At 45.0% G+C, this 130,036-nt stretch overlaps 4 protein-coding genes across 7 annotated transcripts in view; 2 read left to right on the top strand and 2 right to left on the bottom strand.

The window, feature by feature from the left end:
* SH2D4A (SH2 domain containing 4A) overlaps window positions 1-8,933 on the bottom strand; it is a 34,034-nt gene extending 25,101 nt beyond the window's left edge. The window contains exons 1-3 of the mRNA XM_083709594.1: window positions 8,550-8,933; window positions 7,929-8,144; window positions 1,840-2,189 (exon numbers count right to left, since the gene is read on the bottom strand). Of these exons, the coding sequence (XP_083565720.1) occupies window positions 1,840-2,189; window positions 7,929-8,094 (516 nt within the window). The 5' untranslated portion in view covers window positions 8,095-8,144; window positions 8,550-8,933. The remainder of the gene's footprint in view (window positions 1-1,839; window positions 2,190-7,928; window positions 8,145-8,549) is intronic.
* A 2,551-nt stretch (window positions 8,934-11,484) lies between these two features.
* LOC310830221 (uncharacterized protein) lies at window positions 11,485-27,128 on the top strand. Its single transcript, XM_083709955.1, has 7 exons — window positions 11,485-11,572; window positions 14,969-15,031; window positions 16,879-16,929; window positions 19,174-19,212; window positions 20,473-20,496; window positions 21,033-21,119; window positions 25,906-27,128. Exons 1-7 carry the CDS (start codon window positions 11,564-11,566, stop codon window positions 26,251-26,253), a joined length of 621 nt encoding a protein of 206 aa, XP_083566081.1. The 5' UTR covers window positions 11,485-11,563; the 3' UTR covers window positions 26,254-27,128.
* A 3,947-nt stretch (window positions 27,129-31,075) lies between these two features.
* Window positions 31,076-82,732, bottom strand: USO1 (USO1 vesicle transport factor). Of its 3 annotated transcripts, XM_083709166.1 has the most exons (25): window positions 82,445-82,732; window positions 78,430-78,516; window positions 78,243-78,307; window positions 77,414-77,493; window positions 68,648-68,748; window positions 66,978-67,080; window positions 62,495-62,550; window positions 60,681-60,801; window positions 59,614-59,792; window positions 58,354-58,494; window positions 57,731-57,819; window positions 55,236-55,390; window positions 54,472-54,683; window positions 53,007-53,027; window positions 47,614-47,724; window positions 44,298-44,416; window positions 43,120-43,301; window positions 41,813-41,934; window positions 40,751-40,889; window positions 38,177-38,340; window positions 36,757-36,849; window positions 34,732-34,821; window positions 34,343-34,453; window positions 33,352-33,567; window positions 31,076-32,409 (listed from the first exon to the last, which is right to left on the bottom strand). In XM_083709166.1, exons 1-25 carry the CDS (start codon window positions 82,508-82,510, stop codon window positions 32,323-32,325), a joined length of 2,910 nt encoding a protein of 969 aa, XP_083565292.1. In that variant the 5' UTR covers window positions 82,511-82,732; the 3' UTR covers window positions 31,076-32,322. The 3 variants fall into 3 exon arrangements, with proteins under 3 accessions (XP_083565292.1, XP_083565293.1, XP_083565294.1); XM_083709167.1 differs by lacking the exon at window positions 53,007-53,027 and having other exon boundaries at window positions 82,445-82,719; XM_083709168.1 differs by lacking the exons at window positions 77,414-77,493; window positions 78,243-78,307; window positions 78,430-78,516; window positions 82,445-82,732 and adding an exon at window positions 70,187-70,458 and having other exon boundaries at window positions 68,648-70,088.
* Window positions 82,733-86,511: 3,779 nt separating this feature from the next.
* G3BP2 (G3BP stress granule assembly factor 2) lies at window positions 86,512-126,256 on the top strand. Of its 2 annotated transcripts, XM_083709553.1 has the most exons (12): window positions 86,512-86,789; window positions 95,765-95,883; window positions 102,386-102,467; window positions 105,849-106,022; window positions 106,442-106,532; window positions 110,088-110,190; window positions 112,381-112,561; window positions 115,055-115,153; window positions 118,209-118,311; window positions 119,860-119,988; window positions 120,154-120,272; window positions 123,383-126,256. In XM_083709553.1, the coding sequence occupies exons 2-12, from the start codon at window positions 95,789-95,791 to the stop codon at window positions 123,653-123,655; spliced, it is 1,449 nt and encodes a 482-aa protein (XP_083565679.1). In that variant the 5' UTR covers window positions 86,512-86,789; window positions 95,765-95,788; the 3' UTR covers window positions 123,656-126,256. The 2 variants fall into 2 exon arrangements, with proteins under 2 accessions (XP_083565679.1, XP_083565680.1); XM_083709554.1 differs by lacking the exon at window positions 115,055-115,153 and having other exon boundaries at window positions 86,528-86,789.
* Window positions 126,257-130,036: the final 3,780 nt, after the last annotated feature.

Below are 130,036 nucleotides of genomic sequence, written 5' to 3'. Positions count from 1 at the left end.
TGACTGTTAGGTCCAGTCGCGGACGACTCTGGGGTTGCGGCACTCATCTCACTTTATTGGCTGAGGGAGCCGGCGTACAGCTTTCTGGTCATGTGGCCAGCATGACTAAGCGGCTTTTGGTGAACTAGAGCAGCGCACGGAAATGCCGTTTACCTGCCCGCCGGAGCGGTACCTAATATCTACTTGCACTTTTCGGCATGCTTTCAAACTGCTAGGTGGGCAAGAGCAGGACCGAACAACGGGAGCTCAGCCCGTTGCAGGGATTCGAAAGCCAACCTTCTGATCGTCAAGCCCAAGGCTCAGTGGTTTACACCACTGCGCCAACCGCATCCCTTTTATGAGTGTAGGGCTCTCTAAAAAACCAGCCTAGAAGTCTTCAGCAAACAAATAAATAAAGGGTCAAGTACCAGAAAATCAGAACTGGCCTTAGTAAACGGGGACCATTGGATGGGTGTGCAGCGCATCTCAGGAAAGGGCTAGAGGCAAGTTACTGCCTTCCAGTCAGTGTCAGAGCCGGGGAGGCTGTAGCTCAGTGGAGAAGCATTCACTCTGCATGTAGAAGGTGCCTGGTTCAAGTAGGGTTGGGAGTGATCCCTGCCTGAAACCCTAGTGAGCTGTTACCAGTCGGTGCATACAGCATTAAGCTGGTCTGGTTTGCCAGCTTCCTATGTTTCTATGACATGCAGGATGGCCATTCTGGGTTTCGCTCGTGGAAATAAAGGTCTCGAAACTGACAGCCATACTCAGAACTACACCATTTCCTTGTTATTTCTTTTGTTAAACTCCACTCCAGTCTCCAAGCGGTGCAGAGGTACCAGGGGTACCAGGCAAGCTTGCCAGGGTCTGTGTTCCCTTTGGGGTCAATGAGGCACAGCGGAAACTGTGGTGTCTTTATGACATATGGTTTCTTGGCACATATATATCTATACCTGTGCCTTGATGGAGTTTGTGCAGAGCATCCACATCCCAAGAGGGCCTTGTTCCTTTCAGCCTCAGATTTCAAGAGACCCCAGACATCATGTCTGACCCTCTCTGCTGCATAGAACAGATATCCTGCCTCATGCTCTGGCTCCCCACTCCAGCTTGCAAAACTGGCATTTTTTTTCTGTTCAGTTACATCATCCAAAAGGAAATCCTACACTCTTAAAACCATGGGTAGGCAAACTAAGGCCCAGGGGCCGTATCTGGCCCAATCGCCTTCTAAATCTGGCCCGCGGATGGTTGGGAATCAGTGTGTTTTTACATGAGTAGAATGTGTCCTTTTATTTAAAATGCATCTCTGGGTTATTTGTGGGGCCTGCCTGGTATTTTTACACGAGCAGAATGTGTCCTTTTATTTAACATGCACCTCTGGGTTATTTGCAGGGCATAGAAATTCGTTCATTCCCCCCCTTCAAAATATAGTCAGGCCCCCCCCCCACAAGGTCTGAGGGACAGTGGACCGGCCCCCTGCTGAAAAAGTTTGCTGACCCCTTCTTAAAACCCTTTTGTCACCACCTACTAACACATAGCTACAGGACAGGACCCATCCTCCTTGTCCAACATAGTCTTCCTCTTCCTAATGACTTTCTTGATGGGTTAATGGTGAAACCATTATTAGCTTTGTTCCTCCAGTGACCCACACTCAACTAGCTATGCCAACATAAACTGGATCCAGCAGAGTTTGGCGCAGTTTAATCAAACCTCCATTCATTCTAACTTTTACAAAATCCAGAAATTATGGGGAGCATCTAGCACCCAGGAGTTGAGGGCATCCTTGCTCCTCCCCCCCCAAAAAAAACCTTTTAACACTATTAATATTTTGGGCAGTGCATTTGGAACTGGATTTCACACTCACACAGCATAAACTGACAAAGGCAGGTCTTTAAAAGGCGAACATGGTTTGGAGAATCTTTCATCTGAACGGAGAGGTTCCCAGTTTGTACTAGTCAGTGCCTGATCCCTTCGTCTGTCAGGAAAAACCAGCCGGCCCGACCGGTTGTGCCAGATTTTTGTGTATTGTTCTGAATGTTTGGAAAGAAATACCAACCTCATTGCCCCTGTTTCTGGAAGCGACTGCTGCTTCACTTTTTCAGCAAGAAGGTCACTGCAGAGCTGGTCGTATGGCTTGTCCATAGAATGTTCGCCCATCACCCACACCCAGACGTCACCGTCTGCTCCCAGCTTCCACTGAACGGATTTCCCATGGACTGCAAAACAAAACAAAAAAAAGGTTCAGTAGGAAGGCCCCATGAGAAGGGGCACATGATCCAAGGACCTCCCAGCCAGGGAATGATACACAGTGTGTTGACTAGGCCAACACACTGCCCAGTCCAGTCCTTACTGCACAGACCTCATCCCAGCACAACCCATGATGGAGTGTGTGTTTTCAAAGCTCATTTGCAGAATGCATGGCTGGCATAATGAGAGCCCATTTTCAGTACCTAAAGGTAAAGGGACCCCTGAGCATTAGGTCCAGTCGTAGCCGACTCTGGGGTTGCGGCGCTCATCTCACTTTATTGGCCGAGGGAGCTGGCGTACAGCTTCCGGGTCATGTAGCCAGCATGAATAAGCCGCTTCTGGCAAACCAGAGCAGCACACGGAAACGCCGTTTACCTTCCTATTTATCTACTTGCACTTTGACATGCTTTCGAACTGCTAGGTGGGCAGGCGCAGGGACCAAGCAACAGGAGCTCACCCCGTCATAGGGATTTGAACCGCTGACCTTCTGATCGGCAAGTCCTAGGCTCTGTGGTTTAACCCACAGCGCCACCAGCGTCCCAACTGGCCCCTAGCAGCCAGTTAAAATTTTCATTTAACAGGCCTAGGAAAGACCTGCCTCTGTCTTCTGAGATGGGCTGGCAGAACAGACAATCCTAGGTTAGATACACCAGGATCTTATTCTATAAATTGGGGGTATGCAACTCTCCAGCTCCTTAAGTTATCCCAGGTCCTTTGACCAGAACACACCAGGTTTACTTCTGAGTGGCTGATTATGACATTGTGTATTTCATGCAAACAGTTTCCACAGTAATCTCCTATCTGGAAGCAGCCCAGCAATGTACACAAAATGGCCCACGTTTGTTTGGATGTGGTAGCTTGCAGGTTTGCAGTTACCACAAGGAAGCTTGCCAAGTGGAGAACGAGATGTGACGAAAAAGTTGGTTTTGCTGGACTGGTTGGATCAAAAGGTGTTTGGTTTTTTTCTTTCTTTCCCTGCCAGCAAATGGTTAGTGAATGGCAGCCTCTGATTGGCCGTGGTTCCAGGAGAGAGAGTGAGGAGAGAGTTGGTTGAAGTGGGTTGGAATAGAGGTTGGGGAGATAGGTAGGGAGTCAGGTTGAGGTAGAAAGAGTGAATGTGAGAAAAAGTTGGAAAGAAAAAAACAACTTCCACTCTGAGCATATTGTGCAGGACAGAGTGTGGTGTCCTGTAGGAGGAATAGACCAGAATTTCACTGGGAGGCAGAGCTTGAGCCAGGAGAAGTAGGAGCTGGAAAGGAACAGCCTACTTGGGACTCAAATCTAGTCTGGAGGGGAGAGCAAAAGAAGAAACTCCCAAAACCCAGTGAAGGGATGGGGTCTGGAGAGCCCTTAGGTCTATTACTTAAAGTACCTCAGGAGTGGGATTGTTAAAGGGGGTGGATAACTGAAAGAATCACCGTACAAAGGAACAAAACCTATACGATGGTACCTCAGGTTACATACGCTTCAGGTTACAGACTCCGCTAACCCAGAAATAGTGCTGCAGGTTAAGAACTTTGCTTCAGGATGAGAACAGAAATCGTGCTCCGGCGGCGCGGCAGCAGCAGGAGGCCCCGTTAGCTAAAGTGGTGCTTCAGGTTAAGAACAGTTTCAGGTTAAGAACGGACCTCCAGAACGAATTAAGTACTTAACCTGAGGTACCACTGTATTACTTAAAGTACCTCAGGAGCAGGATTGTTAAAGGGGGTGGATAACTGAAAGTATCACCGTACAAAGGAACCAAACCTATAATGCCAAAAAACAACTGAGAGCGAATTAAAGTGAAATCACACTGCATTCCTGAAGTAACCCAAGTTTAATCCATTTGTGTTATATACTATCTTGCCTTAAATAAATCTTTATTGTTTATTTTAAGAAAACCTGTCTGAGACTCCAACTTACAGTGGTAAAAGGTAAAGGTAAAGGTACCCCTGCCCGTACGGGCCAGTCTTGACAGACTCTGGGGTTGGTGCGCCCATCTCACTCAAGAGGCCAGGGGCCAGCGCTGTCCGAAGACACTTCCGGGTCACGTGGCCAGCGTGACATCGCTGCTCTGGCGAGCCAGAGCTGCACATGGAAACGCCGTTTACCTTCCCGCTGGTAAGCGGTCCCTATTTATCTACTTGCACCCGGGGGTGCTTTCGAACTGCTAGGTTGGCAGGCGCTGGGACCGAGCAACGGGAGCGCACCCCGCCGCGGGGATTCGAACCGCCGACCTTTCGATCGGCAAGCCCTAGGCGCTGAGGCTTTTACCCACAGCGCCACCCGCGTCCCGCGACCTCCAGAACGAATTAAGTACTTAACCCGAGGTACCACTGTATTACTTAAAGTACCTCAGGAGCAGGATTGTTAAAGGGGGTGGAAAACTGAAAGTATCACCGTACAAAGGAACCAAACCTATAATGCCAAAAAACAACTGAGAGCGAATTAAAGTGAAATCACACTGCATTCCTGAAGTAACCCAAGTTTAATCCATTTGTGTTATATACTATCTTGCCTTAAATAAATATTGTTTATTTAAAGAAAACCTGTCTGAGACTCCAACTTACAGTGGTACCTCAGGTTAAGTACTTAATTCGTTCTAGAGGTCTGTTCTTAACCTGAAACTGTTCTTAACCTGAAGCACCACTTTAGAGAATGGGGCCTCCCACTGCCACTGTGCCACCGCCGCATGATTTCTGTTCTCATCCTGAAGCAAAGTTCTTAACCCGAAGTACTATTTCTGGGTTAGCGGAGTTTGTATCCTGAAGCATATATAACTCGAGGTAGGTAAAGGTAAAGGTACCCCTGCCCGTACGGGCCAGTCTTGACAGACTCTGGGGTTGTGCGCCCATCTCACTCAAGAGGCCAGGGGCCAGCGCTGTCCGGAGACACTTCCGGGTCACGTGGCCAGCGTGACAAAGCTGCATCTGGCGAGCCAGAGCTGCACACGGAAACGCCGTTTACCTTCCCGCTGGTAAGCGGTCCCTATTTATCTACTTGCACCCGGAGGTGCTTTCGAACTGCTAGGTTGGCAGGCGCTGGGACCGAGCAGCGGGAGCGCACCCCGCCACAGGGATTCGAACCGCCGACCTTTCGATCGGCAAGTCCTAGGCGCTGAGGCTTTAACCCACAGCGCCACCTGGTACCACTGTACTAAACATCCCCTCACAAAGGTCCCCTGCAGGATACTCTGGGTTAGAATTTTAAGAGGAAAGGAAAATAATATTTCGGGTAAAGGGTTGTTCAGTGAGGTGGGGGCAATTTATCTAAGTGAGAGCAGATCCAACGGTGTGAGAAGAAAAAGTGCCGTCTCGCCTGTTGCACGAGAGCCTATGGTTGATTTCATCACTGGGATTTCCTGTTCCTCCAAAGAAACACACCCTGATTACTGTTATTGATCTGATGCTTTGACATGAACACAATTGTATTCCTGTTACTTGGATTCCATTCATTTGTAAGCCACCCTCGGAGTTCTTCAGAACTGAAGGGCAAGATAGCTCCACTGAGAAACCAAGGGTGGTAGTTTTACTCAGAGTAGATATTAATTGCCAGGTGGTGGTGGTACGACCGCAGTGGCTTCCATTTCGTTTCCAGGCACAGTTCAAAGTGCTGGTGCCGACCTATAAAGCCATAAATGGGTCAGGACTGCAATACCTCAAGAACTGCCTGTCTCTATATGAACCGACCTGGACATCTGAAGTCCTTCTTTGTGTGCCTCCTCGATGAGAGGCTTGGAGGGTGGCAACATGAGAGCGGGGCCTTTTTCGTGGTGGTTCCCCAGTTGTGGAATGCTCTCTCTAGGGAGGCTCGTCTGGCGCCTATGTAGCATACCTTTAGGCACCTGGTGAACACATTCCTCTTCAATTAGGCCTTTGGCTAATTAAACAACCTGGCCTTTTAAACTGTGTGTGTGGGTATTGCTTTTGTTTGTTATTATGTTATGCGTTTTTTGTGTTTTTATTTTGTCAACCACCCTGTGATCTTCGGAGAAGAGAGGTATAGAAATTTAACAAATAATATAGAGACAGCTAGACTGGTGACTGGGAGAGGCTGCTGAGACCATATAACACCAGTCTTGAAAGACCTACACTGGCTCCCAGTATGTTTCCGAAGCACAATTCAAAGTGTTGGTGCTAACCTTTAAAGCCCTAAATGGCCTCGGTCCAGTATACCTGAAGGAGCGTCTACACCTCCATCATTCAGTCCGGACATTGAGGTCCAGCGCCGAGGGCCTTCTGGCGGTTCCCTCATTGCGAGAAGCCAAGTTACAGGGAACCAGGCAGAGGGCCTTCTTGGTAGTGGCACCTGCCCTGTGGAACGCCCTCCCACCAGATGTCAAAGAGAAAAATAACTACCAGACTTTTAGAAGAAATCTGAAGGCAGCCCTGTTTAGGGAAGCTTTTAATGTTTAATAGACTATTGTATTTTACTATTCTGTTGGAAGCCTGCCTGAGTGGCTGGGGAAACCCAGCCAGATGGGAGGGGTATAAATAAATTATATTATTATTGTTGTTGTTGTTGTTGTTATTGTTATTGTTATTGTTGTTGTTGTTATTATTATTATTATTATTACAAAGGGGGAAAGGTAGATAGAGTTACTTCATTTCCATGAGAAAGGAGAGCTGTGTGCGACAGCTGAAGATTTTCCCCGTAAGAGTGATCTACTAGAAATTGGACCTACCTGAACCACTTCAAAATAAATTTACTGAACAGCCTGATGCTCTAGTATTTAATGTAGCTAGTGAAGCATAGTGACTGAGGTGAGAGGGAGAGACAGCTGCTGTTTGAAACAAAGTCCTCACCTCAAATCTCACCTCTGCAATGATCTCACCAGGTGGCCTCAGGTAACTGTAGCTCTCTCTCTCTCTCTCTCTCTCTCTCTCTCTCTCTCTCTCTCTCTCTCTCTGCCTTCCTTCCCCCCTCCATCCACACAGACTTCTCCCCTCTCCAATTTAGGAATACAGTGGTACCTCGGGTTAAGAACTTAATTAATTCCAGAGGTCTGTTCTTAACCTGAAACTGTTCTTAAACCTGAAGTACCACTTTAGCTAATGGGGCCTCCCGCTGCCGCCGCATGATTTCTGTTCTCATCCTGAAGCAAAGTTCTTAACTCGAGGTAATATTTCTGGGTTAGCGGAGTCTGTAACCTGAAGCGTATGTAACCTGAAGCATATGTAAACCCAGGTACCACTGTAATAGTACTACTGACCTGCGTAATAGGCTTCTTCTTATTACAGTATTAGTGATCTAAAGACTTACATACAGTGGTACCTCGGGTTACATATGCTTCAGGTTACATACGCTTCAGGTTACAGACTCTGCTAACCCAGAAATAGTACCTCGGGTTAAGAACTTTGCTTCAGGATAAGAACAGAAATCGTGCTCCGGCAGCATGGTGGCAGCAGGAGGCCCCATTAGCTAAAGTGGTGCTTCAGATTAAGAACAGTTTCAGGTTAAGTATGGACCTCCGGAACGAATTAAGTACTTAACCTGAGGTACCACTGTATAATACTTGGTATTAACTTCCATCTGTAGGGAAGTACTTTCTTACACCCTACCCCAAAGCTTCACCGTTTATTGTGTTGTATTCTCATTTGCCCTGAAAACATGCTTGAAGGGCACAATGGAAATCTCAATAATAAATGTAAATAACAGCAACAACAGCTCATTTTCTTCCCACTAGATTTCAAATGCCCAGGCACCACCAGAGCCATTTGTTCACTGACCTTTCTTCACTGCTGGCTGTGGCGAAGTAACTGCGACTTCTCTTTCCTTCCATCTTCTGATCTGCTCCTGCCTCATCTTGAAGAACAAGATCTGCTTCTGCTCTTCGCTCAGTTCTGCCAGGAGCTCCGGGTCCACGTACATGTCTGCCAGGATCTGCTTCAGCATGGCTGCAGATGGCTCCTGGGCATGGACGGAGGAGACCTGTGGTGCCAAGACTGACCCCCCGGGAGACAGGAAAAGTCACTCTCCTCGCCTGGCCAGGACAACCACCTCGGTGGCCCAAGGAGAAACAGAACCTTTTCTCCACCCAAGAGACACAGCAGGAATGTAGGCTGTCCACATGGCAATTACACACTCCCAAATAGCTGCACCTATTTTAGCTCCGACTTCCTGCAAGGACTTCAAAAGTAAACAGAGAGCTCACGGAGGAAACAAATAAATCAAGGACTTGGCTGCCCTCGGATGGAAACTCAGCATCTGGAGCTAAGCAGCACTTTTACCCATCTCTCTATCCGTACATGTGAACAAAGCAACAGCCAGGTTCGGAGGATGCTTTGAGCTGACAAGGACGCCTGTGTCAAAGCACTCCCTTCATAGCTAAAGTCACAGGTGTGGCTTACCTCTCTGACTCAGCAAACCCTGCTGTTAGGAGACCAGGAAGTTAATGTATCAACCTCGGGAGAGGCGAACCGTAACCTTTCTCCTCACTTCAAATCTTAAGAAAGGGATCTCTGGCCAATGGCAGAAGAGGGCCATGCCCACAGGTAAAAGTGATAGTGGCAATGAGTAAACACCAACGGAAAGAAGAGAGGTATTATTCTTCATGGTAAACAGGCATGCACATGGGTGCAATCACATCAGTTCCCAGCATTTGTGGCTGGTGGAATTTCTCTTGTGCCAACAGGGCCTTCCCTCCCAATGTAAATAGCATCTGGAGGGGGGAGATTTTGGGACTGCAGTGGGGAGTGTGTGTGTGTGTGTGTAGCTTCCCGACCCACTGGTCCATTTGCTGCCCTGCTCTTGTGGCTGCTGTTTACATTTTTAAACGATGCACATTTTAATTGCATCAACACAATTACTGTATTTTTTGCTCTATAAGACTCACTTTTTCCCTCCTAAAAAGTAAGGGGAAATGTGTGTGCGCCTTATGGACCGAATGCAGGCCGCGCAGCTATCCCAGAAGCCAGAACAGCAAGAGGCATTGCTGCTTTCACTGCACAGTGATCCCTCTTGCTTTTCTGGCTTCTGAGATTCAGAATATTTTTTCCCTTGTTTTCCTCCTCCAAAAACTAGGTGCGTCTTATGGTCTGGTGCATCTTATAGAGCGAAAAATACGGTAATGCCCCAACGAGTTTGGCCCAATGTAAACTTGGCCCAATGTAAACTAACTCCAGTGAAGACAAGCTCAAAGAGGGAGGTGGTGAGATGTTAAGTGGAGTTATCACTCGTAGGACACAAAGATTTTAATACGTCTAAAAAAGAGAGTTTCAAATTTAATCACGGGGTAGCGATGGGGGCACACCTCTTTTTTCCCAATCCAATGATTCAAATAGGAAATCCACCCATTTCTAGAAAATTGTCCACCCTACCTGGGCATAGAAAGAAGAAGGTAATTTTAGACAATTAAAACTTTACCCTTGACAGAAAAGCACACCCAGGAAGAAGTATAATTATCAAATACTTTGCAAATAAATAATCATAGGCTGACACACACACACACACATATCATAGCATTCAAGAGGTGATCCACAGGCAAGAGGGAGGTCTCAAGTCCCAGCAGGCTTGGGGACAACTTGAAGGTTTGTAGAAGTACAAAAAAAAAAAATTTGGGTAAAAGAACCAAAGGGGCATCTCCTGCAGCAGCCCAACAAGAAGTGGACTGAGCATAGGCAAAGAGCATGGAATGTTGATTGATTGATTGATTGATTGATTGATTGTGTTAAGTTGTGGGTGAACATATCAGACAGCACAGCGATTATTCAAACAGCTCTTGTTTATTCACAGGCCAAGCCAGAACTGAACTGAAGTGTTCAGCCAGCCTGCTTTTATAGAGCTCCACTACAACGCAAAAGTAACCACTTTCTGTAACTATCCACTTTCACTTTCAATCCCCTTATTTGCATATATGGACCTGAGTGAAAACTATCTACAGTAGCCCCCTGCTGGCCCAGGGTGAAAACTTCAGTACATAACACCTTGACTAATTGATTGATTGATTGACTGACTGACTGACTGATTGATTAAGGAGGGTGGGGGAATGGAAAATGGGGAGAGAATGTGGAAATAAAGCATTGCTGATAGGCTTGGGGCATAAGCAGAAGTGATCTATGCATCACAGCTGCCTTTGTCATCCTGGCGCTCCCCAGAGCTTCGGAGCGACAACTGCACTGCAGCATTTTGTCGCAGGTGAGTTTTTGTCGCTTTCTCCAATAGTGAACTCAGTGCTGACAGGACTGGAGCCAAAATGGGGCACTGAGCAAAAAAATAGAGAGAGGGTGGTATCCTCTTGTTTGTTGTTGTTGTTGTTTAGTCGTTTAGTCGTGTCCGACTCTTCGTGACCCCCCTGGACCAGAGCACACCAGGCACTCCTGTCTTCCACTGCCTCCCGCAGTTTAGTCAAACTCATGCTGGTAGCTTCGAGAACACTCTCCAATCATCTTGTCCTCTGTTGTCCCCTTCTCGTGCCGTCAACCTTTCCCAGCATCAGGGTCTTTTCCAGGGAGTCTTCTCTTCTCATGAGGTGGCCAAAGTATTGGAGCCTCAGCTTCAGGATCTGTCCTTCCCGTGAGCACTCAGGGCTGATTCCCTTCAGAATGGAGAGGTTTGATCTTCTTGCAGTCCATGGGACTCTCCAGAGTCTCCTCCAGCACCATAATTCAAAAGCATCAATTCTTCTTTATGGTCCATCTCTCACTTCCATACATCACTACTGGGAAACCATAGCTTTTACGATACGGATCCTCTTGTTTAAAGGAACCCAGATACATGCAGACAAGCAATATTTATTTTAAAACCAAGGGAGGCATAAAGGCAAAGCAGGGATAAAAACAAGAAGACCAGGCCAATGAGGAGTGAGCCCGCAGGAGTCACAGACAATAAGTGCTAGTTGAAAATAATAATGGCTCCTAAAACGTTAGAATGTCCTGGAGGACAGAATGAGAGGAAGACTGGAACGCTGAATAGGAGCACTCAGATTAGTCTTCACCTTTTTATGCAGCAAACCATGGAGTCTAAATAGAACCAGGTGAGTCTGCATTAGGACAGCAGCCTAGGATTTCATATGTTTTGAGTCCTTGCTGATTTCCCTACCACTCAGAAGGGCTTCAGTTTGATCCTGATCTGCAGACATAAGAAAGTGCACCTCTAACAAACAGGGAGATAATTATACACTACCTTACATGAGGAATACTGTGGTTAGAGTTAGGGTAGTTGTTTGGCTATTTTTAAGCGCTTAAAAGTGCCCTTCGCATTGGCTGGGTCCCGTTCCCCCACCCCCTTGCCCCCATCCAACAGCAATAGCTGCAACTGTGCAACAACAATATAATTCAAAAGTTTTGGCGAAAACATGTTGTGGATCTGTTTGAGGACAGTTTTTGGGAAGAGAACACTGCCTTGCTGAGGGTCCGTGGAAGAGATGCACTTGGTAAGCACAGATTCGGTTATTGCACTAAATTTTGCTTGCACACTAGAAAGGGTGACTGTGTTTCTAGCAGGTCTGTGACTCTCTTGTCTCTCTCCAGTATTGCATCTTAAAGAACTCAAAGCTAAGTTTCTAACATGTCAGTCAGTGCAGACCATAATGAGCTAAATGGACCGATGATCTGATTTTGTTTCTATATTTCTGTCTACACACACCTGGATCTTGTACATGTGATACTGAGTCGTTTCCTGGCAAAGATGTGAAACTGGAGTGGCTCAGTTGGTAGAGCATGAGACTCTTAATCTCAGGGTTGTGGGTTTGAACCCCACATTGGACAAAATATTCCTGCATTGAAGGGGGTCCCTTCCAGCTCTGTGGTTCTATGTGTGTATGTCAATAGTGTTATATCAATTGTTTGCATGAATTTTGTTGGGGGGTGTTGCTGCTGTTGGTGTTGGTTTTTTTTGTATCTTTATTTTATATTTTGCTGTGATTTATGTGGAAATTGTTCAGTATGGTTGTGTATTTTTTAACATTTCATTTATTATCTATGACTACTTTTATTATGCAGTAAAGGTAAAGGTAAAGGGACCCCTGACCATTAGGTCCAGTCATGACCGACTCTGGGGTTGCGGCACTCATCTCGCTTTATTGGCCGAGGGAGCCGGCGTACAGCTTCCGGATCATGTGGCCAGCATGACTAAGCCGCTTCTGGTGAACCTGAACAGCGCACGGAAATGTCATTTACCTTCCCGCTGGAGCGGTACCTATTTATCTACTTGCACTTTGACATGCTTTCAAACTGCTAGGTTGGCAGGAGCAGGAACCGAGCAACGGGAGCTCACTCTGTCGCTGGGATTCGAACCGCCGACCTTCTGATCGGCAAGTCCTAGGCTCTGTGGTTTAACCCACAGCGCCACCCGCGTCCCTTGTATTATGCAGTAGTTATGTATTTTTAATGTAAGCCACCTTGAGCATGGTTTGAACTGTGGAAAGGCAGCATACAAATAAAATTATGCATGGATGCATATTTGTATGTTAATGTATTCCCCTGGACATACACTGGGTTTTAATTTACTTATCACTAACATTTATATTACGGGACGTGGGTAGCGCTGTGGTCTAAACCACTGAGCCTAGGGCTTGCTGATCAGAAGGTTGGCGGTTCGAATCCCCACAACGGGGTTAGCTCCCGTTGCTCGTTCCCAGCTCCTGACAACCTAGCAGTTCGAAAGCACGTCAAAGTGCAAGTAGATAAATAGGTACCACTCCAGTGGTCTACCTTCCAGCGGGAAGGTGAACAGCGTTTCTGTGCGCTGCTCTGGTTTCACCAGAAGCGCCTCAGTCATGCTGGCCACATGACCCGAAAAAACTGTCTGAGGACAAACGTCTGCTCCCTCGGCCAGTAAAGCAAGATGAGCACCACAACCCCAGAGTTGTTCGCGACTGGACTTAACTGTCAGGGGTTCCTTTACCTTTATTTTTTAACATTTATATTATAACCTTCACCCTGCTCATGGTTACATTAAAAAAACCTCCCAGCCAAGAATGAATCCAGACACACAGTCTTAATACCCAAACCTCTAAAACCAATTAGGTACAGGTTATGCTTGTTTTTCTGGGACGCGGGTGGCGCTGTGGGTTAAACCACAGAGCCTAGAACTTGCCAATCAGAAGGCTGACGGTTTGAATCCCTGCAACGGGGGTGAGCTCCCGTTGTTCGGTCCCTGTTCCTGCCAACCTAGCAGTTCGAAAGCACGTCAAAGTGCAAGTAGATAAATAGGTACCTCTCCGGCGGGAAGGTGAACAGCATTTCCGAGTGCAGCAGGAGTTCCCGCTGTGCTCCGAAGGCTTGCGGATAGCCGCCTGAAGCCTGGAGAGTGATAGGGGTTGGTGCACACTGATCCCTCTTGATCTCCAGGCTTCGCTTCGCTGAGGGGGCGCTGAGCAGAGAGGGGAAGAATTTTTTCCCCTGTTCTCCCCCTCCTATGGTCCGGTGCGTCCTATAGAGTGAAAAATACGATAGTTCCTTCCTGGAAGGCCAAAGGCAGCAACGCTTCTGAATACCAGTTTTTGGGAACCCAGGGAGCTTTCCCCTGGTTCTCAGGTCCTATTTCCTGGTTTCCCCACAGGCATAAGCTCTTCTTTTGTGGCTAACTCAGGCAAAACAGTCTGATTATGATTATATAGTAGACATTATTGTTTACCCAGTGTCGGCCCACAGCGAAGTTAAGTCATGTATCGATACCTTGCTTTTCTACCCATAAAACATTCACCCCTCCGTTAAAGCCACCACCACCACTTTGCCTGACTGGTTCAACCGTCCAACAAGCAAGCAAGTTTACAAGCATTGGGCAAATATTAAATAGATGTTTTTGGTTGGTTTAAAACCCCAAGCGCCAAGTTCCTTCTAGGAACAGGAACAGTAAACAGCTATTATTGCCAGGCGACATCACTTTTTTTAAAAAAATCAGTTTTTGTTCAAGATTTCCTTGTGTTACAAAATAAACAAATAGGCTACATCAGTTCTGTCTGCAAGGGCAAATAGCCGATTGCTCTCCCAGGTAGAAAGTGTGCCATTCAGATATGCTCCCCTCCTACAAATATTTCACTTGGTGATATTGAACAGGGGGCAACAGGAAGATCTCAACTCTCCCTTTAACAGCAGACCCAGAATCCTGAGCCCAATGAACAGCTTCTTCGGTACAATAATTTATAATATAATTTATTATTTATATCCTGCCCAGCTGGCTGGGTTTCCCCAGCCATTCTGGGCGGCTTCCAACCGAATATTAAAAACAATACAGCGTCAGACATTAAAAACTTCCCTAAACAGGGCCGCCGTCAGTTGTCTTTTAAAAGTAAAATACAGTGGTACCTCTGGATGCGAACGGGATCTGTTCCAGAGCCCAGTTCCAGAGCCCCGTTTGCATACTGAAGCGAACGCAACCCGCGCATGTGCGCAACGTCATTTTGAGCGTCTGAGCATGCGCGAGCGGCAGAACCCGGAAGTAACACGCTCCGTTACTTCCGGGTCGCCGCAGAGCGTAACCTAAAAATGCTCAACCTGAAGCACATTTAACCCGAGGTACGACTGTAGTTGTTTACTGCCTTGACATCTGCTGGGAAGGCGTTACACAGGGCAGGGGCCACTACCAAGAAGGCCCTCTGCCTGGTTCCCTGTAACTTGGCTTCTCACAGTGAGGGAACCGCCAGAAGGCCCTCGGCGCTGGACCTCAGTGTCCGGGCTGAATGATGGGGGTGGAGATAATCCTTCAGTTATACAGGATCGAGACCATTTAGGGCTTTAAAGGTCAGCACCAACACTTTGAATTGTGCTCAGAAACGTACAGGGAGCCAATGAAATGGCAAAATACCGCTTTGCTCTTTTGTTGACAGCTCTTTGCAATGATGAAGCACACAGACCTGCATTTTCTCCTTGGAATTATTCTTTCTCCTGCGGTAAGTATTCCCCAGTGCTTTGGTCCTCTGCATCTCTATTTAGGGCTTGGAGAGACGCCAGTCTAGTCAGAACCCAGGAGAGCTGTTGTCAGTCAGTATAGACAATACTTGAGCTACGTGGCAGCTTCCTCTGCGATTCCTATAATTCCTAATGATCAAGCAAGGGGAAGCGGGTGGCAATGTGGTCTAAACTTTGGGTAGGCAAACTAAGACCTGGGGGCCGGATCTGGCCCATTCACCTTCTAAATCCGGCCCACTAACAGTCGGGGAATCAGCGTGTTTTTACATGAGTAGAATGTGTGCTTTTATTTCAATGCATCTCTGGGTTATTTGTGGGGCATAGGAATCCGTTCATTTTTTCTCTCCAAAATATAGTCCGCCCCCCCCCCCCAAGGTCTGAGGTACAATGGACCGGCCCCCTGCTGAAAAAGTTTGCTGACCCCTGGTAAACCGTTGAGCCTCTTATGCTTGCCGATTGGAAGTTCAGCGGTTCGAATCCCCGCAACGGGGTGAGCTCCCGTTGCTCTGTCCCTGCTCCTGCCAACCCAGCAGTTCGAAAGCACACCAGTGCAAGTAGATAAATAGGTACTGCTGCGGCGGGAAGGCAAACGGCGTTTCTGTGCGCTCTGGTTTCCGTCACGGTGTTCTGTTGCACCAGAAGCGGTTTAGTCCTGCTGGCCACATGACCCGGAAAGCTGTCTGTGGACAAACGTTGGCTCCCTCAGCCTGAAAGCGAGATGAGCGTCGCAATGCCATAGTCGCCTTTGACAGGACTTAACCATCCAGGGGTCCTTTACTTTTACCTTTACTCATTCAAAGCCTGTAGTATGCTTACTTGCAAGTAGGACTCTGAGATGGGTGATTGGACATTATACCAGTGGTGCTGAAACTTTTTTGTCCATGCCACTTTCAGAATAAAAATTTGCTCGCGCCACGCTGATTTTTTTTAATCAACCTGTCAATAAACCTCACTGATTATTTTATTGTCCTCTGACAACAGGACAGTATCTTCCGGAGGACAGCAGACTCACTTAGGGGGTGTAGGGCAGACTGCAAGGTACATGTGCCCACTTCCTCCAGCATTTACTGACTGTGGGTTCTGCTTCACACTGCCTAATGGTAGGGCCGGTGTTGGTAGGAAATCGTTAAAAGTCCTTAACAGGAGCAGCAGGCTACGCTGTTATTAATTAGAGTATTAATAAGATTATTAATAAGATGATAGTGTATACAGTCGTACCTTGGATCTCAAACGCCTTGGCTCCTGAACAAATTGGCTCCCGAATGATCGAAACCCGGAAGTGAGTGTTCCAGTTTTCAAACAATTTTCGGAAGCCGAACATCTGACGGGCCTTCCGTGGCTTCTGATTGGCTGCAGGAGCTTCCTGCAGCCAATCAGAAGCTGTGTTTGGGTTTCCGAACATTTTGGAAGTTGAACGGACTTCCGGAACGGATTCTGTTTGACTTCCAAGGTACGACTGTATCTGCAAAAAAGGGGTCTTCCTTTGGAAATGAAAAATTAGCTACAGGTTTTTTGTTTTTGCTTATTGAACTTCTCTGAGAAAGGGTAAATCCAGATTAAATGGATTAAAAGACGCATCAAAGAGCCTTATCTCCTTACATTTAATTGGTAAAAAAAAAATGGGTCAGTCATCTCGTTCCAGGTGCATCAGATATTCCAAAATCCCTTGGGCAGAATGGATGCCCCTGATCAGAGCTTTTTTTTCAGCTGGAACTCTATTCTGGCCCCTCTTTTTTCTAGAAAAATAGCACTGTCCCTAATGATCACCACATATTGACATCTTGCAATAAATTTGTGATTATATATTCTGTTTCTATTTCTTGGGCAGATTGTGGCAACCTATCCTATTTCAAACTACGGGGCTCACTATGAAAAACTGGTAAGTGCAAAGTTCAGCAGGAGCTGTTGTTGTGTTTAAAATTAATACACACTTTAATTAGAATTAAAATTTTAATTAAAATAATCGATCGAGCAATTAAATACATTAAAATTCAATTTTAATTCACAATTAAATTAACTTTTAATTAACATTAATGTTGTTAACATTAATGAATATGCACTTTAACTCCCTTTACGAAACGTGGAGGTCAACATCAAAAGAGGTGTTGTGAAACATGTTTCAAGTATAATTACACTTCATCAAGGGAAACAGTGACTCTTATAATATCCTAATTATACACAAGATAAACTGGATAGCAAAAAATTAATCTTTCTTTGATCCATTCAAGCTTTTTCCGCCACCCATAATGGCCAGACCATTGTCCATAGCTGTCAACTTACAGATTTGAAAATAAGGGACCAGCAGCCTCAAAAATAAGGGATCAGCAGCCAAAATAAGGGATTTTCCCAGCACAAGTATGTTCAACTTCTGAGCCCCTACGAGCCAAAGGCAGAAAGCCCAGCCAGCAGCCAAATGAAGCCTCAAGCGGTGGTTCCCACAGCGCAGCAACCCGGCAAAGGGGATGCAGCAAGGAAAACCACCATCACCTCTCTGCTGGGAAGCGCTGAGCAAAGGCGAGTCCCCAGGCAACGTGGCCGATTTGATCGACACGAGGCATGCAAGCTCCACCCCCCAGTCGTTCTTAGACTCCTTATTGGGTGAGCAACGCAGCCAAGCAACACAGTTGGAGCCTCCCTCCTCCCTGGCCGGCAGGGAGGAGCTGCTTCCTTTGAAACCCGGGAAATTTAAGGGACATCATCAATAAGGGACAGCAGCGGGACACAGCGCTGGGATAAGGGACTTTCCCGCCAACTAAGGGACGGTTGACAGCTATGCATTGTTATTCAGGAGGACTGCCGGCCTTCAGCAATAAAGCAGCGAAATGATGTATAGTCCATTAACTCCAGAGCTTTAAACTATGCAAAATATTGCTTCCCTTCTGAAGGCAGCTACTAGCTGCTTTTAAAGGGACTTTAAAGCACCACTGTGACCTGCTGTGTAAGGAAATATGAATTAAAACCGGTCCAGAACTCTGAAAAAAAGTCCAGAAATAGAGTGTGTGTGTTGCAAAAAAACTCTGCAGATAATCACAAAGACATTATTTTTACATGTGCGCCTAGTGCATAGAAACATCTGTATGTTTAAAGGGGCTTCAGGCTGTAGACACTTGTTAATTTGGGGGCATTTGATAAGTATTGCAACTTGTTTTCATGCTTATTGGGCCAAAATGTTCACACACACACACACACACACACACACACTCCACTCAGACCTGCAAATGTAAGCAAATAAAAGAATGTGATTTGGTAAAAGACATATATTTTGTTAGCTGATATAGACTGTCATATTAAGAGGTAAAACTACCTCATTTGCTTTTAAAATGAATTTTATTTTTCTATTTTCTCACAATATTTTGACATAGATACAATCCAATATTTTTCACAAAAATATAACATTATTGGGTTGTTGTTGTTGTTTTGATTATGTATTTTGTGGTTTTATATTTTGATTTTGTTCTGTGAACCACCCTCCGGGTATATGGAGGTATATTATTATTATTATTATTATTATTATTATTATTATTATTATTTTTATTCCTCACTCCTTTTGTGGTTTCTTATATTTTTTTTAATTTATAACATTGCATCTCCTTCATTACTCCAATTAATAATTACTCCCCAGTTAGCTTTTAAAATTAATTTTAACTGTTTGGTTAAAGTTAAACCTGCTAGTGAACCTATATGTGTACAATAACATTTCAGATAGCCCACGAATTTCCCCCCATCTTTTCTAAAGTTTTTCCTCCCTCTTGTTTCCTTATTGCTCCCATAAGTTTTGCCAAAAACTACCTCTTTTTTCGCGGTGGCTCTCAGTTTGCGGAATACTCTCCCTGGAGAGTCTTGCCTTGTGCTTTCATTTAGGTGCCAAGCAAAAATGTGAGGTGGGGGAAGTTATTGACTCGTTTTATCCTTGTTTTTATTATGTATTTATTGTTTTTATCTTGCATTTTTCTGCTGCGAACTGCCCTGAGGTCTTCGGACGAAGGGCGGGAATGCAAACTTAAGAAATAAACAAAAGATAAATATATAGATTTCTTGATGTCAGCAGCCACGGGCCCGCAAAAGACCTCTGTTTAAACATGGACATGTGAAAATAACCTTCTATTCCCTTGTTCTTCCACAGGTCTCAAGAGTCAACAGCTACAAACCTTTCCTGCAGCAGGTATAATGAATCTCTTACACCAATCACTGCTAGTTTGGGATGAAGGTTTGAATCCTGACAAGACAGAAGTACTGTTTTGGGGGGACAGGAGGCGGGCAGGTGTGGAGGATTCCCTGGTCCTGAATGGGGTAAATGTGCCCCTGAAGGACCAGGTGCGCAACCTGGGAGTCACTTTGGACTCACAGCTGTCCATGGAAGCACAGGTCAAATCTGTGTCCAGGACAGCTGTTTACCAGCTCCATCTGGTACGTAGGCTGAGACCCTATCTGCCTGCGGACTGTCTCACCAGAGTGGTGCATGCTCTGGTTATCTCCCGCTTGGACTACTGCAATGCGCTCTACGTGGGGCTACCTTTGAAGGTGACTTGGAAACTACAACTAATCCAGAATGCGGCAGCTAGACTGGTGACTGGGGGCGGCCGCCGAGACCATATAACACCGGTCTTGAAAGACCTACATTGGCTCCCAGTACATTTCCGAGCACAATTCAAAGTGTTGGTGCTGACCTTTAAAGCCCTAAACGACCTCGGTCCAGTATACCTGAAGGAGTGTCTCCATCCCCATCGTTCTGCCCGGACGCTGAGGTCCAGCGTCGAGGGCCTTCTGGCGGTTCCCTCATTGCAAGAAGCAAAGCTACAGGGAATCAGGCAGAGGGCCTTCTCGGTAGTGGCGCCCGCCCTGTGGAACGCCCTTCCAGCAGATGTCAAAGCGATAAACAACTACCTGACATTCAGAAGACATCTTAAGGCAGCCCTGTTCAGGGAAGTTTTTAACGTGTGATATTTTACTGTATTTTTGGTTTCTATGGAAGCCGCCCAGAGTGGCTGGGGAGGCCCAGCCAGATGGGCGGGGTATAAATAATAAATTATTATTATTATTATGAAAGCAAATTGGAATTTTGCAATGTATTCCGAGATACGGCTCAGATCATACCTACAGAACAGTTTTACTGATAAACCTGCCTATCTTTCCCCCCCAGTTACTGTTTTCTGTTTGGGTTTTAACTGTTTTGGCTTATACCTCCCTCTCCCTGAGAGAGGTGCATGTGGAAACGATGGATAAATACATAAAATAATAAATCACACACAAAAATACAAGCGGCGGTGGGGAAATAAAGCAGGATTTCGGTCTGTTTAGGAAGTGGAAGGTGCAAATACCTCCTTGGGGTGCAGACACCGAAAACGGAGGCAGTATTAGCAGGACAGAAAAGGGAAATAAGGTTGACCAGTATTTTGTTTCCCTTTCTTCTGCTTTCCCATAGGTGATGCTGCCTCAACAGCTTTGCGTAAGTGTTTGCTAATCTCCAAACTCCCCCCAGAAAAGCTGCTCAGCCCTTTCCTAAAAATTAAAAGTCTGCTGCTATCTTATATTTGAAGCCAATGTTCATTAAATACACTGTATTTTTCGCTCTATAAGACACACCAGACCACAAGACGCACCTAGTTTTTGGAGGAGGAAAACAAGAAAAAATATATTCTGAATCTCAGAAGCCAGAACAGCAAGAGGGATCACTGCGCAGCGAAAGCAGCAATCCCTCTTGCTGTTCTGGCTTCCGTGATAGCTGCGCAGCCTGCATTCGCTCCATAAGACGCACACACATTTCCCCTTACTTTTTAGGGGGGGGAAGTGAGTCTTATAGAGCAGAAAATACGGTATATACTGCTCACTTGCTTGGGGCAGCAATCGGAGAGCACCGAAAACTCACGGGAGGGAAAATGAGGGCTAGTACCTTGTTTTGCAGATTTTAGACGTCATGCCAGATCCATCTGGAGAAGGGGGCATGAATCCTGACTTTTCTGTTCCTCTGTCTCTCCCCTACAGAGTGCATCTCTCCTCCCTTTTGCAGACAGCAGTGACAGCAGCGGTGGCCTAGGCTACCAGGCAAGTCGCTGCACGTTCCCGAGACTGGTAATTTACCCGTAAACTTGTTTTTGTCTCGCCCAAGGATGGGCAACCCGAGAGCTTAATGCGGCACGTTGCTGTTTGGCCTACTTTAAAAAGGGGTCATGCGTTGAGCAGGATCTGTCCCTACCTTGCTAACCTCCTGGTTGAGGAGGAAGACGAAATTAGAGAGGGGTGTGTGTGTCAGAAACTGAGAAAATTTGTAAATCACGAAAATCTTTAATAATAAGGGGAAAAAAAGAAAAAAGGAAGTGAGAAAATAATGTCCCTGCCCCCAGAACAGCCCCCTGCGGGGGCAGCGTTCAACTAAGTTTTACTCAAAGTAGACCCACTGAAGCGAATGAACATCACTAAGCAAGCTCTGCTGATTTCAGTGATTTAAGTTTCCAAACTTTGCTGAATACTCTCTGTGTATTTCACAGCAACATCCATCCCTTCCTCACTGTTTTAATATTTGCTCAGCTGCCCTCGCGTCTGGTTGGGAAAAAACCAAGCAATTTGAGATTTGGGTCCAGCTTCCTGTTTTTAAGTCACTTCTCGTAACTATGCCTGTAAGATTCCTAAACAGGTGACTTTTTATTTTAATACAAGGCTCCTGATTTATTATTTCACCTGCACTGAAAATTACCAATAGGACAAAACAATCAACGGGGCTCAAAACTGTGTTGTGTTTTATAATGCGATGCACAGGAAATATAAAATTGTGATGGCGTACATAATAATGGAGCACTGAGGGCAGGTGTTGGGGCTACCTGGAAACAAGGCAAACCTGGGAAGGTTTTCAACCTGAAAAACAAAAAAGTAGCCATTGCTGCCCTGTGAAGGGATAAAGGCAATTTGAGCACACAATGGCTGGATACATAGGTAAAGGTAAAGGTAAAGGTACCCCTGCCCGTACGGGCCAGTCTTGACAGACTCTGGGGTTGTGCGCCCATCTCACTCAAGAGGCCAGGGGCCAGCGCTGTCCGGAGACACTTCCGGGTCACGTGGCCAGCGTGACATCGCTGCTCTGGCGAGCCAGAGCCGCACACGGAAACGCCGTTTACCTTCCCGCTGGTAAGCGGTCCCTATTTATCTACTTGCACCCGGAGGTGCTTTCGAACTGCTAGGTTGGCAGGCGCTGGGACCGAGCAGCGGGAGCGCATCCCGCCGCAGGGATTCGAACCGCCGACCTTTCGATCGGCAAGTCCTAGGCGCTGAGGCTTTAACCCACAGTGCCACCTGTGTCCACGGCTGGATACATACCATTCATTTAAAGCTATTGACTCCCACCAAGAATCTGGGAACTGTAGTTTGTCAAGGGTTCTGTGAGGGGGAAACTAAATTTCCCAGGAATTTTTTTTTTGGGGGGGGTCATGTGTTCCAAATTCAAATGTTACACACAGCTAGGCGTATCTGAGCAGATCTGAAGTAAGATTCTTAACATCTTCCCAGTGGGGAGCATGCAAGCCTTGGGAGCAAGCCCTGCTGAGAAGGAAATAATAATAATAATAATAATAATAATAATAATAATAATAATAATAATAATAATAATAATATATTTATACCCCACCATCCCCGGCCAAAACCGGGCTCAGAGCGGCTAACATCAAAGGTGTTAACACATGAGCATAAACCTGGGCAATTAAAAAACATCCTAAAATCAGATCAGGATCAGAATAAAATCCAATCAGATGGCAACCCACAGGTTAGTGTTGGGGACCTGCAGTGCTCACCAGGCCCAACTGTTTGTGCTGAATTTATATGGGCTGTGAGAGAAATTGGGAGGCCATTTTTCTGAAAGGGAAGGGGGAGCCAGACCAAACCCCAACCAAAGGCCTGGAGGAACAGCTCCATCTTGCAGGCCCTGCGGAAAGATGTCAAATCCTGCAGGGCCCAGGTCTCGTGTGGCAGAGCGTTCTACCAGGCCGGGGCCAGAGCCAAAAAGGCCCTGGCCCTGGTCGAGGCCACTCTAATCTCCTTGAGGCTTGGGACCTCCAATATGTTATTATTTGTGGACCGTAAGGTCCTCCATGGGGCATACCAAGAGAGGCAGTCCCATAGGTACAAGTTACAGTCATACCTCGGGTTAAATATGCTTCAAGATGAATATTTTCGAGTTGCGCTCCGCGGCGACCCGGAAGTAACAGAGCGTGTTACTTCCGGGTTTTGACACTCACACATGCGCAGAAGCTCAAAATGATGTCACACGCATGCGCGGAAGCGAATTGTGACCCGCGCACTCGCAGACGCAGGTTGCATTCACTTCAGGATGAGAACGGGGCTCCGGAACTGATCCCGTTCACATCCAGAGGTACCACTGTACTTAAAACGTATTTCAGACAAGGCAGATAAGCTTGGTGAAAAGCGCAAGCCGTGTGGGCTCTTTTCCTGCATCTGTAATGCCTACAGCTGCTCTGTGTTGCGCTGCATCCAGCAATTGCTGACGACATTTGCCTAACCGCAAGCCACACAGTGCGATTTAGAACAGTATTGAAGGCAGCGCTGAAGCAAAAAGTACAGTGGTACTGCTACTTACGAACGCGATCTGTTTTGGGGTGCCGTTTGCACCCCAAAACGTCCGTAAGTAGAGCGTTGCTACTGCGCATGCGGCGAACCTGGAAGTAAACACCTCCGGATTTGCCGTGTTCATAACCTGATAAGCCGCAACGTGAAGCAAATGTAATACGAGGTATGGCTGTACAGTGGTACCTCAGGTTAAGTATTTAATTCGTTCCGGAGGTCTGTTCTTAACCTGAAACTGTTCTTAACCTGAAGCACCACTTTAGCTAATGGGGCTTCCTGCTGCTACCGCCATGCCGTCAGAGCCCGATTTCTGTTCTTATCCTGAAGCAAAGTTCTTAACCTGAAGCACTCTTTCTGGGTTAGTGGAGTGTGTAACCTGAAGCATATGTAACCTGAAGCATATGTAACCTGAGGTACCACTGTACTGCATTTTCCCAGCTCTTAAAATTGTAGCGTATTCTCAGAAACACAGTGCCACCTTGTGGGAAATTAGGTTGAATACAGAGCACTAAAAATGTGCTGAAAAACTCTTGAGGTGGCTATACTCAGCGGCGAATTCTTTCAAACCGCAGCAATGCTTTGGAGCAGATCATTATCCTCTGCTCCTAGCTGCAAGAGTGGCCTGGATCCGTACACCTGAGAAGTGTGTTATATACTTGGGGTATGCAAGCTGGGATAGGTAGATTCTATCTGTATTCCAGAATACCTCAGCAGAACAGGCAGAGAGCATTTTCGTCCCAACAGCCCCAAATCCCAGTGTATGAGAAGGGCAGAGAAAGGGCTGCAGGATTAAAGGAAACTTAATAATCTGGGAGGTTGTTAAATGTCTTACTTAAGAGGCCATTTTACTTCTGGTGTGTTTACTGCCATCTTTAATATAATAAAGATATATATTAAAGATGGCCTTTCCCTCCTTCAATGAGCGACAATTTTAAGTCATATACAGTGGTACCTCGGGTTAAGTACTTAATTCGTTCCAGAGGTCCGTACTTAACCTGAAACTGTTCTTAATCTGAAGCACCACTTTAGCTAATGGGGCCTCCGCGCCACCGGAGCACGATTTCTGTTCTCATCCTGAAGCAAAGTTCTTAACCTGAAGCACTATTTCTGGGTTAGCGGAATCCAGTGGCGTAGCGTGGGGGGTGCAGGGGGGGCCGGCCGCACCGGGCGCAACATCTGGGGGTTAGGGGGTGCAAATCCACGGGTTAGGGGGTGCAAATTACTTGCCTTGCCCCGGGTGCTGACAACCCACGCTACGCCACTGGCGGAATCTGTAACCTGAACCATATGTAACCTGAAGCGTGTGTAACCCGAGGTACCACTGTATTACAATAATTGGAAATTCTATTTGTAAGGCAGATCAACATTACCACCCTTGTTGCTAATGGAGGCTAAGGCTGAGAGATGAGTAGCTTGCCTAAGTCCATCTAAGTGAGTTCATGGCAGAGGCAACACTTGTGCTGGAGACTTTTCAGTTTCATAGCTCCACTTCCTCAGCTCGTTTGCTTTCAACAGGCATCTATATTAAGGTTGCATCATGGAATCATAGAACTGTAGAGTTTGGGGGGACCCTGAGGATCATCACCTCTCCCGGTATGCCCCACGGAGAGCTTCAAGGTCCAATAAATAGCAACACCCTAGTGGTCCCAGGCCCTAAGGAAGTTAGATTGGCTTCAACCAGAGCCAGGGCCTTTTCATCACTGGCTCCAGTCTGGTGGAACGCTCTGCCTCATGAGACCAGGGCCCTGCGGGATCTGATTTCTTTCTGCAGGGCCTGTAAGACAGAGTTGTTCCGCCTGGCCTTTGGCTTGGAACCAGTTTGATTCCCTCCCCCTCTTTTTCCTTTTTCCTTTCTCCTCCTGCGATGAGGCTACATTTTAATGTTTTAATGTTTCAATATTTTAATGTTGTATTTAAATTTTGTTTTTAAGTTGTATTCATTCAACTTGTTTTTATTATTGCTTGTTAGCCGCCCTGAGCCCGGCCTTGGCTGGGGAGGGCGGGGTATAAAGAAAAATTATTATTATTATTATTATTATTATTATTATTATTATTATTATTATTATTTAGTCCAACCCCTGCAATGCAGGAATATGTAACTTTCCCCAATGAGGTTTGAACCTGCAACCTTGGATGTTACCAGCACCATGCTGTAGCCAACTGCTAATATGCAAACTCTTGATTTGATGAGCCAGTTGGTTTGAGTAAGTTGGCTTCTATTGGTTGACAACTCTCACCATAAAAGGTTCAGTCCAGCATGTTCACAGTTCCGGCATTTTCTTCACAGCCCAGCCAACGGCTCCACACAATGGCAAAAATCCCTAAAAGGCCAACAGATATGTTGGCAATGAAGGCTCCAAACGTTCCAGCATCCAGCACGATCAAGCCAGGTGTAAGAGTAGACCTCCTTGGAGCCACATTGCCATTTACTTTTCTGAAGATCCACTCTCCTAGCTACTTGCCTCGGCCTAGTAGCATCCCTGCTGCATTCCCTCACACCAAGCCCTTGGGACCCGATTCAGAGACCCGAGGAAGTGACTACCCAGCGATTACGACGAGTGAGTCTCCTCTAGACATCCTAGCTACAACACATCCCACATCTCATACCACAAAAGAATCCAGAGGGGATGCTTAACCAGAAATCCAGGCGTCTTGGTTCTACAAACAGCCCATATATAACTGGGCTCCTGGGACTGAAGAGACAGCTAATACCCAGGAACATTTCTGGTGTGATTTGCAGCCGATTCCAGAGAAAATGTGGAGGGAACAGAGCAAGCCCATTAATCAGGTTCAAATGACATGCATGCAACTTGAGAAAATTTGCATTGTTTATTCCAATTCTCCCAGTAATAGAACTATGCAAGCTATGAAGCTCTGCCGTTAACCACTATTCCTTCTTACTCAGCCACCCATCAGGCTTCTGAAATTTCAGCAGGCATTGCTCACACTTTGGAGCGCAAGATCAGTTTAAGCACTAGAAACTTGCGGGGAGCAGGGGTTCTCGGGAAAAGGAATTCTGTCTTCAGTACTATGTTGTTTCATTGAGAAACATGGGACTCCTGACACAGGGAAGTGCAGGGTGATGACGACAGTAGCAGGGGAAATGTGTGAGTCTTGTCTCCTGTCCTTTGTATGATTAGGACAGCAAGATTTCTCACCTATTCATAATTTCCATTTATTCCTACTTTCTCTCTCTTACGTACAGTACATCCCAATGGGGAACTACACATTTAATTAGGCCGTCTAGTTGTTGTTACATGTCCATCATCCCTGACACCATGGCAGGAGCCGAAGGGAGTTGGGAGTCCGTCTGAAAAGTGGCACAGTGCCCATCTGAAAAGCCACAGATATCTCATTCCTCATTTCTGTGTTGGTCAGTCCTCTCACGGTGACAAATCGGTGATGTTTTGCAATTTCAATCTTTCCTAAATAAAAAAAGCGAAAGACACTCAAGTGTATTATTATACTATTGCCACAATAAGCAATAGTGCTCTGTTCATTTTGGTATGATAACTAATCCACCTGTTGACCAAGGGAAATCAGGTACTGTAATTTTTGCTCTATAAGACTCACTTTTTCCCTCCTAAAAAGTAAGGGGAAACGTGTGTGCATCTTATGGAGCGAATGCAGGCTGCGCAGCTATCCCAGAAGCCAGAACAGCAAGAGGGATCGCTGCTTTCACTGCGCAGTGATCCCTCTTGCTGTTCTGGCTTCTGAGATTCAGAATATTTTTTTCCTTGTTTTCCTCCTCCAAAAACTAGGTGCGTCTTATGGTCTGGTGCGTCTTATTGAGCGAAAAATACAGTAATCCACCTGTTGACCAGGGGAAATTGGGTAATTGGTGTTTCACTGGATAGGGCAAAGACCTCTAAAAGTGCGCAGGCCTTTCAGCAGAGAAACCAGAAACACTGTTTTGTGGCCTTGTCACTTTTGAGGGGGGACGCGGGTGGCGCTGTGGGTAAAAGCCTCAGCGCCTAGGGCTTGCCGATCGAAAGGTCGGCGGTTCGAATCCCCGCGGCGGGGTAAGCTCCCGTTGCTCGGTCCCAGCGCCTGCCAACCTAGCAGTTCGAAAGCACCCCCGGGTGCAAGTAGATAAATAGGGACCGCTTACTAGCGGGAAGGTAAACGGCGTTTCCGTGTGCAGCTCTGGCTCGCCAGAGCAGCGATGTCACACTAGCCACGTGACCCGGAAGTGTCTTCGGACAGCACTGGCCCCTGGCCTCTTGAGTGAGATGGGCGCACAACCCCAGAGTCTGGCAAGACTGGCCCGTACGGGCAGGGGTACCTTTACCTTTACCTTTACCCTTTTGAGGACTTCTGCCCCAACTGTTATTGGCATGTGCCTGTCTCAAGAGACAACGGAGTGAAGTCAAATAGCTGTGTTCGGTGAATGCCAGTAAGATGTCTATGCAGGCCATAATGCATTTTTTCATAACGAGGTAATTCGCATATCCCTTCTGCCCTTAAGGTCTTCAATGCCAAAATTATAGCTCAATTGCTCTATGGTATTCCAGTCTGGCTGCCAGGGTTTACCCATCTGGTAGAATGAGTGCAGGCAGCTTTCCTTTTCAGTGAAGTTTTGTTAGACCCCTTTCTTTCCCCAGGGCTACAACAGTTTAACAAGAAGGTACAGCAACGTGGGCTGTCGGTGGAACTTTTGCGATCGATGTCCCTACTATCTGCCAAGGCTATAATAAAAACTAGGTTGTGGGATATTGAACGCCAGGAACTAACAGTAGCAGCAGAGAAAACATGCTCCGCTCTTTATTTTCAACTTTCTTGGGCACATGAAATTAACCACAATTACCTTGAATTTCTGCTACTCAAGAAAGAAGGGCATTTTCGCTGGCCAGGTTTAATTCAAATCCATCCAACCTCCTTTGGGGAAGGTTCTCAGGCAGGGTGGAAGGAAAACGAACTTGCCCATGTGAAGACCACCTGGTGGAAACCCTCACACATATGGTTCTCAATTGTAAACTATATGCTGATCTCCGGCAGCAATTTCTAAGTCAACTCTGTATCCCCAAATGGAAACCAGAGTCGGAGGTCATACATTTTCTATTACTGTGGAACGATCAGGAGCTCACCAGGTTAGTGGCTAAATATCTCTGTTTGGTTTTTTGTCATCGAAATACACTGCAGACGCCTGATCTCCCTGGAGACCTAGAGATGTGACGATAGACTGCTCTGCCTCCTTTCTTTTAGCAAATGTTTTGTGCCACTGGGGAAGTGGTAATTCTGTATTGGTTTGTTTGGGATGTTTGTATGTGATGCCAATAAAAGGTTTGATGATGATGATGATGATGATGATGATGATAAAATAGCTGTGTTAGGCAGCTCCCCAAGGCACAAGCGTGTCTGGCGGTCCTGGGCTGCTCAGATGGTAAGACCACCCTCTTGGCCTCACTGATGTGGTCCAAAGGAAAGCAGAGTGATATGTTTGGCACTAGCTTGGCTGCAGGAGTTGACGGAATGAGGCGTACAAGGTGCCATCCAACCATCTTAGGGACTCCACTCTGGATTCGTGTAGGGTTTACTCCTTAGCCTTTTCTCCTGAAGATATCCCACAAGGCAGGGGAGGTTGAGGATGAGTTTTCCTTCTAGATATAGCTATATCTGTATCTTCTAGCTATAACAAAGGCAGCATCTTTTCATCTCCGCCAAGCTAAGCAGTTGGCGCCTTACCTCTCTCGCCCTGACCTAGCCACTGTGATCCACACGATGGTCACCTCCAGACTGGATTATTGTAACTCGCTCTACGTGGGGCTGCCCTTTAGACTGACCCAGAAACTCCAGCGGGTGCAGAATGCTGCAGCGAGACTCCTTACGGGGTCCTGGCCGTGGGATCACATTCATCCGGTGCTATACCAGCTGCACTGGCTCCCGGTGGAGTACAGGATCAGGTTTAAGGTGCTGGTTTTAACCTTTAAAGCCCTATACGGCCTAGGACCCTCGTACCTACAGGACCGCCTCTCCTGGTATGTCCCACGGAGGACCTTATGGTCTTCAAATGAAAACATCTTGGAGGTCCTGGGCCATAGGGAGGATAGGCTGGCTTCAACCAGAGCCAGGGCTTTTTCGGCCGTGGCCCCGATCTGGTGGAACGCTCCGTCACAAGAGACTAGGGCGCTGCGGGACTTGACATTTTTCCGCAGGGCCTGCAAGACAGAGCTGTTCCACCAGGCCTTTGGCCAGGGCACAGCCTGACTCCCTCCTTTGGTAATCCTCATAGAACTCTAGCCCAATGGTTGCCATTAATTGGATTTTGAATTGATTTTAGAATGAATGGATTATAGAATGTTGTGTTATTTTTTTTTGTTGTTAGCCGCTCTGAGCCCGGCTTTGGCTAGGGAGGGCAGGATATAAATTAATAATAATAATAATAATAATAATAATAATAATAATAATAATACTATTATTATTATGGATGGGCTACCTTCCCAGGTTGACCAGCTACATAGTCATGCCGGCTCATGTGCTAAATGGAACTGCCTATTTTTTTTTGGGGGGGAGGGAATTGCATGGGGTAGGTGTCTTAAGAAACATGCCCTCCCACAGAACGGCAGATTACACCTTTGTAATTAGACAAATTACACAGAGGCAAGGAAGATTCTTTGAGTGGTAATTTGAAATTAAATTATTATTTAGAAGACCGCTTTGGGAAGGGGCCAACTTTAAAAACCTTGCATGCAATTATACACATGCAAATTCTGTTCCTATGAGATAGCTTTAAAACTTCTGCACAACCTGTTGCTAGTTATGAATGCATTTTAACAAATTATTCCAGTTAAAAAGAGGCCTGCGGGAAAGTTTAAAAGGGCTGGGAAAGACAACTGCTGGCGGAACTGAAGAGCTGCTACAACACAAAGTTTGGTGAAAGCGCGGGTGGCACTGTGGGTTAAACCACAGAGCCTAGGACTTGCCGATCAGAAGGTCGGCGCTTCAAATCCCCGCCACAGGGTGAGCTCCCATTGCTTGGTCCCTGCTCCTGCCAACCTAGCAGTTCGAAAGCACAACAAAGTGCAAGTAGATAAATAGGTACCGCACTGGCGGGAAGGTAAACGCCGTTTCCATGTGCTGCTCTGGTTCGCCAGAAGCGGCTTAGTCATGCTGGCCACATGACCTGGAAGCTGAACGCCGGCTCCCTCGGCCAATAAAGCGAGATGAGCGCCGCAACCCCAGAGTCGGTCACGACTGGACCTAATGGTCAGGGGTCCCTTTACCTTTTTACCATAACTTGCCACTGTGAATTAGGGCTGCTGAACGTCAGCCCCTGAAGTTAACTGAGTTCTGTGGGCAACTAGTTCCTACAGTTTGCAATATTGAAGTGTAACCCTTCCTGTTCCTTGCACATACAAGCAGATATATTGGTTAAAAAAGCCAAAAACAACCCATGTTGGACAGCAGAAAGCCTTTTGCACATGGAATACCCATATTTCCAAAGAGGGATTACAATATCGAGGTAGCATTCCAATTTATTTTGCTGCAACTTAGCTTATGTTACCTGTATCTTGACAAACTGGTAAGTACAAAATAGAGTATCTAAAAATACATTTTTGTATAGCATTGGCCCAAATCCTACTTACTTTAGAGTTAAGAAGTAACTGTTCTGTAAGCTGAGTCAATAATTGGAATGAACAGAAACAGCTCTACAAATTTTGCAAACATCTTCACCAATTTGCCACGTTTCCCTGATAGATGCCATGTTTGATAGCACATTAACAAGTCAATCTTTTTTTTTTAAAAAAAAATGAAGACTATTCCAAATACAGCAGCATTCAAGAAACGTGATTTAAAGCAGTCAGAAGTAAACCAAGTAAATGAATACTAAATAGTTATAGCATCTATTTTTATTACCAAAAGAGCAAGTTGATGCAGCAACTGCACTTAATTTCTCTTTTTAAAAATCTTACCTATTGGGCGCAAAAGTCAATAAATTATAATCGATCAGTATGTGATTTTAATAATAGAACGAAAGGCTTGTTTTTAACGTGATAATCTGGTAGCATCTTAAAACTTCTGCATGGGTTTTTGCTAAAAATAAAATTCTGTTTTAATATGCTACCAAACGCTGCTATTTGTCTACGGAAATCCCTCCCAAGTTGTTTCAGTTTCTCTTTTTCCTCTGAGGTACAGAATGCAGCCGTTTCAGGCGCAAGGCACTCAATGCTCTACCGTTCCTCTCAATCTGAAACCCACCAACAAGCAGCCAAAAGGTAAAAACCCCTTAACTTGCCAGTCCCATACACTCCAGTAATAATTTCTGTTTTGAAGGAGCAAGAAAGAGTCCATGAGTTCTCTCCATGCTGAATACAGGAAGCAATGATTTCATTCAACAGATGTTAAACCATATACATACCATATTTAATCACACCGAAGATCCAAATTAGATAAGTAATGACAAACACACGGAACATATGCAAATGCCAACACGCTTGGTTAACCAAACTGTTACCTTCCAATGCTTCAGGAAAGCATCTAAAACAGCTTCTAGTGTGTTAACAATTCGGTTCGGATGTGCATGTAAAACTTAAAACGGCAGACTTCTGTTTCAGCTACAAAGCATTTCCCAACTTCACACCAGAAACTCAGGACTAGTTCTAGTGATTCTTCCGCTTCTTTAACCAGGTATTTTGCATCACAAGGCCATCAACATTTATTCTTATAATGCAGTACAGGATTCCCATATTTGACACAATAAAGCTTAATTATCTTCCTCGTCGTCTTCCTCGTCGTCCCCTTCATCTTCCTCACCTTGGTCACCAGATTCCAGTTCATCGTCATCTTCAACCTTTAAAAGAAAAAAGAGGTTGCGGCATTTAGTTAACGGACAAAAAGTCTTCTCCATGTCCAACAATTAACTGGACAGATTTTTAAATGGAATTTTATTTTTAAAATGGTATTAATTTTACTGGGGGCGGGGCGGGTAGTAGTGTGTTTTTTGTTACGTATTTTGTGTTTTTATCTTGTATTTTTATGTTGTGAACCGCCTATTTTTATGTTGTGAACTGCCCTGAGATCTATGGATGAAGGGTGATATGCAAATTAAATAAATAGAAATAAATTGTTTTAACTGTAAATAAAATGTTATGCAAAAATAAGACGTTTACTAAAAACTTAGAACGTACGTTGAAACTGGGATGCGGGTGGCACTGTGGGTTAAATCACAGAGCCTAGGACTTGCTGATCAGAAGGTCGTGGTTCAAACCCCTGCGACGGGGTGAGCTCCTGTTGCTCGGTCGCTGCTCCTGCCAACCTAGCAGTTTCTGTGTGCTGCTCTGGTTCATCAGAAGTGGCTTAGTCATGCTGGCCACATGACCTGGAAGCTGTACGCCAGCTCCCTCAGCCAGTAAAGCGAGATGAGCGCCGCAACCCCAGAGTCGGCCACGACTGGACCTAATGGTCAGGAGTCCCTTTACCCTTACCTTTTACATTAAAACTGCTTTTGACATAAATACTTGCAAAACCGTGGATGAGAAGAGGAGGATGAAACCCTCCTTTGAGATGGCTGGAGCCTGTCTGCTACAGCACATGCATGCAGTACTAAAGAGAACAGTCAATGAAAACTGAAGCAAGACAGCCTTTATTCCAAATTAGTTAATCCAGAACACTTCTTCTGGCTCTGCTCATCATCAGAGCAGCAAAAATGTTGCCAATCCAGACTAGAACTGGGCTGTTTGCTTTCCATGATTGGAAAAATGAAATGCTCAAATCTAATGGACGTTCATCTTACCGGTTCTCCAAGCTCCTTGAGTTTATCCTTCAATGCAATTATTTTCTGATCCTGATCAGCCAGAAGAACCAGCAGATCGTCCTGTTCCTTCTTAGATTCTGCGACTTCTTTCTGCAATTTGCTTTTCTCGTTTTGCAAAATAGCCACGGTACTGTTGGATGAGTCCAGCTGCTGCTTCAGCGAAGCCTTTTCCTCGCCGTGGCCCGCAATTTCATTCTGGCAGGAGAGGGAGGGGGAAATATTAGCATGCATCACTGCTAAAATTGCTAGCGCCACCCAGCTGGTACCAAAGCAGTACTTTAATATGAAAGCTATCCTGGATGTCCCAAGCAAGGGGCTTTTTAAAAATAAAAGTGACCCATTGTAATCAGAATCCTCACTTCCCTTCCCTCCATGCTCAATCCATATGGAGCTAAATGGACACAGATTTGATACAAGGACAAGCACCAAGGAATTCTTTCCTCACCTTTAGGAATGCCAAAAATCCTTCAGTAGTGAAGTTACACTTTACCAGTTTATTCTGACATCTCTATTATACCAGTTTATTTTGACATCTCTATGGAAACTAATTATTCTAAGCAACAGAACTTGTTAAGGCGGTTCTGCTGTCTTCAGCTAAGGGGTCTCCCAGCAGTGGATAGCGATTTGTTTAATCGAGGTGTTGAACTTGGAGATCTCATGCAATTGTTCTACCAGTGAGCTATGGCTCTTGAAAATCAAGTATCTCAGGGTGATTATACAATCCACTGAATGTGAACATGCAGGTCCCGCTTATCAAAAAACAATACGCTCCCAGGAAATCATTTGTTAGGTGAGCGGTTGCATAATGAGTCCACGATTTCCATTATTTCCTATGGGAACATTTCTAATTTGTGATATCTGCCCCTTTCCCACCCCAATGTTGAGCTGAGCAAGGATGAAGCCGCCACTTCGGCAAATCTTAACTGAACACTTAAATTAAAAACGTAGTATTTTTTGATTAGGAAACAACCTTTAGTTCTTTATTCTCTTGCAAGAGCGTTGAGAGCCTTCTTTCCAAGTCAGCAGTCTTTGCTACCATAATGGTGCCATTGTCTCCTGATACAGGAACCGGGGTTACGCTCTGCAAAACAAAGAAGACTCAACAAGACTGACAGGGTACAGGAGATATATTTGGTCCAACACCTGCAAGGTGTTCTGTACGGCAAAGTACAGCTAACGCAACAAATCAGACAATCTGTGTGAATGTGGGCCACTAGAGCTTATGTGGTATAAGAAAAGACTATGGCTATTTATGGATTCTGCTGGTCAGTTGAAGGAGACAAGAGGACCATTACTGTTTATTACATCCCATAGAAACAATACAAGGACAAAAAGATAAGGGTGAAAGTCTTTTATTACCAGTTTTTGAAGCAGTTCTTGCTTTTCACTCTGAAGTTTAATAATGTCTGTGGACTGTGACTGGATTTGGGCCCTCAGGGTTTCAACTTCCTGTGAAGGGGGGGGGGGAAATAAATCAATTCTGCTGCTAAGATAACAGCATTGTTTGCAAACCGAAGCAGGACATGGGGAGAATTTTCCAGAGGTTTGGAGGGCATCACCAATGCACACAACTCATTTTATTTTTATTTTTTTCCTTATTTTTAAAAACAAAGCAGAACAAACAAGACAAAGCAAAACAAAAAAGAAAACAAAAAGAAAAATCACATCTACAAAGAATATTGTTACGTAAATATACACATATTGACTTCCTGCCTTTGTTCTGAGACCTCATAGTTTTTAATCTTTCTGTATTGTTGTGTCTAGTGTAGATTACCTCTATCTTTATGCCTCTTGCACCATTTTTCAATTTCTTTAACCCTGCAGAACTTCATTCATATACTTACTCCAGAACAATGTTTTTTCATTTCAAAGGTACTCCTGGTCAGGAGAGCGTGGTGCTGAAATAAGGATTCAGCCTGTTTTGGATGGGGTAGTGCTCCCCTTAAAAAAGCAAACTTGCCGGTTGGGGGGGGGGGACTCTTGGATTCGGCTTTGCAAATGGATGTCCAAATAGTGGTTGTGGCCAGGGATGCTGCCAGGTGTTAGCGGGCCCAACCCCCATGGTAGGTTGCCAGGGATGGATCAGACAAGGAAGGTAAAGGTAAAGGGACCCCTGACCATTAGGTCCAGTCATGACCGACTCTGGGGAGGCGGCGCTCATCTCGCTTTATTGGCCGAGGGAGCCGGCTTACTGCTTCTGGATCATATGGCCAGCATGACTAAGCCGCTTCTGGCAAACCAGAGCAACACACTGAAACACTGTTTACCTTCCCACCAGAGTGGTACCTATTTATCTACTTACACTTTGATGTGCTTTCGAACTGCTAGGTTGGCAGGAGCAGGGACCGAGCAACGGGAGCTCACCCCGTCGCGGGGATTTGAACTGCTGACCTTCTGATCGGCAAGCCCAAGGCTCAGTGGTTTACACCACAGCACCACCTGTGCCCCTTTTATGAGTGTAAGGTAAAGGTAAAGGACCCCTGGACAGTTAAGTCCAGTCAAAGGCGACTATGGGGTTGGGGTGCTGATCTTGCTTTCCGGCCAAGGGAGCGGCATTTGTCGACAGACCGTTTTAACGCGCTATAAAAAAGAAGAATGTAATACAGTGGTAAAGGTAAAGGTACCCCTGACCATTAGGCCCAGTCGTGACCGACTCTGGGGTTGCGGCGTCATCTTGCTTTATTGGTCGAGGGAGCCGGCGTACAGCTTCTGGGTCATGTGGCCAGCAAGACTAAGCCGCTTCTGGAGAACCAGAGTAGTGCATGGAAATGGCATTTACCTTCCTGCCGGAGCGGTACCCATTTATCTCCCAGTACGTTTCCGAGCACAGTTCAAAGTGTTGGTGCTGACCTTTAAAGCCCTAAATGGCCTCAGTCCAGTATACCTGAAGGAGTGACTCCACCCTCCGTCTCGCTGTTCTAGCTTGGGGATGGCTGCGCTAAGGCTTTCAAAGGCTTCGCTCTGGGGGCTTCAGGCAGCTATCCGCAAGCCTTTGGAGCGCAGCAGGAGTTCCCGCTGCACCCCGAAGGCTTGCGGATGCCCGCCTGAAGCCTGGAGAGCGAGAGGGGTCGGTGCGCACCGATCCCTCTTGCTCTCCAGGCTTCGCTTCGCTGGAGAGGCACTGCACAGTTTTCCCTCTCTGCCCAGCGCCCCTTCGCTGAAGGGGCACTGAGCAGAGAGTGGGAGAATTTTTTCCCCCTGTTTCCCCCACCCCCTCCTATGGTCCAGTGCGTCCCATAGAGCAAAAAATATGGTATATAATGCTACTTTTCAATCAGGTTTCCTACTAGGGATACCTTCACAGATTGCAACTGGGGAGAAATCATGTTCTCAAACAGCAGCAGTCACGACAGAATATCTTATGGAAGCAACAGGAATTCTTACTTTATATAGTTCTCTGTCAACCTCAGGGCCACTTGGTTTGTTCGTTTGTGAAGACTGCTCTGTTGTTGTTCCTCCTGCTGCAGGGGAAAGCTTCTGCAAATATCAGATATTAACGAAGGAAACATTAATTTTAACAGGATAAGGATTTTTAACAAAGCACTTCCATAAATAGCATCCTGAGATGCTATTTGGCTTCAGTTATAGGCTGCAAACTTTTGGCTTCAGTTATAGGCTGCCAAGTTTGTGGCAGTGCCTGATGCCGTCTTTGAAACAAGAAGATACTCTGCAGCATTTTCAGTGATCAGAAGCATTCAGGATGTAGTATAGACCATTGACACTCTGCCCCCGAACAGCGGATACAAAATATGCAATATAATCAAACTGACATACATGGCATAGAACTCAATTTTCCATGCAGGTGTTGTTGTTGTGTCAGCTCTGGTATAGGTATTTAAAACCAAAATAAGAGGAAGGAATAACGCCTTTTCCATCCCGATCCACTACTTGACAGTTTGCCAATGAACATGCAGTACTGCAGATTTTACATATTGCTTGTGACTACACTGCCTCCATTATTTAACAACCATTCAGAGAAATGCTGCGACAAATCAGTGACTATATTTATAAAGTTGGAAGCATTTTCTACATGTGCCTCCTTACAATTCAGATATTGACACTCATAAGGTTATTAGGTCAGCATATCCGTTTTCGCCTTGTGAGTACATATGTATGGAAGCCACTTACAATAGTGGACTGAAAATCATTAAAAAAAACTTCAGTAATGGCTGTGAACAACCAACAGGTTATGATAGCAGTTGAAACAATAGGCAATTGTAGGTCTCAGCAGTTAAGATCTGCCAGAGTCCCATCTGAAGACCACTTTTGGAGATTAGGTAAGTAGATACTGGAAAAAGGCTCTTTATAGCAAAGGTACCCAAACCATGGACACCACAGCCTAGATATGCATGCTTTGTGCCTTCTTTAGTATTTTTTATGCAGTCGATGAAATCTGTCTTCTCTTTTGCCTTTAACAAAATAGCTTTCAAAAACATCCAAAGCCCATTTAAATGCATTTCTTTGTACTCGTGTTTCAATGTGGTTTTATCAGCTGTTTTTTATTTTTTCATTTCGTTATCGCAAGCCACCGCCTTGAGGCTATGTGCATTACGATGGGATAAAAGTCTTACAAACAAACATATCCATACTGCAAGTCACGTTCTTTCCCATTCACCACTCTGTTCAACTAAGGAATAAAAAGTGACAAGGGGACCAATGCCTTCTTCCCGTGGTATCAGGAACTTGCCTGCCTTCTGATCTGAGAGCACGAAAACAAGCCTTTTTTTGATCAGCATTTTACCCTAGAAAAAGATGGACTAGAATTTTCATATCAGGTATCAACAGCCGACACTCATGTACTCACCAAGCTTTCAATCAAAGAATCTCGTTCCTTCAGTTGTTCCTCCAACAGTTCAAGCTTGTGTTTCCATTCTTCTATCTCCCCATGCAATTTGCTGATTTCTTCCGGCTGAACGCCATTCATCTGAGCCACATCGCCATGGGAACTATGATGCTGACTGTCTTTTCCTATTAGTCAGATTTGAAAATGATCCATTTGTAGAGTTACTGGGACAGAAATTTCCACAAATATTTCCCATCCCAAACTCATTTAAAACCTTTCCTTCCTTAGAAATGGTACTATGAGCAAGGTAGGTAAAGGTAAAGGGACCCCTGACCGTTAGGTCCAGTCACAAACAATTCCGGGGTTGTGGCGCTCATCTTGCTTTATTGGCTGAGGGAGCCGGTGTACAGCTTCTGGGTCATGTGGCCAGGATGACTAAGCCGCTTCTGGCGAACCAGAGCAGCGCACAGAAACGCCGTTTACCTTCCCGCCGGAGCGGTACCTATTTATCTACTTGCACTTTGACGTGCTTTCGAACTGCTAGGTTGGCAGGAGCAAGGACCGAGCAACGGGAGCTTACCCCGTTGTGGGGATTCGAACCGCCGATCTTCTGATCGGCAAGGCCTAGGTTCTGTGGTTTAACCCACAGCGCCACCCGTGTCCCCATGAGCTAGGTACATATGTCTCACTGTCACTGTCAGAGTGGGCAGAGAGCGGAGAATTGGCTGCTGGCAGACTTATCAAGAATGCTGGACTAAATGGCTCTTAGTCTGATCCTGCACAGCACTTCTGCTCTTAAGCAACAGTATGTACACCGAGGATCTGTTTATATACATTTGTTTGTTGATGCAATTTATATCCCACACCTTCAGTAAAATATAGGATTAGTTGCACCTTAACTGTTAAGAGACACTGAATATGCATTTTAAAAACAGACACACACACACACACACGGGGAATATAGTGACAAAAACTAGGACTGCACAGTTATTAGAATCAGTCACCAACAATGCTTTCAGGCACAGGTTCTACAAAGATTTCTGCATTTTCTTTGAGGGACATATAGATCATTTTGTATGCACACCATTTTTCCCTCAGTCAGGGATCAGTAGTGTAGAAGTCTTTGGACTATTAAATATATCTATTATCATAGAAGACTTCTTCCCTACTAATTTCTGCCTGGCGAGTCGATCAGGGATAATTGGGTGGGGCAGGAGAAAGTTTACACAAACACAAAGAGATGGCTACTTATGTGCATGGTGCCAACTTTTTCCTAACTTGGGACAAGCAGGGAAGGATAGCACCTGGACTCTGAACTATGACTGGTACTGGCTATCCCTTCAGCCAACAAAAACTCTTTCAAGAGACATGCTACCTCCCTGGGAGGAACAAAGCCACTCACCCATCCTCCTTTTTTGCTGCACTTGAGATGTGAAAAAGCAGCATAGTGATTAAATCCTGCTGAGCCTTTTCTAAGCACTATGGTTGTGCAAGAGCCAGACCCAACAAGATTAAGCGACCGTATTTTTCACACTATAAGATGCACAAGACCATAAGACGCACCTAGTTTTTGGAGGAGGAAAACAAGAAAAAAAAATTATGAATCCCAGAAACCAGAAGAGCAAGAGGGATCTGGCTGCTGGGATCGCCTCTTGCTGTTCTGGCTTCTGGGATAGCTGCCAAAGCCTCTCCCGGGCGGCGAGATGAAGGCTCCCCCTGCCCGGAAGAGGCTGCGCACGGTTAAGCTGCCCTCTGTCCCTTCCCCCACCTCCCACAAAAGCCAGCCAAGAGCCACCCGCTCTTTAAAGGGAGCGCGTCTCTTGCGGGCTTTTCTACAAGGTGGGAGAAGGACAGCCTGTCAGTGATGGGCTGCCCTTCTCCCTCCTTGGGGAAAAGCCCGCAAGAGCTGCACACAAGCTAGGCACCACTCTTTAAAGAGCGTGCAGCTCTTGCTAGCTTTGGCGGGAACTCCCTCTAGCTGTTCTGGCTTCTGGGATAGCCCACGAAGCCTACGCAGGGCAGGGGAATGAAGGATCCCAGCTGCCCTGCGGAGGCTTCTGGCTTAGCCGTGCAACCTGCATTCGCTCCGTAAGACGCGCACACATTCTCCCTTACTTTTTAGGAGGGGAAAAGGGTGTCTTATAGAGCGAAAAATATGGTAAGCATCCATTCTGCGGGTTATCTTTTGCGAACCCACTTTTGAATGCAGCGATTGTGGAAAAGGAAGAAATACACTCAACCACACAGTTTTAATGCCAGTTCTGTGGGAGAAATGGATCGGATTCCAGTGAAGTTCCAAGACCAGGATACCTGTCCATTCACTGCATCTTTTGTTCCTACAATTCCAGGTTGACACCTTACTAACTCTTCTGCCTCAGCAGGTTTTCACAGCTTTTCTCACCACTCCCAGTCCCTTGTCTTGTTTCAGTTTATACGTCCCAGAAAGCCAATATAAACTGGTAGTAGTTTCACGCATTTCCCAGGGCTCCTCAAACAATTTGCATCAAAGTAAAATGTGGCATTCCATGGTCTGAAAATGCGCAGCAATCTGCATCTGACAGCAAAACTTAGACAGGACACAGCTAGCAGTCATACCTAGCTGTACTTTAAGGAGATTGTACTGGTCCTTGTGTTGCTGGATCTGCGACATTTGCTGGGTGACTGTTGTCTGAAGCTGCTCGTTTTGAGCTTTTATAGATTCTACTTGTTTCTTCAATTCCTCAAGCTCCTGATCCTGGAAAATAAAATAAGAATCTACTTAATGGTATCTTACATTCATTTTTTTAATTCTGTTGATTGCTACTGTTATTTTAAAAAAAAATCACCACAAAAATTAAGCACCCATAGGCATTTACCTATAGACCATTTGCAAAGGGACTTAGCTCTAACTGCTTATGCTATACAGAGTGCCACACAATGCCACTGGTCTAAAATAATGCTTGCACATGCCTGTGCCTTTGCATAGGGTGCCTGTGTTTGCCAGTGCATTAAACTAGTAAAAAGGTAAAGGGACCTCTGACCATTAGGTCCAGTCGTGACTGACTCTGGGGTTGCGGTGCTCATCTCGCTTTATTGGCCGAGGGAGCCGGCGTACAGCTTCCGGGTCATGTGGCCAGCATGACTAAGCCGCTTCTGGCGAACCAGAGCAGCGAACGGAAACGCCGTTTATCTTCCCGCCGGAGTGGTACCTATTTATCTACTTGCACTTTTGGGAGTGCTTTCGAACTGCTAGGTTGGCAGGAGCAGGGACCGAGCAACGGGAGCTCACCCCGTCACGGGGATTCGAACTGCCGACCTTCTGATCGGCAAGTCCTACGCTCTGTGGTTTAACCCACAGCGCCACCCACATCCCTTTTGCATTAAACTAGTAGCATTGTGCAATATATTTTATGGTATAAGCAGTCAGTGCAACGTTCCCAGATACAAACAAAACTGCCTATTTCCAGAATTTTGGGGAATCTCAGGTGTCAGCACACCCAGAGTGCAATGGATTAGTGCCACCCCCAAGCTGCTTTTTGTTGAGAGGGTTGCAAGTTCTAATAATATGTTTAAATAGCACGATTACAGTAATGGGTAGTTTGGCCCTAATATATACCACCTTAAGCAGATACAGGGTCCACTAGTGCAAATGAAGCTAAGATGTTTGCATTTTTTTACCTGAACTCTAATGATGCTTTTGTAGCGTGTCACTATGTTGTCGTGTTGTTCTAAGGACTTCTTCACTTCCTCTTCCTGTTTATCTTCTTCACTAGACTTATAAACTGCCTTTGTTATAATGCCTGTTTCAAAAAAAATAAATCATTTCTTTTATTAGACATTCTAAGCCACATGGTTTTGAAGCAATCCCAATGCCTGTTCGGATATAGAAGTTTAACAGGAGTTAGCCATTTTAGGGATTCTATCATCGAAAAAGCCATTCAAGATGCAATAAATGCGTTGTTGTAGTATGGAAAAATCACTTGTGTAAGCAAGCACTTCAGTAAATCGAGAACATGACCTTTGTTGGGGTTCCCTCTTAGCATATTTTCTTAGCTCCCAATCAATGAAATGCCTTTCCAACTGACATATTCCTGGTTTTTAAATCCAAGCCCCTCTGTAAGATACTTCTGTTCATTGTTGCTGTTCTCAATTGATCCTTGTTCACTTTCCCTTTTCTTCCTCCCTAGTGTGTCATCTATTTATCTATAGACTGCAAATCCACAGGCATAGTCCATCTTATTTCGCAAAGCATAGTAATTTTACTATTTAATAGATCAACTACAACCTTTACAGCAGATAATGTAGCCTAATTTTGTAAGAGCCAATCGACTAGCTGCCAGGAAAAATGAATGACAAATCACATTCTCAGATGCAGAATGGATCAGAACATGTTACCAAGAATTTCAGCAGGTAAGCCTCATTGTGCTGTGACCAATTGCACCATCACCTTCTCACCATAGTAAACACAGATGATTCAGCAAACTCTCAAATATTAAGAAGGCAGATTAACTGGTCTTACAGCACACCGTGAACAAAACAAACCTATTGTACTTCCTGTGTAAAAATGTTTGCCTCCAGCGTCATAACATGCTTTAGGGTTGCAGAAAATTAAAAACCTTGAAAGGTATAACTTAATTAACTTTACATCCAATTCTGAAAAGGAAGGGCTCTAAACCTTTCAAATCTAATTGTCTTAAGTAGTACAGTGGTACCTCGGGTTACATACGCTTCAGGTTACATACGCTTCAGGTTACAGACTCCGCTAACCCAGAAATAGTACCTCGGGTTAAGAACTTTGCTTCAGGATGAGAACAGAAATTGTGTTCCGGTGGCGTGGCGGCAGCAGGAGGCCCCATTAGCTAAAGTGGTGCTTCAGGTTAAGAACAGTTTCAGGTTAAGAACGGACCTCCGGAACTAATTAAGTACTTAACCCGAGGTAGCACTGTAAACACAAAACTCAACAGAAGCGAAGTAACATGTCTCACCCTCTAGCTCCTTTACCAGTTTAGTAAATTCATGATCAAACATCATATGGTCTGGGCTAGAAAAGCTTGGCTGAGGTTTCTGAGCTGCTCGGGAATAGAATTCGTGTTTGCTGATGAATCCCAATTTCTCAACAAAGTTTTCCTTGCCAATCCTCTTTTCAATCAGTTGTTTCAATTTCTCCCTGGGGGTGAGAGACGGATCACGTAAAACCACTGAGAACTGCACAAAGATGCCCTATTTTCATTTCACCCCACCAGTGCACCCCCAGCAAATTCCTATTTAACAAATAGTTATATCGGTTATATCAAAAGCAATAGAGAGTAGTACAAAGTGGTAGAGACAGATGTGCCCTCAGATTTGGCAGTTTGAATGGAGTGCAGAGGGCGAAATGGAGAACAGACGAGTTTGCAAAACCGTAAAAGCACTGTTTCAAGAGCTTGGAAATAATGAGCTGAAGGGAGAATATAGTGAAAATGAACAGGATTGGTTTTCATTTTAATGTTGAGACTCAACGTTCAGTCGTGTAAGAGAAATACGACTCATCATGCTAATGAACAACTTGCTAGCTGCTAATTATGGCAGAAAACATTTGACCCTACCAAAGTTTGTAATAATAAAATAAGTTTAAGTCTGTGTCTAATTTTCTCTGGCTTAACTATATTGGGGTGTGTGTGTTAATCTATTTCCTAGTCTTTGCCCTGAAAATTATATTAGCATAGACCAGGGGTCAGCAAACTTTTTCAGCAGGAGGCCGGTCCACTGTCCCTCAGACCTTGTGGGGGGCCAGACTATATATTTTTTTGGGGGGGGGGATAATGAACAAATTCCTATGCCCCACAAATAACCCAGAGATGCATTTTAAATAAAAGCACACATTCTACTCATGCAGAAACACCAGGCAGGCCCCACAAATAACCCAGAGATGCATTTTAAATAAAAGGACACATTCTACTCATGTAAAAACACGTTGATTCCCGGGCCGTCCACAGGCCGGACTGAGAAGGCGATTGGGCCGGATCCGGCCCCCCGGGCCTTAGTTTGCCTACCCATGGAATAGACCAACCACATTTGTAGGCAGAGGAGTGAAGGTGTATCCCTCTCTTTTTTTTTTACATAGTAGATACTTGGTATCTGTGGCCATGACACAAGTTTCCCGTTCACCCTTCCAAGTACTCACTTCTTATAATTCTCGAGCGAGTTGTCATTGTAATAAATGGAAATTCCTAGTAAAAGAGCACACAACCCTTGGACTAAATGCTCCTCTTCTCCAAGGTTTTCCGCTATCTGTCCTGTCAGCTAAAAATATGAGTTAAGGATGTGTAGACATTTCATAGACAGAAGCATTCTAATTCTTGTACAATACTTTTTTTTTTTGCTTTTACTAATACTAGCTTAATCAAGCACAAGTGTATTTATTTGTACGCCTTTCCTCCTGAAGGAGCCCAGGGTGGCAAACATTAAAATATCAATAGAATTTAAGTAAAGCATGCGCTATTTATATGTGTATGGCTGAGAGGAGAGATTAAAGTATGAGACTTTTGAGCTCCCTTGAAAGATAATGACCATATTCTAAAGAATGTCAGAATCTGAAAGGTCTGTTACAACTCTTAAATAAAAACTTATCTTTTGCAGGATTGCAACACCTGTCCTTCCATTAAAGTTTACACGTGCACATTCAAAATTAAAATCCCTGTGAGTTTATCCACGCATCCAAGCCTATACCTGTCAAAAACTCCTTAAGAAATTTACATACACTTGTCAGTTTGCATTTCTTAGTACAGAAAGTATTGATCTGATGTGTAGAGTTCTTCCTTATTCTACTTAATTCAAGAGGGTTCTGGAAGATTCTCTGTGTGAAAGAAGCAAGCAGAAGGTGCATATTTGGGTTATTCCTTCAGAGAAGATAAGCACAGCTGGCTTAAACTGGGTCTGTTATCTTTCTGTCAAGGTCATGCTGACTATAATAATAGGGCCAGAAGGAGCCTGAGTTTCACACTTTCTTTTTCTATCTCTCTTCTGGTGTGGTGTTCTGTACATAGTAAGCTTAGTGTTAAGGTTTAGTCTTGTTATAAGTTTAGGTTAAGTCTGCTGCAACTGGATTTCTTATGGACCAGGGCCAATTCTAAGTGTATTGGATTTGTGACTATTATGCTCATTTGCCTTCAGTAAAGCTCTGCTGGATGAAATATAATTGCCTCTGGTCTATTTACTGTGAACCCTGCAACGTGTTTAAGTTTTTACTCTGCTAACTATATATTGGAATCTACTCTGGATCAATACTGAGTAGAATTTCAATGACAATACTTCCATCAGACAGGTGGTGACTTCAAGCTTGCTGATCAGCGGCGCTTCAAAGCACCTTGCAGCTTTTTAAAAGCCCCAGGCGGTGCTTTGAAGTCCCAAAAGTCATCACCTTACATGACTGTAAAAGACCAAAAGGTGAGTGGCTGCGCCCACCTTTCAACTTTAGCCTGTGAAGGATAAAAACCACCTGTGACCTAAAGTGTTGGGGCAGCTCTGTAGGTTATGCAGAAAATATTATTTCTACAGGTATAACAGTTTCCTGCAGCAAATATGTGAAATGTGGGCAACATGTACACTTATAATAATATAATAGTAATTTATTATTTGTACCCTACCCATCTGGCTAGGTTTCCCCAGCCACTCTGGGAGGCTTCCACAGAAACCAAAAATACACTAAAATATCACACATTAAAAACTTCCGTGAACAGGGCTGCCTTAAGATGTCTTCTGAATGTCAGGTAGTTGTTTATCGCTTTGACATCTGATGGGAGGGTGTTCCACAGGGCGGGCGCCACTACCGAGAAGGCCCTCTGTCTGGTTCCCTGTAGCCTCATTTCTTGCAAAGAGGGAACCACCAGAAGGCCCTCGGCGCTGGACCTCAGCGTCCGGGCTGAACGATGGGGGAGGAGACGCTCCTTCAGGTATACTGGTATACTTACTGAAACACCGCATATACTACCTTGAGTCCCAAGAAAGAAGGGATGTAAATGTATTTAAGAAGGAGGTACCGTATTTTCCCCTCTATAACACGCAGATTTTTTCTCCTAAAAAGTAAGGGGAAATGTCTGTGCGTGTTATAGAGCGAATGTGTGGTCCCTGGAGCCGTTGGTCCCAAGTGCATGGCAAAAATCATATTGCGCCGTCACGGAGGAGAGGAGGCTGCTGCTTTCCTGCATTCTGCCTCAGGGTCTTACTGCCCACCCTGTTCTGTTTCGGTTGCTGTTTGCTCAGACGGAACAAAGAGCAGTGAAATCCCCTCCCCTCCAGGCAACCCCTCCCCTCCAGGCAAGTAGAGAGGAAAGCAGAGCGTCCCTGCTCCGGTGCTGCTGCTGCTGCTGCGTCTGGGGACTCGGCAGGCAGCGGAAAACATGCAGATGAGAGAGAGAGAGAGGGCTGGCTTGAGTGGGTGGGTGGAATTTTGCCTTCCTTCCCCCCCCCTTTAAACCCCTCTCCTGCATTCTTAGCCAGCTGCTTCTCCGCACACCCCTCTCGTGCTCCTTGTCCCTTCTATATTTTTCCTTCCCTCCCCACTTAAAACGTGGTTACAAAGCACGGATCCACATGGATCCTCAGGATCTTTGCATTGGGTCACCCCAAATTCACCATCAGATCACATAGCATGTCCATGGCTACAGCCTGCCCCCCAAAAATCACGTACCCACTGTTGCCTGGGGCTGCAATGGTGCAAAAACGTGGTTACAAAGCATGGATCCACATGGATCCTCAGGATCTTTGCATTGGGTCAGCCCAAATTCACCATCAGAGTACATGGCTACAGCCTGCCCCCCCAAAATCACGCACCCACTGTTGCCTGGGGCTGCAATGGTGCAAAAACGTGGTTACAAAGCATGGATCCACATGGATCCTCAGGATCTTTGCATTGGGTCAGCCCAAATTCACCATTAGAGCACGTAGCATGTCCATGGCTACAGCCTGCCCCCCCCCCCAATCACGCACCCACTGTTGCTGGGGCTGCAATGGTGCAAAAATGTGGTTACAAAGCATGGATCCACATGGATCCTCAGGATCTTTGCATTGGGTCATCCCAAATTCACCATTAGAGCACATAGCATGTCCATGGCTACAGCCTGCCCCCCCAAAATCACACACCCACTGTTGCCTGGGGCTGCAATGGTGCAAAAACGTGGTTACAAAGCATGGATCCACAGGGATTCTCAGGATTTTTGCATTGGGTCACCCCAAATTCACCATCAGATCACGTCTGTGGCCACAGCATGAAGCACAAAAATGATACATCCACTGTTTCATTCAGAATGTTTTTTCCCTTGTTTTCCTCCTCTAAAAATGATGTGCGTGTTATGGTCAGGTGCATGTTACAGAGCGAAAAATACGGTAAATACCGCGTGTGGAGTCTCCTTACTTTGAATTCGCATACAGAAACTTGCACTCCTAAAGAACATTTCCTGTCATAATTCAGAGACATTAATTGCTAACGTGTAAAAGGATACAAATGGAACATTGGCAGAATTGTGCAGAAAATGTGTGACAGCAATGGGGCAGTTGCTTAGCCAGGTACAAAGCAGCATTAATAATCCAACTCTTGTCTGCACTTTGCTTCCCTGAAAGAAAGAAAGAAACAAACAACAAATTTTTACTTGTATTTACAGCTTTTCTGTTTCTTCCACGCGTTGTTTCTACTTTGAAGCCTGCAGCAGTCTTAAATGTTGGGTGTCCAGAACAAGACGGGCACTTTTTATACAATTATTAAAATTCAACCATTCCCTCTATTAGGAGTGAGTGTGAATCCTTATGTAGCAAAACTGGCAAAGTCCACACACAAGAGGGAGGTATGAGAACACCCGGGAGATGGAGAGAAGAAAACTGAAGTATGCAGAAGTACAGTTGTTGTTGTTGTTGTTGTTGTTGTTGTTGTTGTTGTTGTTGTTGTTGTTAGAAAACAAGACCTTAAGGGCTGGGATGGGGAGAACCCCTCAAAACAGCTACCATATTTTTTGCTCTATAAGACTCACTTTTTCCCTCCTAAAAAGTAAGGGGAAATGTGTGTGCGTCTTATGGAGCAAATGCAGGCTGCGCAGCTATCCCAGAAGCCAGAACAGCGAGAGGGATTGCTGCTTTCACTGTGCAGCAATACCTCTTGCTGTTCTGGCTTCTGAGATTCAGATTTTTTTTTCTTCTTGTTTTCCTCCTCCAAAAACTAGGTGCATCTTGTGGTCTGGTGTGTCTTATAGAGCGGAAAATATGGTAAATGAGGACCAAACATGGGCAGTAGCCACAGAATGTTGGGTCAATTGTTGAAGTGGGGGAAGAGAGAAGGGAGTGGAATTTCCTGGCGGGAAGTAGCTGGCGAAAACGAGAATGCAGCTGCAGCAACCCAAGAAGCATAAAAACACTTCTGATCAGCTAAACATGTGTGTGTGTGTATCTTTCGCCATCATCCTGTGCTCCCTTTCCTCCTCTTTCCTCACCTGAGATAAACAGGAGTACAGGAGGATGCAGAAAAGAGACACACATATACGAAAAGAGAAGAGAAGAGAAGAGAATCACATTATTGTCCGGATCAGTCATCTACTGATTCGCACTGAGAGGCTGCTTTTGAACGTTCCCAGAGATGGAGGTGAGAGCTGTCTGTAGATATCAAAGAAGAAATCCAGCATCTTGGCACAGCTGTGATTGGATGCCAAGCGTGCTAATCCACATCTCCCCAAATAAAAGATACAGGAAAGGAAAATAATTCCAATTCACTCTAACTCAATTGCTATTCAGTGCAAAACAGTTCCTGGTGCAAATGCAGTTCATCGTCCCCACACTGGTTAGAATGGGCTGTTACTGGGAAAGAGTGGCGTGTGACATCCATGCGGTTTAGTTCACACACTGAATACTGCAGACCAGGCTCCGAGTGGTTTAAGGCAACCCTGCGGTGTTGCTCAGAGGTAGCAGACGGCTTAAATTGGAGCGAGAAAAAGAATATACAACAACTCTGTCATAATCAGGCTGAGGGCTTGGCTAGAGAGCAGCAGCCCTTTTTACTGCTGGAGGACAAAAGCTGGGTGCGCGGTTGGTTTCAGCTCCCAGTCAAAAATTCTCCGTACCTCTCAGGATCGCGGCAAAGATCAAATTGCCTCCGCAAACCTTCCTCTTAGGTCAGACCAAGTACTCAATTGCGTGCAGAAGCCGCATGCATGTAAACTGGTTAACCCTCTTAAATGTTTAAAAGCAAAATAAATAGATTAATGAATAATATGAACATTGCATACAAAAGTCAAGTCTAAATCAGAGCATGGTCTCCTGTCTTTTTTCAGGTCCCTCAGGCTCAGGTAACACATGCACACCAGAGATACCCTGCAACACTTTACATAAGCCTATTAATGACCAAGTTAATGAACGCTACCTTCCAGTCTTGGTTCAAATGTAAAGCCCCTCAGCTTCTTAACCATGGTTAAGCAACTAGCAGACCCCCTTAGGTTAATGAGTTCTGTTTCCCTTCAAATTACTCCTTCCTGTTGCTACGATGAGTCTTCCACCTGCATCTAGTCGAACAACAATCTCGATAGCTTTAAGCCGGATTTTAAAACCATGATTGGAGGTGAGTTTCACACTTTTTTTAAAACAAAAAGGGGGGGGGGGACACTTAACATCTGTGCCGACTTGAACGTTAACTATGGCTAGCTAAGAAGAAGAAGAAGAAGAAGAAGAAGAAGTTATTATTTATATCCCACCCATCTGGCTGAGTTTCCCCAGCCACTCTGGGCGGCTCACAATCGAGTGTTAAAAACAATACAGCATTAAATATTAAAAACTTCCCTAAACACGGCTGCCTTCAGATGTCTTTTAAAGATAAGATAGCTGCCTATTTCCTTCACATCTGAAGGGAGGGCATTCCACCACTACTGAGAAGGCCCTCTGCCTGGTTCCCTGTAACCTCACTTCTCGCAATAATCATGATAATGAAAAGGGAAGGAAGGGCCCTTAGTGGGAGAGGATGGCACAGGCCTAACGCGGAACTGAGCAGGCATTGGGAAAGACGAAGGTGTGCTCAAGCCAGCCCCTTCTGATACCTTAACCATGGTTAAGATACTGGGAAATACTATGCCTGCACAGAGGGGTCAAGAGAAAAAAAGCGCAAACCAAGAGGCTCAATGCAAAACCCTGCAAAAACTTAAGAGCAGCAGCATGAGAAGGGGCCTTGTTGAATACTGAGCACTTATTTCAAAGACACAGGAAATAAACAGAAAGCAGCACACACTCTTGAAATGAGGGCTTTAAAAAAAAAAAAAAGCACTGCCCTACGGATTTTATTGCTGCCTGTATTTAGAAAGCAATGATCTGGGACTGCTGGTCATTTAACTGGAGGGTTCCTGCTCATACCCCCAAAGGAGTTCATCTTCAAGTAACAAAACCCAAGGCTCTGGTTTAATTTTGCATACATCTGCAGCAGTCAAAACGTCAGCTGGCAAACTAATCTGTCTGTTCTATTTCTATACCGGAGATGATTTATCAAAACAAGCAAGCTCTCTGTTTTTAGACAAAAACCTTTACGGATGGAGGACTGTGTGTTGAGATTCCTTCATTGCAGGGGGTTGGTCTAGATGACCCTCAGGGTCCCTCCCAACTCTAAAATTCCGTGATTCTAAGATTATTTCCTTTGTGCCGCAACAGAACATTAAGGTCTCAGCCCACAGAAACCAAGGCTGCAATCCCATCTGGGAATAGGCTCCATTGAATTCAGTGGGACTTAGTCCCACGTAGATATGCACACACTTTTCAACCAAACTCAGGCACCCGAGGATTTGAGGACTGTGCAGCGTGGGGTATAACTGTTTACACTATGAAGTTCTCAGGGAAAGGCAGGGGAAAGAGTGCTGCATATAACTTTCGAACAGATTGTTATTTTTTGTACAAAAGGTAAAGGTAAAGGACGCCTGACCATTAATAATAATAATAATAATAATAATAATAATAATATAATAATAATAATAATAATAATAATAATAATAATAATAATAATAATTTTATTTATACCCCACCCTCCCCAGCCAAGGCCGGGCTCAGAGCAGCTTACAAGCAATAATATAAACAAGATGAATGATTACAACTTAAAAACAAAAATAAAATACAACATTAAAATAATTAATAATAATTATTAATAATAATAGTGGCCGACTCTGGGGTTGCGGCGCTCATCTCGCTTAATTGGCCGAGGGAGCCGGCGTACAGCTTCCGGGTCATATGGCTAACATGACTAAGCCGCTTCTGGCGAACCCGAGCAGCGCACGGAAACGGCGTTTACCTTCCTGCTGCAGCGGTACCTATTTATCTACCTGCACTTTGACGTGCTTTCAAACTGCTAGGTTGGCAGGAACAGGGACCGAGCAACGGGGGCTCTCCCCATCGCAGGGATTCGAACCGCCGATCTTCCGATTGGCAAGCCCTAGGCTCTGTGGTTTAGACCACAGCGCCACCCGCGTCCCTGTGTGTGTATTTATGTATCTGTATATGTGTGCATATACACAGTACACACCAATGTAAACACCGTTCAGCGGTCATCTTCAACGATTTACCTTCCCGCCGGAGCGGTACCTATTTATCTACTTGCACTTTGACGTGCTTTTGAACTGCTAGGTTGGCAGGAGCAGGGACCGAGCAACGGGAGCTCACCCTGTTGCGGGGATTCAAACTACTGACCTTCTAATTGGCAATTCCTATGCTCAGTGGTTTAATCCACAGCGCCACCAGCGTCCCTCCTTTTTTTGTATACTACTGCTCAGTAACTTCAAATGCTGATTAAACTTCTTGCAAAGGTCACTGTGGCGTTTGCCCTCCTAGGTGGGTCCTAAGCAAAGGGTTAAATGAGTGTGAAGTGACTGGCCAGTGGGAACCCAAGGGGAGGAGTTAGAGTTGTTGGGAGTCACTTGGGAGCTGGAGAAGGAAGAGGGAGGATATGTCTGTGGGTTGGTCTAGTTTTGATGTGAGAGTGAGCAAAACTGTTAGGGGTAGTCAGATAAGACAGTTGGGATAATTAGTTAGGAGTTATTAGGAAGGTATAGGCCGGTATAGAAACTAAGGATAAGAAACTGACAAGAAAAATTATCTGAAACCATAAACTTGTTCATGCTTATAAAAGAAACTTGGTTACAGTGGTGCCTCGCAAGACGAAAAGAATCCGTTCCGCGATTCTATTCGTCTAGCGGTTTTTTCGTCTTGCGAAGCAAGCCCATTGACAGCTTAGCGGATTAGCGCTATTAGCGGTCTAGCGGCTTTTAGCGACCAGCTGTTAAGCGGCTTAGGAAAAGGGGGGGGAAGCGGAAAAACCCCCGCGGGAACTCGCAAGATTTTTTCGTCTTGCGAAGCAACCCCATAGGGAAATTCGTTTTGCGAAGCGCCTCCAAAACGGAAAACCCTTTCGTCTAGCGGGTTTTCTGTCTTGCGAGGCGTTCGTCTTGCGGGGCACCACTGTATTTCTTTTAATGTTAACAACTGTCTGCACTCAGTGTGTACCAGAGAGAAACGGGTTGGTGGCAGCGGGGAAGTGATCATAGTGGTGGCACAGGGATCAATAGACCGTCAAACGTCCAGGGACCCAGTGTGATCGCCACAGTCACACTAAATCCACACTGAGAAAGCCGTTTACCCATGGCTTTGCAAAGCCTCCGCCTGCGGAGAAAGAATGCACCGTAACAACCAAGTTTCCCACACCACAGTTCCCAAGAGCACCAGTAGAGAAAGAGAGCTGGTTACTGGAAATAAAACTGGGCAGCAACACCAAACTGTTAAGTAGGGGAGGGGAAAAACTTCAAAGCAGTTATTTCATAAAACACACGGCAAAGCTAAGATAGCAGAAACACCCTAGTGTGATCCAAGCTCCAGGCGAACCAATACATACCCGTCTGTCGATCTTATCACCCTGTGAATCATACATTAAGAAGGATAAGGGAATGTTATAGGTCTAATATATACACTTACACAATGCAGGGTTAACTTCTAGATGTTTTGTTTTTATTTTCACTGACGGGAGCTGCCCCATGTATATTTATATCACAGGCGGCATACAGATTAAAATTAAATAAATTAGCAGTGGCCATTTCTGGTGGAGCCTGATTAATACCCTATTTTGCATGAGATGAAAGGCAGCGCAAGGAGCCCGGAGGTCTGGTGACTCTGCAGCTTATATAAGTCAAATCTGACTCACGGGGATCGTATTGAACTTGTATGCAAGCAGCTACGCATGCCGTTTCCCCCAAATGCAAAACAGGATATTGCTCATTACATAAGTAGGCAACTGTGATTTATTGCGCTCCATACCAAGCAAGAGAAAAGCCTGAAAAGCCCATTTCAAGGCTTATTGAGGAACAGAGTTGCGTGTTGAGACCCAGCAGCCACCCCCTCGTTGGGAAATAACTCACACAAGGACACAACTATTAAGTTTATGTTATTGGGCAAATCTGGCCACAACTCTATTGAATTACAGAATGTGAGCAGTATTGGCTTAGGCATTGATTGGACCAGACTATATCTGACTCCTGCCCGCTGTGAAGGAAGTCCGGTAAAGGTAAACCACCGGTAGGGGGAGGAAGCGAGCCAAGAGGAAGTCCTCCAGCTCGCTCCTCGGTTTAGACTGCCCCGGCCATGCCCCACCCGGCCAGCGGATTGGCCGGCTGGGCTCTGACGTGGCCAGGATCCCCCGGGGAATGGGGGACAAAGTCCCCTGCCCCTGGTGAAGAGTGGGTGGCCACGCGGTCCACTGCAACTCCTCCCCACTGGGAAGTGGAGCAGATTTATCTTTCGTAATGGGCAGATGGGGCGGGGGGGGGGGGACAACAGGAAGAATGCGAACCTGTTTGGCCTCCGCTTGTTTAGCAATGTACAGAGTTAATACAGGAATTGGTGTACCCGCACAATTCTTGGCATCTTGTCAGAAAGCAACTCAAATGCTAATACTGCCCAAGCCCCCAATCTATTATGCATATTTTGGTTGTCAGTTCTGTTGAAGGCTTGCAGATCTACTTGACTACATTATTTAGTTCTCAGCAACTGCCGTTCTTTGTGTTATATAAGCCACAGATGTTGCTTGTTACGCCAGAGAGCCTGACTTTACCCATCCTATTACGCCCAGCACGTTAACTGCAATTCAACAGGAACCGAAAGAGATCGTGTGCAACCTCTTGGGTCCGAGATAATTCACTAGGCACCTTGACTTGTTACAACAAAAACAATTAGCATGAAATATAAATTGACCAGCAGCCTCCTTTCGACTGAAAAGAATGGCACTTCTCGATATAAAGTACCGTTATTTCCCAGCTTAGCAAGAGAACTATTAATGTGAGACACACAAAACTTAAACGCTGTACCTGAGACAGAATGTTGGTGCATTGTTGGAGTAAGGACACTGGAGGGTTGCCAATACTGGTTGCCAGCTGCACTCTTAGCAGCTGCTCTTTCAGAGTGGCGTTTTCTTGCAAGGCGTGAGCCAGCGCCACAGCCGCGCACCAGTTGGAAAGAGAGTCTGTAGAGAAGAGTCCTCCACAGAGCAGCTGGCCAGCCGAGACGGAGTTCCCAGTAGCTGCAATAGCAGGCACACAATAAAACAAAAAAAAATGTATTTAAATTATGTATAAAAAAACTAAATCCCTGGGAGTTCATTTAAAATACAGTGGTACCTCTGGTTACGTACTTAATTCGTTCTGGAGGTCCGTTAACCTGAAACTGTTCTTAACCTGAAGCACCACTTTAGCTAATGGGGCCTCCTGCTGCTGCTGCGCCGCCGGAGCACAATTTCTGTTCTCATCCTGAAGCAAAGTTCTTAACTGAAGCACTATTTTTGGGTTAACGGAGTCTGTAACCTGAAGCGTCTGTAACCTGAAGCATATGTAACCCGAGGTACCACTGTACATCTGAAACATGTCAAATACAGTCGTACCTTGGTTGTTGAACTTAATCCATTCCAGGAGTCCGGTTGACTCCTGGAACCGTTTGAAAACCAAGCGGCGCAGCTTCCGACTGGCTGCAGGAGCTTCCTGCAGTCAACTGGAAGCCGCATCGGATGTTCGGCTTCCAAAGAACATTTGAAAAACCTCACTCATAAAACTACAGCTACATATTTAAAATTCTATACCATCAATGGTTGAAGGTAGAAGTGTTGACACAATTTCTCCTTGCCCCTTCTCGTTCTTGTATAAGAAGCACTGGAAACAATACAGGACTGCACAACGCAGCACAAATGGTTGTCTTTCATTCACCATCGACATAAGTAGTACTACAATTGCAGGCCTGTCATGTTTAAAAGAAGAAAATCTATTAGTTTGGGTTTTGTTTAAAATGTATGCAAGTATACAAACAATAATACTCTTGGAGACTTGAATGAGTATTATTAATAATAATTTATCTATATGTCACCCATCTGACTGGGTCCCGTCCCCCCCAGCCACTCTGGGTGGCTTCCAACAAACTGAAACATCAGCTAAGAGCAGACATATTAACCATCAGAGGCTGCTCAACCATGTGATTCTACAATAAGCACATCCATTATTATTTTTACTTATTAAATTTGTATACTGCCCTGCATCTGAAGATCATAGGGCAGTTCAAAACATAAAAACACAAAATGAGGACACAAAATACATTTGAATAAACAAATGAATAAAAACACCAGCAGTAGATTCTTATGCAAAGCAAAGAAACTGTTACGCTGATTGCAACAGGTGCTTAGGGGAGTCCTCTCTTACAGACTGAAAGGAAGTCTTGCAAAAATTTGAGCACAGGTAAGTGACAGAATGCACTTCAGATGGCAGTGGACTACAACTCCCATGTTCCTGACCGTTAGCTACCTTGGCTGGAGCAGATGGGAATGGGGAACCCAACGTGATCCAGAGGGCACCAGCGTGGCTACCCTGACTTAAGAGGACTACACAATAACAACAACAACCCTAGACCCAAAGTTGCCTGTTTGTACAGCTATAAAGTTTCAGCTCAATAAGATGCCAGCCTTGTCATTAGAAAACAGGAGAAGATTGATTCCCCACCAGCCATCAAATGACTTCTTGATTCTCCTTTATTTTCACGAAGGGCTGTGGCTCGGTGGTAGATCACACGTTTTACATGTAAAAGGTCTCATGTTCTATCTCCAGGTGAGGCAGGAAGAGACCCTTGTCTGTTGCTAGTGAGCGTAGAAAATATTGACTTAGATGGATCAGTGGTCTAGTCTTGGTATATATAATGCACCTTCTTATGTTCCAAAGTTCTTCCAAGTAACAACTGTAACAGCTCAGATCAAATGCTAACAGCACTCAAAGCCAGAATGCAATGTTAACCCACTTAGGAATCAAAGAGAAATCTATTTCACTGCTGGTGTTTCGTTAGCTGGCAAGAAAATGCTTCCTTAAGCTCTTTCCCCCTTGCATATAGGGATTCTCTGTCTGCGCACTCCAAGCACACATGCCAAGTCGACTTTCCACCCAAGTTGTTGTTGTTGTTTAGTCGTGTCTGACTCTTTGTGACCCCATGGACCAGAGAATGCCAGGCACTTCTGTCTTCCACTGCCTCCCGCAGTTTAGTTAAACTCATGCTGGTAGCTTCGAGAACACTATCCAACCATCTTGTACTCTGTCATCCCCTTCTCCTTGTGCCCTCCATCTTTCCCAACATCAGGGTCTTTTCCAGGGAGTCTTCTCTTCTCATGAGCTGGCCAAAGTATTGGAGCCTCAGCTTCACGATCTGTCCTTCCAGTGAGCACTCAGGGCTGATTTCCTTAAGAATGGAGAGGTTTGATCTTCTTGCAGTCCATGGGACTCTCCAGAGTCTCCTCCAGCACCATAATTCAAAAGCATCAATTCTTCAGCAATCAGCCTTCTTTATGGTCCAGCTCTCACTTCCATACATCACTACTGGGAAAACCATAGCTTTTACTATACGGACCTTTGTTGGCAAGGTGATGGCTCTACTTTTTAAGATGCTGTCTAGGTTTGTCATTGCTTTTCTTCCACCCAAGTAGCTATGCTCATAACATGAAGCTGGCACACTTACCTGCAAGGAGCTTTGCTTAAGCAGCCAGTGCCCCTGCTTGCATTTCCAAACCACAAGAGTGAGCTACACTCTTAGGTGAAAACTAGAGGGGGTGATCCAGGATGGGCTATACAGAAACTGGAGGAGGATCCCCAGCTCAGTAGCAGAGCACATTTACCTTCAGAAGTCCCCGGTTCAATACCTGGCTGCCCCAGTTGAGGCTCTCAGGCAGCAGATCTAAGATGGATCCCTGTCAAAGGGCCCTGGAAAGCTTCTGCAAAAGTTGATAAAACCTTTCAGAACTAGCGCCAACCATTAATCCCAAGTACTTCTAACTGAAAAAGAAAATGGCGGTGTGGTGCCACTGGTGGATATAACTTATGTCAAGAAACAAAACGCTCTTAGTTCTCGTTCCTGAGGTACAAAACAAAAGGGCCCAACAACAATGAGCTATATGGATCAATGGTCAGCCTTGTCATGGAAAAAGCTGCACAAGGTCGCTGGAAATTAAGCTTCATGAAATGCCAGAGGCTTCTGTTTTTGCCCATTTCTGATCACATTTCTGGTTTATGTTTACAATAAAGGGCATCAAAATTTTCCTTACCCTACCTTGGTGGGTTTGAAGGTGCATTTACTGAAGCAAAGTAGTCTTGATTCATTTGACACCCGCGAATGACCTCCGACACAGTGTTAATGGTCTAGAAGGCAACAAGGCAAAAGCAGGTTACTGAACCATCAAAACCGAGAGCAGTACAATGAACTGGTCCCAGCTTCAGATCTTCAGAATTATGCAATGCTATAAAACATGCAGGTGCTCATCTCGCTTTACTGGCCGAGGGAGCCTGCATACAGCTTCCGGGTCATGTGGCCAGCATGACTAAGCTGCTTCTGACGAACCAGAGCAGCGCACAGAAACGCCATTTACCTTCCCGCCAGAATGGTACCTATTTATCTACTTGCACTTTTATGTGCTTTTGAACTGCTAGGTTGGCAGGAGCTGGGACCAAGCAACGGGAGCTCACCACGTAACGGGGATTCAAACCAACAACCTTCTGAGGAGCAAGCCCTAGGTTCTGTGGTTTAGACCACAGCGCCACCCGTGTCCCTGACCTGCTCTTAAAAGCATGCAAATCCATGTCATCCTCTCCTTGCCTGATCAGATCTTGGAACATCTGTTCTCAGCTACAGAGTTTATTGTTACTAAATGCACCACCTTCCTTTTACTCTCTTACCTCAGTAAGAATATCAGCAGGAACTCCAGTTGCCATCAGGATTGTACAAAGCTGCTGCAGCAACCCACAATGAAACATGGCTCTCTGACAACTACTTGTGGCACCAGGGGGGTTCGTGGGGGACACCAGCACTCGGACCAGCTGAAAAGGATTTCATATAGCGTCATATACACATGCTAAAAATCTACCCGAGGAACGTTCCTTTTTCACAAGACAGAACTATGTAGAATTACATGAAAGTCAAAGCACACCTTCATAATGATACAGAGGTGAACACAACAGATCTGACCTCAAGTCACTTTGCTGACCATTACCGTAATTTTTGCTCCATAACACACAGTTTTTTCCTCCTAGAAAGTAAGGGGAAATGTCTGTGCGTGTTATGGAGCGAATGCCTACGGATGGCGCGTCGTGAGCAGTCCGTGGCTTGCTCTGAAACAGCAAAGCGGGTGTAAGCGGCTCCTGTCAGCGAGCCCAGCCGGGGAGGAGGGAGAGAAGCAGAGCGGGAGAGGAGAGGAGCCGCTTACATGAGTGTAAGTGGCTCCTGTCCGGTTGGCTGCTTTAAAACAACCCCTCTCTCCTCCCCACTGAGCTTGCTAAGTAGCAGCAAAGCTTTTCAGCAAGCCGAGCCAGGGAGGAGGGAGAGAAGCAGAGCCTGCTTGTTTTAAAGGAGCAAAGCGGGAGAGGAGAGGAGCCTTCTCCCCTTATACCCCTCTCCTGCATTATTAGTAGCATCCTTCTACACCCCCCCACACGTGTTCCTTCGCCCCTTAAACCCCTTTCCTGCATTATTAGCAGCATCCTTCTCCACACACCCCACGCGTGCTCCTTGTCCCTTGAGTGCTTTTCCTTCCCTCCCCACTTAAAACGTGGTTACAAAGCACAGATCCACATGGATCCTCAGGATTTTTGCACTGGGTCACCCCAAATTCACCATCAGATCACATAGCATGTCCATGGCTACAGCCTGCACCAAAATACACACATGCACCCACTGTTTCATGGGGCCACAATGGTGCAAAAAAGTGGTTACAAAGCATGGATCCACATGGATCCTCAGGATTTTTGCATTGGGCTACCCCAAACTCACCGTCAGATCACATGTCTGTGGCCACAGCTTGAACCACAAAAATCATACATCCACTGTTTCGTTTAGAATATTTTTTTCTTGTTTTCCTCCTCTAAAAACTATGTGCGTGTTATGGTCAGGTGCGTGTTATAGAGCGAAAAATACGGTACATTATGCTGAGAAGCATTTACCTGGAGCATCAGATGAAGATTGGTTACTTTCTGAGCTGACCACCCAGAATTGTCGTCGCCAACTTCAAACCACGGCTTCATACGTTGAATATAGGAACCTTCCTTAAAGAAATTCTGATTGGAATTGTTGTTCTTCAACAAATTTTGCAGCAAGAGAAGACAATCCTCCACAACTATGCCTGAAAGGACAGAAGCGTCAAAGCACATTAGTTTCAACAATCAGAATTTTAGTGCCGCATAATACTATTGCTAGCATCTAGGCACTGAAAAGACTACAGGGAAGGCGTCTGTTATCAAGAATTAGGGAGCTCCAAAGTGTGGGGGCTGACACACTAAAAGAATGATTTCTTACAAATGCAGAGTGAGTATTTTGTGGCACTAAAATTTTATGAGATACTAAAAGGCCTTCACTATGTAAATACATTTTAGAACCAATTCTTATGTTATGATGTACGGAGCCCATCTGTCTAGATTATTTATTTATTTCAGTTATAAGAACATTCATGGACTGTTTTCAAACCCTAACAAGGATACTGAAAGCAGTCAAGACCTTTCAAACAACAATTAAAGCAATATTTAGCAAGGTGAAGAGCAAGAAGAGCAAATAGTGTAAAATTAAAACTGCTATACCCTAATTAAATGCCATTGGAATAATGGCTCTCATGCAGCCCAACGGATCGGGGAGTCAGAAAGGACTAAACACAGAAATTTAGGAGTAGAATAAACGGGTGAAAGAACTAGTCTCAGACATGCTGCCGAATGGCTTCCTCATCACACTTTTAGGCTATGAAGCAAGCTATGAGAACTGTGTTATACTGGCTATTTAAAATTAAGTTTCATTATCCCACCACAAAATGAGGTAATAAGGTTTAGGTTTTGATCCACAAGCTCTTCAAGCTCTTTTTTCTCCCCCGTTGTTCCCTAGAATTCAGTAAGACATTGCAAGAAAGAAAGTAGGGAAAGGGTTAACCAGGATTCCTTAACCCAGATCTGAAACTGAACAGGTTCATGTTTGACATTCAGTGCTGCATGAGCTATGGTGATAGAGCACATCTTTCAAGGCATACCTCCGTCACTGTTTCCCTCGTCCGTTATGATATCCAACAACCTCTCAAAGGCATTTTCAAAAGCGACTATTTTCTGGATGGCTGCGTTACTTTTTGTCAACTGCTGAAGTAACAAGACACCCTATGGGAGAAAGAGGCAGACAGAAGTGACCAGCAAAACTTTCACTCTGGGAAAAAATGGTTTCTTTATCAGAGGTCAGCAAAATTTTCCAGCAGGGGGCCGGTCCCTCAGACCTTATGCGGGGGCCGGACTATATGTTTTTTTTGGGGGGGGGCGGGGAATGAACGAATGGTTTCTTTATCAGAGGTCAGCAAAATTTTCCAGCAGGGGGCCGGTCCCTCAGACCTTATGCGGGGGCCGGACTATATGTTTTTTTTGGGGGGGCGGGCAATGAACGAATTCCTATGCCCCACAAATAACCCAGAGATGCATTTTAAATAGAAGCACACAGTCTACTCATGTAAAAACACGCTGATTCCCAGACCGTTCACGGGCCAGATTTAGAACGCGAATGGGCTGGATTTGGGCCTTAGTTTGCCTACCCATATGGGACGCGGGTGGCGCTGTGGGTAAAACCTCAGTGCCTAGGACTTGCCGATCGTATGGTCGGCGGTTCGAATCCCCGCGGCGGGGTGAACTCCCGTCATCGGTCCCAGCTCCTGCCCACCTAGCAGTTCGAAAGCACTCTTAAGTGCAAGTAGATAAATAGGTACCGCTTTATAGTGGGAAGGTAAACGGCATTTCCGTGTGCTGCGCTGGTGCTGGCTCGCCAGAGCAGCTTGTCACGCTGGCCAGGTGACCCGGAAGTGTCTCCGGACAGCACTGGCCCCCGGCCTCTTAAGTGAGATGGGCGCACAACCCTAGAGTCGGACATGACTGGCCCATACGGGCAGGGGTACCTTTACCTTTACCTTGCCTACCCATAAGGGACGCGGGTGGCGCTGTGGGTAAAACCTCAGTGCCTAGGACCTGCTGATTGTAAGGTCGGCGGTTCGAATCCCCGCGGCGGGGTAAGCTCCCGTCGTTCGGTCCCAGCTCCTGCCCACCTAGCAGTTCGAAAGCAGGGCAGGGGTACCTTTACCTTGCCTACCCATGGGGACGCGGGTGGTGCTGTGGGTTAAACCACAGAGCCTAGGACTTGCTGATCAGAAGGTTGGCGGTTCGAATCCCCGCCACGGGGTGAGTTCCCGTTGCTCAGTCCCTGCTCCTGCCAACCTAGCAGATCGAAAGCACGTCAAAGTGCAAGTAGATAAATAGGTACCACTCCAGCGGGAAGGTAAACAGTGTTTCCGTGTGCTGCTCTGGTTCGCCAGAAGCAGCTTTGTCATGCTGGCCACATGACCCGGAAGCTGTATGCTGGCTCCCTCAGCCAGTAAAGCGAGATGCGTGCCGCAACCCCAGAGTCGGCCACGACTGGACCTAATGGTCAGGGGTCCCTTTACCTTGCCTACCCATGCTTTAAATGATACACCAATGTTCAAGTGAGCAAGGTCCCACTCAGCAGAATCAGGCGAGCCCCGGCGTGTGCTGCTGTGTGTGTGACTGTCGAGATTGGAAGGATCAACACCCACTATCCATCATGCAATGCCCTGAAGATCTTAATGCGCTTTCTAAACTTGAACAAATATCTTACAATCAATAATCTAGTTTGGGTATCTATTTGGACATATGGACTGCTTATATCGATATATAAATTAGGACTGATGCGTTGCTCTTATTGTTAATGTAAGCTGCCATCCCTATTTTTTATCTGTTGTACTTGCGATAAAAATATGATTAGATACAACGGTACACTCTGTTATTTTCTACTTACATCATTCCGTATGACCTCTCTAGAATCTGCTAGCAGGTCCATCAGCCTTGAAACGCCTAAAAGAGAGAACCATGACTAAATATTATTATGCCCAGGCATATAAAGCTGCCTTAACACATGTCAAAAGGTATGCAATTATTATTATTATTATTATTATTATTATTATTATTATTATTATTATTATTACTACTACTACTACTACTACTACTACCATATTTTCTGGGTGTATAAGACGACCCCCCCAACTTTTCCAGTTTAAATACAGAGTTTGGGATATACTCGCCGTATAAGACTACCCCTCTTCCAATGCACATCAAATAAAAATTTTAAAAACCAGTCTCCAGTCCGGCTCGGAAATCCGCTCCACTTCCCAGTGGCCGGGGGGCTTCTGGGGCCAATTTTCAAGCATATTTCTGCTTCATCTAGAGAGCTTGATGTCCTCTGATTTAATTTGCTGTCATTTTGTCCTTTGGTGGGGAGTTGCTACAGGAGCTGCTGCTGTAGCCAGAGTATAAGACGACCCCCGACATTTGAGAAGATTTTCCTGGGTTAAAAAGTAGTCTTATACGCCAGAAAATACAGTATTATTATTATTATTGCTGTTGCTATTATTTATTCAACTTATTTGCCATACAGAAAGTCTTCAGGTGGCTCCCATATACAACAAAAGCAACTACAGTGGTACCTTGGTCCTCAAACGCCTTGGTACTCAAACAACTTGGAACCCAAACACTGCAAACCCGGAAGTAAGTGTTCCGGTTTGCAGACTTTTTTTGGAAGCCAAACGTGCTCAGTTTTGAGTGTTGTGCTTCCGATTTGAGTGCCACACTTCTGTTTTGAGAGTTGCCCCGAGGTCTGTCTGGTTTTGCTATTTATTTTGCATTTTTGTTTTTGCGGCTGTGTGGAACCCAGTTCAGCTACTGACTGATTGATTGTGTGACTGCGGTACATTGTTCACTGCTTTCATTTTATGGATCAGTGGTCTTGTTAGATAGTAAAATTCTTGTTAAATTGTTGTTTTAGGGGTTGTTTTTAAAAGTCTGGAACAGATTAAAACGTTTTGCATTACTTTGTATGGGAAAGCACACCTTGGTTTTAGAAAGCTTTGGTTTTGAAACGGACTTCTGGAACGGATTAAGTTTGAGAACCAAGGTACCACTGTTTTATGTTTAGCGGGTGGGGTATAAATAATAAATTATTATTATTCTTATTATTATTAAGCAAAACAATATACCCCTAACAAAACAATATTCCTCCAAACACACACACACACAATTATCATAATTCCTCAAAAGCCTTAACTTGCTGCTAGAAGCCAAACACCTTCTCCTCTAACGGGCAATGGATCTCAAGAGTCTCAGCCAAGAGGCCTTTCCCAGCCCTACAAATGAAGATCCATTTAACTAAAAATGCCAAGAACTGAACCTAAGAATTTCTGCATTCACAGTGTGAGATGTGTCACACTTAATAAACCTGTGAAAACAGCAACTTCTGGAATGGCTTGCCAGCATTCAGAGAACTTTAAAAGCTGTGGATGCTCCCCTTTGTATCACTACAGCCTAGAAGATGTTCTGGCTACATTTCAGACGCAGAAATGTGTTGGAGGATGCTATTGGCCTAATCTCTGAGAGGTCAAGTGGCCTTGAAGGCATGAGGCACCTTTCACCTGTTTACATTGATGAATATAGCCTGGACGTAAATAGCCTGGCCACAGTAATTATAGCCTGGTAATATCCTGTTTGGATTACTGCAACGCAGCCTAGTTCAGAAACTAGACAGTAACTTATCTGCTGTATTCAGTGCTCAGTGGGATCAGGCATGTTGAACATACCTAGTCAGTCAATCTTGGGTGCCCTGCTTGGCATAGACAACATCTTAAAAAGTAGAGACATCACCTTCCCAACAAAGGTCCGTATAGTAAAAGCTATGGTTTTCCCAGTAGTGATGTACGGAAGTGAGAGCTGGACCATAAAGAAGGCTGATCGCCAAAGAATTGATGCTTTTGAATTCTGGTGCTGGAGGAGACTCTGGAGAGTCCCATGGACTGCAAGAAGATCAAACCTCTCCATTCTTAAGGAAATCAGCCCTGAGTGCTCACTGGAAGGACAGATCCTGAAGCTGAGGCTCCAATACTTTGGCCACCTCATGAGAAGAGAAGACTCCCTGGAAAAGACCCTGATGCTGGGAAAGATGGAGGGCACAAGGAGAAGGGGACGACAAAGGACGAGATGGTTGGATAGTGTTCTTGAAACTACTAACATGAGTTTGACCAAACTGCGGGAGGCAGTGGAAGACAGGAGTGCCTGGCGTGCTCTGGTTCATGGGGACACGAAGAGTCGGACACGGCTAAATGACTAAACAACAACAACAACAGTCAGTAAGTCTTGAACAGCTGAACTAGCTTTGGATCAGTTTCTAAGCCAAATTGAAGGTGCTGGTTTTAGCTTTAAAACCGTAAATGGCTTTAGAGCACAGTATTTCAAGGACCACCTACCAGAAGAGTATCTGACTTAACTATTAGCATCCTCAGAAGCCCTGATGCTGGACCACACCACACTCCTTGGTGGCATGGGTGTAGAAGCGGAATAGGACTTTCTTTTGGTTGTGGCACTTGCTAATGGAATGTGCTCCCCATAGAGGATTGTCTTTTGCATAATTTTATCTTTTCTGCACCAGCGAAAATCTTTTCAAGACTTCAATTTCTCTCGGAATAGAGATTCCCCGCTATGTCCCACACAGAACGAGAAGGGACCAAATGTTGGAAGGATGGCATCCAATGCCTCTTGTAAAGGTAAAGGGACTCCTGACCATTAGGTCCAGTCGTGACCGACTCTGGGGTTGCGGCACTCATCTCGCTTTACTGGCCGAGGGAGCCGGCGTACAGCTTCCGGGTCATGTGGCCAGCAGGACTAAGCCGCTTCTGGCAAACCAGAGCAGCGCATGGAAACGCCATTTACCTTCCCGCCAGGTAAAGGTAAAGGTAAAGGTAAAGGTAAAGGTACCCCTGCCCGTACGGGCCAGTCTTGACAGACTCTGGGGTTGTGCGCCCATCTCACTTAAGAGGCCAGGGGCCAGCGCTGTCCGGAGACACTTCCGGGTCACGTGGCCAGCGTGACAAAGCCGCATCTGGCGAGCCAGAGCTGCACACGGAAACGCCGTTTACCTTCCTGCTGGTAAGCGGTCCCTATTTATCTACTTGCACCCGGAGGTGCTTTCGAACTGCTAGGTTGGCAGGCGCTGGGACCGAGCAGCGGGAGCGCACCCCGCCGCAGGGATTCGAACCGCCGACCTTTCAATCGGCAAGTCCTAGGCGCTGAGGCTTTAACCCACAGCGCCACCTGCGTCCCACCTTCCCGCCAGAGCAGTACCTATTTATCTACTTGCACTTTGACGTGCTTTCAAACTGCTAGGTTGGCAGGAGCAGGGACCGAGCAACGGGAGCTCACCCCGCCGCGGGGATTCAAACTGCCAACCTTCTGATTGGCAAGTCCTAGGCTCTGTGGTTTAACCCATGGCGCCACCCGCGTCCCTTAATGCCTCTTGACCCAATATCAATTACAAGATCTTCAGGTGATCATGATGATGGATAAGAGGCACTTAAGAGATTGTCTCTTCAGGTCCGATGCAGAAAGGGATTTAACCACGATTGCCTCTACCAAAGGTTCACCATGGTTCCCACTTATGAAAATGGAGCACATCCAAGCTAGTTATCTGTCAAAGCTCCCACTTGCCGTACTAAGAATCGCTTTTACAGAATTACGATTCCAATCGATGCCCTTGGCAGTGGTGGATGGTCAGTACGACAAAGTACAGTACAAGGAGAGACTTTGTCTGTGTGGGCAACCTTGCGTAGAGGACCTGTACCACTATTTATTGCAATGCCCACTGTATATAGAACCAAGAGGCTGATTTATAACGAACTCAACACACTTGAACAGGGCGGAAAGGGTGAAATGGCTGCTGAGTGATACTGATGACATCATAACTTATAATGTAGCACTATATGCGTTGGCAGCTAAGAAGATCAGGAGAAAGGAACTAGATAAAATACTGGTCAACTGCAAAGGTGATTCAGATATTTAAGCTGCAACATTCTATCTGAGAACCACCTGCTATTCTATCGTATGCAACAAATAATTTCTAGCAGACGTGACTGTGGTTTATTGTATTTGCAGTGCCTGATGTTTTTATGGTTTTTATGGTTATTGCTGTTTTTCTTTTTGTTTCCTTTGTGAATGATGCCATGGCCTTTGGCTAGTGCAATAAAGTGTATGATGATAAAAATATTTTCATATGTCCAGGGTTTTTAGTACGCCTTTGAAGGAGGGCTTTATTTGGTTCTTATGAAGTTTTTCTTTTGCTGGTCTTTCCTTGCTTTAATGTATGGATTTTTATTGATTTTTTTTATATCGTAAACTGCTTTGGGAGGTCACTGCATCTGAAAAGCTGTATAGAAATGTTTTAAAATAAAATAAATACTTACCCATGGGGCTGACTAGTATTATCTGCTGCACTTGGGGGCCCTGCTGTTTTAACAGCACTGTAAGAAGTTTCACTCCAGGCCACCGGACGTGAAAATCAAATTCCTGCAAGTCAACATGCCTAAGCATTAAAATCCACTGTATTTCATTGCTTACGGTTATTCTGCCAATATTTGTGCGATTATTTTACCAAAAACAACAACAACAGCACCAAAATGATATGATCCGCTTCTGTCAAAGGAAATTTACTTTTTGGTTTAAATGACAGCCAAATTAAGATAATCATAACATCGCCAACATTTGTATAGAACTTCATACACATAATCAATAATCCTTACTGCAAGGCAGGCCAGTATTATTCCCATGTTTCAGCCATCTAGTATGCTGAGGGATGCGGGTGGCGCTGTGGGTTAAACCACAGAGCCTAGGACTTGCGATCAGAAGGTCAGGGTTCAAATCCCCGGGTGAGCCCCCGTTGTTTGGTCCCTGCTCCTGCCAACCTAGCAGTTCGAAAGCACGTCAAAGTGCAAGTAGATAAATAGGTACCACTCCAGCAGGAAGGTAAACGGCGTTTCCATGTGTTGCTCTGGTTCTCCAGAAGCAGCTTAGTCATGCTGGCCACATGACCCGGAAGCTGTCTACAGACAAACGCCGGCTCCCTCGGCCTATAGAGCGAGATGAGCACACAACCCCAGAGTCGGTCACAACTGGACCTAATGGTCAGGGGTCCCTTTAACTTTACCTAGTATGCTCACAACAGGGGCAAAATTTGCAGCAGGGACTTTCTGGTTCATAGCTTAGCCACTTTAGTGCAATTAATGTATAATTTTGAAAATTCAATTACTATTCCTGGGTACTCTACTTTAAACATTGGACTGATCTAACAAAGCTTGAAGGCACGCACTGAAATTGAGAACAAGTTGCTATGCTACTTAAATGAAAGGATTGTTTTTTACATTTATATCCTGCCTTTCTTCCCAAGTGCTCAAACTACCATGGCTCTTCTCTTCCATGTTATCCCCACGTGACACTGAGCCAATCCCCCAGATAGTGTCACAACTGAATGAAGGTAAAAACCCTGACATCCCAGGTCCTAGTCAAACATCACTTCCGCTAAAGGTAAAGGTACCCCTGCCCATACGGGCCAGTCGTGTCCGACTCTAGGGTTGTGTGCCCATCTCACTTAAGAGGCCGGGGGCCAGCGCTGTCCGCAGACACTTCCGGGTCACGTGGCCAGCGTGACAAGCTGCATCTGGTGAGCCAGCGCAGCACACGGAAACACCGTTTACCTTCCCGCTAGTAAGCGGTCCCTATTTATCTACTTGCACCCGGGGGTGCTTTCGAACTGCTAGGTTGGCAGGCGCTGGGACCAAGCAACGGGAGCGCACCCCGCCGCGGGGATTCGAACCGCCGACATGACGATCGGCAAGTCCTACGCGCTGAGGTTTTACCCACAGCGCCACCCGCGTCCCTATCACTTCCTCTACAACCCTTCAAATGATACTTTTTCCCAGCCTGCTCTGTGACTGGATTTGCTGGTCAAGTAGGGAAGACAGCAGTAAAAAGGAGTGGACAAGATCCACCCTACCCAGATTAATACAGCTTTGTTCACGGCAATATCAGCCAACAAATTTGTATGCTTATTCTATGACTAAAGAGTAACAGTTCTCACCTCCAAATAGGTCAGCAGAAGAGTGATATTGTCTTGCTGTTTAATGAAAACCTCTGTAAATTGACTTCCAAGGTCTTCTGTTTGTTTCTGTGAATTTTCTTCTGTAACATTAACAAAGGTTCAATTACAGCAAAGCTCCAATCAGCTCCGTAAATGCCAACAAGTACTATTTGAGTAAATGTAATAAAAAATGCAGCTTAAGAAATAATTGTGATCCACCAGATTATCAATGTTACGGAACATATTTAATGTGCACTAGAACATTTCACAACTTCAGGCGTGAAAGTTAACGTGGACTTGCTGAAAAATGCTGAAGACAACCAGTCAAGAGAGAGCTATATTTACCAATAAATTGTTCATTATTTAATAGAAGTATTTCTATCCCAGCTATCCTTCCAGATGTTCACATTAATTTCACTGGGCCTGCTCTTTGAAAACATTAAAAAAAACTTTAAAAAAAAACCATATGGGTATTTAGGAATAAGGCATCAACCATGGCAATATTACTACTGTGGCATATGTTGCGTCTATTTATGAATCCAAAGCATATTTGCTCCAAGCCTTCATCCCCTGTTAGCAAATCTGCTAGAAACATAGCTTGTAGGAGTCTGCTGTCTGACCCACCACTGACAGCAAATTTGGGAGAATCTCACATCAGGTGGCAGCAGGGGGAGTTCTTCCTGAAGCTCACATCAAGAAAAAGGCCTCTAAGAGGTCAAGTGTTTTGTTTAGCAATGTACTTGGCACATTTAGCTAGTATTATTTATTCACTTTGAACTCTTTACAGGGTTGCCCAAACAATTTTCAAAGAGGGCCCAATTTCTTAGGACTGAAGTTGTTGAGCTTTTAGGATTTTGCACCAGGACATATACTGCCACAGGGGCCAGATTAAATTGATCAGCAGTCCACATTAAGCCCCCGAAACGGACTTTGGACATGCCTGGTTTATCTCACCCTGATAAGAGCTTTGTTTTTTGACCACCCCAGTCATTTATTTTCTACATTATTCCCCAAAAACTTTATAAATAGCATATGTATTCAGTGGTGTGACATGCAGAAAGAAAATCTGAGACCTCCACTTTGCTTCCTCAGAGGCAATGCGTTAATAATTGCATGTTCATGACAAACACAATTATTCGAGATGTGCAATGCTTTACACGGCAGATATGATAGAAATGCATATTCATGCTCAAAGCAGAACCATACTCAAAGGATGATACCTTTAATATGAGATCACACGTACAGTTCCCTGCAGTGAAGTATGAAAATCTAGCCTATCTTGGAACAGTTCCTTTTTTAAAAAATTCAGAGAGAAAAAATGAACATACTTGTACCTTAGTTGTTGAACTTAATCCGTTCCGGGAGTCCATCTGACTCCCAGAACGGTTTAAAAACCAAGGCGCAGCTTCCGATTGGCTGCAGGAGCTTCCCGGTTTGGAAGCTATTTTTTTGGAAGCCGCCCAGAGTGGCTGGGGAAGCCCAGCCAGATGGGTGGGGTATAAATAAATAATAATAATAATTATTATTATTATTATAAGCTGCACCGGATGTTTAGCTTATGAAAAACGTTCACAAACCAGAAAACTCACTTCCGGGTTTGCGGCGTTTGCGGCGTTCAGGAGCCAAAACATCTGAGTACCAAGGTGTTTGACAACCAAGGTACGACTGTAAAAGGAAGGCTGGCTTCTGGAATTCACAAAATGAAACAAGCATTTCTATATCAAAGACACAGGTGCAGAACCTCAGGGGACAATGCCATGGCACCCACAACTGGCCTGGGAGCTTGTAAAATGGCCAGACAGGCCAAGATTACTGCCTCAATTGTCAGTAGTAAAAACAGTGATGCAAAAACAGGGCACATTCACTTAGGTAGTGTCTACTAGAGAGAGGGCCTGCTCCCATAGCATTGCCCAACACTAGCGAAACATGCCTGTCTCATGAATTTGTGGCAAGTATCCACCACCCCAGTGGGACGCAGGTGGCACTGTGGGTTAAACCACAGAGCCTAGGACTTGCCGATCAGAAGGTTGGGGGTTCGAATCCCAGCAACGGGGTGAGCTCCTGTTGCTTGGTCCCTGCTCCTGCCAACCTAGCCGTTCGAAAGCACGTCAGAGTACAAGTAGATAAATAGGTACCACTCCAGCAGGAAGGTAAACGGTGTTTCTGTGTGCTGCTCTGGTTCACCAGAAGCGGCTTATTCATGCTGGTCACATGACCCGGAAGCTGTACGCCGGCTCCCTCGGCCAGTAAAGCGAGATGAGCGCCGCAACCCCAGAGTCGGCCATGACTGGATCTAATGGCCAGGGGTCCCTTTACCTTTATCCACCACCCCAGAAAGAAATGATAACAGCTGTGATCTGACCAAACGGGGAACTTATTATCACAGCAGGCACATGGTACCAAGGTAAAGTAAAATGCAAAATTGAAGAGAGAAAGCTTAAATAAAAAAGAGGGGAAGTTTTTTTTAAAAAAAGCTCAAAATGAAGAGAAAGTTCTGACAATGCTACCACTGTAGCAACCATGATCTGACCTGTGGCTGGGGACAGGCCTGCTGCCAAAGGGTTTCATTGCCCAGATTCCAACTGTTGCACCGTGCAGGCACAAAACACGCACGTGGGACGCCATGTGAAGAAGCAACTACCATACAGAAGTGATATCCTATGTGCCATAGGATTCACATTTTGAATACATGTTCATGAGTAAAGAACATTCCCAATTTGTAGAACTTCCTTTATTCTTGAAGCATCGGAGAAACATTGTCTTGTGTATTGTAATAAACAGGTGCAAGAAAAACTGCCCATTTATTAGCTCCTGTGGTTCACTGAGCTATATACTCTTGCTCTGCTACTTGAAGAAGAATCCAAGACTCCTTTGACTTTAACCATATCCCATTCCATGTGTATCTTGCTATGAAAAGAAAATAGTGAGTTTTGTACCATAAAAGCCTGGTGGGGACAGTCCTCCATAAGCGAGTGTACACCAATGACAGAATGGCTTGGTTCAGCTGTAACATATCATTAAACTAAGCCCAAATATTTTATGCAGTTTGGACAATGCTATACTTGTGGCCTGTCCTAGTCACAACTTCCCATTTGGGTCAGCTAATTCTTCATTCTCAATGGAGAAGAAACAGCAGCATGATCTTCAATACGGAAGGAGAACGTATCCATTTTGACCACGTGTAATTCTTGGGCTCCATGATCACTGCAGATGGTGACAGCAGTCAAAAAATTAAAAGACGCCTGCTTCTTGGGAGAAAAGCAATGACAAACCTAGACAGCATCTTAAAAAGCAGAGACATCACCTTGCCGACAAAGGTCCGTATAGTTAAAGCCATGGTTTTCCCAGTAGTGATGTATGGAAGTGAGAGCTGGACCATAAAGAAGGCTGATCGCCGAAGAATTGATGCTTTTGAATTCTGGTGCTGGAGGAGACTCTGGAGAGTCCCATGGACTGCAAGAAGATCAAACCTCTCCATTCTGGAGGAAATCAGCCCTGAGTGCTCACTGGAAGGACAGATCCTGAAGCTGAGGCTCCAAGACTTTGGCCAGCTCATGAGAACAGAAGACTCCCTGGAAAAGACCCTGATGTTGGGAAAGATGGAGGGCACAAGGAGAAGGGGACGACAGGACGAGATGGTTGGACAGTGTTCTCGGAGCTACCAGCATGAGTTTGACCAAACTGTGGGAGGCAGTGGAAGACAGGAGTGCCTGGCGTGCTTGAGTCCATGGGGTCACGAAGAATCGGACACGACTAAATGACTAAACAACAACAACAAATGGTACAGAATCAGAGAAGGCTGGTGTAACCTTTCCAAATAAGGCATTCAGAATTTATACATAGGAATTATGAAGACCAGGCCCACTGGCTCCCAGCCAGCACACCTGAGAATCGAGTCTGAAGTGTTGAGGGCTTTTATTTCTTCTTGCAGGTTGTTATAGGTAAGTTGTATACTTCTAGACTGCGTATTTACTATGGGGCCAAGATGGCGCCCGGCACTCTTAGCTGCGTCACTGCTGTCCGTGCTGGTAAAAACCTCTTCCAGCCTCTTTGGCCCTCTTAGCAGAGTTTACACAGCGGGGAAAGCTGTTGCTTGTGTGGGTAATAACTCAGACTGCAAGGCAGGCTTTTCTCTTATCTCCAATAGCCTTTAATGAGTAGAATAACATCGTAAATTCCCGGCATCCTCTCTGCTTCTCGGCAGAAACGAAAGAAGAAAGACACACAGAGAAACACTCCCCTCTGTGAACATAGCCACACGTCAGACGTCACTCAGAACTGTTTAACCCTGTAACTTCTGATTCTCCTCACATTTACTTCAAGCAGTATGTACTTCTCCCTCAAGCAGTAGCTTTTTTCAGTCCTCTTGTTAGCTATTGCCTTCTTGTCTAGTTGCAGGACTTTGGTCTTCCAATGGCAACTTCAGAGATAGGCGTTCCAGGAGTTAAGAAAGTGGACCTCTCCCTTTTGGCTTGCCCTGTGTCTCTACTTCCTTATTTTTTGCTGGGCTACATCTCTACCTCTCCTGCCAACCTAGCAGTTTGAAAGCATGTCAGAGTGCAAGTAGATAAATAGGTACCACTATGGCGGGAAGGTAAACGGCATTTCTGTGCGCTGCTCTGGTTCGCCAGAAGCGGCTTAGTCATGCTGGCCACATGACCCGGAAACTGTACGCCGGCTCCTTCAGCCAATAAAGCGAGATGAGCACCGCAACCCCAGAGTCGGTCACGACTGCACATAATGGTCAGGGGTCCCTTTACCTTTTTACATCTCTACCTAGTTCACTTTGAGACTTGTAAGGCAGACTCTGTTCCCCTGAAGTCCCATCTTCTGCTCTTCTAAGTCGCACCAGGTTCAGGAGGAGCCGTCATCCTATTTTCCTCCTTATCCCCTCTAGCTCCTTTTAACCTCTATTCCTCAGGCAAATCTTCTTTCCTGCTAGCCATAACCCTTCTTTGAAGGGCAAGCCTCTCTTCAATCTGCTCCACTCCACCACTCTGTTTGTAGGAGTAACGGTTAGGGAAAAGCCAGGAAGGGGCTGCCACAGGAGGAGAAGAATGAAGACAGTATTGGCAGCCACAGCCAATGGAAGCATGCAATTTTGTCCATTTGTCTCACTGGACACACCAATCTGAAAGTTAAAATTCCTCGATGCCATCAATTTTTCCCCAGCTTTGAGGACACTGATCATCAAAGTTGACATCAAATCCAGTGGGCTGTAGCCAATCAAGTTCTACACACGGATAGACCCAGTGAAATCAACCTAAGCTAGTCATGTAAAGTAACTTCAGTGGGTCTACTCTGAGTAGGACTAGCACTGGCTAAAACCCAACCAATATGCCAATGCCATATTCCAACATTATATTCCTTATCTTCCAAAATGTTAAAATAAACTGACGAGAAAATCCAGGAAAAGATACAGGCAAAATAATATGTTAATAGCAAGAAAGCCTCATATGCATATCAATATTATGCTATTAACCAGGTTACAATGTATTCGACATCATTAGTACAGTATTGCAATGAAGTATTTTAAGATTAGCCATTTGATATAAAAGTTTTTATTACAGAAGATGCCTTGCAACATGATTCCAAGTGGACCTTGGAATCAAAGGGCTGTTAAAATGCATGCTCATCTACACAGCGTTGTTTAAAAAGGACACTGCAAAAAATACACTTTTGAACTTCAATTGCTATAAAATATTTGCAATTCAGCAATTATTTCTGAACACTGGGTGTTCATATTGTCCCCTTCATAATGAACTCAGCAATCTTAGTAACAAATGGAAAAGTATTTCAGGTATTTTAATTCAGTATCTAACGTTACAAGACACATTTCTCTCCATCAATTATCAATTTGAGCAGTCACATGGCTCCCCTTTGACATGAAAGGGGCCAAAACAGATGCAAAATTTAAAAGTGTTAAGAAGAGAAGGCTAAAACACTTGCAAAAGTCTACACAGTATCCTTTTAAAAACCGATTAATGGTGCTGTGAGTCAGTTAATGCTTAGAACTATGGCTAAAGACACACCATGCTAATATAAATTCAGGTTGCTTTACCTTCAGAATCATCTGTAAAGGCAGACAAGAAGAGAGAAAGATTCAAAAATGAAGCAGATTTCAATTTAGTACGGCACAAAAGATCGGTTAATGGCATAAAATTGATTTCAAAAGGAAGAACTACAGATCAATGCTCACTACAGTGGTTACTTGATTAGTTTAACTCAGGCTCCCCTAAACAAATGTAGTTAAAAACATCCTCTGGAGGCCCAGTTAAGACTCCACAATCTTGTCCTCCCTAAACCTTGATGTTTCTACACTCTCTAAAGAAACAGGTGTGTCCCTGTTCTCCCCGCCTCCCATGGGATGCCAACTGTCATCAAAGCATATTCGCCATCAAGAGTGAGGAGACAGCCCTCCTGATGGTGAATATGCTGGCATAGCCCTCTCCAAAATTGGCCTAACTGGGGGCAACTGCCCCTTGTTTCTTCCCTCTCTGGATTGCCTGTAAAAGTTATCATTCCAATCTGGGTAGTATATAACTGTAACGTAACTGAATCCTCTGGTTTGCCTATGTCCCTTCTTTCTCTTATTGTTTTGTAAGGCATCCTGGTGGTTTAAAGCCAAATTCAATTTTAAGCATTTAGCAAATTATCATCTGCTCGCATAATATACCGTATTTTTCGCACCATAGGGCGCACCGGACCATAGGGCGCACCCAGTTTTTTTGGGAGGAAATAAAGGGGGAAAAATTATTCCCCCCCCCTTCTAACCAAGTTGGGGGACAGCGGGATGGCGGCGTTCCGCCTCCCCGCTGTCCCCCGAGCTTGTGGGGCTGGCGGTGGGGCTCTCCTGAAGCCTTGAGAGCTAGAGGGGTCGGTGCGCACCGACCCCTCTCGCTCTCCAGGCTTCAGCGAAAGCCTGCATTCGCACCATAGGACGCACACACATTTCCCCTTCATTTTGAGGGGAAAAAGTGCGTCCTATGGTGCGAAAAATACGGTAGAAAGTATTCTCAACATTCCTTCCTCGGTTTACATTTCAGAACCTATTAGCTAAAAATTCAGAAAATTACTTGTGAAGAATCAATACCAGAACCAGCAAGATATACTCATGCAAGTAAATATTTTGGCACATTCAAATATGTCTATACAGTGCAAGGCTGAATTGAAAATTCTGTCAATCACATTCCATTATTCAACATTAAATGAAATATTCTAGAAAACTACCTGCAAACATTTCTATCTTGAATTCACGTAAAATATAAGAAGCTCTGTATAGCTATTTTCATCATGATTTTCTTAGTTTTAGTTTGTAAACTTTGTACAGCTTCTCACAAAATCTAGCTGACCTCCAACTCATCAGGAAAAGGATTAAAAGTCCTGCAAGAACTCGTGATCCTCCAGAGTTGCTCCTCCTGCCCAAGTCAGCCCATAAACCAGGCATAGGCAAACTCCGGCCCTCCAGATGATTGGGACTACAATTCCCATCATCCCTAGCTAACAGGACCAGTGGTCAGGGATGATGGGAATTGTAGTCCCAAACATCTGGGGGGCAGAGTTTGCCTATGCTTGCCATAAGCTGTTGTACTTGTACACATCTGGAGAATCAGCAGGGACATGAAAAATATTTGGTGGTGTGTAACCTGGCATCTGTAAGGGACGTGGGTGACGCTGTGGTCTAAACCACTGAGACTCTGGGGCTTGCCAATCAGAAGGTCGGCGGTTTGAATCCCGCGATGGGGTGAGCTCCCGTTGCTTGGTCCCAGCTCCTGCCAACCTAGCAGTTTGAAAGCATGCCAAAAAGTGCAAGCAGATAAATAGGTACCGCTCTGGCAGGAAGGTAAACGGCATTTCCTTGCGCTGATCTGGTTTTGGTGCTCCCCTGTGCCAGAAGTGGCTTAGTCATGCTGGCCACATGACCTGGAAAAACTGTCTGCGGACAAACACTGGCTCCCTTGGCCTGTAAAGCGAGATGAGCGCCACAACCCCAGAGTCGTCTGCGACTGGACTTAACTGTCAGGGGTCCTTTACCTTTACCTTTTTAACCTGGCACCTAGTACAGGTCTTGGGAAGTACAGTAGTTCTCAGTGCGTTAGCACTAAGAACATGACCAAAGGCTCTGAACGATAGATAGGGACAAGGTACAGAAGAGTGGGTGGCCACATTTGGCCCTGTCACATGTTAATGCAATCCCTAGATCTTAATGCAATCCCTAGATCTTAGCAAACTGTGAGAGGAAGCAGTAGCATTTGCAACTCCTGTTTTCCCACTTCTTTAGTGGAGAAACTCATAATCTCATTCATAACGAGCCATCATTTGGATCTCAGGAATGTGACCTTGGGAGAGATCTGCAAACTCTACTCCACAATTACAAGCAAAAAAAACTCCTGTGGTTCAAGTCACTTGTTTCCTTCTGTCTTCCTCTTATTTGTGTAACCTATGAAGGGCTCTCATTTCCTTTTGAGAAAAGTCCTTCACTGACTTCTGAAATGATCAGGTCAGCTAAATCTGTGTCCTTCTGTCTGAAGATCAGTAACTTTACAGTGCTCCACAGAGTGTTGCTACAAATCCAACAGCTGCAACCAAGCAGCTGCTGGTTTTACCATACGGATGGAAAGAGCATTCATTGTCCTGCTTACTTCAAGTATTCAGAAAGTGGGCATATGTGTTCTGACAAGTTTACTGAGCCCTAGATAACCCAAAAATGGGGCATGCTTATTCATCTAGTTGTTAAGAAGCTAATATAAAAAAGCAAGTGTATACCTTGTTCTTCCTCTTCCAAATCATTCGAAATGATATTGTAGAGCGTATCCAAAGCATAGCCAATTATTTCGGAATCTGAACTGTGAATACAAGCACAATCTCTCACTAAATGAAAAGCAACACTAACACTCCAAAAAATAAAAATAAAATCATCCACACAAATAGTAAAAGTGGCCTAATTAGCAGCAGTAAAATAAAAGGCTGTAGCATTGATGTAAGGCTGCAAAGATCCAAATATGGTATCTCTTATGGGGCTGTGACTGTCTTATTCAGGGGTCAGCAACCTTTTTCAGTCATAGGCCAGTCCACCATCCCTCAGACCATGTGGTGGGCCAGACTATATTTTGAAAAAAATAATAACAAACGAATTCCTAAGCATTTTAAATAAAAGCACACATTCTACTCATGTAAAAACAACAGGCAGGCCCCACAAATAACCCAGAGATGCTTTTAAAATAAAAGGACACATTCTACTCATGTAAAAACACGCTGATTCCTGGACTGTCCGTGGGCCGAACTGAGAAGGCGATTGGGCCGCATCCGGCCCCCAGGCCTTAGGTTGCCTACCCCGGTCTTATTAGCCATTATTGCTCTTCATCTTTTCAAATACAAAACTGATATTTTTAAAAGCTTTTTGGACTTGCTGAGGTTAACTGAAAACAAATTGATGTTTTGGCTTTTGGTAAATGTGTTCTTATTTAAAAACCCGTGCAATTTCATCATTTTCACATTAATTTGAATTCAATTGCAGCTCATGCTACACGACAGAAAAAGTGACTAATGCGGAACAGTTGCTTGGATACTTTTAGATTTTCCGTAAGATGCTTACCGATCTGTCTGGAGAACATGGATAAGATGAGACATAGCTTGAACCCCCACTTCCAGGCGATATTTCTGTGAAATTGAAGAACAGAAGTAACAACTAAAAGAAAATTACAGAACTCTCAAATTGCCACCAAGTACTATTAGCTGTCATACACAATTGAAATGTCATGTAAGGGACAAAACATACATACCTTTGAAAGAGATTTTAGTGCACGTACAGCATCCCTGCGATCATCAAGTAAGGTTGAAGATGCTACTCTATCACATAATTTCTGAATCTATAAGAGAAATAAAATGGAAATATTTCAAAAAGTTCTCTGTTGCTTGTAAACATCTTCTCCTCACTTCATCTTTGATCTGTTCCACCGCTAAAACTTTACCCGAGTTGAAGCTCAAACTGTTCCATCAGCCTCATGCAAAAGCAAGTATCAAGGTCGGACCGTGGTCAGTTTCAGGCAGGAGTCCTCAGAAATAGAGACATCACCTTGCCAACAAAGGTTCGTATAGTTAAAGCTATGGTTTTCCCAGTAGTGATGTATGGAAGTGAGAGCTGGACCATAAAGAAGGCTGATCGCCGAAGAATTGATGCTTTTGAATTATGGTGCTGGAGGAGACTCTTGAGAGTCCCATGGACTGCAAGAAGATCAAACCTCTCCATACTGAAGGAAATCAACCCTGAGTGCTCACTGGAAGGACAGATTGTGAAGCTGAGGCTCCGATACTTTGGCCACCTCATGAGAACAGAAGACTCCCTGGAAAAGACCCTGATGCTGGGAAAGATGGAGGGCACAAGGAGAAGGGGACGACAAAGGACGAGATGGTTGGATAGTGTTCTTGAAACTACTAACATGAGTTTGACCAAACTGCGGGAGGCAGTGGAAGACAGGAGTGCCTGGCGTTCTCTGGTCCATGGGGTCACGAAGAGTCGGACACGACTAAACGACTAAACAACAACAACCTCAGCCTTTCCTGGAAATGCAAAAATCTGACTCCTGGAACTTTCTGTATCCATAACATCTTCCCTACCACTGTGCTAATAATAATAATAATTATTATTATTATTATTATTATTATTATTATTATTTATACCCCGCCCATCTGGCTGGGCCTCCCCAGCCACTCTGGGCGGCTTCCATAGAAACAAAAAATACAGTAAAAAAACCAAAAATACAGCTACAACCCTTCCCCACCACCACAGGGTGGCATTCAACTAAGTTGGACTGAGAGCTGACCCACTGAATGCATGACCATGGCCAAGTTAGACCCATTAATTTCTGAGTAAAACATAGCTGATTACTACCAGTAGACTCTGGAAAAAAGGAGCAAACCTAGAATTATAGTTAGGAATGCTTAACCCACATGCAAGATGTGGGTAGCACTGTGGTCTAAACCACAGAGCCTAGGGCTTGCCGACCAGAAGGTTGGTGGTTCGAATCCCCGTGACGGGGTGAGCTCCCATTGTTTGGTCCCAGCTCCTGCCCACCTAGCAGTTTGAAAGCACGTCAAAAGTGCAATTAGATAATAAATAGGTACTGCTCCAGCAGGAAGGTAAGCGGTGCTTCCGTACGCTGCTCTGGTTCGCCAGAAGCGGCTTACGTCATGCTGGCCACATGACCTGGAAGCAGGTCATGTGACCAGCATGTCTGCAGACAAACGCCAGCTCCCTCGGCCTATAGAGCGAGATGAGCGCGCAACCCCAGAGTCGTCCGCGACTGGTCCTAACGGTCAGGGGTACCTTTACCTTACATCCAAATATTTTTTTAAAACAATGAATTTTGAACTTGCGCGTGCCAAGACTCACTTGTTTTGTTAAAGCATCAACTACTCAACAGCATGTGCCAAATGAAAAGATGATGCAGATCAAGAACCAAGGAAGACTACAAGTTTTTTATTTTTAAGATATTAGAAGCATATATTTCTACAAAGTATTTTCACTCCTTCAGGTGCTTTCCTGTTATGCTTATTAATAATATAGCTTGATTACCCAAGTTATGCCCATGTGTGTGTATGTAAAGGTACCCCTGACCGTTAGGTCCAGTCGTGACCGACTCTGGGGTTGCAGCGCTCATCTCGCTTTATTGGCCGAGGGAGCCAGCGTACAGCTTCCGGGTCATGTGGCCAGCATGACTAAGCCGCTTCTGGCGAACCAGAGCAGCGCACAGAAATGCCGTTTACCTTCCTGCCGGAGCGATACCTATTTATCTACTGGCACTGGTGTGCTTTCGAACTGCTAGGTGGGCAGGAGCAGGGACTGAGCAACGGGAGCTCACCCCGTTGCAGGGATTCGAACCGCCGACCTTCCGATTGGCAAGCCCAAGAGGCTCAGTGGTTTAGACCACAGCTCCACCCGCGTTCCTGTGTGTGTATGTATGTATGTGCATATACACAGTACACACCAACGTCTCAAACAGTTGATTTTTCAGTGAAACAAGTTAAGACCTACACCCACACACTCTATTAATTGCAGACAATAGGTTTTTGTTTAGTACTCAACATGAAGATGCATATAATCTCTCAAAAGTTTTTAGCACAGCAAAGCAGTGGCTACTTTCCTGGCAGCATATCTGAGAAACAAAGTGATACATACTGGGAACACTCAGAAAATACAGGGAGTTAGTTTCTCCTTTGACTCTTCAGTGCGATCAAAGGCCACAAAACATCATCTTTTATTGAAGCCTCTGCACTGAGATAACTTTCATATAGCTCTGAATGGAAAGGAAATTCTTGCAGTTGAGAAATACTCACCTGGTCTGAAACATGGTGAAGAACTGAACAAGCTAAGATGCTAAGGGTGAGAGCTCTTGGGCAACGAAAAATCTGTGGCCCTACTGTAATGACTTTGTCTCCTTTGCAAGTATGGAAACCACACTGTTGTTAAACAACTGGGAAACAGAAATCTTTCACAAATCATCCAACAGCAGGGTTGCTATATTTCAAAAAGTAAAAACCAGGACACCCAAAACTTGTTGAGCTTTTAATTGTTCAGCTTTTTTTTTTTTAGGAAAATCTGAAAGTTGTTGACCTTTTTATAGGGAACCCCCCCCCCATTTTTCGATTGTACTACTTCTTGGGGAGTTATTGGTATCATATTTGATGTACATCTGAAATGTGCTGGGTGTGCATCATACGCAGAATCACAGGTTACTAAACCCTCATTTATAGTGTGACATAAATCCAAACTCCCACAAACAAGTTACACAGCAATGTACAAGAAGTCAGTCTGGTATTTTGTATTCAAGTTATGTCAGTACAGTCATACCTCGGGATAAATGTGCTTCAAGTTAAATATTTTTGGGTGGGTTGCGCTCTGTTCGCATCCTGATGTAAACACAACCCGCGTATGCGTATGCGCATGCGCACGCGCACGTGGCAAAACCCGAAAGTAGTGCGCTCCCAAAAATATTTAACTTGAAGCACATTTATCCCGAGGTATGACTGTACTGACAGAGAAAGCATTTTAGCAGACTGAAGCGTAGAGCTAGCAAAGATGTAGCTACCAAAACTCTCTCTTATTAAATAGATAGGCCTGGTTAAGTATACAGACCACAAATATACTTCATGTCAACTAAGTGGACATGACAGTGGGTGGGAAAACAAGTCTGAAAAAGCAGATGAGGTCAAACAGCGGTTCATAAATGGCAAAGTGACATTATTTATTTAATTTGCATACTGCCTTCCACCCGAAGATCGCAGGCTGGCTCACAGCATAAGAACACATGAAAAAGAACGGATGTAAGGTCCGTATAGTTAAAGCTATGGTTTTCCCAGTAGTGATGTATGGAAGTGAGAGCTGGACCATAAAGAAGGCTGATCGCAGAAGAATTGATGCTTTTGGATTCTGGTGCTGGAGGAGACTCTTGAGACTAAACAACTAAACAACAACAAGATGTTCATCGGCCCAATACAGAAATAAAATAATAACACCATCGCCATATATCAAGCCTGCATACCGCCCTTCCCCCGAGAATCACTGTTATTAAAAACCACATTGAAAAGCATAGTGACAAACAGGCTGTGTACACGCAAGCCCAAAACACGCGTGTTACACGTAACGTGTGAATCAGATCCAATGACGTGATGAGCGGTGAGGAAGGGCGAGTGGAAAAGGGAGCCGGCCGTCAGGCAACCGGGCGTCCCAAGGAAGGGACTTCGCCGGGGAAGGGCGACACGCGTCGCCGCCGCCGGGGGGGACCTAAGCGAACTCACCGTCTCGAATCCGGAGGGCTGGGGCCCGGAGCTCTGGCCGCCCATGACGCCCCGCAAGAAGTTCATCTTCCCCGGCCGGCCTTCCCCGCCTCGCCAGGCTCACTAGGCCGCGGCTTCTCTCCTCGGGCCGCGTCAGCTCCCGTCAGCAGCCAGCAGCGCCGCCAGTGCGCCTGCGCCAAGACGTGGCACAAAGGTAGCCATCCTACGGAGAGAGGCGCCGGAGAGACACCCCGCCTGAACTTCCGGTGTCGGGCACAAAGGTAGCCACCCTAGAGAGAGGAAACTTGTAGAGTGACACACCGCCTCAACTTCCGGCTTCTGTAGACTTACTTATCTTTTTTCATTTCTCTTCTCCCCGAGGTTAGGAGTAGAAACCAGCCCATCGAAGGGAAATCGAGGATTTTTTGTTTTTTTTCCCCAGCGCTGGCTGTGATTCCTCATGGAGAAGGCATGGCTTGGCTCCAGTTATTATTTCATTACATTAAAAGCGTTTTAAAAGGTTTTTTTAATTGGTTTTGTTTTGCTAACAGTGTAAAGGATGGAATGAAACGATAAAAATAAATAATGCCATGTGCTAGAGAAACCCTTGAAATAGTATACGTTTATTACCCCTTTCACTTGGTCCCACATAAACAGAATAGAGCTTGCCGGAACAGATATTTCATTTAAAGAATTTTAAAAAACGGGGTGTACTAAACACACATAAATAGTATTTTAGTCATGAAATACATGCATTTAAATGTGAATAGCCTATTCCCACCCACAATTGTGAATTCAGTTCCCTGCTATTTTTTTCAAAGCTTGCTTTATTTCTCAGATACCCTATTTTCCCTTTCGCAATGTCCGTCAAACTGTCAACATACACAGAACATTAACTTTTGAGTTTTCCCCGGCCTCTTTTCCAGCACCCACTCAGCAAAATAAATTGGGTTACCTTCCTGGTGTGTGTGGAATGCAAGATATGCTTAGAAAGTTGAAGTAATTTCAACCTGTTTTGGTATTTTAACTTTTGAAGTTGTTTCTTTCTTGGCTTTACTGTTAACTTTTGTAAGCTGCTCTGAAGTCTTTTTTGCAGTCAAATAGTGTACACATTTATAAGATCACGAATAGATCTTTAGGCACCGGGCACAAACATTCCTCTTCTTCCAGGCATTTGGCTAATTAAAACAATCTGGTATTTTATGCAGATGGTGACAGCAGTCATGAAATTAAAAGATGCCTGCTTCTTGAGAGAAAAACGACGACAAACCTAGACAGCATCTTAAAAAGCAGAGACATCACCTTGCCAACAAAGGTCTGTATAGTTAAATCTATGGTTTTCCCAGTAGTGATGTATGGAAGTGAGAGCTGGACCATAAAGAAGGCTGATCGCCGAAGAATGGATGCTTTTGAATTATGGTGCTGGAGGAGACTCTTGAGAGTCCCATGGACTGCAAGAAGATCAAACGCATCCATTCTTAAGGAAATCAGCCCTGAGTGCTCACTGGAAGGACAGATCCTGAAGCTGAGGCTCCAATACTTTGGCCACCTCAGGAGAACAGAAGACTCCCTGGAAAAGACCCTGATGTTGGAAAAGATGGAGGGCACAAGGAGAAGGGGACGACAGAGGACGAGATGGTGGGACACTGTTCTTGAAGCTACCAGCATGAGTTTGACCAAACTGCAGGAGGCAGTGGAAGACAGGAGTGCCTGGCGTGCTCTGTTCCATGGGGTCACGAAGAGTCGGACACGGCTAAACAACAACAATGGTATTTTAAACTGTGTGCAGGGGCTGAAGAGCGGCATATAGCTATAAAATAAAATAATAATACTGATGATTATGTTTCTAAACGCCGCAGCCAATGCGGAGCCCAGGGACTCAGCTATACAGCTGCAAACAAAGCATTTTGAGTGTGTTTACAGTGTGATATATAATTTGTTACACTAGATGGCAACTGTGAGCTAAAGCAAATTCAATGCCTTTTTCAAAACGATGATTTTTTTAAAAAAGCATTTTCACAACGTTTTTAACACGTGTGTAGAGTCCACCCAGGTTCAAGACCGGCTCTGACAGCGGCCGGAAGTGTGGTAGAAACGAAAACGCTTTCCTTTTCTTGAAAGAAAGAGAGAATGTATTAAAAAAAAATAATAATCATTTTTTCAATACAAACAACAACCAAAAATATATATACAACAAAAACCACAATAACACTAATAACACAATTTAACAATTCCGATTTGAGTACTGATATACCTATAACTACACCTTTTAAACAATATTTCCCCACCTCTCCTCCCCCTACTTCCCACTGAGGCATCTAGTCATAAGCCTGCATTTTTTATCAGAGCTTCTATATATTGCAATCAAGGCTTGTATTAAAAATTGAGCTTAAAAAAAGGATTTTCAAATGTTTCATGCCAGGCAGAAAGAACCTTGGCAAGAGGTTTTTCTCCTAAGACAAGGGGGCCCCATTGATTTATAGTAGAAAAACAATTCTCAAAGTCATAAAAAAGGGAGAATTACATATGCTGCCCCAAGGCTGAAAAAACACAATTAAAGGCAAGGGTAAATAGTAAAATAATACCAATGTGCCTCTCAGTAAAATGAGCCAGATCTTCTTTCCAAGGTTGAAAGGCCAAGAGCAGTGAAAAAGGCAACTGGCTTGGCTAGAAGAAAAGAGAGCATTTTTGGGAAATTTTCTAAAGCTGTTGGGAAGAGCTAATGGGAGAAGCATCTAGCTGGCTGGGAAAGGAGGGGGAAAGGGGGGAGGTGTAAACTGAAGAGGCTTCTTTTTAAAAGCTGTTTTTTACTGAGTTCCTTTTTACTTTACAAAGGCTTTATTCTTTTAAAAGGCTACCTATGATAAGTGAATGAAATATATTAGCTTAAATATATTGGCTTAAATGTAATTATGCAAAGGATTTAAGGAATGCTAGATTCTTATTTCATATGGTTGTAAGAGTTGTATTTATCCTGAAATTAAGTCAGCCACCAGCCTAGCCCCCCTGCTAGACAGAAGACGCCATCCAAGCACTCTTGATATATATGGTTGTCAGGCATTTGTTTAGAAACTTTCAAATGAAGGAAATCTTTCAATATTGATGTGAAACTCAAGATCCTTGACATCTGTTGAACATAAAAATGTAAGATTAAACATTTGTTTTAGAAGGCAATAGGGCAAGGAGGGCAAGAGGTGAGCTGGTAATTAAGATTCCATGTAAGATATATTATTACTTATTTGTCATTTATATATAGCTCTTTGTCTCCCTTATAAGGGCAAGGAAGTGGGTGTATCTTTTGTGGGTGTATCTTTTGTGATTGGTTCTACCAAACAGCCAATAGGAATTTCAACCAGGCTGATTGGACAGAGGCAGCCACAGGAGGAGCAAAGGGGGCTGGATTAAGGGAATATAAGTGCTGGCCAGGATGGCAAGAGGCCAGGCCAGAGCTTGGTAACCATATACCACTGAGCCTCTCATTTATTTGTCTGACAAATAAATTATTATTTTAATTTCTCTATTGCTGCGTTGAATATTTCATTCCAGCTAAGCGTTAACCACAAGCAGGGTGCTACACCACCCCTGTCCGCCTTATCACTTTAAGTATTCCTTCCAGATTTCTTCATATTTATCCATTCTTAATTTGCATCGATATGTAGTTCGTTCGTAGGTATTTAGTCTGTCAATATTGTCAATCCATGTGCTCAATGGGATCTTTTTGCGGCTCTTCCAATTCATCAAGACAGGTTTTTTTGCTTCCAATATGGCACCACACATCCATTTATTTATTTTTGACCCCTCGTAACCTCCCACGTTTCCAGTACATAATTTAGAATTAAATTTAAATTAATTAAGTCAATTCAAATTTAAATTAATTTATAATGTCGTCACTCGGCGCGCCCTTCGTCACTCGTCCTGCGACGGCGCTGTAAACCCTTTGACCTGGGAAACGCAATCGGGGAGGAAGCGGGCGGAAACCATAGAGACGAACCCGCCACTTCCGGTCAAAATTTCGAAAAAGCTACCATTGGCCCTACCTAACAAAAAAGCCCGAGTGCGCGTGCGCACGCGCGTGCGCCTTCCGCTCCGGCGGCCTCTGACCCCGCCCACGTCCGGGCCGATCTTCCAGAAGCTGCGCGCGCGCCACCTTCCTCCTTTTTCCTCCCCCCCCACCCCCCGCCCGCTCCTCCTTATTAGAGCGAGAGAGCGGACGAGACATCCGGTTCCGCCCCGAATCCGTGCTTGTGAGGGAGGGAGGGAGAAAGAGAGAGACGGACGCGCTGCCCCAGTCGCTCCTCCCCCCCCCCCGCGCCCTCGGCCGGGAAGCGAACCCCGGACCCTGAGACGGAGAAAGAAGAGCGTCTAGGTAACGGGGGGGAGAGGGCCGGGCCGGGCGGGGAAGGCCGGCCTCCCTCCCGCCTTCCCCCGTGAGGGGGTGTGTGGGAAGCGGGGAAACGGGGCAGCTTCTCCTCAGAGAAAGAGAGCGGGAGAAGGAGGATTGGCGGCTGTCAGCAGCCCCGCAGGCCCCTTCCCTGGGCGCCCAGAGGGGTGCGGGGCCGGTGGCTGCGCGACCTTCTTCCCTCCGGCCTCGCCCTGAGGGGGGAATGGGCCGAGGAGGTGCAAGTAGTGGCGGTAATAATAATAATAATAACAATAACAATGTGCAATAGGTTCCTCTTTTAGGCGCCCACGCAGCTTGCAGCCACGAAACCGCTAGCCCGTTTGCAAGGCTAAGCAGGGTTCAGACTGGGTGGGAGGGAGGGGGAAACGCGGGCTGAGGTTCCCTGCATGGCGGGGGGTGGGCTGGATGACCCCCCGGAGGCCCCCTTCTGACTATTCGCTTCTGAGATTCTATGGTACACAAGCCCGCCTTTGAAAGGGTAAGATTGTGAGTGTGCAGGTCTCTCTCTCTGTGTGTGTGTGTAAGTAGTGGCAGTAATAATAATAATAATAATGTGCAATAAGTCCTCTTTTAGGTGCCCACGGAGCTTGCGGCAACATCTGCAGCTACGAAACCCCTAGCCCGTTTGCAAGGCTAAGCAGGGTTCAGACTGGGTGGGAGGGGGAGGGAAACGCGCGCTGAGGTTCCCTGCATGTTGGGTGGGCTGGATGACCCCCCCCCCCCCGAAGGCCCCCTTCTGTCTATTCGCTTCTGAGATTCTATGGTACACAAGCCCGCCTTTGAAAGAGTAAGATTGTGAGTTTGCACGTCTCTCACTCACTCTCTTTCTCTCTCTAATGTGTGCATGTACAGTTATGTGTGTCCCCGTACATGCACACATACACACACAGCTTCCTTCACTGCAGGCTCAGTGACAACTCCCAGATACTTAGCGCTCATGTGGCACCTTTCAAGTTCCCAGCACACCAGAATAACATGCTTCCTGGCAAAAACAGCCCTGTAAGGTAGGGGTGGCACTGCTGGAAGCGTGTGGACCTCCAGGTAATATGAGTGTTAGGAATCATATAATGGTTGGGTTGGAAGAGACCCTGGGGGGTCATCTAGTCCAACCCCTGCTTCAGGATGGGAAAGGAAAGTACTTCTCCACACAGTGCATGGTTAAAGGTAAAGGTACCCCTGCCCGTACGGGCCAGTCTTGACAGACTCTGGGGTTGTGCGCCCATCTCACTCAAGAGGCCAGGGGCCAGCGCTGTCCGGAGACACTTCCGGGTCACGTGGCCAGCGTGACATCGCTGCTCTGGCGAGCCAGAGCCGCACACGGAAACGCCGTTTACCTTCCCGCTGGTAAGCGGTCCCTATTTATCTACTTGCACCCGGAGGTGCTTTCGAACTGCTAGGTTGGCAGGCGCTGGGACCGAGCAGCGGGAGCGCACCCCGCCGCAGGGATTCGAACCGCCGACCTTTCGATCGGCAAGTCCTAGGCGCTGAGGCTTTAACCCACAGCGCCACCTGCGACCTCCAGGTAATATGAGTGTTAGGAATCATATAATGGTTGGGTTGGAAGAGACCCTGGGGGGTCATCTAGTCCAACCCCTGCTTCAGGATGGGAAAGGAAAGTACTTCTCCACACAGTGCATGGTTAGGCTAGGACAGACTCACTCCCATAGCAGAGGTTGTGATGCTCACCCAACCTAGATGGCTTTCAAAGAGGATTTAGTCAAATTTGTGGAGAAGAGGGCTATCAAAGGCCACTAACTATGATGGATATTCACTGCCTCTGCAGTTGCAGGCTGTCAAGCTTCTGAATACTAGTTGCTGCTGGAAGCTTCAAGAAGGGGGAAAAGGTTATTGCGCTTGAATTCTGCCTGTGGATTTCCCATAATCGGTATCTGGTCAGCTGCTGTGAGAACAAGGTGCTGGACTAGATAAGGCACTGGCCTGTTGCAGCTGACTCCTCTTAAATCTTACAAGAGTGAAAGTGACTTGCAGTGGCTAAGATCTTAAGTGGGGATTTCCTGTTTAATAACACTTAGCTACTATGCTATATCAGCTTCCATTTCACATGTCAAAATGGGTGCTGTGAACCTGTCTTGTCCCTACTGACACATCAAGGATTGCTGAGCTTGTCAACCCCACTGTAACAAATTGCTTTAACCTTTTCTTTTACCTGTTGACAGATGTACTTATTTACTGTGCATTATAGCTGGTCCTAGACCTGATTTGAAAACAAAGCTCTGTTTGGTTAAAAGGATAATAAAAAATAGAATTCCCTTAAGATGTATTATCATAGTTCTGAACTAGCCACCTTAATGTTTACTCCAATGCATTCATATGCAAATATCCTAGAGACAAAAATAGATCTTCCTTCCATTCAGAAAAAAGCAGCAGCTTTACTGCATGTATGCATGCTAAAAGATCCATATAGTTCCTCATCCTGTTTTCCATTGTAGCTAACCAAATGCTAATGGAAAACCCCCAAGCAGAGATGAAGAGGAGAGTGTGGGCTACTTTTACTTAGAAGGCTAAGTTGCAAACTCATTAACAGTGTGAAGCTGCAATTGTGCTCTTACAAGAGCCTCTTGCTAGCTCTTCCTATAGGGCATAGGGGCAGGAAATAGGTGAATTAGGCCCAAACCCCCATGAGGGAAGTATTTGAATTGGGGCCAAATTCACCTTTTGCATGTCAGACAACAAGTGGTCATGCCAAAAGATAAGTGGGGAAAGGAGAAGCAAGCAAAACTGCAATCCAACCTTCACTCTCCCCAAACAGTTTTCCAACCACTCAGGTACAGCAGGAGGGCATATTATGGGGCACAGCTTCCTGAACCAGCAAACACCTAGAGGGTTGCACCAGGAACCCCAGGTTTCACATACAAGTGGCCCAAGCTCAAACCTTGACTGTCATTTCCCACTAGAGAATTCTGGAAGGACTTTGTATCCCTAGGATGCCTTGGTGAATGTAGTGTCTTGAGCCATTCTGAGGAAATACCACATCAGTCAGTTGTATGACTCCCACGTGACCCAGTTTGCTTTTGCAGCACTCAGTCCCTGCCATATAACCTAGCCACACTATTCGACATGTTCATATGCATTATTGTCTGGTACTGCTGTTTATTTCCTCACTATTTCTTGAGGAAAGACATGTCCCCAATTCTTTCCCCTTAACAACAGACTTACTCATTCCTTCACATGCCCACTGCATAATTCATCACATCAGAAGTAACCAGGAGGTTTTTCAATTGTTAGGGGTCTCAACCCCCTTACCTCACTGGAATTCAAATGGCCAAAGAAGGAATAAACTACACCAAGACCTGGTGGAAAAGAAATCTTTGAGCCCCTTTCTCTTCATAATTCTATCCTGACACGAGCTCCTGTGAATAAGAACCAGCAGGCGTGGGAAGCAGGGTTTGAAATTAGCAGGGCGCCAGGCACATTTCTCGCCTAAAGATACTCCATTTACGAGCACTGCAAAAGGTCTGGGTTCCATTTTTTTTTGCACTTGGATGACACTCAAGGATTACTGAAATGTATGTGCTTTGAAGCCTGAAAGCATATGTTAAGAACAGACAGTACATTAAGGAGTTTAATGTAGAGTATAGTGTGTTTTGAAAACTGAAGTCTGGTACCAGTATTTTATTGTAAACACCAAATTAAACATGTATTTCTTTTTAAAATGGGATATTAACAATGTGTCACTCATGTGAATTGCATATTAGTTCATGCTTATCAAAATAATAAATAGAAAGTGTTGCTGGACCCACCCCTAATCGCAACTAGATATTCTGTTTTGGCACCCACAACCCAGGTCCCAGGAGCCATATCCCAGTTTCTAACACTGATGGGAAAGGGTCCACAGCTCCTAAACCCCATCAGCACAGAAGTGGCAGCTGTAACAAAGTGGAATGAGACCTGGAAGCAGAAAATATGAACATAGCTGCCAGTCACCTTGTCTCAGCAGGGCTCCTTCACCTTTGCTATGTGGCCAACAGCAAAGGAACAGGTGTACTGCTCCATACTGCTCCATCTCTGTGTTGGCCAGGGCTTCAACAATACATAGCTGTCTCCCAAGCAGCTTACAAAAAAATACAGGAGCTTAGTAGAACAGGAAAGTCATCAAAACACAAGGAATAGCACCGGTCACTGCTGTTACTAACATTGTAGTCCTATCGTGTAGTCTTAGTAGGAACTTTCCTTAGAGGACTGCTTGTGAGCCAGGAAGAGTTGGGGACATTAATGAGCAATGGTCAGGAATCTGCACCATAGGCTCTAGCTAGTCTCAGCTTCATCAAGCCTTTCAGAAGGGAGCTATCACCGAGACAGTACTTGCTCTTTTTCCTGTGGGGAGCTGCTGTGGAGTTCTTTGTGCAATGTCTACTTTTTTCAGACTCTGATCCTGGAAGGCAAAAGGAATGATGATTGTTTGGCTGGCACTAGCAGTAGTGGCAACACAAAGCTTACCTGCACCTGAGTCTGTGTCACTACCCCACCCCACTAAGTGTGTGTACTCAGATTTGCATGGAGACAACATTACTAGCTTTGGGAGAGGAAGGCTTTGTAATGCAAAACGTTTAACCAAAAAGGTGTTGTCGAGTAAGCATGTTACCTCCTATCCCTTGCTTGGTTTTGTGGGGTCCCTTGTCCTTTCCTCCCTTGCTGGGGTAACAGAGCAGCAGTTCCTGTTGCATTGGAGTTCCCATATAATACTATTTAGAGGATAAGCTTTTTGTGGAAAGTGGTCTTTCACTTTAGGAACATACGGTACTGTGCTATACTGAGCCAGATCGTTGATTCACCTACTGTCTCCACCAATTGGCAGGAGCTCTCCTGTGTTTAGGAAGGAGCCTCTCCACCACACTCACCATGTTACCTGGAGTTGCCAGGTATTGAACTTGGGACCTAGATGTAATAATAATTATAATATTATTTATACCCCGCCCTTCTGACTGGGGCTCCCCAGCCACTCTGGGCAGCTTCCAACCAAATATCAAAAACAATACAGCGTCAGACATTAAAAACTTCCCTAAACAGGGTGTCTTTTAAAAGTAAAATAGTTGTTTATTGCCTTGACATCTGCTGGGAGGGCGTTCCACAGGGCAGGCGTCACTACCGGGAAGGCCCTCGGCCTGGTTCCCTGTAACCTCACTTCTTGCAGCGAGGGAACCGCTAGAAGGCCCTTGGAGCTGGACCTCAGTGTCCGGGCAAAATGATGGGAATGGAGACGCTCCTTCAGGTATACAGGACTGGGGCCATTTAGGGCTTTCAAGGTCAGCACCAACACTTTGAATTCTGCTTGGAAACGTACTGGGAGCCAATGAAGTTCTTTTTGGACCGGTAGATGTTCTACCACTGAGCTACTGTCCTTGCGTAGCTCCCACCAGCAAGGTGAATCTCAGTGGTACAGGTTTTCCAGAAAATTTTGGACTGGAAAATTTTTGTTGCCCTAAGGCATTTGAGTTCTGATTTAGCCCATTTGTTTGACTTACTTTTTATTTTTGTTTATTAAATGTGTGCTGTATTAATTTTACATGCTGTATGAACATCTCCAAAGGTTTTCCAATCTCCAGAAGTATTAGAATGGAAATCCCCCCCAGGTGCTCCAAATGTAGTTTGAAACGTTGTAGTCAAGCAGATTCAAAACTTCACTTGAAAATTATTTTTATTGGAATATTTGTAAATAATTTAAGGTTTAACAATTCAATAGCATAGACTTACATTCTGTGGTAGAGGAGGGAAGAAGGCACTGCAAATGTTAACATATGAACTTCATCATGCCTAAAGAACAAATAAGTGTGCTTCCTACAGTCACCTTATTCCAGAGTATTGTTGTTGTTGTTGTTGTTGTTTAGTCGTGTCCGACTCTTCGTGACCCCATGGACCAAAGCACGCCGGGCACTCCTGTCTTCCACTGCCTCCCACAGTTTGGTCAAACTCATGCTGGTAGCTTCCAGAACACTGTCCAACCATCTCGTCCTCTGTCGTCCCCTTCTCCTTGTGCCCTCCACCTTTCCCAACATCAGGGTCTTTTCCAGGGAGTCTTCTCTTCTCATGAGGTGGTCAAAGTATTGGAGCCTCAGCTTCAGGATCTGTCCTTCCAGTGAGCACTCAGGGCTGATTTCCTTAAGAATGGATGCGTTTGATCTTCTTGCAGTCCATGGGACTCTCAAGAGTCTCCTCCAGCACCATAATTCAAAAGCATCAATTCTTCGGCAATCAGCCTTCTTTATGGTCCAGAGTATTGTATCTATTCAAATTGTTCAGTTTGATTTGAATTGTATTAATTATGTTACATGACATACCAAATTTAAGGAAGACACTGACAAACTGGTATGTGTCCAGAGGGGGGTGACTAGAATGCTAGAATGGTCAGTCTGGAAACACATGCTAGACAGAAGTAGCTGGGTATGTTTAGCCTGGAAAAAATAAGATTAAAGGGAGACACAGTGGGGGTCAGGAAGATAGAGCAGCGGTTTGACTTCACCTCCAGAGGTGCATTTCATTGTCTTTTGAGACAGACAGATGCCAGCAACAACAATTGACTAGTTGCATGGGGTGGTGGGGTCAACAGTGGTTTAGCTTGGGTAGTGCATTGATGCAGGGGGCATAACATCAAACCCTAAAGCTCTCCAGCCAGCATAAATATAGGCTTGCACCCTTAGCCATCTCTTTGATAAACTGAAAAGCCCCCAATGCGTGAGCATTTCTTAGTAGGGTGCTTCAACCCTGTCATCTTCCTGGCTGCGCTTTTTTATATCTTTTCCAACTCTATATCATATTTTTGTGTTGGAGGAACTGAAATTGTAGATAGTATTCCAAATGCAAGTGCTTTATAGGTTTATTTATATAAACGTGATATGATAACAACTGCTTCATTTTAAATTCCTTTTGTAATAATTCTGAGCACGGTATTTTCCTTTTCCATTACTACCATGCTCTTAGTTAATGATTTTCACAGAGCTATATCCACTGTGGTTGTAATATACATTTTTTTTGTTTAGTCACCGCGTGTTCAGATCTCATCAATATACAGGTTTTTCCCCCTCCAACATGTATCAGTTTTCACTTAACTTGCATTGAACCTAGGTTTCATTTACTATTCATGCAGTTGGGAGAGATTTTTGAGCTTCTGTTAGTTGGCAACCTGAATAATTTGCTGTTCTCTGCAGACTTGGCCATTTTAGTGTTCACTCTTTCCTCCAGATCATTTATGAACAAATTTAATAGTATCAGTATCTTACGTAATGATTCATTGTACTTCCCATCATTGAAATAATTTTATGTTATTTCAATTCTTCGCTTCCTTTTTTTTAGCAAATTAATGAATCTCTGTTATTTCTTCCATGACTGCTAAATTTACTCAGAAGACTTTGGTGAGGTACTTTGTCAAAATCTCTACTGAATCATTCATATCTACATGCTTGTAAAGCCCTAAAAGGCTTTGGCCCTGTATACCTGATGGAGCTTCTCCACCCCCATAATTCAGCCTGGAGGGGCTTTCTGGTGGTTCCCTCACCGAGAGAAGTGAGGTTACAGGGAACCAGGCAGAGGGCCTTCTCGGTAGTGGAGTCCGCCCTGTGAAATTCCCTCCCATCAGATGTCAAGGAAATAAACAACTATCTGACTTTTAGAAGACATCTGAAGGCAGCCATGTTCAGGGAAGTTTTAAATGTTTGATGTATTGTGCTTTAATTTTTTGATAGCCACCCAGAGTGGTTGGGGTAGCCCAGTCAGATGGGTGGTATATAAGTATTCAATAATAAATGATTGATTGTAGAAAATGAAAGGTTGGCAAGGCAGCACAGGACTCCACTTTGCCAAAGCCATGTTGTTTTACTCCACCTTCCTTCAACTTCAGCCAGTGTGGCCAATGATCAGGGAGCTGTAATGCAGCAACATCTGGAGGACCACATGTTTCCCATTCCTGATTTAGATTCTAAATCTGCAGTCCTGGGAAGAAGCCCCTTTTAACATGGTGAAACTTACCCTGGAGTAAACATGCATTGGGTCAGAACGTTGGTCAAAGTAGTACATTCCTGAAACTGTGTATCCAAATAGTGCAAGTCCCACGTAGGATGTGCGTCCCATGGACATGTCATGGGGAGGGTGGTCAGATGTTGATGAGAATTGGGAGAGGCCAACTCAAGGGAAGGTTCTAGTGGGTTGAGGACTTGCAGCCCCAGGGAAGTGGCCAGTGGATTAGGAGGAGGGGATCCAGATTCAGGAGAAGGGCCTAGTGGCTTGTCAGAGGTGGACTTCCCAAGCCATACATCACCAGCTGTGGAGGTGGTTCCAGCAGCACCAAACCCTGAAAGTGAAGAGAACTCCCCTGTGAGTTGGCTGTGTCATCTCCAAGGATGCGGAGGCAACAGCTCTGGTGCAAGCAGACCATATATGCCCAGCCTCTACAGAGGAGTTCCCATTTGCTTCTCAGTCCCAAGGCTTGGGACGTCAAATGCACGAATGTGCCTGCTTCAGTCTTCAAACCTAGAGGGCAGGGAGCACGTCAAGTGTAGGATCAAATCTTAGATAAGCCTAGCCATGTATCTTGGTACTCTGCCATGCTTTAATGGCTTGTAACCTGTAGACTCATGCTGGGCTGCTGTATGAGTCAAACCTTCAGTACAGTTTGCGTTCTGGGTCCAAAGAGGGCTCAGGATATCGGGCAAATATTTTAAAATAAAGAATTGCAGCTGCTGCTTGTAAAAGCTGTACCTGCCCATCCCAGCTTTTATACTTTTATCACTCCTATGTAAGTGAAGTGAACACTTGGAAGGGGAAATTGCAGAAACCTTCAATTCTTTTGAAATTGAATTTTGCTGGATAGGAATAACTGTGGTTCTTTCCCTCCCTGCAGTTATAAGGTTCTATTGCGTTTAATGTTCATCATCCAATAGAGTACTGTACATTTCATCTCACGTTGTGTGTGTTCTCTTGTATTACAGCCTTTGACACTGTCTACCAAAGAAATGGTGATGGAGAAGCCAAGTCCGCTGCTTGTAGGGCGGGAGTTCGTGAGGCAGTACTATACCCTGCTAAATAAAGCCCCCGACTTCTTACACAGGTAACTTCTAAAATATATCAATAGCTGGTGTTGTCTTGACAAAAGTAGCAAGTTGAATTGACCCCACTTCCTCCAAATGTAACTGTTTATCTTCTTATGGACAGCTTAACTTGACTGTATGGACTAGTTCCGCCTTGATGTTTTTATTTTATTGTATAGTTTACTAAAGGGTGGCTTTAAAATCTTTATATTAAATGGGTGTTCTTTAAATACCGTATTTTTCGCACCATAGGACGCACTTTTTCCCCTCCAAAAATGAAGGGGAAATGTGTGTGCGTCCTATGGTGCGAATGCAGGCTTTCGCTAAAGCCTGGAGAGTGAGAGGGGTCGGTGTGCACCGACCCCTCACGCTCTCCAAGCTTCGCACACCTCTCCGCAAGCAGCGGGAGCCCAGCGCTGGGCTCCCGCTGCTTGCGGAGAGTTGCCAGCATGCCGAAGCCTGCGCGCGCTGAGCTCAGCACGCCCAGGCTTCGCGGACCTCTCCGCAAGCAGCGGGAGCGCTCCCATGGCTTGCAGAGAGCTGCCTGTTTGGGGGCTGGGGTCGGGGGAAGCTCGAGCTTCCCCCGCCCCAGCCCCGTGCCTGGGGGGGAAATAATTTTTCCCCCTTTATTTCCCCACAAAAAAACTGGGTGCGCCCTATGGTCCGGTGCGCCCTATGGTGCGAAAAATACGGTAAACAACAAGCATAGCCAACTTGGGCTATGTTTATTTTGTGTCCCATAATTTGTTTCATGCACAAAGAAAACCCACCCTTTCAGGCCATAAAAAAATACATTTCGAAGTGTGGTTTTAATTTAGGTTCTGACTGAAACAGCTATTCTATCTAAATTTGAAGTGGTTTTTTTAAAAAATAATAATTATGGGCCTCATTAATAAAGAAGAAGCAATTGAAGAAGCAGCTGAACAATGCAAATTGGGAGCGTTGAGAGAAGAAACAAAGCACAGATACCCTGCCTCCTATTCCTGTGTATTTATTTATTGAAGGCTTTGTTCAGCTAAGTCATATTCAGTATTGACACACTGAAATCATTGGACTTCAGTTGCTCATGACTAACAATTCCATTGATTTCAGTGGGCCTAGTTTGGACATGGCTTACCCAGATACAACTCTATGAAAGTACCGTATTATACAATTATACTCCCAGGGTTGTTTGCAAAAACAATTACAGTGTGAATGCAAGAAATTACAGCAAATGAAAAAGCCGCCAAATCATAAAAGCAGCATGATACAGCAGGATTAAAATTGTTTCTTTAAAAGCTGGAAAAATAAAAAGGTCCTTACTGGTGCTGAAAAGATGTTAAGGTAAGAAACCAAGCAAACCTCTCTAGAGATAGTGTTCTGTGCTGCAGTTGCCACTGCTGAGAAATCTTCTCATACCCTCCCCCATTACATTAGAGAGACGTTTACAAGAGGTCCTTCATCAAGGATCTAAATATATGGGTAGGTAGCTACAAAGACAAGCGGTCATCAGCCAATCTCATGTTCCAAATGATGCCAAATTAAGCATACACATGTTCTGTTTACATGTAAGAGACGTAGAGAAGTTATTTTAAGTGATCTCATAAATACAGTAAACATATATTTTGATTGGGAATTCCATACTGCAGCTGATCACAGTGGAGCTTGCTGTCAGTAGTCATCAGCTGATCAACATTTACAGCAAGCCTTGCTCCAAATTGTTTCCATGATGGTGGATGTGGAACATGTGGGTATAGTTTGGAGAAAGCAGCCTTGTGGGCCAAATTAGGACTCCCACTGGACCTAATTTCACTTGCGGGGCAAAGGTTCTCCACTATTGTACCAGCTTTCAAAAAAGCTACTTCAGAGTTTGCCTACCAACAGCAGAGACTGAAAATACCCTCCTGTTGACTGACAGGATTATAACACTGTGATGTAGCTTTTCAGTTACTCTCCATTAGCCATAGTTTCTTTTCTATTGCCTTGATTTTCTGTTATATTTGCCAGATAAATCTTTTGTTGCAAGAAAACTCCTTGCAATAAAGCTCATTCTCTCTCTTTTTTATATTCAAAGATCTTTATTGAAACTTAATATATACATAATAACCAAAATTCCCAATGATTCCCTCACATAAAATATAATATCTAAATTACAACAGTTGCATAATTATACACTTAATTATAAAACCACCCACCCTCTGCTTCCCTCCACAGCAATTCAACTTCTGTATATTTCTTTCTACCTTTTTGCCTTGCATTCTGTAATAAATTATTTTCGTTAAATTTTGATTTTTCTTTCTTTGTTTTGTTATTGCTTATGTTTTTTATTCTAAGCCTATTAACATGTCATTTTTAGAACAATATTTTGACAAATAATATTCGAAATGCTTCCACTCCATTCTTAACTTTTTATTTGATTGATATCTTATAATTGAAGTTAATTTTGCCAATTCTATATACTCACTTAATTTACGAATCCACTCTTCCTTTGTCGGTATGTCCTGAGATTTCCATTTAGTAGCTCATTCTCCATGATACATAGCTGAGAAGCAGTAGAAGACCTGTCACATCCTGGATACCTTGAAGTGATTTAAGTTATTCTGACCCAAGAGCTGCTTATTGACAACAGCCTATGAGAGGGAACTGTAAATGGTTAAGCGTCTCAACTGTGGTTTCTCAGCTTCCTGTGCCACACAGTTATGGAGAATGACAAGTGCTGCAAACAATTCAACATGGGCAGTGAGGTCCTCAAGCAACAGTTTTGAACTGTGAAATGGAGCATCTCTTTCCCATTGATAAGTGTTGAGATAAATATGCATCATAATTAACCCTAGAAAATGCATACAACTAACACTGATGCAGGTTTTCTTCCCACTGGGGTAGTCTGCTGCTAATCAAATGATTAGTAGGTCTGTACTTCAACAAAGGGATGTGGGTGGCGCTGTGGATTAAACCACAGAGCCTAGGACTTGCCGATCAGAAGGTTGACGGTTCAAATCCCTGCGACGGGGTGAGCTCCCGTTGCTCGGTTCCTGCTCCTGCCAACCTAGCAGTTCGAAAGCACATCAAAGTGCAAGTAGATAAATAGGTACCGCTCCGGCGGGAAGGTAAACGGTGTTTCCGTGTGCTGCTCTGGCTTTCCAGAAGCAGTCATGCTGGCCACATGACCCAGAAGCTGTACGCCGGCTCCCTTGACCAATAAAACGATATGAGCACTGCAACCCCAGAGCTGGCCACGACTGGACCTAATGGTCAGGGGTCCCTTTACCTTTACTTCAACATTGTGGTGGCTGACACAATGCTCAAGAAAATTAAGAACGTCAAGGGTCATCATATACCCCTTTACTGTGATGATGACCTAAGCATTCTGTCTCTGTCTTAGGATTTGGGTCACAATCTGAATGTGTGAAGAATCTGGGCAATAGTTCAGGAGTCATTGCTTCTCTCATTGCATCTCTTGCCATTAGATTTGATGGTATTAGCTTCTTGGAAGCTTTCAGAATTTCGTGAACAAGAAATGCTGAATCATAAATGCATATTGATGTACTCCTTACAGCTGCTTCCAGTTTCAGGCTGCTCTTGGAGACCAATATATTGTTTGATTAGTTTTGTATTCTGTTGGCTCCACTTAAAAAGTTACTGCAGTACAGTTGTACCTCGGGTGAAGAACCTGCCGTATTTTTCGCTCCATAAGGCGCACCTGACCATAAGGCGCACCTAGTTTTTAGAGGGGGAATTCAAGAAAAAAAAATTATTTAAAGGGAGTGCTGAGCAGAGCCTGTATGCATCCCAGGCTCTGCTCAGCGCTCCCTTTCATGAGCCGCATGGAGTGTGTGTGTGGCTCTTGGGGGCTTTTGCAGGAGGTGGGGGAAGAGAGCCTCTCTCTGTCACTTCCCCCACCTCCCGCAAGAGCCGCGCTGTCAGAGCTGCCCCAAGGTCCCAGCTCACAGAGGACCAACGCCAGATCGTCGTTATATACAAAAGTCTTTATTGAAGTTCAGTTTCCATTTCAAAGCCGTAGCGCGCAGCTCTACGTCTTAAACCCTAGACCGCCGAAGTTCCGTCTGAATCTCCTCCCCCCTGACACCAGTTTAAGATTCTAGCCCTGCTCCACCTCTTCCTCTGCTCTCTCCTCCTCTGGGTCCTCCTGTCCGCTGAGGCATTCCCCTTTCTGGACTCTTCTGACGCTGAGTCTCCTGACTCCTCCTCCTGCCTCCGGCGGGCTTTAGGACCTGGTTCCCAATCCTCGTTCTCTGCTGTCCCGCGCGCCTGTACATTTGAACTTGGCTCTCGCGCCAACCCAGTGACCTTCCTCCTGACCGTTACACTGCTTCTATCACTGCTTCCCTCTTCCGGGATGCTGGCCGGACCTGACCTCCCCTCCGTTGCCTGACTCTCCGATGGAGGCGTGGGGATATGCTGGCCCCGATACCTGGGACTCTTCCCCCCCCACTATGCTCTGGTGGGGAAGCTGGTCCTGATCTCCAACTGCTGCTCTGGGAGTCCCCGCTGGCCCCTTGCTTCTGGAGTGTCCCCCTTGGGACCCCCCTTGCCCTGGCCACCGGCGCCCCCTTCTGTGAATCTTCCGATTCGCTGGAGAGGCTCATGGAATCTCTCGGGCCACTGTCATCTTCTCCTACGCTGCCCTCAGATTCTTCCCCTTCGCTCTCCATTTCCTGTGCTTCTGCTCCTGAGCCCCTGACACGCGCGCTCTTTAAAGGGAGCGCGGCTCTTGGGGGCTTTTCTCCCCCCACCTCCCGCAAAAACCAGGGATAGCCGTGTGAAGCCTCTGCAGGGCAGCAGGATGAAGGCTCCCCACTGCCCTGCAGAGGCTTTGTGCCGCTAAGGCAGAAGCTAAAACAGGTAGAGGGAGCGCTTCACGGGCTCCCCAGAGCTGCTCAGGAGCTTGTCGGGGCTGGCGAGAGAAGCCCAGGTTTCTCCCCCCAGCCCCACACATTCGCTCCATAAGACAGACATTTTCCCTTAGTTTTCAAGAGGAAAAAAGTGCGTCTTGTGGAGCAAAAAATACGGTAATTCGTTCTGGAGGTCCGTTCTTAACCTGAAACTGTTCTTAACCTGAGGTACCACTTTAGCTAATGGGGCCTCCCGCTGCTGCCACCACGCAATTTATGTTCACATCCTGAAGCAAAGTTCTTAACCCGAGGTACTATTTCTGGGTTAGGGGAGTCTGCAACCTGAAGGGTCTGTAACCCGAGGTACCACTGTAATGGCTTTGAAATTACTGGTGCCTTGTGGTTGGATGTGGGCAGGGGAGATCAGGGAGATTGTATTGGAGCTTCAGAGTACTGTATTTTAATTGTTTTATTTAGGGATAAATAAAAAATATTTCCAATTTAAAGGCATATAAACTGACCTGGACTCTGTGATCATCATCTGAGGCCCTTCTTCACGTGCCTCCTCCATGAGAGGTCCAGAGAGTGGCAATACAAGAAAGGGCCTTTTCTGCAGTGGCTCCCCGCTTGTGGAATGTGCTCTCCAATGTGGTTTCGCTGGGGCCTATGTTATACATCATTAGGCGCCCAGCAAAACTCTTCCTCTTTATACAGGCCTTCGGCTGATGTGGCCTTTGAAATGTGTTTGTGGGAGGTGGGGTTATTGTTTTGTTTTGTTTTAACTATTTTATGCTTCTTTCCTGGTATTTTTTATCTTGTGAACCACCCTGAGATCTGATGAAGGGAGGTATATTAAATTTAATAAGTAATCATAATTTTAATACAGACAACAAATAGCAAAAAAAAAAAAATCCTTAGTGATTTCAGAACTGTAGCTATCAGCATTGTATTTTGATAACTTAATGGCAGAAAGAGCTCTCATGGTTACAGTTGAAATTGTTCTGGCTCTGACCATATTAAGTGATCTCCTTTAGGACTGTACCCACAGATAACCTGGAATTATGTACACCGATCCTTTAAAGATGCAGTTTGTTTTATCCATGTAGCTTTATTGCCCCTGGAAAGGGATTTTGGGTGAAGTTGCACCCCAGTAGTTTCCCTTGAAACTAAGCAGGTCAAGATCTGGTCAGTTCCAGAACAGGAGAATTCTTGGGAACCGTTTTTTTAATGTATTAATTTATTAAACTTGTATACCACCCTTCTTCCAAAGATCACATGGTGGTTCACAACATAAAAATACAAAATGTAAACACAAGAATACATAATAAAAAAAGGAAAAAAAAACAATACCCACTTTGGGTACCATTATGGAAGAATGGTGGGATATATTTTAAAATAAACTTTTGTAAGGTGCCTAGATACCAAAACTGGATACAAACCAGATTTAGCGTTACCTTATATCTTATAACATTATTATTATTATTATTATTATTATTATTATTATTATTTATTTGCTATGGACTTTTGAACTGCATCAGAATTTTATTGATTATACCAGGTTTTAAAAACCCTATAGTCCTCTTATCTAAAGCTTACATTAAACTTCTTAGCATTCTTTTTTTTAATTTGCTGAAAACCAGATGTGCTCCTATATGACTGTCCAAAACCTCATGCTCGAATGTCTTTGCAGGTTTTATGGCAGGAATTCTTCTTATGTGCATGGTGGACTGGATGCCAGTGGCAAACCACAGGAAGCTGTCTATGGCCAGGCTGTATGTACCCAACCAATTATTTTATCGCGTTCAGTCACAATAAATAAAGGCATAGCCTTTGGCAATACATAATGTTAAATATGGTGTTTCCATTAGATCAAGCAGTAATCCAGAGAGAGCATAGCCATTTGTTTGCAGCAGCAAACATATTAGGGTTGTTTCCAATGCAGAGCAGAAACCTATGGTGTGCTTTTTTTCATGTATGCTGATTTCTATAGCCTTCTCTGAGTTTGGCTTAGTTGGATGCAACCCTTAGTTGCCAGATGCTGGAAACAATTATCCCCTGCGATGTGTAAAAATATGGGATATGGCTGATATACCATACAATCAAAGTTCAAGGAGGAATAGGGATATAAATGGACTTTGAGGGAGAACTCCAGAAATGGTGAATCCTGTTTAATTTTTTACCCTGAACTGCACTAGGGTCAAGTGATGGGGCACATCCTGTTGCATTTAACATTTCCCCTACCTTATTTTTTTAACAGATAGGGTGTCCTCCGAAGCAAAGGTGTGGACATTTGTGTCCGACATATTTGTTTCCCAGAGTGCTGTGCCATAGAACACACATAGGAATGTGAAAAAGCAAAGATGGTAGGCACGATTATCCGGAGCCTTCGTGGGCGTATTTTTGTTAAAGTTGGGAAAAGACAGACAAGGCTTCTGAAAAGTTTCAAATACATTTGATTTCCCATAGAGTTTCTTGCTTGGCAGTGCTAATGTAAGAGGCTGATATCCAACAGAAAATATTGGGCTTGGATGTGGGAGACCACGTCTTTCAAGGCCTCATGGTGTGACATTGGGTCAGGTCAGTTATTTATGCACTTCAGAGGCTTCTGTGCAAAAATGAATAATAGTGACCTATTTAAAAAGACAGCATAGAGATTATCAAGTGCCTAGGGCTTTTGGTTTTTCAGTGTTCTTGGTAATACTGTACTGGATGTCTATGCATTTTTTCGTTTTCTTTCATTTCTGTTACTTTAGCAATATGTGATCCCAGTTTTTGACTTCAGCAACTGCCAGAAAAAGAGCTCTAGTCTTGAACCAGCATCAAGACATGTAGATAGTAATCCGTGTCTTTGTATTCATGTAATATGCTCTTAATAAAAGGATGGGGGAATCTTAGGGCTTCTAGATGTGGGCCAATGGTCCAGGGTAATGGGAGTTTTAATCCAACCGCAATTTGGAAGGCTCTAGGCTCTCCACCTCTGCCCTAGCAGTGATACAGCTGTGATGTAGTAGAACATGCTTCAGTCTTTAAAAGATGCACCCAGAGTTTCAAAATATTTATTCAGCGCTTGCTGGGATAGTTGCATATTACACATTTGAATTGGATGCATTTTCTATGAATATGATGTAGTTCCACACCTATAGTCTTCTGTTTTTCTCTGTTGTCATCCAGATTTGGTATTTTCAGGGAAATGACCAACCCGTTCCTTGAAATGTTTTAAGACAGCCAAGGATCCCTGATTTCATGGTTGCTGCCCTGAGGCACATGCTTTCAAAACTATATTAAAGACTATTGCATTGCTCTCTTGCTTTCCTAATTAGACACTTAAAAAAAAACCTAAAGCAAAACTTAGCCCAGTTACATGTCCTCCTCCTCCCTCCCCCCCAGGATTTAAAAATACTAGTTTATGACCACATGAAAGAGCGGCAGTGTAGTCCGTTGGCCTGCAGCCAGAATCCTCCTTATATTAATTATGTAAATAAAAGTATAAAAAATATACCTAGTTTTTACTGGAAAACAGAGAAAATTAGCCATGGGCATGAGCTTTGGGTTTTCTTGAAAACACTGTAGCATTCTCTAAAAATTATTACAGTGGTACCTCGGGATGCGAACAGGATCCGTTCCGGAGCCCCATTCACATCCTGAATGGAACGTAAGACGCAATGGAGCATCTGTGCATGCGCGGATCGCGTTTTGCTGCTTCCGCGCATGCGCATGACATCATTTTGAGCATATGCGCAAGCGCAAGCGGCGAAACCCGGAAGTAACTCGCTCTGTTACTTCTGGGTTGCTGCAGAGCGCAACCCGGAAGCGCTCAACCTGGAGCACATTCAACCCAAGGTATGGCTGTATTATTATTTTCATCATTATTATTATTTTCTATCAGAAGTGCATTTCACCCACATAATGTGGCACAATAGCTGTTGAGCTACGTTACCAGCATCTGATGTGCAGAAACGTCTGAGAATTTCTTGGCTTCCCCTTTAGATTATTTGAACAGAGAAGATGTAGGCAGTTTGAGTTGCTCATGGCTGGGGCCGAAGCAAAAGGTTCAGAGTTTCACAAAATTACTTGTGAAAGGCCTGTGGAATTTCATGGAGGTGGAGGCAAAAATCCTTGCCCCTTCCTTCTTCACTCCATCCTTTCACAAACCTCCTAGTGAGTGAAAGTGTATGTGTGTTCTCCTCCTCCTCCCCCCTTACTACCTTTCTTCCCTAGGACTTTTCCCCTACTCTTTCTAGTGTTTAACCAGGCTCCACCATTCAGGCACTGCTGTTGCAAGTACTGCTGCAGCCTGTTCTTGGCCTGTGCTGAGAAAGGCTTATTTGAGGCGGAACTGGTAGCTGGAATGGCTGCTTTGTTTGCTTGTCAGGATAGTGCCACCCTTGGCCAAACTAACCAGCTGTGTGGCTCTCTCTCAAATGCATTCAATGGAACATTGCAGCAGCCTTAGCTGTAGCCATAGAGTGAGGCACCAGGGCAGTAGGTCAGTGGCTGTACAGGGGAGCAGGAACCTTGGAAGAGGGAGGGAACCTTAAAGAGTCACATCTTCACTCTGCCACATTTTAATTTATGTTAAACTTAGTTCTGAAGCTATATAGCATTATGGAATTTTATCAACTAGCTTGTATCTACCTGTTATTGACCAAAACACACACACACACACACACACAGAGAGAGAGCACTTGTACAGATAGAAAAGGAAGAATTTGTCTCCCATGCTCTCTACATTGAAGGAAAAGCATTTCCACATTCAGCATTTTTAAAACAATGCACTCAGTATTAAGAGGCCCTACCTAACAAAGGAAAATATCTATACAGTGGTATCTCTGGATGCGAACGGGATCCGTTCCGGAGCCCCTTACGCATCCTGAGCAGAACACAACCCACGTCTGTGTGGGTTGCGATTTGCCGCTTCTGCGCATGCGCGTGACGTCATTTTGAGCATCTGCACATGCGCGAGCGGCGAAACCCAGCAGTAACCCGTTCTGTTACTTCCGGGTTGCCGCAGAACGCAACCTGAAAACACTCAGCCTGAAGCTTCTTTAACCTGAGGTATGACTGTAGTTATCAAAATCAGGTACTGAGAGCTTGGGATTTTATTTTTCATTTTTGGCTAAGTGGGATTCAAGTTTCTCTTATTTTGTCTCTAGGACATACACAAGAAGGTGATGTCCCTGCAGTTTAGTGAATGCCGCACTAAGATCCGCCATGTGGACGCTCATGCAACTCTGAACGATGGAGTAGTTGTGCAAGTCATGGGGGAGTTGACAAATAATGGGCAGCCGATGAGGAAATTCATGCAAACCTTCGTACTGGCTCCAGAAGTAAGTAGCCACCGTGGACTTCAAGCAGCAGGGCCCTAAACACGAGTTGATCCCAAACGATCGCCCTCACTTCAGAAATGTTTCAACCATCTGTGGCTGGAACAAAGCTTCCTAGACATAGCAATTATTTCTGCAAGCTTGCTTTGGTCCCTCCACCAGCAATCTTATCTAGGTGTACATAGTTGCAATTATAGCTTCCAGGTAAGGGCCATTCATATATATGAGATGCCAGGTGTTCCAAATGAATTGAACATTATGGCTGAGAAGTCTTACATTTCGTGTCATTGCATTGGTAGACACATGAATGCAAAAGGGAAAGGACAACTGAATTTGAAAGCAATATGTAGCATTGCCAGAGAGTTAGTTAATCAACAGTTGAGTTGTTGTTGTTTTTACCCATGGTGTGTTTGTTTTTACAGGGATCTGTTCCAAATAAGTTTTATGTACACAACGACATATTCCGTTATGAAGATGAAGTATTTGGTGACTCTGAAGCTGAACTAGATGAAGGTAAGGGAATCGGTCAGAGTTGGAACATAGGAAGCCCTGCTAGCTCAGACTAAAGGCCTCTCTGATCCAGCTCTCTCTGTGATCTCACAGAAGCCAAACAAGATACCTATAGGAAGTCCAAAAGCAGGACCTCATGCTGGAACTGAGAAATTCAGGAGATGAACCTGAGCACAACTCACTGTGGAAACTGCATACAGTCATACCTCTAGTTGCGTTCGCTTCATGTTGTGAATTTTCGGGTTGCATACACGGCAAACCCGGAGGTATATACTTCCGGGTTTCATCGCATGCGCAGAAGTGTTCTGTGTGCTTCACACAAGCACAGAAGCACTCTGTCGTGCTCCGCGCATGTGCAGAAGCACCGCTCTGGTTGCAGACTTTTTGGGGTGCGAATGGCACCCCGGAACGGAGCGTGTCCACAACTAGAGGTACCATTTTAGAGGCAATCCAAGCTGAGCTAGCACATATTTCCACAAACATTTTGTGCTCCAGGTTGAAGGGATAACACCCTAGCCTTTGAATAAAAGTATGCTTATCTGAGTGCTGCTCAGGTTAGTATCTGTGCCGGTGTGGCCTAATCCTACTTGGGTTATTGTTGCCACAATCCTGCCTGGTAACAAGCCCTGCAAGCAATTTTGCACTTGGCAGGGCCTGACTAGATTATTCAAGATTCTAACCTGACAGTTATTTGCCTGTCGTTATCCTAAGCCAGTTCCCACAAAGGGCAATTTAAATGACATTTGAATGAATCTGATTGATATTATCATGGCTGTTGTTGACCCCAGGGGGCTGACCGTTCTGTTACCCTTTCATATAACTATCAACTTGACCGGAATTCTTTCTTTCAGTTTCCAGTAAGGAAAGATCAGAGAGATGGCTGTTAGGAATAAATTGTAGTTGGGGAAAATTTTTGTCTGTTTAAAAAAGAGCAAGTCTCCTATGTGCAGACATGCAGTGGTGTGGGGGTGGTTAAGCTGAGCATTGCAGTAGTATTGTGCCGTGTGAGTCAGATTTCATTCAGAGACCAAGCACATGTTCCTCAGGAAAGATGAACGAGAAAAGGGAGCAGTGACTATACAGTGATGGAGGTGGAGCCAAAGAGAACTGCAATGTTCTATGACTCCTCTCTTCAGTAAACAGTTTATTTCCACAGTTGTGCTTGTTGCTATCGAGTCGGTTACTTCAAAACTAAATTACTTTCTACTTTGTCAGTTTGGAGGCTAGATTGGCTGAATGCAAAGAAAGGCTTGATGAGGCAAAGAAATAAAGGAATATCAGCTATTTTTGAATGGGAAGGATTTCTGAAATAGAGCATGTGACTGACATATAAAGAGTACCATTTAGGATGCATTTATGTATCCAGCTGCATTGTGGTGGATTCGTCTTAATTTGACGGTTTTCGGAATTTGTGGCAGATTATTCAGTTAGTGTACTGTAATCGATCTTATGAAGGGACGTGCGTGGCGCTGTGGTCTAAACCTAGGGCTTGCTGATCAGAAGGTCGGCGGTTCGAATCCCCGTGACAGGGTGAGCTCCCGTTCTTCGGTCCCAGCACCTGCCCACCTACCAGTTTAAAAGCACCTCAAGTGCAAGTAGATAAATAGGTACCATTCTGGCGGGAAGGTAAACAGCGTTTCTGTGTTCTGCTCTGGTTCGCCAGAAGCGGCTTAGTCATGCTGGCCACATGACCCGGAAGCTGTACGCCGGCTCCCTCAGCCTATAGAGCGAGATGAGCACGCAATCCAAGAGTCCTCCATGACTGGACCTAATGGTCAGGGGTACCCTGACCTTTTTAATTGATCTTATAGTTGCAAATGAAAGTGCCTTGATCTTAATAGAGCTCCTCTTTTTTACAGTAATACAATGCACAGCAGGTGTATCTATTCTGGATTATAAACCTATGTACAACCAGTGAAAGCTGTGGGTGGATTTCAACATAGTGCCAAGTCCCTGGGCTGTGCATGTGGAAAATGAGGACTTCTCACACAATAAGACCCCCTATCCCCATACGTGTTCCATTCCTCCACCCTTCCGGTGCAGATTTAGGGGGTGCACAAAAGGAGGAGAAGGGAGAAAGTACCACCGTGTGAGCAGGCCACGTTCTGTGCAGGCGGCAGCTTGGTTGAATCCAGCCCTCAATCATAGCTTTCCCCTTTAGTCATTTAAAGTGAACAATCGAGTATGATTTTGCTTGGTGCCTATTAACTGGGTGATTCAAACTCTATAGACCCCTATGCACATGATTGAAATACTTTGGTTGGCTCTGGTAATCAGCCTAAAGTTGACATGGACATGACAACCCTGGTCTTCCCAGCTTTTGGGGTGGGGCCTTGTCGCTGCCAGCTTGCTGATCTTGAGAGGCACTCTACACACAGCTCATGGTTATGGATGTTGGAGCTTTCAGTTCAAAGCTCAGGGGTTGGGTGGGGGATTGTCTAGTCCACTTTGAATTAGGGGGCATTTGATGTCTCTGAGGTGCAAGAAAAATTGCCTAGCTAGCCTCCTTACCTACCAAATTTTGCAGCTCTGTGACTTGGAGGGTACTTGTTCATTGGTTTGTTGTTGTTTAGTCGTGTCTGACTCTTCGTGACTCTTTTTACTGTATTTTTTGTTTCTATGGAAGCCGCCCAGAGTGGCTGGGGAAACCCAGCCAGATGGGCGGGGTACAAATAAATTTATTATTATTATTATTATTATTATTATTATTATTATTATTATTATTCGTGACCCCATGGACCAGAGCACGCCAGGCACTCCTGTATTCCACTGCCTCCCGCAGTTTAGTCAAACTCATGCTGGCAGCTTCGAGAACACTGTCCCACCATCTCGTCCTCTGCCGTCCCCTTCTCCTTGTGCCCTCCATCTTTCCCAACATCAGGGTCTTTTCCAGGGAGTCTTCTCTTCTCATGAGGTGGCCAAAGTATTGGAGCCTCAGCTTCAGGATCTGTCCTTCCCGTGAGCACTCAGGGCTGATTTCCTTCAGAATGGATCGGTTTGATCTTCTTGCAGTCCATGGGACTCTCAAGAGTCTCCTACAGCACCATAATGCCTCCGCGGCATAGGTCATAGCTTCTCTGAGTTATTCAAGCCCCTTCGCCATGACAAGGCAGTGATCCATGAAGGAGTGTCCATTGGTTAAAAGACTTTAATATGTTAATCTAACTAAGCATTCCTGCTCTACTTCAGTCTGCATTGTTCCACATTACAGTGGACACTCGGGTTGCGAACGTGATCCATGCGGGAGGCACGTTCGCAACCCGCAGTGCCACGTCTGCGCACGCTTGGGTTGCGATTCGGCACTTCTGCGCATGCACAAAGTGTGATTTAGCGTTTCTGCGCATGCGTGACCGCTGAAACCTGGAAGTAACCCGTTCCAGTACTTCCGGGTTCTGGCACATCTGTAACCTGAAAAAATGCAACTTCAAGCGTCTGTAACCCGAGGTATGACTGTATATACAACGTTGTTGCTGTCAGTAAAGAGGCACATTCCTTTAAAAGTGCTGTTTTCCTACCTAATTACCAATAGTTAAAAGGACTTTCTCTCTAATGTTTTAGAGTCAGAAGATGAAGTAGAAGAAGAGCATGAAGAAAGGCAGCCATCCCCTGAACCTGCTCAAGAGAATGCAAGCAGTACTTATTACGATAATCACCCTGTAACGTAAGACAACTTTATATTCTTACATTGCAACCACTCTATGCAAAATACGTTTCATTTTTTAAAATTATACAAATCCCGTTTAACAATATCCTGTTTTCAGGTCTTTTATCTTTAGCCTGTGATGAAATCTAATGTATGGAACTTATAATCAAAAGGCGTTGAAAGACTGTCCATGTTGTATTTCTGAGCAACAACATACTACCTCTGGAAGATTTTCATAAGGATTATTGCCTTACAGTGATTCTTGTAGTGTATAGAGAAATCAGAATAGAATTTATGTGACGCATTAATGTGTAGCCCTCTTTTTAAATATTCAGCAGATTTCGTCTCGGTTGTCTTTTTAGTGCCTACTTGAAATCCTTCCTCCTTCAACAAGCCATTTTAAGTAGAGATCTTTCCCACTCTGCGTCCGCGCTGGAGATGTTTTTTTTAGATGTTTTGTCACTTGTGTGTGAGCTGCCCTGGGCTTTGGGGAGGAAGGGTGTGACTGAGATACATACCGTATTTTTCGCTCTATAAGACGCACCAGACCATAAGACGCACCTATTTTTTGGAGGAGGAAAACAAGAAAAAAAAATATTCTGAATCCCAGAAGCCAGAACAGCAAGAGGGATTGCTGTGCAGTGAAAGCAGCTATCCCTCTTGCTGTTCTGGGTTCTGGGATAGCTGCGCAGCCTGCATTCGCTCCATAAGACGCACACACATTTCCCCTTACTTTTTAGGAGGGGAAAAGTGAGTCTTATAGAGCAAAAAATACGGTAGTTACTTTTACTTATAATCAAAAATTACTGGCTTATGTATACAAGAAGTAAGTGCTAGGGCTGTAAGGGGATGAGGTAATTGATAAGGCAAACTTAAGGCAATTCTTGGGAGTCATCTCGGAAGGAAATTAATTTGTTAAACTGTGTTTCTTGGTGAGTACACTAGTTGAAGAATGGCTATGTACTTTTTTTATGGCACTACAGTGGTACCTCGGGTTACATATGCTTCAGGTTACAGACTCTGCTAACCCAGAAATATTGCTTCAGGTTAAGAACTTTGCTTCAGGATGAGAACAGAAATTGTGCTTCGGTGGTGCAGCAGCAGCAGGAGGCCCCATTAGCTAAAGTGGTGTTTCGGGTTAAGTACAGTTTCACGTTAAGTACGGACCTCCGGAACAAATTAAGTACTTAACCTGAGGTACCACTGTATAGGAATGATGGATTTGTCCAGCTACCAGTAGTCAGAGTTTAAGGGGCCAGTGAAATTGTGATTCAACAGAAAAGAGTTCAGCAAAATCATGGATTGCAGGACGGTTGAGATGCATATGCAACATGGGGGAAAGGCTGGTAGGATGTACAGTCAGCTTTCCCCCACCGATAGCTACCGTTGCTCATCGCCCTGATCTGGTCACAGTGATCCATGCGACGGTCACCTCCAGGCTTGATTATTGTAACTTGCTCTATGCGGGGCTGCTCTTGAAGCTGACCCAGAAACTCCAGTGGGTGCAGAATGCTGCAGCAAGGCTCCTCACGGGGTCTCTGCCATAGGAGCATATTCACCCAGTGCTTTACCAACTGCACTGGCTCCCGGTGGAGTACAGGGTCAGGTTTAAGGTGCTGGTTTTGACCTTTAAAGCCCTATGCAGCCTAGGACCCATGTACCTACTGGACTGCCTCTCCTGGTATGCCCCGCGGAGGACCTTAAGGTCCACAAATAACAAAAGGTCCCGAGCCTCAAGGAGGTTAGATTGGTTTTAACGAGGGCCAGGGCCTTTTCACCACTGGCCCCAACTTGGTGGGACGCTCTATCACAAGAGACTAGGGCCCTGCAGGACTTGACATCTTTCCGCAGGGCCTGCAAGACGGAGCTGCTCCACGTGGCCTTTGCTTTGGACTTGGTCTGACCCTTATGTTTCTCTTCCCTTATGGTCTTGATTTATTAGCTACCGGTACTGTAAAATGAGGCTGCATTTTAAATTGCATTTTAACCTGTATTTTAAATTGAGTTCTCCCCCCCCCTTTCCCCCCATTATGTTTTTACTGTGATTTTATTGGTCTTAGCCGCCCTGAGTCAGGCTCTGGCCAAGAGTATAAATAAAATGTATTATTATTATTATTATTATTATTATTATTATTATTATGTCAGTATATCTGGTTCTGCTATCTGTTAGCATTTTAGAATTAATTTAGCTGCATCCAATTCTTCTAGTAATGGAATAGAAGAAACGTTGGAAGAATCTACTCACGAACCTGAGCCTGAGCTGGAATCTGAATCAAAAGCTGAGGAACTAAAACCTGAAGCGGAAGAAAAAAATATTGAAGAGCTAGAAGAAAAATCCCCATCCCCACCTCCTGTAGAAACAGTTTCTCTACCACAAGAACCACCAAAGGTTGGTTAATTTTCAATGCTTTGTGTAGCTAGACTGAAGATGGCTATCAAACTCGGATTGTGAGGAAACTTAAAAAAGGTAAAGGTACCCCTGCCCGTACGGGCCAGTCTTGACAGACTCTGGGGTTGTGCGCCCATCTCACTCAAGAGGCCAGGGGCCAGCGCTGTCCGGAGACACTTCCGGGTCACGTGGCCAGCGTGACATCGCTGCTCTGGCGAGCCAGAGCTGCACACGGAAACGCTGTTTACCTTCCCGCTGGTAAGCGGTCCCTATTTATCTACTTGCACCCGGAGGTGCTTTCGAACTGCTAGGTTGGCAGGCGCTGGGACCGAGCAGCGGGAGCGCACCCCGCCGCAGGGATTCGAACCGCCAACCTTTCAATCGGCAAGTCCTAGGCGCTGAGGCTTTAACCCACAGCGCCACCTGCGTCCCTGTGAGGAAACTTGGGTAGCTATAATCAAAACAGAACTGGTGGGAGTAGCTTTCTGCATTGAGTATTCAGTATAAATGAGTGTTCCCATTGCCCCGTCCATACAAATGGACATTCACATTACTTATAGTCCAAAGCCAAATGAAAAATGTTTCTAATGGGTACTCAGGCTAGTAAATGTATTTTAAGAACCTTCTTAAAAATCAAAACTCATTAGTATTGTTGATATAGGACAGCAAGTTTTTAATATAATTGATTCTTTACTGCTATCTTACAATGTAAATTGAAATGCATCTAGTCCCATGGTTCCCTTCCCTCCCAGTAGAAGGGAAAAATATTGCAGTCACTGTGTTCTGTTATGACAGCCTATTAATTTCAGAGCTTTGGGAAGAAGTCACAGTAAAGTTACCCACAAGGTTATGATCTTGAGTACTTACACCTATTGCTTTTTAGCTATGACATACTTAGCTATTACAGAGTAATCATGTTTGGTGCCTCTGGATGAGACTCCTTCAGGAGAACATTCTATAAATAGAGATCACAACCAATTAGACCTGTTCCCTAATGGTGCCTACCTAACCTCTGCTATAAGGGCACCTGTAGAAGGATCTTGGATCAGTTGGGATAGGTTGATTTGGAGGAGGTGGTCCTTGGAGGACTTTAGTCCAAGTCATAAAGGCAACACCTGAAATACCGTATTTTTTGCTCTATAAGACTCACTTTTCCCCTCCTAAAAAGTAAGGGGAAATGTGTGTGCGTCTTATGGAGCGAATGCAGGCTGCGCAGCTATCCCAGAAGCCAGAACAGCAAGAGGGATTGCTGCTTTCGCTGCACAGTGATCCCTCTTGCTGTTCTGGCTTCTGAGATTCAGAATATATTTTTTCTTGTTTTCCTCCTCCAAAAACTCGGTGCGTCTTGTGGTCTGGTGCGTCTTATAGAGCAAAAAATACGGTAGTTAAAGTAATTCCTGGTCCACTGACGAGCACAATTCAAACACTCTGAATTGTGCTTGTCAGTGGACCAGCAATCAGTTTTAACTGCTTCAAAACAGACAAGGTAAATTCCATATAACTGGTCCCAGTCAGTATTCTAGCCTGTTTTGAATCATCTGAAGCTTTTGACTGTTCAGTAGTCTAAATGGGAAGTTACCAACGGGATCTGCCTATTTCCTTTCTGGTGGGATCATAGCTGGCAAACCAGCCCAAGCTGGTAAAAGGCACTTCATGCTGCAGATGCCACTGGGTTGTAAAAATTGAGAACAGAACCCAGTAGCATCTCTAAACTGAACTTTCTTTTCTAGGGGGGAGAGGTCCTAGTGTGGCCCTGAGAGCCAGTATGGTGTAGTGGTTAAGAGCGGTAGACTCGTAATCTGGTGAACCGGGTTCGCGTCTCAGCTCCTCCACATGCAGCCGCTGGGTGACCTTGGGCTACTCACATTTCTCTGAAGTCTCTCAGCCCCACTCACCTCACAGAGTGTTTGTTGTGGGGGAGGAAGGGAAAGGAGAATGTTAGCTGCTTTGAGACTCCTTTGGGTAGTGATAAAGCGGGGTATCAAATCCAAACTCTTCTTCTTCTTCTTCTTCTAGTTAGGGAAGACCCTGGTTGGTCCTAATTGCAGCTCATGACAGAAATGATATCACATGCTACCACAATTAAGACTGACAGGGAAAGTGTGAGGGAATTTGGTCCTGAGAGCAAAAGGATTGTGGATAGTGCCTGTGTTTGGCCTGTTTCCAGTCTCTGGGAATACTAAGTCTGTACTAGCCCCCAAAGAATGATAAAGCACGAAAAATGTACTCATACAAAACTCCCCTCTCTTTCACCCCCCGTTAAGTGAGTATAGGATTGCAGGCTAAGGTGAATGAACATGATCTGTTGAAACGAATAGATAACTAAAATGGTAAAAACATTCATAATCTGTTTTGCTGGCATCGTATTATGATTGCACTTAATTCTGAGACTGTCTTGCCGTAGAACAAATCTTTCTATTGGTCTAGTTTTCCCATAAGAAATGTCCGTGGTTTTCCATGATGAGCAGCCCAGGTTTGTTGCATTTCCTGCAGGCTTTCTCTTGGGCTTCAGTGACCAGTAAAAACCTGCCTCCTAGTGGTACTGTTTCTTCCTCTGGAATTCCACCCCATGTTAAAGCACCAGTCTCACAGGTAACCAGTCTGTGAACACCTTAGATTGTCTGCTTGTTTACATCTACAAACTGCTTCGCTAACAAAGCAAGTTACAATTCCTCGAATTGTGCCAATTGGCTGCTTAATATATATCCCAGCACCCTGTACCAACTTATGACTGTTTTGTAGACTGGTTCATTCATTTCTTACCAGCAGTGATGTTTTTCTAGAGAAAGAGGTGCTAGAACTTGCCATGAACGCCTCCCTTGTTCTCTTATAATGGCAGTGGCGCCCACTTGAGAGGTGCTGGAACTGAATTCTGGCAAGTTCTGGCTGAAAAAAGCCCTGCTTACCAGTATTATTGTTACTCCTATTTCCAGAATGTTTGTGGCAGTGTGATACATAAATTGTCTGGAACAAAGGTGTAGAAGGGATCCCTTGGGGATCATCCACACTTTCGTTTGAACTGTATTTTGAAAATCTGAGAAGTGTATATTTCAATATACAGGATATCATACCCAGTTACCTTCTTTAAAACAAAAAAACTTCTTTATTTTTCTGTTTCAAAAAATACATATAATAAACAATCCCTGTATACCCCCACCCCCAAGAAACATTCCATGCATATGCAAAATAAATGATACAGTCAAACATTAAGCAGGTTTGTACAGTAGTTTAGAGCTGATTATAGCAGTTAAGGGTCTTCTACTCTCCGTCTTAACAGATTATCCCAGAGTGAGCCATGGGTAGTTGAAAAGGTAGTTGAGTTCATCTTTCTGCACCTTAAAATTACTAGAGAATGTTTCGTGGAGGACACGGAGATAGGTTTAAGCACAATGCTGCTGCTTTCCCCTTAAAAAAAAAACTTAGCAAATCTGCGTAAACACAGCTACCATACCAAGAGGTAAGGTGAAGAACCCAGCTCTGGTAGTAGACATTTAAAGATGTCACACTAGCAGCATAATCAGACCCTTTGACACAGCCCACTGTTGCAAGCTTAGTTGAAATGAACAGGGCAGTGGTTTTCAACCAGTGTGCTGTGGCACCTTGGGGTGCCTTGAATGATGGTCAGGGCTGCCGCGGGCAACACTGGCCTCTGTCCCCCTCTCCTCTGATGTCCTCTCGTGTCTCTGCCTCCCAAAGGCTTGCACAGCTGTTTGTTGTAGCAGCTCCGCAGGCGAATGGTGCCTCTGGGGCTGGCCAGGGGGTGCTGGTTGCCAGGAGCTGAGGCGGCCTCGAAGCAAGCAAGCAGTTCAGTTCAGCCAGTCCGCCAGCCCTTGCTGTTGTAAATGGACAGACCCACGCCCCTATGGAGCAATGTAAAGAGGCACTTCTCTTTGGGGGCAGCTCAGAGATCAGGGGCAGCAGCGGCGGCTGCCCGGAGGACTCCCAATGAGAGTAGAGGAGGCTGAGGGAACACTCCACAAGGAAGGGTTTTGAAAAAGGGTGAGGGGCTGCCAGCTCTTCAGGCAAGGGGTGAGCCCCACAGGGGTGCCACAGATAGAATGTAGTTGGTCAAGACAGCTGTGGACTCAAAAAGGTTGAAAACCTTTACAGTAAAACATTGCTGGCAGTGTATATAAGATGTATAGTTTTCCAGAGTGTTAAAATCATTGTGTGTAAAACCATCTATTGACATGGGCATAGGAGTTGTCTCCTGTGCCCATGTCATAAAATATTTGAGGGGGCCACCCCCCTCTCAAAATTGATGGGCACTGCCATTTAAATGGTGTGTGTCTGTTGTGTCATGTGATCGATTATGTGGGGTGGGGATTATCTGCCCACTCCTCAAAATATTATACTCAAGTTGGCCAGGACATGGCCTCTCCCACTAATGAGTCGGTAGTTTAGTGTAGAGTCGGTTAGTTAGTGTAGAAAGAAGCCACATGTTTTATTGTCATCAACACTGAATACCAACAGGAATGAAGGCAAAGTTGGGTCATTGAGAAATAAGAGGGAGGTATTGGCTTGTAGAAATAAATAACAATAATAAATCCATTTAAAAACAAACACTCCGTAGCTTTAAAAGGTAAAGGTAAAGGGACCCCTGACCATTAGGTCCAGTCACGGATGACTCTGGGGTTGCGGCGCTCATCTTGCTTCATTGGCCGAGGGAGCCGGTGTACAGCTTCTGGGTCATGTGGCCAGCATGACTAAGCCGCTTCTGGCGAACCAGAGCAGTGCACGGAAATGCCGTTTACCTTCCCGCCGGAAGGACCTATTTATCTACTTGCACTTTGACGTGCTTTTGAACTGCTAGGTGGGCAGGAGCAGGGACCGAGCAATGGGAGCTCACCCTGTTGCGGGGATTCAAACTGCCGACCTTCTGATCGGCAAGTCCTAGTCTCTGTGGTTTAACCCACAGCGCCACCCGCGTCCCTATACTCCCAATATTTACAGTCTAACAATAAAGATACAGCACACAAGGGAAAAGGGATGAGGGGGGAAGAGGAATATAAAATTCGAAACCCAGGCCCCAATTTCTCAGCAGTTGTTCCTATATTGACCAGCTAGCTTAGTTCATAGCTCAGTGGCAGGAGGTGCCTGATGGAGCTTGGCCTCCAGCAAAGCAGATGCCTTGAACCTGGCTTCCTGTCTCTCCCACCAAGGCACCCTGATGAAATGGCTGTCCACAGATGACAGCTGAGGGAAGAGGAGACCTGATGCAGCTAGCCTTTTGCAGCAGAGCCAGTGCGGGGAGCTCTGCTTCTCAGCTCTCCCAGTGCTTAAGCTGCTCTTTGATAGTAGCTCTCACGGCATGGTGCTTAAGAAGGCCCCTGACCTTTGGGGGGGGCGGCTTTTCAGGGTTGCCAGGGGCCAACCCTTAAAAACCCTCATCACCACTAGTGCTTTGGGCCTTAGCTAGCCTGAATAAGATGTAGTTCAGAACTCAACTTTTTTTGTTTTATAACGAAAAGTAAGCCCTACAGTCCTGGATTGGTACAGAGGAATTCATAAGTGGAATGTTTTTCCAGCTACAAAACAAACAAACAAAAAAACCCCAACAGCTTTATTCTGCATTTATGAGTTGCTCTGCTTCGGCTGTCCAAGTTATCTTTAGAATTTTTGCTAACCGTGCCTTTTCCCGTTCCAGCAAAGAGTAGAAACAAAACCTGAAACCCAGTCTCAACCTCCTCGTGTGCGTGAACAGCGTCCGCGGGAGCGGCCAGGCTTTCCCTCAAGGGGCCCCAGACCAGGTAAGAAAATCCAAGCACCAGTATTGCAAATTTGGCTTACAGTGAGTTTTCTGGGTTTTCCTTAGAAAATCAGGTCATTCACCTGGTTTGACAGGTTGGGTGGCCATCTGTTATGGATGCTTTAGTTGAGATTCTTGCATTTCCGGGAGTTGGACTCTATGACTCTCTGGGACACTTCCAACTCCACAATCCAATGATTCTGTGGCCTACCCTAAGTCCTCTAGCTTTAAATTTGAATGTGAAAGGCCCTTATGGCCTTGAAGGTACATGACAATTACACACATACACACAGAGAGAGGGGGAGAGAGGTTTTCCCCAAAGGCTTTTGCAAAGTAACAAGTTTCTGAAAATAAGTTCTTAAAAAAAGCCCACCTCTTTTCCTATAAGAACAAGAAGAAAACATATCCAGCTAAATCTGAACCTGACTATTTACCTGTCTTAAGTTAATAAATAGGCATTTCCATTTCTGCTGGAGTTCCTCTTCTAGTTCCAAGTGTGCTCTCTAACTTCCACAGTGCTCCAGCCCCTTTTATAGTACTTCAGGGCTCTACATTTGCTCTAGTATCTTCAGGGCTCTACATTTGCTCTTTTTAATTCCCTCGTCTCTCCCCCCCTCTATGTATATCTATATATACAGTCATAAGGTAAAGGTAAAGGTACCCCTGCCCGTACGGGCAGTCGTGTCCAACTCTAGGGTTGTGCGCCCATCTCACTTAAGAGGCCGGGGGCCAGCGCTGTCCGCAGACACTTCTGGGTCATGTGGCCAGCGTGACGAAGCTGCTCTGGCGAGCCAGCACCAGCGCAGCATACGGAAACACCGTTTACCTTTCCACTATAAAGCGGTACCTATTTATCTACTTGCACTTAGGGGTGCTTTCAAACATGGTAGGTGGGCAGGAGCTGGGACCAAAAGACGGGAGCTCACCCCGCCGTGGGGATTCGAACCGCCGACCATACGATCGACAAGTCCTAGACACTGAGGTTTTACCGACAGCGCCACCTGCGTCCCTATATACAGTCATACCTCGGGTTAAAGACACTTCAGGTTAAATCTTTTCCGGTTGCGTCCCGCGGCGACCCGGAAGTAACGCAATGGGTTACTTCTGGGTTTCGCCACTCGCACATGTGGAGACACTCAGAATGACGTCACGCGCATGTGCAGACGAGGCGAATCGCGACCCGCACAGATGCAGGTTGCGTTCGCATCCAGAGGTACCACTGTATATATATAATGTTACTTCAACTTTCTCTCCTAACCTTTTAGCCTGCCAGAAAGGGAATAGAATCCAGGATAAGTTTCTAGTCGCTGATACCTGTTAGGTTTCTCTCTTACCTCCCCTTAAACCTTTTAGGCTTCGTTTTCTCCTATCTGTGAAGTCCCTGGCCGAATTTTGACATTCCTGGCTACAACAGATAACAAAGACAGCATCCATTTTATGAAATAGAGCTGAACATGGGATTGAATCCAGAGTTCATTTTTGCCAGCAGGAGCCTCCCATGTGTTTGTAAGCTGACTGCTGTTTGCGTCCCGGTTTTGTATGAATGCAGGTCAAGGATATATGGATCAAAACGAATCAGACAATCGACGAATAATTCGCTATCCAGACAGTCATCAGCTCTTCGTTGGCAATTTACCACACGATATTGACGAGAATGAACTGAAAGAGTTTTTCATGAGTAAGTGACACATAAGTGAAGCTTGAGGTGGTGGGAATTCTTGCTAGTCCCATATTAAGTTACCTCTCTAATGAGCATTGCTGAAATTGCCTTCTGAGCAAACTGACTTGCTGTTTAATAGATGTTATACATTTTCCCCTAACCACCTACACCGTGCTTTCACAGGCTTTGGGAATGTTGTGGAACTTCGCATCAATACTAAAGGTGTTGGAGGAAAACTCCCAAACTTTGGCTTTGTGGTGTTTGATGATTCTGAGCCAGTTCAGAAGATTTTATTGGCAAAAGTAAGTAATCTAGTCACCATGTGATAAACTAGATTCTGTTTTCATTATGACACATTGAATTCTGCTGTCTTAGACTTTTGTAAGTCCCCCACCCACTTCACATTCATCCATCAATGGATTTCTGTGAACCAGGAATAAAACAGTGAAAGACCTGGCTTAAAAGCCTTTCTCCTTTAGGTGCTATGGGGTTTTTTTTTGTAGGTAAGTGTTCTGTGTGGAAAAAGCTTAATAATGCTATTTCCCACTTGCAGCCTGAAGTGATAAAGAGTCCATTCTGTCAGGGGAGTGGGGAGTGTCAGAACCGAGGGGTGAAAAGCCAGCTGGCTCGGCCGTCTCCCTCTCAGCCTTGTGGCTGTGGAGATCCATCAGTCATCCTCCTCCGATGTCCTTCTGCGACTCAAGTTGTGGTGCATGCTGGAGCACACATCACTCAGCAGAGTAATCACACAACAGAATCAGGCCCGAGGCGTGGATACGATACTAAGCTATGCATTTATTATACATAAATCAGGACAAAGAAAAACATGGCCTCTCTCCTTGTTGTTCTTCTTGGAGAGAGAGAGAGAAAAAAGCAATACAGAGCGGAAGTTCCGATCATGCCAGCAATCTGTGCTGGAATGTAAACAGACATGTGACGTGTACCGTGTTTTTCGCTCCATAGCGCGCACCGGACCATAGGGCGCACCTAGATATGGGGGAGGGGGGAATAAAGAAAAAAAAATTATTCCCCCCCCCCAGCCCCAAAGAGGAAAGAAGCTAAGACACCGAGCAGGATCCATCCTGCTGGCTGTCTTGGCTTCCTCTTTAGCCACGCACAACCTCTCCAGCCAGGAGAGGTTGCACGCAGCTTCGTTTTTAGCCGCGGGGCTGGGGCAACCTCGCCGCCGCTCCCGGAGCTTGTGGGGCTGGGGGCGGGGGAAGCCCGAGCTTCCCCCGACCCCAGCCCCCAAAACAGGCAGCTATCCGCAACCCTTCGGAGCCTGGCAGGAACTCCCACCGCGCTCCGAAGGCTTGCGGATAGCTGCCTGAAGCCCGGGTAGTGCAGCACCAACTCCCGCTGTGCTCCCTGGGCTTCAGGCTGCTCCGAAGGCTTGCAGATAGCTGCCTGAAGCCTGGAGAGCGAAAGGGGTCTGTGCGCACCGACCCCTCTCGCTCTCCAGGCTTCAGAGAAAGCCTGCGTTCGCTCCATAGGACGCACACACATTTCCCCTTCATTTTTGGAGGGGAAAAAGTGTGTCCTATAGAGTGAAAAATATGGTAACAATCCCACATATCTGCAGCTCAGAAGGAGTGTAATCTCAACAGGGTGAGGATCTGGCTGTAGTCCCGTTCAGATGGCACTTGCCTGCCTTTTGTAGATCAATAGTTCACAGTGAAGTCCAGGAACAAGTTTTGCACTTCCTCTCCTTCCTCCCCACTGCACATTTATTGTAGTGGCTTTAAAACGGGAATCTCCCTAACTCCGCAATCCAGACCTCAATTAGAAGAAGGATTTGAATTGAAGGTTTATGAAGAGGTCACAGTTAATGCATAGCAAGTGATAGCTGAACTGATGAGAGGCAAAGTGCAGTGTAAAGCAGTCCCTAGTTAATGTAATAGTGAAAATAATCCTCTCCTATCTGAAAATAGATCACAGCTATTTGTTTGCAACACCATTGAATACCGAGAGTATTCTAAATTGCAAAGTGTTATTACTGAAAATTACCGCTCTTGAAAGAAGTGAATCAGGATAGAGATTTGAGGGCATAACTTTAGATGTGGCACAAAACGGTTACAGAATTACTGTGTACAGTAGAAAGTGGCAAGAGAATAACTTCACAATATTTCAAGATAACAGGAAGCAGTGCTATTTTTCTAGAAAAAAGAGGTGCCAGAACTCACGACGAACACCTCCCTCGTTCTCTTAGAATGGGAATGGCACATACCTGAGAGGCTGACAGACCCTGACAGGAAGTCATATTCTTGTAATTTTTTTTTTAATGACCAGTTGCTTACTGTGTTTGGATAATCAGCTCAATTGAGAATTGGCCGTCCTTGCACCCAGATTCCTAGACCTGAAGAAAGGAGTGATCTGGGATAACTAAGAATATCCATTGCTTCTAAAGTGGAGTTTTGTAAGGAATGTTCAAAGTATGGCAGCTTCTGGCTCACGGGGTCTCTGCCATGGGAGCATATTCACCCAGGGCTTTTCCAGCTGCACTGGCTCCCAGTGGAGTACAAGGTCAGATTTAAGGTGCTAGTTTTAACCTTTAAAGCCCTTCACGGCCTAGGACCCTCGTACCTATGGGACCGCCTCTCCCCGTATGCCCCACAGAGGACCTTAAGGTCCATAAATAGCAACACCATAGAGGTCCCGGGCCCTAAGGAAGTTATATTAGCCTCAACCAGAGCCAGGGCCTTTTCGACAGTGGCTCCAGCCTGGTGGAACGCTCTGTCTCATGAGACCAGGGCCCTGCAGGATCTGATTTCTTTCCGCAGGACCTGTAAGACAGAGTCGTTCCACCTGGCCTTTGGCTTAGAATCAGTTTGATTCCCTCCCCCTCTTTCTTTTTTCCTTTCTCCTCCTGTGAAGAGGCTGCATTTTAATGTTGTATTTAATCTTGTTTTTAAAGTTGTATTTTAACTTGTTTTTATTATTGGTTGTTAGCCACCCTGAGCCCAGTCTTGGCTGGGAAGGGCAGGGTATAAATAAAATTTATTATTGTTATAGATTTCTGCCATCCATACAAACAACGTTGTCACAGGCAGTGCAAAATAACGTCCACTGGGTCTGTGTATTGTAGCTAGCAAGATAACAGTAATAAGAATTGCTAATGATAAGACACCTGAATACTAACTAGCATTGCGATTGACACACTCTAAAGAAACGATGCGTTCTGATCTGGACTGCCAATGTCTGTCAGCAGTTAGGTTAGCGATGCACACTCAGTGCTCTAATGTTGCATGCATGACATGGAGATGATGATGATCTTGATTATATCCAGACACTCTGGGAGCCTTCTGCATATGTTCTACTAAGTGAGCTAATGAACCTCTTTGGACACTATAAAACTAGCTAAGCTTTTGGTATTAACACTTTTATCTTCTCCCTCCCTCCCCGCCCTTTCAAGCCTGTTATGTTTCGTGGTGAAGTGCGCTTGAACGTAGAAGAAAAAAAGACCAGAGCTGCTCGTGAAAGGGAGACCCGAGGTGGTGGCGATGACCGCAGAGATATCCGGCGCAACGACCGAGGTCCAGGGGGTCCACGTGGCATTGTGGGTGGTGGAATGATGCGAGACCGCGATGGAAGAGGGCCTCCTCTAAGGGGTGGCATGGCCCACAAACTTGGCTCCGGAAGAGGAACTGGGCAGATGGAAGGCCGGTTCACAGGTCAACGTCGTTGAAGACCCAAATGTTGGCAGGCAGTCTTGGCAGTGATACATTATTCGTCGTGTTTGCATTCTTGTTAATTTTCTGGCTTTGGAATGTAACACAGCCTTTTTGATCATTTCTTTGATGTGAGAAACATCCTTTGGTTACCAGTTAAATTGAGGTGGACGTTCTTTCCCCAATTTCACAAAGAAGTCACACTGTTAACGTATAACTTAAACTTGGAGATTAAGGACTGAGAAATGACCATTTAAACTTTCTGCAGCAGCAACTTAAAAAAAAAAAAAAGGACAAGGGCGTGCCTAATTTGAGTTAAGGTCCTTTCAGTAAAACAAAAAAAAAAGCACCCTCCTGCTACACATTTTGTGTAAGTGTTACTGTTTCTGCCTATTACTGTTGGAAACGCAACTAGTGCAATCTTTGCAATTGGAGAAGCTTACCCTTTTTTCCCCTTATAGAACACTTGGCTCCAAAAAACTCACGTTTTTATGAACTCAAAAGCGCACTAATGGGTATTTGACTCCTTTTACGTTGACATCTGCTGAAAGCAGCAAGGAAAAAGTAGCTTGTGAAACGATGCAGGCATCTGCTCTGCTTTGCTCTGACCAATATATGTACACACACACAAACCTTAACGAGACTACAAGTATGTTCCAGAAGGAAACCATTTAGCTGTAAACACAGATGTAAAAACTTCAAAAATCATAGTCCTGAATACGAAACAAGTTTTTTTAAAAAAAAGGATTTAATGAGCTCCCCCGCCTTTCTCCAGAACAGGGATGGCTAACTGCTCAACACACTCCTTCTCCCCTTTCCCCTTTCTGTAAGCAGTGTACAGTGAAAAATTGTCTCTACTGTATTGAGGTCTCTGGTAATGTAATAAGCATGATGGTGCCTTCTATTAAATACATCATTCCAGTGTTGCTGGTGATTTTGTACAGTATAGTGGTATGAATGGCTGTGCTGCAAAACTTTTAACAGCTGTAAAAAAAAATGTTTATAAAATCATTGTATAAAAATTGCAGTATCTTTAAATCGGTAAAGGTTACTGGAATATTATTTGCCTAGCTCTGCAGTTGACATGTTACTGAAGCCTTTGAAGGAGGGAGGAAAGAAATGGCTGCATTTTTAACAGAAATGGAGTTGTGAAAGCGAGTGTGCATTCTTGCATAGACAAGTCCAAAGTTAATCAAGCACGTACCTTTGTTTCAAGTATACTTCGGATAAGCATATTTAACATAAAACTTGTTACACTCAAGGATACTGCAATTTTCACAGGGCAGGAGAATAGCTCAGAGTAATTGCTATTTCCGGGTTTTGAACTGTCGTCACCCATTTTGCACAACCTTGAAGCGACTTTGATGCCCACACGGCTCAGATTTTTACATGGAGGGAGGACCTCCTCTTGTGTATTTGGATTTTTTTTTTAGAGCGTCTTGAATTTTGGTGAGAGGTTTGCTGTTTCCAGGTTCCTGTTTGCATAGATCGCACATTCCAGAAAACTGCAAATGTAGCAAAACGATGCTCCCCCGGCTTCACGCTGGACAGCTCAGTAAGCCTCGGGATTACTCTTGAGGAGGGGAGGCAAAAATATGTGACCACTCAGAGCTGCTCTAAGCATGGAAGACCTCACTTGTTTTAATGTAACAGAAATGCCTAATGCAAGGAGCATTTGGTTAAAAGTGACCATTTGCTGTTTCCTATGAATGTGGAAAATCTTGCCTGTGTGTTAAGGGGGAGGGGGAGTGAGTTTGCATCATTTTCTCCCCCCCCCCCAATAATAATAATAATAATAATAATAATAATTGAGGTCTTCCATGTTTGACGGTAAGTCTTGCACTATTTTCATACACTTTCTGGGACACATTTCTCTCTTTCCATGGTTATATTTGGGGGTGTGTTTTGTGTTGAACTGTTTCATTTTCAGATGATGCCTGGAAAATGTACTTGAATGCCTCACCACAAAAACATAAACCTTTAAGATGAAAGCCTTTCTTTAAACTGCTATTCTCAGCAAGTGGTTTGCTTGCCAGTGTTTTGTGTTCCTTGACTTTTTTTTTAGTGCTATGGTATTGCCCTGCGATCTTTTTTTAAAAAAAAACCTCTTAAAAGGCAAATGGCACTGGAGAAATAATCAGAAAAATACGTAACTGACAATTAGAGGAGCTACTGAGCCATTCAGCTATCTGGCCGGCTTCTTTAAATGCCATGAATTAACAATATTAGAAGCATACACAGAAGTTTACATGGTGACTGTTCGCCTATTGTACTGTGGACTCATAGTGTTCTTGTCCCTCCTTTCAATAACTGTACCTCTAGAAGAAAAAAGCAACAGATCTCCTTTGACCTGTTATAAACTGCTGATTTGTTGACAATGGGGTAGTATTGCTATAATTGCAGTCCTATTTCAACAAACTTGCTTTAACCATCTTTTGGCTTTAGTAGGTATGCAAGACAGTGGACTACCATCTTTATTGCTGTAATGTGTTGAGCATTATATGCTAGTAGAATCTAGTTTAATTGTTGCAGGTGGAAAGTATTTACTTTTTAAGTTTCCATTTTTGAATGTGTTTTGACTAAACATACCAATAAACTACTGATGTCTGCAGCATTCATCAATGGTCCCGAATTCTCTTCTCAGTGGAATTGGTGTTCCTCCGTGGCAGTTATCTACATGGAAAGGCAATCGTGTTGGTGTTGTTGATCCCAAAATTGCTGTTGATCTGATAATTTAACTAGCAGTGGATTCTGCACCTTGCAACAACTTGCATCTTAAGCTGTCAATCTGCATGTCAAAATTCTTTGTGTTGTAGCTGCTGTGAAAATATATGCACGTTGACACAGTTGTAATTGTCCATCACACATGCCGAACCCATGGCCCTTTCTAAACCTACTAGATCTTTTATGCCAGCAAAAGAGCAGAGTCTTTATTGTAGGGCATTAAGCATAACTTATCAAATCACATGTACTGCACTATCTATTGCCTTTGCTGTTGAATTCTCTTGTTCCGCTTCTCGCTCTCTAAGGCGAAGGCTATTCTTCCACCGCCGCTGCTTCACCGTAAGCCTGTCACTTACGGAAAAGTTGAAATTTTCAAACTGAATTTGTATATTCTATCCTGAGGTCCGGTTCATGCAGGCAGCTGATGAAGAGGTGAAACTATCCCTGGACTGTACCACTCAGTGGCAACTGTGGCAACTCAAGACTTGACAGCTCATAGACCTTAAGACAGCATGAAAAATTGTTTTGTTGTACCTGTACATCCTGAGACAGATGCCAGCAACACTTTGACTTCTATTTGTCACAAGCGGCTAGTTCAGCAGACAGCTGGTTATTTTGCGCAGTGATGATAAAAGTCTTTTGCATTCCAGCAGAGGGCCCATGGCTTGGTGCATGGCGAAGGTCCCAGGTTCAGTGCCTGATCTGTTTGAAACCTTGACCATTAGGCCCAATCATGGCCGACTCTGGGGTTGCTTTACTGGCCGACATTCAGTGTCTGGGTCATGTGGCCAGCATGACTAAGCTGCTTCTGGTGAACCAGAGCAGCGCATGGAAATGCCGTTTACCTTCCCGCCGGAGCTGTACCTATTTATCTACTTGCACTTTGACGTGCTTTTGAACTGCTAGGTTGCAGGGACCGAGCAACGGGATCTCACCCTGTCGCGGGGATTCGAACCGCCGACCTTCTGATTGTCAAGCCCTGGGCTCTGTGGTTTAACCCACAGCCAGTTAAGTGAGACTAGAGGCCAGGTGGCCCATTAGTCTGGCTTGTACAAGTCAATGTGTGTTCACTGCAGCTCTCTTGTGAGTCATTCATAGATTCTGCATTTCTCTGGCTGAAAGCAACGAGATCCCTGGATGTAGAGATCTCTGGATGCTAGGCTGGCTGGCCCCTCCAGCTTTCTTCAGCAACAAAGCAGAAGAGCTTGCTTATTGCATTTATATCCCACCTTCAAGGAGTACATAGTTCACCTTCCTCCTCCGTTAATCCCAACGAGAGCCCTGTGAGGTAGGTTAAAAGGCTGCAGCTGGCACAATGTGTCACTCAGTGCGTTTCATGCCTTAGTGGGGATTTGAACCCTGATCTCCCGGGTCCTAGTCCAGGGGTCAGCAAACTTTTTCAGCTGTGGGCCGGTCCATTGTCCTTCAGACCTTGTGGTAGGCTGGACTATATTGGGGGGGGGGGAATCCAGTGTACCTTGGGTTACATACGCTTCAGGTTACAGACTCTGCTAACCCAGAAATAGTTTCTCAGGTTAAGAACTTTGCTTCAGGATGAGAACAGAAATCGTGCTCTGGCGGTGCGGCAGCAGTGAGAGGCCCCATTAGCTAAAGTGGTGCTTCAGGTTAAGAACAGTTTCAGGTTCTTAAACGTGAAACAAACTACAGTGGTGCCTCGCAAGACGAAATTAATCCGTTCAGTGAGGCTCTTCATATAGTGGTTTTTTCATCTTGCGAAGCAAGCCCATTGGCAGCTTAGCGGATTAGCGCTATTAGCGGTTTAGTGGCTTTTAGCGACTTAGCGGATCAGCTGATAAGCAGCTTAGCTGCTTAGAAAAAGGGGGGGAGGGGAAAAAACCCGCAGGAACTCGCAAGACATTTTCGTCATGCGAAGCAAGCCCATAGGGAAATTCGTTTTGCGAAGCGCCTCCAAAACGGAAAACCCTTTTGTCTAGCGGGTTTTCCGTCTTGCGAGGCGTTCGTCTTGCGGGGCACCACTGTAATTAATCCAGCACGAATTAAGTACTTAACCCGGGGTACCACTGTAATGAATTCCGGTGCCCCACAAATAGCCCAGAGATGCATTTTAAGTAAAAGCACACATTCCGCTCATGTAAAAACACCAGGCAGGCCCCACAAATAACCCAGAGATGCATTTTAAATAAAAGGACACATTCTACTCATGTAAAAACACGCTGATTCCTGGACTGTCCACGGGCCAGATTGAGAAGGCGATTGGGCCACATCTGGCCCCCGGGGCCTTAGGTTGCCTACCCCTGTCCTAGTCCAACACTAGCCACCACACCGCACTGCCTTCCATCGTCCTCCTGCGATGGGGCAGCTTTTTAAATCAAGTAGGTAAATATGGGGAAAGCAAAATGTCGCTTAGAGAAGGATCTGAAATATTTTCCTTGAAGTTTGAATTTCCTTTACTGTGGACTGTTTTGTTTGATGATTTATTGTCTTGTAAACCACTTTGAGATTCCCCCCCCCCTTTATAATGCAGTGTAGAAATGAAATGAGAAATAAAAATAAATCCCATATGGTTGGGTGGAGGAATGGTGCCTAGACATTCTGTTGTGGCAGCCATAACCCAGGTTTAAGGTGCTATTTGGCGATTAGCTTATATATATGTGTTTCTAACACTGAGTCAGATCTAGTTCAGTATTATCCACATGGAGCAGCAGTGGCTGTCCAGGATTTCACACAGGGTTTTCTTCCAGCTTTGCAGTGCTTTTCTTTCGTACACTGAGACCCAAGTGGATTTTGCTAGCAGGAATGGAAATAATCGAGAACCTACTGTTTTCTGTAGTGGGCAGCTGTACAGTCTAGCGCTTCTAACTTCCATCACCTGCCTCCTGTCTTCCGCCAGTTGACGTTCCTCAACATACACTGACTTCTCATCCTTCAGGTTCTTGGGGGAAAGCCCATAAACCCATTACCAATGTGAATTTAACATCCATTTTAGTAATGGTTTTTTTATTTTTCGAGTCAACCATTTTCCTGTCAATATCGGAGCCACAGTGGGCCAGGGCTATTAACCAGCAGGTGCCTTCGAACTCTATAATTCTATAATCTTAGGTCTTTTGTTTTCTAGGTACTGCAACTCAAAAGTTCAACAAAACAGCTCAGCCTGTAGAGCAGGGGTAGGCAACCTAAGGCCTGGGGGCCAGATGTGGCCCAATCACCTTTTAAATCCAGCCCGCGGATGGTCCGGGAATCTGCGTGTTTTTACATGAGCAGAATGTGTCCTTTTATTTAAAATGCACCTCTGGGTTATTTGTGGGGCCTGCCTGGTGTTTTTACATGAGTAGAAGGTGGGCTTTTATTTAAAATGCACCTCTGGGTTATTTGTGGGGCCTGCCTGGTGTTTTTACATGAGTAGAATGTGGGCTTTTATTTAAAATGCATCTCTGGGTTAATTGTGGGGCATAGGAAATCGTGTTTGGTTTTCTTTCAAAATATAGTCCGGCCCCCCACAAGGTCTGAGGGACAGTGAGCCCACTGCTGAAAAAGGTTGCTGATCCTTGCTGTAGAGCATGAGAATCTTAATTTCAGCGTCATGGGCAAATAATTCCTGCATTGCAGGGGGTTGGACTAGATAACCCTCGGGGTCCCTTCTAATTCTGCGATTCTATAATCCTATGCTTTAGACGAGCAGCAAGCCTTGCCTA

This window comes from Podarcis gaigeae (genome assembly GCF_964106915.1).
Source record: "Podarcis gaigeae genome assembly, chromosome: 13".
Classification (NCBI taxonomy): domain Eukaryota; kingdom Metazoa; phylum Chordata; class Lepidosauria; order Squamata; family Lacertidae; genus Podarcis; species Podarcis gaigeae.
The sequence above is the reverse complement of the archived record's forward strand: the minus strand, read 5'-3'. Positions and strand labels throughout refer to the sequence as shown.

What these genes read in the sequence shown, in the direction of transcription:
- LOC310830221 (XM_083709955.1), top strand. An exon ending in GAATTATTCTTTCTCCTGCG is followed by an intron (nt 15,032 to 16,878) that starts GTAAGTATTCCC and finishes TTTCTTGGGCAG; the next exon opens with ATTGTGGCAACCTATCCTAT. An exon ending in GCTGCACGTTCCCGAGACTG is followed by an intron (nt 21,120 to 25,905) that starts GTAATTTACCCG and finishes TTTTCTTCACAG; the next exon opens with CCCAGCCAACGGCTCCACAC.
- USO1 (XM_083709166.1), bottom strand. Translation starts at nt 82,510, where the DNA reads ATGAACTTCTTGCGGGGCGTCATGGGCGGCCAGAGCTCCGGGCCCCAG. An exon ending in TTTGGAAGAGGAAGAACAAG is followed by an intron (nt 68,749 to 77,413) that starts GTATACACTTGC and finishes TTAATGTTACAG; the next exon opens with AAGAAAATTCACAGAAACAA. An exon ending in AAAGCATCATTAGAGTTCAG is followed by an intron (nt 40,890 to 41,812) that starts GTAAAAAAATGC and finishes TTTATTTTCCAG; the next exon opens with GATCAGGAGCTTGAGGAATT.
- G3BP2 (XM_083709553.1), top strand. Translation starts at nt 95,789, where the DNA reads ATGGTGATGGAGAAGCCAAGTCCGCTGCTTGTAGGGCGGGAGTTCGTG. An exon ending in TACGATAATCACCCTGTAAC is followed by an intron (nt 110,191 to 112,380) that starts GTAAGACAACTT and finishes CAATTCTTCTAG; the next exon opens with TAATGGAATAGAAGAAACGT. An exon ending in ACTGAAAGAGTTTTTCATGA is followed by an intron (nt 119,989 to 120,153) that starts GTAAGTGACACA and finishes GTGCTTTCACAG; the next exon opens with GCTTTGGGAATGTTGTGGAA.